This window comes from Lutra lutra, chromosome 5 (assembly GCF_902655055.1).
Source record: "Lutra lutra chromosome 5, mLutLut1.2, whole genome shotgun sequence".
NCBI classification, from domain to species: Eukaryota; Metazoa; Chordata; class Mammalia; order Carnivora; family Mustelidae; genus Lutra; species Lutra lutra.
Window position 1 is genome coordinate 120,664,130 of NC_062282.1, and position 121,869 is coordinate 120,785,998.

At 40.7% G+C, this 121,869-nt stretch overlaps 2 protein-coding genes and 1 non-coding gene across 5 annotated transcripts; 2 read left to right on the forward strand and 1 right to left on the reverse strand.

The window, feature by feature from the left end:
• The first annotated feature begins 22,920 nt into the window (after positions 1-22,920).
• Positions 22,921-79,751, forward strand: RHOBTB3 (Rho related BTB domain containing 3). 2 transcript variants are annotated; one of them, XM_047730395.1, is made up of 12 exons: positions 22,921-23,560; positions 23,738-23,963; positions 28,697-28,883; positions 39,558-39,709; positions 43,458-43,569; positions 46,017-46,382; positions 54,768-54,880; positions 58,009-58,129; positions 62,792-62,965; positions 65,098-65,264; positions 70,900-70,996; positions 76,773-79,751. In XM_047730395.1, coding segments are annotated over exons 1-12 (1,833 nt in total). In that variant the 5' UTR covers positions 22,921-23,558; the 3' UTR covers positions 76,889-79,751. The 2 variants fall into 2 exon arrangements, with proteins under 2 accessions (XP_047586351.1, XP_047586350.1); XM_047730394.1 differs by having other exon boundaries at positions 22,922-23,560; positions 39,555-39,709.
• LOC125101451 (small nucleolar RNA SNORA62/SNORA6 family) lies at positions 66,810-66,962 on the forward strand. The gene has a single exon (XR_007127851.1). It is a non-coding gene; the product is annotated as a small nucleolar RNA SNORA62/SNORA6 family (small nucleolar RNA).
• A 20,874-nt stretch (positions 79,752-100,625) lies between the features above and the next one.
• GLRX (glutaredoxin) lies at positions 100,626-109,914 on the reverse strand. Of its 2 annotated transcripts, none has more exons than XM_047730723.1 (3): positions 109,468-109,914; positions 103,606-103,725; positions 100,626-102,026 (listed from the first exon to the last, which is right to left on the reverse strand). In XM_047730723.1, the coding sequence occupies exons 1-2, from the start codon at positions 109,672-109,674 to the stop codon at positions 103,612-103,614; spliced, it is 321 nt and encodes a 106-aa protein (XP_047586679.1). In that variant the 5' UTR covers positions 109,675-109,914; the 3' UTR covers positions 100,626-102,026; positions 103,606-103,611. The 2 variants fall into 2 exon arrangements, with proteins under 2 accessions (XP_047586679.1, XP_047586678.1); XM_047730722.1 differs by having other exon boundaries at positions 100,626-102,031; positions 109,468-109,902.
• Positions 109,915-121,869: the final 11,955 nt, after the last annotated feature.

Below are 121,869 nucleotides of genomic sequence, written 5' to 3' on the forward strand. Positions count from 1 at the left end.
AAATCATTCCCGTAACTTTATTTAAATGGAGGGGAACCTCTAGTGAGGAGCAGTTAGCACTTTGCTCCTCTATATTGCATTTACTTCATTTATTTCTTTAAAAGTTGCAATAAAGTACCATTTGTATTAAACCAGGTACCTTTTTTATTCAATGAAATTAAGCTATATGTTGAAATATTATTTTCTATTCTTTTGGAAAAGGAAAATTAAATTAAGTGTAAGTAGGGGAAAACAGCATTTGTAACATATATAACAAAGAGCTAAAATTCTCACTTCATATGGGACTCATAAATATATAAGCATGCCAAAGGGAAAAATATTACTAAAGACAGTCATAAAGGATTCCTCCATTTATTTAAAAAATATTTTCTTTTGCTTTCAATATACCCTGTACTCTGCTATGTATTAGGAATAGAACGAACAAGTATTTATTGACTTCATGACATATTGCTTTAAAAAAAAAGATATATTTAGAATAATCCCATTTTGCAAAAAAATGTATGTAAACATTCATAAAGATATCTGAGGATATAAAGTGTTTATCAGTGGGTGGCCAGATTTGTTTATTTGAAACTTATACAATAATAAGCATGTATTTCTTTTATAATGAATTTTATTAAAATGTTTAAAACTTAAAGACATAAAATTATTCAATTATTTCACCTATTGTCAAGAATTTTTTGGCAATAAGAATACATATTTTTTTGGTTATCTAGTGGAAGATGGGTTCCAGCAGAAATTGATTCCTTCCTTTCCTTTTTAATTTTTTAATTTTTAAAAAAATTTTTAGGGGGCGCCTGGATGGCTCAGTGGGTTAAACCCTCTGCCTTCGGTACAGGTCATGATCCCAGGGTCCTGGGATCGAGCCCCACATCGGGCTCTCTGCTCAGCAGGGAGCCTGCTTCCTCCTCTCTCTCTGCCTGCCTCTCTGCCTACTTGTGATCTCTGTCAAATAAATAAAATCTTAAAAAAATTTTTTTTAAAGATTTTATTTGAGACAGAGACAGATAATGATAAAAGATAGTGAGAGAGAGCACAAGCAGGAAGGAGGGGGAGGAGCAGGCTCCTGTTAAGCAGGGAGCCCAACGTGGGGCTTGATCCCAGAACTCTGGGATCATGACCCGAGCCAAAGGCAGACACTTAACCACCTGAGTACCCAGCCAGGCGCCCCTCCCTTTTTAAAAAAAGATTTTATTTATTTATTTATTTGAGAGAGAGACAGTGACAAGAGATAGTCCTTCCTTTTATACCACTATAACATAATAATAATTTTATAAATAATGATTTTATTCCTTTTTCCCATTTTTAACATTTCTGTGTTATTTTTTGTTTCTATTTGTTTTCAGCAAGTTAAGTTTTATGGAGGCTGAGTTTGCATAAATTTATTATTTTTAGTTAAGGTTATCAGACTTTTATGAATATGTTTCCTGAGGCATGAACCAAATGAAGATGCCTAGGAAATTGGATACTCAGACCATATGCTCAGGAGAGAAATATGGAATCTAAGTGTTTGAAATGTGAGAACCGTCAGTATATATATAATTGTAGAAGCCGTGAGAATACCTTAGCCCTTTTAATTTTTTAATTTAAATTGAATTATTTAACATATAATGTATTATTGGTTTCAGAGATACAGGCCTGTGATTTATCAGTCTTATATAATACCCAGCGCTCTTTACATCACAGGCCCTCCTTAATGTCTATCACCCAGTTATCCCATCCCTCTGCCCCTCTCCCCTCCACCAACCCTCAGTTTGTTTCCTGTGATTAAGAATCTCTTATGGGGAACCCTCCTACACTGTTGGTGGGAATACAAGCTGGTGCAATCACTCTGGAAAACAGCATGGAGGTTCCTCAAAAAGTTGAAAATAGAGTTACCCTATGACCTAGCAATTGCACCACTGGGTATTTACCCTAAAGGTACAGATGTAGTGATCCGAAGGGGCACATGCACCCAAATGTTTATAGCAGCAATGTCCCAATAGCCAAACTATGTAAAGAACCTAGATGTCCATCAACAGATGAATGGATAAAGAAGATGTGGTATATATACACAATGGAATACTATGCAGCCATCAAAAGAAATGAAATCTTTCCATTTGCGAAAACGTGGATGGAACTAGAGGGTATTGTGCTTAGTGGAATAAGTCAATCAGAGAAAGACAATTATCATATGATCTCCCTGATATGAGGAAGTTGAGAGGCAACATGGGGGGGTTTGGGGGGTAGGAAAAGAATAAATGAAACAAGATGGGATTGGGAGGGAGACATATCATAAGAGACTCTTAATCTCACAAAACAAGCTTAGTGTTGCCGGGGGTAGGGGGGTAGGGAGAGGGTGGTGGGGTTATGGACATTGGGGAAGGTATGTGCTATGGTGAGTGCTGTGAAGTGTGTAAACCTGGCGATTCACAGACCTGTACCCCTGGGGCTAATAATACATTATATATTAATTTAAAAAATAAGAAATTATTAAATAATGAAAATAAAACACACACACACAAAGAGTCTCCTATGGTTTGTCTCCCTTTCTGGTTTCATCTTGTTTTATTTTTTCCTCTCTTCCCCTATGATCTTCTGTTTTGTTTTGTATGTTCCAGTATCAGTGAGATCATAAATAATTATCTTTCTCTGACTGACTTTGCTTAACATAGTACCTTCTAGTTCCATCCACATCATCGCAAATGGAAGGATTTCTCTTTTTTTTTTTGATGGCTGAGCAATATTGCATTGTATATGTATACCACATCTTCTTTATCCATCTGTCGATGGAATCTTTCCATAGTTTGGCTATTGTGGACATTGGTGCTATAAACATTGGGGTGCAGGTGCCCTTGTGGATGACTACATTTGTCTTTGAGGTAAATACCCAGTAGTGCAATTGCTGGGTCATAGGGTAGCTCTTTTCAAATTTTGAGGAACTTCCCTACTGTTTTCCAGAGTGGCTACACCAGCTTGCATTCCCACCAACAGTGTAAGAGGGTTCCCCTTCTTCTGAATTTTTGCCAACATCCATCATTTCCAAACCTGTTAATTTTAGCCATTCTGACTGGTGTGAAGTGATATCTCATTGTGGTTTTGATTTGTATTTCCCTGATGCTGGGTGTTGTGGAGCATTTTTTCATGTGTCTTTGGCCATCTGGATGTCTTCTTTGGAAAAATGTCTGTTCATGTCCTCTGCCCATTTTTTGATTGGATTATTTGTTCTTTGGGTGTTGAGTTTGAGAAGTTCTTTATACATTTTGGATGCTAGCCCTTTATCTGATATGTCATTTGCAAATATCTTCTCCCATTCTATCTGTTGTCTTTTGGGTTTTTGTTTTTTTTTTTTTTTTTTTTTTTTTACTGTTTCCTTTTCTGTGCAAAAGTTTTTATTTTGATGAAGACCCCATAGTACATTTTTCCTTTGTTTCCCTTGCCTTTGGAGACATGTCTAGCAAGAAGGTCCTGCAGCTGAGGACACAGAGGTTGCTGTCTGTGCAGGCTTCTAGGATTTGGATGGATCCCTGTCTCACACTTAGATCTTTCATCCATTTTGAGTCTATTTTTGTGTATTGTGTAAGAAAATTGTCCAGTTTCATTCTTCTGCATGTAGCTATCCAATTTTCCCAACAACATTTGTTGAAGAGACTGTCTTTTTTCCATTGGATATTCATTCCTGATTTATCAAAGATTAGTTGACCATAAAGTTGAAGGTCCATCTCTGGGTTCTGTATCTGTTATGTTGATCTATGTGTCTGTTTTTGTGCTACTACCATACTGTCTTGATTACAGCTTTGTAATAGAGTTTGAAGTCTGGAATTGTGATGCTGCCAGTTTTGGTTTTCCTTTTTAACATTCCTTTGGCTATTTGGGGTCTTTTCTGTTTCCATACTAATTTTAGGATTATTTGTTCCAGCTCTCTGGAGAAAATATTTTGATAGGGATTGCATTGAATTTGTGGATTGCTCTCAATAGTGTAGAGATTTTAACAATATTTGTTCTTCCAATCCATGAGCATGGAACATTTTCCTATTTTTTTGTACCTTCCTCAATTTTTTTCATGAGTGTTCTAGAGTTTTCTGAGTAAGTATCTTTGCCTCCTTGGTTAGGTTTATTCCTAAATATTTAATGGTTTTGAGTGCAATTATAAATGGGATAAACTCCTTAATTTCTTTCTTCTGTCTCACTGTTGGTGTATAGAAATGCAGTTGATTTTTGTTCATTGATTTTATATCCTGACACTTTGCTGAATTCCTTTATGGGTTCTAGCAATTTTGTGATGGAGTCTTTTGGGTTTTCCACATGGAGTATGATGTCATCTGCAAAGAGTGAGAGTTTGACTTCTTTGCTGATTTGGATGTCTTTTATTTCTTTTTGTTTTCTGGATTGCTGAGACTAAGACTTCTAGTATTATGTTGAACAGCAGTGGTGATAGTGGACAATCCTGCTGTGTTCCTGACCTTAGGGGAAAACTGTCAGTTTTTGCCCATTGAGAATGATATTCGCTATGGGCTTTTCATATACAGCTTTTATAATATTGAGATATGTTCCCTCTATCTCTACACTATGAAGGTTTTTTAAAAAATTTTATTTTTTTAAAATTTCTTTTCAGCGTTCCAGAATTCATTGTTTAAGCACCACACCCAGTGCTCCATGCAATATGTGCCCTCCATAATACCTACCACTAAGAGTTTTAATCAAGAAAGACTGCTGTACTTTGTCAAATGCTTTTTTGTCATCTATTGAGAGGATCATATGGTTCTTGTCCTTTTTTTTGTATTTCTGTAGTGTATCACATTAATTGATTTGTAGATGTTGAACCACCCTTGCAGCCCAGGAATAAATCCCACTTGGTCGTGGTGAATAGCCTTTCTAATACACTACTGGATCCTACTGACTAGTATTTTGGTGAGAATTTTTCTATCATATTCATCAGGGATATTGGTCTATAATTCTTCTTTTTGGTGGGCAATTTTCTGGTTTTGGGATCAATGTAATGCTGGCCTCATAGAAATAATTTGAAAGTTTTCTTTCCATTTCTAGTTTTTAGCTTCAGAAGAATAAGTGTTATTTCTTCTTTAAATGTTTGGTAGGGGGCGTCTGGGTGGCTCAGATGGTTGGGCTTCTGCCTTTAGCTCAGGTCATGATCCCAGGGTCCTGGGATTGAGCCCCACTTCAGACTCCCTGCTTAGCAGGGGGCTTGCTTCTCCCTCTCCTTCTACTGCTGCCCCTGCCTGCTTTTGCTCTCTCACTCTGTCAAATAAATAAACAAGATCTTTCAAAAAATAAAAAAAAAAAATTTAAATGTTTGGTAGAATTCCCCTGGGAAGCCATCTTGCCCTGGGCTCTTGTTTATTGGGAAATTTTTGATTACTGTTTCAATTTCCTTGCTGGTTATGGCTTTGTTCAGGTTTCCTACTGCTTTCTCTTTCAGTTAGGTAGTTTATAAGTCTCTAGGAATGCATCCATTTCTTCCAGACTGACTAATTTGTTGGCATATAATTGCTCATAATATATTCTTAAAATTGTTTCTATTTCTTCAATGTTGATTATGATCTCTCCTCTTTCACTCATTATTTTATTTATTTTTGTCCTTTCTCTTTTCTTTTTGATAAGTCTGGCCAGGGGTTTGTCAACTTTATTAATTCTTTTAAAGAACCAGCTCCTGGATTTGTTGATCTGTTCTACTATTCTTTTGGTTTCTATTTCATTGATTTCTGCTCTAATCTTTATTATTTCTCTTCTCCTGCTGGGTTTATGCTTTATCTGCTGTTCTTTCCCCAGCTCCTTTAGGTGTAAGGTTAGGTTGTGTATTTGAGACCCTTCTTGTTTCTTGAGAAAGACTTATATTTCTATATACTTCCCTCTTAGGACAGCCTTCCCTGCATCCTGAAGATTTTGAACTGCTGTGTTTTCATTTTTGTTTCCATGAAATTTTAAATTCTTCTTTAATTTCCTGGTTGACCCATTCATTCTTCAGTAGGTTGTGCTTTAGCCTCCACATATTTGAGTTCTTTCCAAATTTCCTTTTGTGATTGAATTCCAATTTCAAAGCATTGTGGTCTAAAAATATGCAGGGAATGATCCGAGCCTTTTGGTACTGGTGGAGACCTGACTTGTGACCCAGTATGTCATCTATTCTGGAGAATGTTCCAAGTTCCAGAGAAGAATGTGTATTCTTTTCCTTAGTATGGAATGTTCAGAATATATCTGTGAAGTACATCTGGTCCAGTATTTCATTCAAAGCCCTTATTTCCTTTTTGATCTTCTGCTGAAATGATCTGTCCATTGCAGTGAAGGAGGTGTTAAAATCCCCTACTATTATTATATTATTATCAATGGGGTTTTTTTGATTTTGTTATTAATTGGCATATATATTTGGCTGCTCCCATGTTAGGGGCATAAATATTTTCAATTATTAGATCCTGTTGGATGACCCTTTAATTATGATGTAGTGTCCTTACTCATCTCTTATTACAGTCTTTGCTTTAAAATCAAATTTGTCTTTGGGACGCCTGAGTGGCTCAGTTGGTTAAGCAGCTGCCTTCGGCTCAGGTCATGATCCCAGCGTCCTGGGATCGAGTCCCGCATCGGGCTCCTTGCTCGGCGGGGAGCCTGCTTCTCCCTCTGCCTCTGCCTGCCATTCTGTCTGCCTGGGCTTGCTCTCTCTCCCTCTCTCTCTCTGACAAATAAATCAATAAAATCTTTAAAAAAAAATAAAATAAAATAAAATTTGTCTGATACAAGGATTGCCACCCAAGCTTTCTTTTGGTGTCCATTAGCATGATAAATGGTTTTCCACTCCCTCACTTGAAATTTGGAGGTGTCTTTGGGTCTAAAGTGAGTTTCTTGCAGACAGCGTATTAATGGGTCTTGCTTTTTTATCCAGTCTGATACCCTGTGTCTTTTGATTGGGGCATTTAGCCCATTTACATTCAGAGTAACTATTGAAAGATATTAATTTAGTGCCATTGTATTACCTGTAAATTCACTGTTTCTGTATATTGTCTCTGTTCCTTTTTGGTCTATGTTACTTTTGGGGTCTCTCTTTGCTTAGAGGATCATTTTTAATATTTCTTGTAGGGCTGGTTTGGTGATCCCAAATTATTTAAGTTTCTGTTTGTCCTAGAAGCTTTTTATCTCTCCTTCTATTTTGAATGACATCCTAGCTGGATAAAGTATTCTTGGCTGCATATTTTTCTCATTTAGCACCCTGTGACAGTGTGTTTCTAAAATTTACATAAGATTGTAAAGAGCCAAGGACAGGCATGAGACTTTTGAAGAAGCAGACTTGAGTAGAAGTAGTTATTCTAACATTATAATAATTTCTTTTCCTAATACCATAATATTTAAGACAGCATGATATTGATAGGACAAGCCAAATACACTAGTGGAAAAGCATAGATCCATGCATTTATTGATACTTACTATGTGAAATAGGTAGCACCACAGAGCAGTGGGAAAAGAACAGTCTTTTAAATAAATGATGTTTGAACAGTTGGATATCCATATGGAGAAAAGTAAAATTGCATCATATACAAGTCATTTCCAGATATATTAAAGACCTACATGTGAAAGGCAAAATATAAAACTTACAAAAATAATATAGAAAAAATTCTGATTTTAGTCTAGAGAGGAATTTTTTTTTAAATTTTATTTATTTATTTGATAGAGATCACAAGTAGGCAGGGAGGCAGGCAGAGAGAGAGAAGGAAGCAGACTCCCCGTGGAGCAGAGAGCCTGATGCAGGGCTCGATTCCAGGACCCTGGGATCACGACCTGAGCTGAAGGCAGAGGCTTTAACCCACTGAGCCACCCAGGCACCCCTAGAGAGGAATTTCTTAAACAAGACAGAAAAAGTTCTAACTATAAAGGAAATTTGACATCCTGAAATTGAAGGACTTCATAAAAACAAAGAAAAAGATAAGCCACAGGATGTAAAGACATATTTCTCGCAGAGATAGCTAACCAACGGCTATAGGATAAAGAAATAATTCATTCAGATCAAGGGGAAAAGACTACTCAATGTAAAAGTGGACAAAAAACTTCAACAGATACCTATGAAAGAAAAAATACAAATGTACAATAAAATCAATCATCATATTTGTTAGAGAAACATAAATTAAAACCACAATGACTTACTTCCCACCAGAAGTGACAAAAATTCAAAGGTATGAAAATAACAAGATGGTTACTTTACTGACAATATAGAGTAACAGAATCACTCATATACTCTGTGTGTATATAAGTTGGAGTTAGCACTTTAGAAAATTGGCATTATCTCATCAAATTAAATATGTGCATATTTTATTATGTGTAATCCCAATCCCATGTATATACTGTAGAGAAGATTGCATACATAGATACATGTAAAGAATATCCATAATAGTATTATTTATGATAGCCCCAAGCTGGAAACAACACCTATATTCATCAACCCTAGAATGGATGTATAAATAATGGTACTTTCATGTATTCAAATTCTATACAGCACTGAAAGTGAACAAACTGTTGCTACATGAGTGAAACTTCTGTAAATGCCACTAAACAAAGGAAGCATGACACAATGGAACACACACACCATGGCTTTACTTACATCAAGTTCTAAAACAGGCAACTCTGTTTTCTAAGATTACACACATGGGTAGTTGTATTGATATTCTCAAAATAAATAATTGAATATTGTTTAATAAAAGGTATGGGCAAGGTTTGGGAAAAGCTATGAGGAATGTAAGGAATGGTACAGTGTCTAGTGCCGATAACAGCAGGAACCATAACTATTCTTGAGTCAGAAGGGTAACCAGAAGGAACCCAGAGGGCAAGAGTTGCACAAAGAGTTAAGAGTTAATGGCCTTTGGTTGTTGTGATGGTTAATTTTGTGTATCAACTTGACTAGCCATGGTGCTCATGTGTTTTTCAAACTTATTCTGGATTTCTTTGACGGTATATTCAAATATGAAATTAACATTTATTTAAATTTTTTTATTTGAGTAGAATTGGCACACAATGTTAAGTTAGTTTCAGGTGTACAACATAGTGATTCGGTTTCTTTATATTTTATGCTGTGCTCATCACAAGTGTAGTTACCATCTGTCACCATACAACTCTATTACAATATTACTATATTCCCTATGTTGTGTCTTTTATTCCTCTGACTTTTTCATTCTAGAGGAACATTTAAATCAGTGAATTTTGAGTAAAGCAGATTACCTTCCATAATGTGGGTGGGCCTCACCCAATCATTTGAAGGCCTTAATAGAACAGATTGCCCCCAAGCAAAAGGAATTCTGCCAGCAGACAGTCTTTGGACTTGAACTACAACTCTTCCCCACATCTCCAGCCTGCTGGCTTACCATTCAGGTTTTGGATTCACCAAACCTCTATAATCGCATGAGCCAATTCTTTAAAATAAATCTCTCTCTCTCCTCTCTCATATATATGTATGTCATATATATACAACATATATATCAGGGCAGTATCTATAACAATATTACATATATAAACACATGTGCATGCTCTCTCTGTCTCTGTCTCTCTGTCTCTCTCTCTCTCTCACACACACACACACACCCTGTTGATTATGTTTCTCTGCCTACACTTATGAATACAGCTGGTAATAAAACCAACCTGGCTAGCCCTTAGGGAGACCTCTAGGGGAGGAGGCAAGGGGGGAAAATATCCTGTTTCATTCCACTCCCTCTGATCTCTCTGTCGATAAATGCAAGTGGAAGCCAGAGGCCAAAGGAACCTGTTGATACAGTTCATACAAGCTAGCTTCCCAGTATATTGAGCAGGGTGGAGAAGAGAGGAGAGTGGGCCTAGATAGGCAGAGAAAGAGTTAAACTTTACAAAGAAAAGCTGGGAAATTATTACCATAAAAATCAGAATAGTGGTTCCCTAAGAGGGTGAGAAAGTAACTATCCAGAAGGGACCCAGTGTTGGGGTATTTCCTTATCTGAATGATGGTTAAATGGGTGTTTGTTTTATAATTATTCATTAAACCGTGCATTTATATTTTATGCTTTTTGTATATTTCATAATTTAAATGTTTAAAGAAGAAAACAATACTGAACAGTAGGAAATTGTATAATACTTGAGTTTTAAAAGTCATAACAATTTTTCAGGTGAGCAAATTTGTGGCACTTAAAATAGTCTGTTTAAAACACTAGAAATTTGTGGGGTGCCTGGGTGGCCCAGTTGGTTAAGTGTCTGTCTTGGGCTCAGGTAATGATCCTGAGGTCCTGAATTTGAGCCCCATGTCAGGCTCTCTGCTCATTGGGGAGCCTGCTTCTCCCTCTCCCTCTACTGCTCTCCCTGCTTGTGCCCTCTCTCTTTCTGTCAGGTAAATAAATAAAATCTTTAAAAAAGAAAACACTAGAAATTTGTTATAAACAAGCATACAAGTCTGGACAAGTGAAATGATTAAATAACTCAGGACTAAAAGATATTTTCTTCTTAAAAAAAAAAAAGTTGCTTTGAGCCAAATGGGGAAGAAAAAATATTGGCTAGAGACTTGGACATGTGTAAAAACTGACAGTAATGAATAGTATAGAGGTAAATGTTGAAGACACGAGAGAAGAAATGGGAAACAGATGGAGTGCGGTTCCTCAAATGACAAAAGGGGAAGCACACACAGCACTACCAGAGGAATTAGCCTTAAATAATATGAGGGATATTTATTGCACTGTGACTGAGGGAAAATGAGAAAGATGTATGTGGCTGCATATAAATTTGTTGGCTTAGTAGAGGGAAGCTGAGGGGAGTTCCCCATCTGATGTTTCCTTCTTCTCTGTGACAAAAAGCATGAAGGAAGAGAAGGAGGGGAAGAGATGTCAAATCTGAGACAGAAGACAGAGAGAAGGTTTGAACTAATTTGGAGAACAAGAACAATAACCAGGAGGTGCCTGGGTGGCTCAGTGGGTTAAGCCTCTGCCTTTTGCTCAGGTCATGATCTCAGGGTCCTGGGATCAAGCCCTGCATCAGGCTCTCTGCTCAGTAGGGAACCTGCTCCCCCTCCCTCCTCCTCCCTGTCTACTTGTGATCTCTCTCTCTCTGTGTCAAATAAATAAATAAAATCTTAAAAAAAAAGAATAATAACCAGGTTTTTCCAAGAAGTACCAAATACCCAATTGAAGCTGGAGACCATGAATTTGTAGCACCATCAATCTAATGGTGACTTACATAGCATTACTTAGCAACTCACATACGGTTATAGAAAAATCAGACACCTGGATTGATCCCTGCAGGGTTGGAATTTTGGACTGAAGGACAATAGAACAAGGAATATGAGTCTAAGGACAAAGAGAAACACTGTGGGATCTCAAATGTATAGGACAAGAAATGAAGGCAGAAGAGGGCTAGCAGAGAAGGAGAACATGGAAGGGTCAAGGACTTGGATGTTATATAAGAGCATGGTAGGGAGCAAATGAATGATGGAAATGGAAGGATGGAAGGTTGTATGTCCAGGTTGTAGAATATCTGAATAGGAAATAGTTGCAGGTATTGATAATACCTAAAGACTGGCCATGGGAAGGGAGGGATGAAGTGGAATGGAGGTGAAGGTCATCAAAGATGAAGAGGCTGAGAAGTTGAAAGAGTAGTTAATGTGGACACTGACATCACAGAGGATCATAGATGTGTTTGAAATAGAAAAAGAGTGGACTTTGTATGAACCAAAGGTTGGGTTGACTGAGATGTTGCTAAAAGATAGCACTAGGTCCGGTAGAAGGAAGTGGAGTAAATGGCTCTTTGGGTCAGATGAATGGCTCTTCAGGAGAATAGAGCAATAATGGTCTGGTTTTCCCCTCTACCCCATTTGGAATTCCAGAAGGTAAACTAGAAAAGTTTTGCAGGAAAAAAAAATGCATAGGCAAACCTAGATGACCGGGATAAGTTATAGTTGGGCCTAGTGATAAGAATATCAGGGAATGGGTGCCTGGGTGGCTCAGTGGGTTAAGCCTCTGCCTTCGGCTCAGGTCGTGATCTTGGGGTCCTGGGATCCAGCCCCACATCAAGCTCTCTGCACGGCAGGGAGCCTGCTTCCCCCTCTTTCTCTGCCTGCTTCTCTGCCTACTTGTGATCTCTCTCTCTCTCTCTCTCTGTTGAATAAATAAATAAAATCTTACTTAAAAAAAAAAAAGAATATCAGGGAATAGGGTATATTAGGTTAAATTGGCTATAAAGCTTTCAAGAATTCACTCTAGATGCCCTGATTTTGAATAATGAGTCGTATTGGTATCCCAGGTTGCCCAGGCTGGCTCTGGAAGAGTCCAAGTTTTTAGGTCACTCCCTGATATGAGAATCTAGTAGTAAAGAACACATGTGCATTAAACACAAATGTTTGCATACTCGTTCAGTGGGTTATGAGATTTCTTCGAAGCTCTAGGTTAAGAACCATAGTTAGAAGGTAGTTTTGTAAATATGGCTATTGGATAATTCCATTATGTAGACAGATACTAGTTTTTCCTAAGGCTGAACTTGCCAATCAGAAGAGAAAACTTTAGAAAATTGAGCAAGTTATAAATCAGTACAAATTTCCAGTTTTTTTTCTGGAAAATAATGTCTCCTTAACAATTCATTGCTAGTGTAACTCCAATTAAAATGTTTGTTTAAATATACAAAACATCCTTGGGATCAAAATGACCTGTACCTTAGGTGCTTAATAAATGTTTGCTGAACTGAAAGGATAAGAGCAGACTTTCCATGTAGACTTTCCTGCAAGGAAAAGAAGGTGTTGGCTACATATCAGGTTTCTAGACCCTTCATTATAAATGAGCAAACTGGTGTTCTAGTTTATACACTGTCCTCTTGTGCATTGAGTTAGCACAAACCTCATCCCTTGAGTATGATGAACTCTGGGCACCCTGACAAATTTGAGCTTCTGGACTTGCAAAACTGAGAAATGAGCCCAGGAAAATGTGACTTAACTGAGGCAGTATTATCCTGAACCCAGCCTGTGCGGCCCAGCTGGCCTCTCCTTATGACACTTCTAACTTGGTTGTAGAACAGCAACCCTGTTGAAATCATTTTTTAACCTCCTGCAATAAAAATCTTTGAGACCATGATGGAGTTGTTAGGAAAACACTGTGGTAATCTCAGTTAATGCAAGAGGACTAAGTAATGTATTAGAAATCATAGTGAGTTAATAAAATACAGTGGCTGAAAATGTCTCCTAATTCTAGAGTCTAGCACAGGGAGTTATTAACAGTGTATATAATTTGTGACTGTTCATGGGTAGTGACCTAGTAACAGACTGTTCCATTTTTTTAAGGCTACAGTCTGTGAGTACTAAAATGCTTGTAACAAAACAAAGCAGACTCTGCTCTTTTGACTGGTTTGTTTTGTTTGTATTATACTTCACTGCTTCTTGTGTTATGCCAGAGTAGCATATTTCTGAGTGTCTCATTCTTCTTGTTCTTAGACTCATAAACTTTTCCCATTACTCTGAAGAGTGGGACATAATGACTGGTAAAAACAGGGTTTTTTTCCAACATGGCAACCATTCCAATAACAATTACTGATTATTCTTTTGTTTCTGTTCACCTATAAAAAGATAACTAACCTAAGTTCAACAAAATGTCATTTCTTGCTAGATTTCACTAGAAGAAAAGAGTTTTCTTGTCCCTCAGAATTTCATAAGTTCTCCTAATGATTTGTCAATTTGGTATATGAAAAAAAAAGTCACAGTATAAACATGCACATACTTTAATTTTACCTGCGGGTAAGTAATTTAATCCTTGTTTTTATATTAAATCAGCAAGGATATACTATGGCCCAAGGCAAAACTTGAGAATTTAAACAAAGCCCTGGGTTGCAGTGGGGAGGGATGGGAGTTTAAGGATGGTATGTTGGGGATGGTTGTTTAGGTTCCTTTCTTTTGGGGGACATTTCAGTGGAAACTTTGAGAAGCTCTGCTTCTCAATAACTGGGATTAGTCCAGAATCATCTTTGCTTTGTTTCTCCTACTTAGTACTTTCCTGAGAAAGGTCTAGATACTTTTGAATGAAAATACTGAATATTATAAGTAGATTTAATTGCCCTTGTTCCACTCTGGTCCTAAAACTGGAAGGAGCTTGTAACACTAGAACATCTTGAGGAAGAACACTGGACATGCCCCCTTATTAGCAGAAATAGTATTGGCCCGGTAGGAGTGGGGGCAGTTACTGGCTGGGAAAGGGGTTTGGATCTGGCTTCAGTGGGGGAAAAAAACTGGTAGTATAACTGGAAAGATTATAAAAACTATACAAGTCTAGATATTTTAATTTGAAGATGAGAAGAGAGAGTATCAATCAAAAATAATACTGAAGTTTCATACTAAGATTTAAAACGTTGAATGGGCTCTAAATTATGGAGATGACTGTCAGTAAAAATATACCCAGGGAATCTGGTGAGAGTCAAGGTGAGAGTCAAAAGAGAGAGAGAAAAAAATGTCCCTAAGTTAAGATGAAAATTTTAAAACCCCCATTAGGTGATGTTAGGATGCCAAAAGGACTATTCACCAAGGATACAAGCCGTTTACTTAATATTTAATGGTATAAGCTGGGCTTTTCTTAGAAAAAAAAAAGCCTCTAAGAAAATTTCAAATGTTCACTGTAAAATAGAGTTTTTAACTGGAGATAGGATTATAGACTTGGGAGTAGAAAATAAAATCAAGGTGAGAAAAATAAGGATCAGAAGTATTATATGAGAGCAGAAGTCAGGTGAATTGGTTTGTCCAAGCTATTGAATGAAAAAGGAGAACATTTCAAAGCACGCTTGTGAAAGGCCCAGTTGGGATAATGCCCAGCGGATGGTCATAGCAGGGATGCATAGCAGAGAAGGAGTAAGAAATGAGGAAGACTTAAGAACAATTTACTGTTGTAAATAGCATAAATTTTAGTACAGTTAACCCTAGAGCCAGATTACAGTAATATTGAAAAAAATCTATTTTCTAATGTATTAGAGATCTTCAAAAAGGTCTATCAGCAAAGTGTTAAACTGTTCAAATCTAATGTTCCATATTTCTGTATGGCTACAAATGGAAATATTCACAAATATTATGCATAAATAAATTATATCATCAATAATGTTTTATAACAATAGTTGTATAGATATTTTTCAATGACTAAATGACAAAGCAGGAATATTAAAGGATGAACAACCAGATTCCTTTGAAGTTCAATCCTTTGAAAAATGCTGGTAGAAACAAGCAGTCCTGGTTCAAAGGAACATATATGCTCTGTTATTTTTAAGTAACATTTTAACTGGAAAACAGAAAGGTTGTTTGAAAAACACAATTGGGCACAATGATAGAGGTGGGTGGATAGTATCTATTCAAACAAACATTTGAACATTTTAGACCGTGGTTAGATTTGACAAATAAGTATCACTCTGATTTTCACCTTGGTTTCTCCAAACAGAATTGACAATATAGCAACCTTGCTGTTTAGAAGAAATCCTCTAGAAGAAATCTGTCAGCTACTTCTCTAGGAAGAATTATACAAGTAACAAAAGGAATAAAGTCAACTTTTCTTATTATTGACTGTGTCATTACTGACCCTGGTAAGTAACATTGCTTATCTGTGTGAAGTATATGCCAGCTCTTGTTTTTAAAAAATGCTAATCTTGAATTTTATGATTTTGTGTAAATTTCCAAGCTTTATCTCTTCCTAGATAAGTTAATACAATACAAATACATTTTTTACCAGGCTGATTTCTAGGCCCGTAGGTCCACAGTTTATCAGTGTTGCCTTCTCCTATCTCCTTTTTGCTTCCTCTCTCCCAGCCTCCCTCACCACAGCAGCCAGCCCTGATGCCCTGTTCTGCATCCTGGCAGCTCAGGACTCCGCTACCATATCTCTCTGAGCTTGTTCTCTAGAGCACAGCCCAAGCCACCAGATCCATAGTCTCCAAACTGTTTTTGACAGAGTAACCTAAAAGAAAGAATTTTGAGCACACCCTTAGTATTGTCATAAATTACATGCATGTATTTCTGTTAATACATTAAGAATACAATATAACATACTGAAACAGAAAAATTTCAGTAGATGAGATTAAGATGAAGTAAATCATACTTTAAATAAATGTAAACTGTATTAATAATAATATAAAATACATTTTCTCCAAAATGTTACTGTTAATAAAGCTTTTTAGAGAGAGCAATAATTAAATGTGCCTCAGTACTTTTTAATGATTTAACATTTTTGTGATACAGCAACACAGATGTCTACTTTTTTTTTTTTTAAGATTTATTTATTTATTTGAGAGAGAGAGAGAGAGAGAACAAAAACAAGCTAGAGGAGGGGCAGAGGGAGCGGGAGAGAGAGAAACCTGAAGCAGACTTCGTGCTAAGCAGAGAACTCATCGTAGGGCTGATCCCAAGACCTCGAGATGATGACCTGAGCCAAAACCAAGAGTTGGATGCTTAACTGACTGAGCCACCCAACCACCCCCAGATGTTTACTTTTACATTCAGCTTATTTAAAGGTTCTCTGAAAAGAGCTTACAAAGATATATGGATTTAAATGGAAGACCTGTTTCCTTAAATGGGTTACTAAATCACAATACTTATTTTTCAGTACCACTTGCTGTGTAAAGGTTTTGGTTAATATCTAATGAAGACATTTCCAGTTTGCCTGTTACTCATTTGTTTCTACACTCTAATGAGAGTGTTGTAAATGTTTATATTTTTAACAAATGGCTTCAAACTGCATGGAAAATTTATTTAGAAAATGTTTGACTGGGTTTAAAAAATCTTATGAGATATGAGTTTTTATAGGTTATGATTTTTTATAGGTTGTGTTTTTCATCACAAAATTACATAATGAAGGAAATATTTTCAAACATCAATATAGCATAGTGGGTAAAGGCATAGACTTGAGCCAGTTTACTAAGATGGAATCCCAACTCCTCCACTCATTGCTTATGTAGTCGTGGACGTTACTTAGGTCTCTTTGTGCCTCAATTTTCTCTCCAGGGAATTAGAATGGCAATAGAACCTACTCGACAAGGCCATTACGAAAACTGAATAACAATTTTAGTCAAGTGCTGAATATAATATCTGACATAGAGTAAATATACTTAAATATATAAAGGATTAGGGGGAGAATTCTCATGCCCTGCTGTTAGAAGAATGTAATAATTAAAATTACTTTTAAAGTCAGTTGGGTATTACCTACTAAAGTTGGACATACATATACCCTGTGCCCTAGCATACCCACAAATATATTTAATGAAAGTGGTCCTCAAGGCATTGTTTGTCATCGGCAAAAACTACAAATAACTCACATGCACATCTACAATGGGATGGATAAGTAAATGGCTTTGTATATATCCACTGGATGCTATTCAGCAATAAAAATGAATGGGAGGAACAAACCACAGCTACATTCACATGAATGAACCTGGCAAATGGTGATGATTATAAGAACCTAGGCACGAAACTGTATATATACTGTGGTGCCACTTACAAAAAGTTCAAAAAGAAGCAAAACAAAAATGTTTGCTTAGGAATGCACAGATAGTAAAATTATATAGAAAAATTAATAAATAATCATCACAAAAGTCAGGCTCATGATTATCTCTTAAAAAAAAGAAGAGGACTGTAACTGAGGAGGGGCACCTGAGGTGGACGCGTGAACATGTATGCCTGTACCGTTGCTTGAATGCTGATAGTTCCCTATTTTCTGATTTGGGAGCTGTTCAGGAATGTTTACTTTATAATTATTAACTTATGGTAAGTTTTATGCACTTTTCTGTGTATGTGTGTTATATTTCAGGATGAAATTTTTTTTTTAAAACTCACACAAGTCTTGTTTGCACAAAATTAACTGCTTTAACATCTTATAGTACTATGTATTCTGGCCCCAATTTCTTTGCTGGAATAACTGCCTGTAAGATGTGCCATGAATGAATTTCACATGGTTGTGCTCACTGTAACCTTAGCTTGGAATCCTCCCTTTATTTTTTTTAATAAAAAGTTTTTGTCAAAACAACTAATCAATCAGTGTTTACATTTCCACAGGGTTTGCATAAAATATAGTTTTTGCTTTTAAAAATTCAATTATTACTTAAAATACCATTTAAAGAAGTAGCAGAGAAAGATTATCTTCTCTATTGTAGCTTTCCTTTAATGGCTCATAAAAAAATGTCATTTTAAGTTGTATTTCATTATTGAAACACAGCCTAGTAAATAACCACACTGAAACAGAATCTAGCTATCATAATAGAATCTATCTACCATAATGTGAGACATATTAAAAACATCTGTGCCTTCAGTTTAACTTTATAGTAAACTTCCCACATTGTGCAACTTGTTCCAATACTTGTGTCTTGGGGTCTTTAGCAGTGTTTTAGATGCATTTTCTCAAGGTATTCACTGTCAAAGGAATGCAGTTGTTTTTTTTTCCATTTGTGTTCCATGTATAATTTCAGATATTTTCATCTTGGCAAGAAGAAAATTGTTTTCCCAAACGTATGTTGCTTTTTGACTTTCATTGTTAAGAAAGCTCAGAAGAGGCTTTTTAGCATTTATAATATATGAATTTTCTTTAAAATATTGGCTTAAATAGTACATTACTAAGTATGCTGGAGATATTGTGGAGTTTTGCCTTCATGTTTGGATACCTAGTTTTTAAATGGCTAGCTAATTGTAATCAATTCAGAATATCATCATTGATTACCCTGATTACCCTGATATGCACTTAGGGTAAAATCAGTAAAACTAGGTGTAAATTCATATTTAAAACAATGTTCTTTCTAATTTCAGTGATTATGGCCACCTTGTCATTTCTGATTAGTCATTTTTTTTTAAAGATTTTATTTATTTGTTAGAGAGGGAGAGAGAGCGAGCACAGGCAGACAGAATGGCAGGCAGAGGCAGAGGGAGAAGCAGGCTCCCCGCCAAGCAAGGAGCCCGATGTGGGACTCGATCCCAGGTCACTGGGATCATGACCTGAGTCGAAGGCAGCCGCTTAACCAACTGAGCCACCCAGGCATCCCAGATCTGATTAGTCATTAGTTTTTACTTTGCAATGCAGCTTCCGAAGGGCTTCAGGAATGTCAGCTCAGTCAATTGTGTTTGCCTGTTCTTGCACTATGAACACTATCTCCATTGGTCCATGCAATAACAAATAGTTTACTTAAATACCATAAATAGGGCGCCTGAGTGGCTCAGTCTTTAAGCATCTGCCTTCAGCTCAGTTCATGATCCCAGAGTCCTGGGATCAAGCCCTGCATCAGGCTCCCTGCTCAGCAGGAAGCCTGCTTCTCCCTCTCGCATTCCCCCTGCTCGTATTCCCTCTCTCACTGTCTCTGTTAAATAAATAAAATCTTTGAAAATAAATAAATATCATAAATAAATTCACTTAGATACAGAAATTGCACCATGTGGCAATATGTTGAAAACAAACAAAGGAGACAGCCCTCCCCTCCCCTGTTATGTGCTGCTGTGCTTTCCCCCTCTTCCCAGAGAACCCCCTCTCCCCAGAGCACCCCTCTCCCCAGAGCAGCGGATGCTGGTGTTAGTCCTCACATTCAATATGAGTAAAGCTTAATTTCTTCCCCTCTTTTTTGGTAAAAAAATACATGTGTTTATACATAGACGTTCAAATACTTACTCTAAAATGTCAGTGGTCATCTTCTGAACCCCGCTTTGGAGACCCTTGCTCTAGATAAGTGTTTTAGAATTTTGGGTATTTCAAATGTTAGAAATACCCTCTTTTTACTGAAAATGAAACTAACGTATTTTTAAAAATTAGGTAACAATAACAATGGTCTGATTGACTTTGAGATGGGAGAAGGTGGTGCTCAGCCCTCTCTAGATATCCATCTTTCTCCCCAACCTCCTCAGGTGGAAAACTAGTTTCCATGAAACAAGTTGGGAAAATCTTATGCTTCCTCTCTAGTCATTAAGGAATCAAGATATTTTTCAAAGGCTGGTATATTAATATTCATGATCTGGAGATCAGTAATAACTTATTGAGTTACCTCATACATACCTGACACACATATGTGGCTACATTTTATCTGGGGATGAGAACATCTATTAGAATGAATATAAAATAGTGGCATTTCAGCTGTGAAAATAGGAAAACATATTGTTTGGGCTAGAGGTGCTTGCTTTTGTGTTCCCCAGTGACCTTGAGATTGGAGAACATAATGATAATTGAATTTGTTACACCCTGGTAGAAGTAAATATTTTATTAAATGCTACTGAGGGAAACTACAAATATATAAACCAAATAAACATTGTAAATAAAAGGAAAATAAATATTAAAAAGTAGTATTAAGATAATTTTGAAAAGAATCTTTAAGGTATCAGGAAATGGACCATCTGTGATCTTGTATTAGCCAAGATAAGTAACACTAGCTACCGTAATAATTGACCACAAAATGTCCTGCTTAACTCAATAAGATTCCATCTTCTCACTCATGTCTCAAGTCAGTGTATGCTGTGAGGCAGCTCTGCTATAACCAGTCGTTCAGGAATCCAACCTTCCTCCATGCTGCAGACCAACAATTTCAAAAACATGGCTTCCACATCAACCTGGCTTCATCCAGTTAGCAGAAAGAGGGATAAAAGAGAGTGGAGCAGGCATACTTTTCTTAACTGTTCAACGGGGATTATACTCTACTGGCAAAAATGAATTATCTGGCCCTATTTACATGTAAAAACTATGGAAATGTAGTTTAGCTATGTAGTTTAGTTTACCTGGAAGAGAAGATGGGTTTGGTGAGCATCTAGCTGAGCTCTATTGTATATACAGATGAATTTCTAATCTATAATTATCATCAGGTCTGACTTTGGAAATCTCTCGGGAAATCAGTCTCTTTTTTTGCTTGTTGTAATAAAGGCATCTGCACCCCAGCATGAATTTCAACTCTTGATGTTTTCTGAACAAGACATGATCTTCCATGTCTCTACACCTTTACATGTGATTTGCTTATGATGTCTGTCCATTCTTTCTAAAACTCTTTCCCTGTGCTCCTCCCTCCTCTTCTTCCACATCTAGCAATTCCTCCTCATCCTTTAAGACGCAAGACAATGTTTACTTCCTCTATGAACCTCTCTCTGATGACACACAGGCACAGATCTCTTCCTAATGTTCACTGAACTTTATCCTTGTACTTTGTACCTACCTCTATTACTGCATGTGTGAGCCTGTATTATAATTATTTAAAGGAACCTGTATGTTTTCAAAGAATTGGGTGATTAATATTTATAATATAGTGACCTTTAATTATAGACTTAGTTTCTCAAGGTTAACACTTGTGTCTTATGTATCTTAGTATCTCCCATGCCTGCCTAGCACAGGCCTGGCTCACATACTCAGTAACAGAGGAGAAAAATGAATGCTCTCTTCCTGCCAGTTTCCAATCCCCCCCTTTTCATATTGTGGCAAAAACATATAAAATGTATCATCTTCACCATATTTAAGTGTGCATTACAGTAGCGTTAACTATATGCGTCTTGTTTGCAATAGATCTCTAGAACTTCTTCATCTTGCAAAACTGAAACTCTGCTCGTTGAACAACTCTCCATTTCCTCCTACCCCCAGTCCCTGGTAAACACAATTCTTTCTGTTTCTAAGAATTTGACTAGCTTAGATACCTGATGTAAGTGGAATAATGCAGTATTTGTCTTTTTGTGACTGACATTTCACTTAGCATAATACCCTCAAGATTCATTCATGTTGTAACAGATGACAGGATTTCCTTCTTTTTCAAGTCCAAATGTTTCATTGTAGGTACATACCACATTTTCTTTATCCATTCATTGTTAGTGTCTGTCTTTTTGACCTGTGCTTGATTACTAGGGGCGGGGGGGAATATATTTTCTATTGACCAAGAGAAAAGGTGATCCTAAACTCTTAAATATTTCAGGATGGTTTATGTTCTAGAGACTAAAGGAGAAATTATACTTAGTGCAAGGGAAACTAGATTTAAAAAAAAAAATCGGTGACTACAGAATGAATGCCTCTTGTCATAACCTATGAGCATGAGAAACTATATTATACTGCTTCCAACTGAGCAGCAGGGGCCCATAATAAAAAGCTGTTCACATTCCAAAGGCCTCTTACCCTAGTCTTGTCACTGCCCTACTCAGCACCTCAGTACCTCTTCAGTACCTCATGCCCTCAAAATAGCTCTTTTGAGAAAAGAAATTTTAAAGTAGGGCAAAATAAATAAGGGAAAGGATAAATAAGGACTCTTAAAACACAGAGCACTTGTGAGGATTTTTATGTTTATGGAGAAGCTGACTCCTACAGTAACCTCTGGCCCTTCTTCTTGGTGTTAGTGGATTCCAGTGTTCATTTGCATTAAGGTAGTTCGAGGCCATTTAGAGACCTTCATAACCTTTGCATTAGTGCATTATCATGAAAGAATCTGAAGTATCCTTGCATTAGCATGATCGTTATTATTTCAGTTGGTCTAAGAAGCTATTATTAAATGTGTAGCCATTATGTGTACTGAAAGATCTCCAAGTAAACGAGCATTTAGCTTGTAAACACCTCACACGTAACTTCTTTTTAAAATTATCACAAAAAGAACCCCAGCACTTAAAACAAAACAAAAAAACCTTGCAGTTTTTGGTAAAATATGCCAAATATAGCTTGAAATAGTAAATAATCCCTCAAAAGCGATATTAGCAAATTAATTGGTGTGTGAACAAAGATCCCTTTCTGCACCAGCATGAATGTTGCCTTTATTTTTTCCTCACAAGTATGATTTTAGAAAACAGCTGTAGTGCATGTTGACAAATGACAAAGCGGCAGACATGGTAAAACACTTTCCGTCAAAGCCAAGAGGGGAAAAAAAAAATTGGGCTGCCGGAGCGGCCAACGGGCTTGAATGCCTAGCCTCCCTAACCTCTTTTTTCCCCAGTCTTTAGGGAGCGGGGGCCTCACCGCCCCACCCCCCTTTCCCTGGCTCTGGTTACAGCCTTTCGAGTTGAACAAACTTGCTGCAGGCGGATTGGCGATCAGGAGCTCTCGGGCTTGGACGTTGTATTTATTAATTTATACTCCACGGGGCCCTGTGCGGGCTGGCCCTTTGTATCCGGCCTCGGCTGCCTGGGCTTGGGGGCCCCGGCGGGAGCGTGCCCCCGCGTCCGCCCGACCCTCAAGGCCAGCACGTGCTACGCCCGCCCGCCAGGCCGGCCGAGGGGGCGGAGGCCCCGGCTTTTTTCCTAAGCCACTGTCCGCCAGAAGGAGGAGCAGTAGCAGCAGGAGGCGACAGCTGCCCGGCCCAGAGAGCGCGGCGGAGAGGGGGCTGCAGCGCCGGGGCTCCTGGCCACTCTTAGCAGCGGCGGCGGCGGCGGCCGGGAGGCGGGGAGCGGTGGGCCGCTCGGGATGTTCCCGGGCACTTCCTGACTGGTTGGCAGCGCGCACACGGCCCGACTCGCACGTCCCCTGCCCCCTAGTAGCTCGCTCGCTCGCGCGGGCCCTCTCTGCGTCGGCCGAGTCGCGGTGGAGGCGCGCGAGGGGGACGCGGCCGGGGATGAGCTGATTGCGGGTAAATACGCCGCCGCCTGGCCCCGAGAGGCCGCGAGGAGCAGCTTTTCTCCGAGTCGCCGCCCTGCCCTTGGATTTGAGATCATGTACGTACGCGTCGCGGTCCTGCCATTGTCTCTACCACAACGCGTGTCGTGCGCCCCAGTGCGAGGGGCTCTTGCTCATCCTCGCCGCGCGCTGCCCCCCGCCCTTCCTGTTCGGATTAAAGTGATCCTCGCGCTGACCACGCGCCTCTCTCCCCCTCGCCCCTCTCTGTCGTGTAGGTCCATTCATATCGTGGCGCTGGGGAACGAGGGGGACGCGTTTCACCAGGACAATCGGCCGTCGGGGCTCATCCGCACTTACCTGGGGAGAAGCCCGCTGGTCTCGGGGGACGAAAGCAGCTTGTTGCTGAACGCGACCAGTACGGTCGCACGTCCGGTGTTCACCGAGTATCAGGCCAGCGCTTTTGGCAATGTCAAGCTGGTGGTCCACGACTGTCCCGTCTGGGTAAGGGGTGGCAGCTGCTCGGTGTTGATGCCGACGGAGATTTTCTTTCATTTTTTACCCCCCCTTCCTCTCCCTTTCCCCCCTTTCATGCTGTGGACCGTCTGGGTCACCTGCGTAGAGTTTTTAAACATTTGGGGGGAAATCTTTATTATCCTTTGTTTCATTAGGCAGGGGGCAGCCCGGTCAGAGAACACTCTTAGAAGGCAAAAAGTCCCAGTGGCAACATGGAGCACTTACTCATAGGCTTCAGGACTGTAGGTTGTCCCTTGGTAGCTGGCAGTTGAATGTGACAACCCCAAGGGACGGGGTCACTAAGTTTCACCAGCAGAGAGCAATGTTTTTTCATGCCTATCCTGTGGGTGAGAGTGTAATATTAGTGTTCTAAAAATAAAGTCCTCTGAAAGCTCAACACAAGCCAAAATACATTTCACTGGGACAGTTCAGGAATAGGACCCCTGGAAAGGAGAGAAAGAGGGACTGAGAATTAATTTTAAACCACTCATTTATAATACTATCCACTTTTGAAATTTTTAATTCTTGTTTTTAATTTTAATAATGCAGATGCTCTTAATATAGTAGCCATTTGTTTTCAGTGACTCATAAATCAGAAATAATGATACTGCTTGGAATTTTTAAAAAGCTTTAAAATTTGTAATAATTAAAAAAATTGTAATGAAGTCGATAAAATTCTAGTCTGATTCTTGAGTGCTTGATAAAAGGAGAAAGAAATCTACTCTCTGACACATACATATTTTCAGTACATTATAATATAATAATTATAATGTAATACACAAGAACAGTAGTTATTTTAATGTTTTCATTTAATTTTATTTGAAAATTTCTGATTCTATACTGGTATTGGAGTTAAAATAGTATAACTAAAGCTGAAGATTATATTTTATAAAAGATGAAAGCTTTAGTGTCTGAAAAATAATACAAATTATCATGTGAGATTTTATGTTTAAACATCAATTGTAAAAACCTGAATTGTGTGCTATAGGGAACTAATACACCTTTCTAAAGGAATGTATGGAATGTGCCTAGAAAAATTACTTATGCAAATTACAGGATGAAAAGATCACTAGCTCAAGGAAATTTTCAGTTAAAGGATATTTATGTTAATGGGCTAATATAAATAAAACAGGTTTTTTTTCAATAACCAGGTTTAAACTCCCATTTATCACAGTGACGATGCCAATCACAAGAAGCATCGGTAAGGAACTTACTGGCTGGAGTCCATACAAACAAGTGAAATACTTCTTTTACTTTGGTCATTTCATTGTGAAAGATGGTACAATTTAAAAACTTACCGGTTTTACACACAGTTGAACAAACGTGGAGTGAATAGAGTAAATAAATTTAAGGAAAATAAAATAAGCTGAATTAGGATGTTAGGATTACTTTTCCTGTTTTTTCTTCAAGCTGTTAACTCTTTACTGTTCATGTTGTTAATTTAGCAAAAAACAATACTTACGATGCCAGGTACTGTAGTAAATGAAAATTTCCAAAGGATTAAAATAAGCCCCTGTAGTCTAGATTTTTGCCATATACTGATTATTGTGCTTTATTGTACTAACCACATTTTGTTTGTTTAGACTCTGGTCCTGTTTAAAGCATTGAGTTTTGGTACACTTTTTTGGGTTATAATGATCTTCAAATGTAAGGGAATACATTTGTAAACCTTCTCTTTATAAGGTGCTTTTCTTTTCTTGGTGGTAAGTAAAAGTCCTTCAGAGATACTCAGGTTGATTGTGTTTATCAGCTAATACTTGACGTGTACCAGAACAGAATATTCAGTATAGCAAAGCAGATAGAGCACAGGTTTTGATAGCAAAAGGACCTGATTTCAGATCCCCACATTGCTGCTTAGTGGTTTTTTCTGGTGAGTCACTATCTTCTCTTAGCCTTATTTTCCCCTATGTATAAAATAAGACTCCCTGCCACCTAAAGACTCCCTGGCTCCTAGAGCTGTGCTGAAGAGTAGATGAGATGATACATGTAAAGTTCTTAAGATAGAAACTGACATGCTCTAGTAGGTAGTCCAGGTGGTAGCTACTCTAGAATACAATGTTTATTACAACATCAGTCTAACCATGTATCCCTTATACTAAGCAAAGTAAAGTGTTCCTACACATCATTCAAGATTTACACAAATACAATACATTGAGGTAGCAGTGCTGGTACTTAGGTGCTGTATTTGCAGTGCCAGCAAGTGGAATAAAATTGTTGTTTTGCTCTAAAATTTTAGATTATTTTTAAAAAGATGAGTTCCCTTCTCCCAATGTGGCTCCAGTGTTGCATTGCATAACCTCCCAGAGGAAATCCTGGAACTGATTTACAAGGGGTGGGAGAATTTGATTTCCTTCGTATTTCTAGAAACCAGGAGAGCATTTTCTCTTTGACATAGCTTGATTAGAAATGTGGTGTTCGCTCCTCCTTGGAATCAGAATGAGATAGTTTTGCTTCTCTTTTCTAGTTTCTTCTGTAGATCTGTAGCCTCACTCTGGATCCTTGCCGTGTATACTTGACACTTTTAACATAAATGTGTCTCAAATTCATTTTATGTAGTTCATTATTATTATGTCTCTCTCAAGCCCACCCTCCCTTTTTTTGTGCAGTTACATTATTTTATTTCTAGATCTTTTCCTATTTACCAAAAATATTCCGCAAAAAGCAGTGAGGTAATGTGTGCACAGTTTTCTTGTGCAGGATTTGAAACTCTGATTTGTGTTAAAAACAAAATTATTTTTAGTTTTAATATCTTCAGTACAACAGTGATAATGTTGCCAACACCCATTTTCTCATGATATTTTCCTCTAAATGTCTCCTTTCCTCCCAGTACACCTCTCTAGTTACTCTGGAATTTTAAACTGTTTGGAATGCAAAGAGTAGTTACTTTTGATTTGTTCTCTCAGAGTTAAATGGCTGTTTAATGTTGGTCCCACCTCTGTTTAGTTTTTGTTTTTTATTCCATTCATCTGACTTTGTTCTTTTTCTTTGTTGTACTTGTGTACCCTTGTTATGCATGTATACTTTGAGCTTGGATATTACAACAGATACAATTGGAACCAAATGGATTTGTGGTTTGGGATTTGGAAATTAGGGTAGAGCTTTGCTGGGAAGCTTTCACATTTTCTTGATATGTGTCCCACTTCACTTCTCCCCTGGCTGAGTTCAAGTTCAAGACTGCCTTTGGCGTTTATATTCCTGTAGTTTGCCTATTTTTCTTTTTTGGTCCTTTTATTTTTCCTTTTTAAATGCTCCTGTTTTCAGTAGGGTAGTTATATCTAAAAATCTTGCTGTTCTTGTTACTCTGAGTGTACTTCTAGGAAGTGGGTGGATTGGGGTGGATGTAGGGAATTGGGAGACACTTTGCTGGACACTGTGGTAGTACTGGTGAGAAGCAGCTCTCTTTGCAAAAGGGGATTGCTGTGTAACACTCCTCTAGAACTTTCCATCATACAGTAGAAGCTCTGTCACATGGCTCTTGATTGACTCATTCCAGCATTATTATCCTGTTTTGGACTCATATTTCAAAGTGTGAACTTTCATAGCCCAGCAGTTTTTAGACCTTTTAGCCACATCTAACTGTTTTCTTAATCTAGCTTTAATATATCCTGGAAATACATACCAAAGGCTGCATGAAATGACAAATAATGATTAGTAATTAACTAGAATATGAGAAGAAACCTACTAATGCATACTTAGCAATGATATTAAGATACATATTTTTCTTATGCTACTATTCACATAGAAACTTTGAAAAAATACTTTTAAAATACCAAAGCTTTTAAAGATTAGGCTTCATAATAAGTTACTTTTGGCCCTGATTCTAAATATAAATGTTATTAATTGTAGTCCAGAAGTAAAAATTTTAAAATTGACTTATCCTGAACTCTTAATTTATATAAGCTAAATACACAAATTGAAAAATTGGTTCATTACAATGTTCACACTTTATAATATACAGTGTCTTTTTATGAAACATACATCCCTTCACATACATATACACTATATGTATACACTATTGTCCAAAGGGTGGATAAAGTTGAAAGGTATACATACATTTTGAAAATATGTATATAATATGTGCAACTCCACAGAATTCAGTGTATTGCAGTTTAAAACACTGAACAATCCTGCAGTTTCTAATTGGGTCACAGAAAATCCTTTGAAGCTTCCTTACTCATACTGATACTCTGGCATCTAAGGCTGTGGTGTTAACATTTTCAAAATTAGGAGTGCCTGGGTGGCTCAGTTGGTTAAGTCTCTGCCTTCAGCTCAGGTCATGATCTCAGGGTCCTGGTATCAAGCCCCACATTGGGATTCCTGCTCAGGGGAGAGCCTGCTTATCCCTCTCCTTCTGCCTGTCCTCCTTGCTCTTGCTCTATCTCAAAGAAATAAATAAAAATGTTAAAAAAATTTTTCAAAATTATTAGGTGATAAAAGTATGACATAATTTGAAAACAAAGTGTTTGTACTCTCAGTAATTCTCTAGATTTCCTTTATAGTACAACAACTACACTGTGGTCTAGGCTAAATGAATACACAAAAATAGAAGAGTTGGTAGGCTTCAGACATTTTTATTTTAGGTAATTACTTATTTAAAAATCAATTCTTCTTATGAATTCCAAAAATTAAACTACAGCAAAAAAATGGTGTGTGTCCCATTTTATTTCATGACTGATTTGAAGACAAGTAGACTAACGAGTGCTCTTTGCATTTTGGTTTAGGACATTTTTGACAGTGATTGGTATACCTCTAGAAACCTAATTGGGAGTGCCGACATCATTGTGATCAAATACAACGTAAATGACAAGTTCTCATTCCACGAAGTAAAGGATAATTATATCCCAGTGATAAAAAGGGCATTAAATTCAGTTCCAGTCATCATTGCCGCTGTTGGTACCAGACAAAATGGTAAGTATCTAATTTTTTTTTCTTATGATAAGAGTGTAGGTACCACACTAATTTTAAATAGTGTTAAGTTTATTAATGATTGATATGGGGTTTTTTTTTTTGGAAAAAGATGACTGTGTTCAAATGCCAGCTGTTATCTCTTCATCACTGGGTATGATAGTGAGACATCAAAGGAAAGTGTCACAGACAACTGCTGGGATTCTGATGGGTACAAATTTGTCTTCTAAATTGCTCTTTTACAGAAGTGAAGGAAGTCAGTGATTGTGTTCTTTTGATCTAAGAGAGGTATTAGGCTGGTGCTGAGCTCTGGAAGACTCTTTTCGACATTCTAAAGGCCTGTCCAGTGGGAAGGATAGATGGTCTGCAAAAGGATTGGGCTTGGGAGCAGGATTTTTACATAGCTAGGAACGAGTGAGGTGGAGACACTGACACTCCTGCCTGAGAAAGGGGCTCATTTCCTCCATGGCCGATGGATTCAGTTGGTTCAGTCCGTTCCTGCCGTTGCTGCTATGCATATCGTTGTCAGATATCCTCGGGCCGACACAGAAGTCACTTTGATTTGGTGGTATTTTGATAGTTCTCTTTAGTGGTGTTTCCTCAGTGAAGCTGGCTTGGAAATTTTATTCTTTTTTTTTTTCCCCCTTTTCATTAAGGTACAGCAAAGGAAAGGACATAGAGTTCACGAGGTACCATGAGTGCAGCTTAATGCATTTTTAAATATATATACCTCCCTGCAGCCATCTTACAGGTCAGGATAGAGAACATTTGCCTCACTTTGGAAGGCTCTCTCATGCCTCTTCCCAGTCACTAGCCCCCCTTCCCTGGAGATGACCACTGTTCTGACTTCTCACCATATAAATTAGTTCTATCTATTCTAGAAATTTACATACTTGGAATTATACTGTATGTAGTATCTTGTGTCTAATTTCAATTAGCATAATACTGACATTCATCTCTGTTGTGCTTGTCTACAGTTTGTTATTTTGCTGTGTATTTTTCATTTGTGTCAATGTGCTGTACTACATTTATTCATTCTCCTTTTCATGATTGTTTCATAGGAATAGGATTTTGGGTCATAGTCATAGGGTAGGTATATTAGAAGACACAAATAAAGTGGGCTTGACCCTTCTTTGACCCCACATCCCCTCTACTCCCCTGTGTTTCTTTTTATTACTGGCCTGGATTCTTGAAAGAGTCATCCACACTTCCTGAGTCCACTTCCTGACTTCCCATTTATTCTTCAGTCTACTCTAGTCTGACTTTGACTTTCACAATTACATTGTATTTGTTCTCACTTAAGGTTACCAGTTAAATGCTTCTTGCCAAATTTGATTTCCCTTTCCATTTAATTTACATTTTAACTTATATTTTAATAACAATTCGCCCTTTGAGGTTATTTGAACACATCTCTTCCTCCATTTAAAAAAGCTACTCTTTCTTTCATGGTTGTTCCCCATTCTCTGTCTTGTTACTGGTCAACACCCCCTCCCCCATACACATATCGAAGCACTGCATCCTTAGTTGTTGCCAGGGTTCCATCCTTTGGCTTCACCAACTTCTTGCTATTTTGAATCTGTTAATCTCCTGTTCTCCCTTTCCCTGTGTAGTCACTGATGAATACCCAGTCTCTTTCTCCAGCTTTAGTTTCTCTTCCAACCTGTGTTACCCCAAAATCTTCCCTTTTCTGCTGAATTCCATGTCTTGGTGAATGATGTCAAACCTATCCATTCACCCCTACTAGAATCATCTAACCCAACTTTCCTCCCATTCCCCATATCTAGTGCACTAGAAGCTCTTTTGGTCTCACATTTCAAATAAACCTCAAATTCATTGCTTTCCCTTTATCTTCATTGGATTTTAGATCCTAGTCACTCAATTATCTGTCATAGTAACCTTCCTTTTGGCTTAAAGGGGCAGTTCCTGATCTTGTAGGATCTGAAACTTACAGAGTTCTAGAGGTCCTTTGTAAGGGAAAAAAAACCAACATTACAGATACACACACACACACACACACACAAATAAGCATGACAATTTGCAAATCTAAAAAGCTATCAAATAAAACCACAATGAAATGCTATGTTACACCAGTCAGAATGGCTAAAATTAGCAAGACAGGAAACAACAAATGTTGGTAAGGATGCAGAGAAGGGGAAACCTTCTTACAGTGTTGGTGGGAATGCAAGCTGGTGCAGCTACTCTGGAAAAGGGTATGGAGGTTCCTCAAGAAGTTAAAAATAGAGCTACCCTGTGACTCAGCAATTGCACTACGAGGTATTTACCCTAAAGATATAAATGTAGTGATTCAGGGGAGCACCTGCACCCTGGTGTTCATAGCAGCAATGTCCATAATAGCCAAACTGTGGAAAGAGCCAAGAAGTCCATCAACAGATGGATGGATAAAGAAGATGTGGTATGTATATACAATGGAATATTACTCAGCCATCAGAAAGGATGAATACTTACCATTTACATTGACTATAGGTGGAACTGGAGGCTGTTATGCTGAGCGAAATAAGTCAATCAGAGAAAGACAATTATATGATTTCATTCATATGTAGAATATAAGAAACAGCACAGAGGATTGTAGGGGAAGGGAGGGAAAACTAAATGGGAAATCATCAGAGAGGGAGAAAAACCATGAGAGACTTAACCATAGGAAACAAAAAGGGTTGCTGGAGGGGAGGAGGGTAAGGGGATGGGGTAATTGGGTGATGGGCATTAAGGAGGGCATGTGTTGTGATGAGCACTGGGTGTTATACACAACTGATGAATTATTGAATACTGTATCTGAAACTACTGATGTACTATGTGTTGGCTACTTGAATTTAAATAGAAAAAGAAAATAAATAAAAAGCTGTGAAATACCAGGCGCCTGGGTGGCTCAGTGGGTTATAGCCTCTGCCTTTGGCTCAGGTCATGATCCCAGAGTCCTGGGATCGAGCCCCACATCAGGCTCTCTGCTCAGCAGGGAGCCTGCTTCCTCCTCTCTCCCTGCCTGTCTCTCTGCCTACTTGTGATCTCTGTCAAATAAATAAATAGAATCTTTTTTTAAAAAGCTGTCAAATACCATAAACATTTAAAAATATTTCTATTATTTAATAGCTTGACATTTCTTTAATTTTTCTTATATTTGTTGGCTGCATAGTCTTTGATTACTTCTTCATATGATAACCACTTTTGCTATTTTCTATATAGAGAAGAAAATTATAGTGTTTCTTCCAGTGTATTTCTTCACACTTCATATGTTTCTGGTGACAGGCACTGTCGTTTGTGTTGTGTTCCTCTTTCAGCCTGGCATCTTTGTTTCACAACACCAAACAAGTCTACAATGTAGGTGGCAGAAGCATTCCTCAAGGCTATCGTATACCAGGACAGTTCTCAAACATTTAACTGTACAAGGAAGTGACTGAAAACCACAAATAATATCTCACTAAACCTAAACTTAAATTCACATTAGCAGGATCCCAAAAATGCCTGTCATTACTCCCAGACTGCCTGACATAAAAGTGAGTTGGAGTGGAAAGAGGCAGTGGTCTTAACCAAGTATAGTTAGAGGATCGTATTTTGCAAATCTTACAAAAGCATATGACTGTGTTTCTCCCAAGGCTTTGGAAAAGACTCATACACAAGGGCCCTGACACTTAGGCTTCATCAGCTTTGTGGTGAATTGACCTATGGTCTCCTGTTCCATCTTTGCTTCTTTCTGAAATAAATCCACTCAGAATAATCATCCTAGAATATAGATCAGATCATGATAGTCAATGTTTTCAATTCTTTAGAAACTTACTTCTTTTTCCCTTCTATTTGCAAAATTTCAAACCCAAGAAAATTGACCAGAACAGTGAACCCCCAGAGATTACACACACACACACACACACACACACACACACACACACACACACAAAGAGAGACTCTCTCTTTTTTCATTTGGGAGTGAATTATAAAATTATGGTATTTCTTCAGTGCTAATTACTTAAACATGTATTGTCTAAGACAGAACCATTTTCCTATCAACCATAATCCAACCATCATTCAAGATATGTGACATACTATTATCTATGATCCTATTATTTTAAACATAACCCACATTCACATTTTCCCAATCGTTCCAAAGCTATTTTTTTTTAAAAATCCAGGATGAAATTAAGGACTACACATTGCATTTAAATGTAATGTGTCTCAGAGCGCCTGGGTGGCTCAGTGGGTTAAAGCCTCTGCCTTCGGCTCAGGTCATGATCTCAGGGTCCTGGGATCGAGCCCCGCATCGGGCTCTCTGCTCTGCAGGGAGCCTGCTTCCCTCTCTCTCTGCCTGCCTGTCTGCCTACATGTGATCTCTTTCTGTCAAATAAATAAATAAAATCTTTAAAAATAAATAAATAAATAAATAAATAAATAAATAAATAAATGTAATATGTCTCTAATATCTCTCCGGTCTCTCTCTCTCTCTTTTTTTTTTTTAAGATTTTATTTATTTATTTGACAGAGAGAGACCACAAGTAGACAGAGAGGCAGGCAGAGAGAGAGAGAGAGAGAGGGAAGCAGGCTCCCTGCTGAGCAGAGAGCCCGATGCGGGACTCGATCCCAGGACCCCGAGACCATGACCTGAGCCGAAGGCAGCGGCTTAACCCACTGAGCCACCCAGGTGCCCTCTCCAGTCTCTTTTAATCTAGAACAGTTCCCCAGCCTTCCCCCCACCCCTGGTCTTTCATGACACTGACATTTTTAAAGAATCTAAGCCCATTATTCTGCATAATTCCTTTAGTTGTAGTGGTTGCAAAATAGTGATTTTCCATCATTCCACCTACACTTATAGTTGGTATTCTTCTGTAAATAGAGCTTATCCTTCTCTCTGCTCCCACGTTTCTTTTAGAATCATTATAATTCATGGATTTGTTTTTTAAATTCAATATTTTATGATCTGTTCTTATCCTTATCCTTTCTGTTGCTCATATTACTCCAAATTTGCATGGAGGGAGTCTTTTCAATCTAGTTCCAATTAGTTTTTGAGTGTTTCCTTATTTTATGGCATAAGATGTCCCAGGCTCACCTGGAATCAATCAGTCATTTCTTCAGGGAGCCCTGGTTCCATTTAGTGAGCAATGACATTAAGAAACTAAGATCGGGGGGCGCCTGGGTGGCTCAGAGGGTTAAAGCCTCTGCCTTCAGCCCAGGTCATGATCCCAGGGTTCTGGGATCGAGCCCCGCATCAGGCTCTCTGCTCAGAAGGGAGCCTGCTTCCTCCTCTCTCTCTGCCTGCTTCTCTGCCTACTTGTGATCTCTGTCTGTCCAATAAATAAATAAAATCTTTAAAAAAAATTATAAAAAAAAATAAAAAAAATAAAGAAACTAAGATCGGGGCTTTAGGGGTGCTCATAACTTTGTCATTGCTTCAAGGCCCATTCATTGGAGATAGATACATAGATATATAGATATGTTAAATATATGTCTTTTAATCATGAGTTCCCATTGATACTTTTTCCAATCCAGTATTGTATCTCCCTTCAGTAATTTTCTCTTGTAATGCTTTACCTAAAAGTCATGATCATTCATGATCTATCTCCTGACTACTTTTGCAACCTTGTAGGCACAGTCTTTTGTATCTCATGTACCCGACACACTGAACTCCTTTAACTTAATGTCTGTCTTTAGATCTGGGGACGTCTCAACTTAATGATTTCTTCAGATATCACCTTCCCTCCATTTTTTCTATTCTGTCCTTTTTGGACTCTTATTAGACTGATGTTGAAACTTCTGGATCTCTCCTCTGTTTCTTCTATCTTTCTTTTATATTTCCTGAGCTTTCTTTCTCTGTGTTGTGTTAGAGGAGAATTCTGTGGTCTTCTTTTCCCAACTCACAAATCACTTCCACAGGGTCTGTCCTACTCTTTTGCTTTATTATGCTTTAAAAAATTCCCACAGCTTTTCATATCCGAGATCTCTAGCTGGTTGTTTTTCATAATTTCTTCTACCTGTTTTAAACATGTATACTTTAAGAAGAAAACCTCTCTCAACTAATTATATTTATTTTAAGATTCTATTTTGGTAGGTCTATTAAATCTTGCCTTAAGGAGGACAATCTAAGTTTTGTCATTTAATGACATTTTATTTCATAGTATGGAGGCTTCTTAAATGTTAGGTAATTTTTAAATTGCCTAGTTTGCAGTTTAGATTCTCTGTTGGATTAACGCCTTTCTCCTCCTCTGCCCAGCTGCTCTCTGAGGTTGGGGTGGGAGTGAGAGCTCATATGAGATCTGTAAGCCTTGCTGCTTCCACAGGGGTCTGCAACTGATCTCCACTCAGTTGTCCATGGGCCTCCTTATTGCTCCCCCATGATTGAGCAGTGAGTATTCTTGATGTTGCCCAGTGTGTGACTTCCCACCTGTCCTCTGAGCTTCAGCTTCCCTCGTTGGTCCTGTGCTATCTGCCTTCAGCCTTTAGGCACTCCTCCTTTCTGGGTGATGAGTTTCTCTCCTCTTAATTTTTGAGCCTTGCTGTATATGCATATCTCCCTTCCTCCTTCCCCGTCCCCTCCCTTTCTTCCTTCCTTTCATTTCTCTCTCCTCCCTTCTCCCTCCCCTCTCCTTCCCCTCTTTGTTCAATCATTTCTTTGATTTGACAGGGAGAAGAGTTGCAATGTGGGCTTAGCTTGCCATTTCGAAACTGGAAGCTAATGTGTTGTTGTTTTTTCTTACATCCAGACCTCTTCATGTGCTATGCCCTCTGATGGGAGTGCCCAGCCCTGCACAACTCCTGTCATATCAGCATGGCAAATTCATACCTATCCAGTAAATCACTACCTTTTCTGTGAAGTCTTCCATAATCCCCAGGCAGAGTTAATTTCTTCCCTTCTGTTCTAAAATAAATGGGAACATTTTGCATACCTTATTTTAGTATTTATTATATTAATTATATTATAATTTTCAGTCATGTCTATGTTGGCTTAGTTGACTATGAGCTTTTATCTATGTATATTTCTTGTTTGGTACGTGGTAGGTCTCAAGAAACATTTGTTCAGTTAGTGGATGAATGGTTTTAAACAAGATGAAATTCATTTCACATATAGATGTGATTGCAAAGTAATTACCAAGCTAAATCTGTTATTCAACCCGAGGATTTTTATTGCTTCCCTTCCCCAGTCCCTTGTAATACATGAAGCTGTGCTGTGTGTTCTCCTGATAATTCCTCTCTTGAGCTCTTTTTAGAATTAGTTCAGCAAACACAATCAGTCTCATCATTTTCCTTTGTTACATATGTTTTGACAAGCTTGACTTGTATGTCTTCTTCATCACATTCGGCTTTGAACAAATTTTTGGCTTTTACTAAATATTGAACCCGTCTTTAAAAGAGAATTTTTTTCTCTGAACACACCTAGGGGTATTCATAGCCTTAAGCTCCCCCAAATGGGCATCCTTTCTTCTTTTCTTTTTGACGTTCTGATAGGGTTGAGTACATCACTAGGCTAGAATTCTTTTTTTTTTTTTTTTTTTTTTTTGACAGAGAGATCACAAGCAGGCAGAGAGGCAGGCAGGCAGGCAGAGAGAGAGGAGGAACTAGGCTAGAATTCTTAAAAGGATTTCTAAAACTTTCAAGCACTTTGCAACATTGTAAGAATCACTCTACAGATTCTGAAAACCACTGCTTTGAAAGAGATACCATTCATTTGAATTCCAGAGTTACAACATGCTTGCTTTAGAAAAAAAAAAATAGACATTTGTGATAACACCTTAAAAGGTATCGCATAAGAGAAAGAAAAAAGACTACAGTGTTAACTCGAAGTGTAACACTGATGTCCAGAGTCGCTGTGACCCTGAGGTGGGCTCACAGAAGTGATATCCTGAAGAAGGCACCGCAATTTAAAATATTTTGAGTCATTTTATGGTTGCTGGTGAAATGCATAATACAGGTTTATTTTTTTCTAAAAGTGTTTTGTTGCTTTTCCTGCTATATCCACCACATAATGATGAGACATTTTTTTTTCCCTCTTGGGTACATGTGAATAAAAAGCAATGTCTTCTGTGTCACAGAGATGTGAAGACTAGATGTGAAGAGGGATTTTCTAGGCGTGTATGTCCGTCCGTAAAGGGCCATGGTTACACATAGTGGAAAACCATGCTTAGCAGGGTTGAACCTGAAATTAGTTGGATTTTCGTTCAAATCAAGATTATTTCTTAAAAATTGTTTTACATTATGTTCATTTAATTTTTCACTTGAAACACTTTGCTTTATTTTTGTTTAGAAATACAGTTTAATAAGATGGACTGCCTTCTCACCCCATCCCATCAACATAAGGAGAGCTTTGTAGGCATAAGAAGGCCTCTGTCTTCAGAAAATCAAAGGCACTGTTTATGAATTTTTGTAAAGAATGCGAAATACCAATGTGTTATTTTTCAAGATAGGCTAAATTCTGTACAAAAACTTTATGTGCTCCAAACCAAGATGATCTTGGAAAAAGTAAAAGCAAAAACTCAAAATTCATGGCTTAATTTTGAGAACCTGAGCTTAACTTTTAAATCACTGTGTCTTTACTTAAACTGAATTGTTATCTTATCTTTTGATATCACTTTACTTATCAAATAGAGCAAGTAACAGTTTTATCATTGTTTTTCCATCTCTGACACACAAAGAGACTTGGACAAGTCACTTATCTTCCCTGAGCCCCAGTTTCCTCTTCTGCAGAAGGAGGTTGTAAATTCCTGGTTTCTGAGCTCTAAAATGCTTTCAATGAGGCTAAAATTATCTACATAGTTACATACGTAGCACATGCATGCACTGAATATCCTATGTGTACATATATATGGCCCACCTATATGCAGTTCATTGGTAAGGAATTTGTTGTGTAGGCTGTGGAAGTTGCCCAAATGTCTTTAAAAAAAATTTTTTTTTTTTTTTAGATTTTATTTGTTTATTTTAGAGAGAGGAGAGGGAAAAGCAGAGGGCAAGGGAAGGGGGAAGAATCTTAAACAGAACACACTCTGAGTGCAGAGCCCCCCATAGGGCTTGATCTCACGACCTTGAGATCATTACTTGAGCCGAAATCAAGTCAGCTGCTTAACTGACAGAGCCATGAAGGTGCCCCACAAATGCCCTTTGAGGGCCACTGTACTTACTCTCTCAGTTACCAGACTGTTGGGTGCTCATGGTGCACGGCGGAGTCCCTTGCCGGGTATTACCTTTAGCTCATAGAAGCTGCTTGCTCAAGGTTCTGCCCCCTCCCCAGCAGCCCTCATCTAACCACTGATTATCTTGATTGATGAAGGGGCACAAAGACACAGCTGCCTTTCCCCAAATGGGGAACCATTCTAAAAGGCCATCAAAGCTCCAGACCCCCCAATAAGATCTGCTAAGATCTTTGTTATAGCTATATTGTAGTTTGAATTTTTCCTCTGCGCAGTCCCACTTCCCTCACCCCTGAAAACATTTGTTCCCATGATCACTCCCTCAGTAAACCTCCTGCACTCCAGTCTCCACTTCAGCGTTTGCTTCCCAGGGAAACTATAACAACATGCATTTCTAAAAATGGATTTATCCCTGTTTAATTTGGCTGCCATTTAAACAATGATATATCTGATGTGTCATGAAACAAAACAAAGCTTTCTGCTGAATCTAGAGTTGAACATAAATTTTTAACTTTATTGAGGAGTGTCCTAATAGGTATGTTGGTCTCTCACCTGTCCAGCCATGCATCTGTACACAGTACAACTATGATGTTTAGGACAGTTCACATTTTTTTATCACATACTTTTTATTCCTTTGGTTTATGATTTTTTAGTCTTGAAGAGAAAGATAAGTGATTCAGTTTGGTTTCTGCAGTTGAATACTTTAGAGTCTAATAAATGAAATGTCTGGATTAATAAGAATGTACTTCATATGAAATCTACAAAATTTTGCAGCCTTGAGGATTCAGATCTAGTCAACTTGGTGAATGTATTTCAAGTTTATAAAAAAAAAAAAGGAAGGAAGAAAGGGTAGAAGGAAGGAAGGAAAAGAAAAAAGAAAAGAATAAAAAGCTAACCCACTGTTTTCCATGGTTTCTATGGGCAATTATGTTGTTAATTTGTATTGATACTCAGTATGTCAGGGGTGTATAAAGGGAAACATGTCCTCCATTACTAGCTGGTTGGTTTAATTACTATAAAAACCTTGGTAATATATATTAACTTATTTTTAAGTTCTTATGTTTTCTAAAATACTCTTTATTCTTCTTGCACTCAAAGTTTGTTTACTTGAATGAAACAAGATGGAATTGGGAGGGAGACAAACCATAAGTGACTCTTAATCTCACAAAACAAACTGAGGGTTGATGGGGGGAGGGGGCTTGGGAGGGGGGTGGGATTATGGACACTGGGGAGGGTATGTGCTATGGTGAGTGCTGTGAAGTGTGTAAACCTGGTGATTCACAGACCTGTACCCCTGGGGATAAAAATATATTATATGTTTATAAAAAATAAAATTAATAAAAATTAAAAAAAAAAGTTTGTTTACTTGAAAGACCTTTCTATTAACACTGATGCTTTTTATTCAGAGTCTGGTGGATAGTGGACGTACTACATGCCCCTGAACTATGGTTCTTGTATGAATTGTTAATTTGTTGTTGAATGTTCAGGTTGTCTGTGTATATTTCTTTTCCTGTTAAATTTCAAAGCTCTTTGTTACTCCTATTTCTCTCCTCAGAAGAATTACCTTGTACATGCCCGCTATGTACCTCAGACAGAGGGAGCTGTGTCAGTACCACTGAAGGAATCCAACTTGCTAAAGAACTGGGAGCTACCTATCTTGAACTACACAGCCTTGATGACTTCTATATAGGAAAATATTTTGGAGGAGTGGTGAGTGGTAATCCCTGTTACATAAATTAAAGTCATTTGCCAGGCTGGCTGTGGTAGCTATTTTCTAGACCCTCAATTAGAACTTTAGTTTTAAAAGCATGATTGGTCTTAACTTTGAGAAACAAACTGAGAGTAGAAGTAAGACTTTGTCAGAATAAAATTATAATTTTATTTTTCTCTCCAAATGAAGCATTTTCTATTGTTTAACAGGATAGTTTAGAATTTTCCATTTGGTGATACTGTTGTTTTTTGTTGAACATATCAAAACTATACTTACTTACACAAATCTGTGATGCCAGTTTTATTCCTAATCTTTGTATAGTTCAATGAGCCTTGCAACCTGAACCATTGGGCCATGCAAGTTCGCCTTCATTTCTATCTATTATTTGAAAAGAATGATTTTTCTTCCTCGATGTGTGTTTTGGCAAGATTTTGTATACTCCTAAATGATTCCACTCAGAAGTGTCCATAGCAACTACTCCTACAAATAGCTTGTTGGGCCGTCTAGGTGGCCTAGTTGATTAAGTGTTGGACTCTTGATTTCTGCTCAGGTTGTGATCTCAGGGTCATGAGATCGAGCCCTCAGCCTCCACTCACCAGGGAGACTGCTTCTCTCCTCTCCCTCTCCTTGTGCCTCTTTCCCTGCTTGCGTTCATATGCTCTCTGTCTCTCAAGTAAATAAATAAATCTTAAAAAAATACATTTGGAATTTGCTTGGTCTGTAGCTATGGCATTTATTGGGTCCTATAGGCATTTGAGGCCTGTCTTAGCACACAGCCCCTACCCTACACTATTAGGACTGCATGGTCCTTGGGAAATACTGTGGAGTTTTATCATGTAAGTATTAACTCACTTTGGAGCTATCTTTTCAACGCTGTAAGAAGTGACTCCACTCAAGGACAAATTTGGTAAACATGGATAAGAGGTTTACACCAAAGTAAACTCTGCATTAAGCAGGAGCACTTTGAACTTCTCCATTAGTTCCCTGGCTCTTTGTCAAGTACACTTTCCATTATACTAGAATATTCATTATGTAGATTCATGTCAAAATGTTGAGGTCTCCACAGACGACTGTAGAAATTTCATTTGTTCTGGACAGTTACCAAACTCCAAATAAGAACCAAAGATAAAATAAAACCCAAATATAAATGGTTCTGATTTCTGTCATGTATATCATGGCTATTATATAGCCCAATAATGAAAAGAAACATTAATAATATAGCATTAAGGAAGATATACTCACAATATTGGTATCATAATAACTGTGAGAAACTTTTGTCTTTTTTTAATAGTGATAAATAAAAAAGTAGAAAGGGTAGAAAGTTAGAGAGGACTGAAATGTAATTTTCCAGTCAAAGACATTATATTTTTAAATATAATTTTTTTTAAAAAAATTATATAATTTTTAAAAAAATCTTAATTTAGTCTAAGAATCTTGCATTTCCCTGAAGTATTTAGGAAACTGAGGAAAAATGATAGTTTGGCTTCATTTGTTGGAGAGGAGGGGGCTGGTTCTCTTGGGGTGAGGTGGTCTTATTCCCTGCTCCACTTCCTGAGCCTGAAATCTCAGGGTCACTCTTCCCACCTGCCAACTCCCACTTTTCTCTGCTTGCTTCTGCTTCCTCCCCCTTGTTTCTCTTTGTTCCTAACACTTGGTGTTGCAGTTAGAGTTGGACACTTGATAAGGATTGAAGATGTGGTCAAGGATTGGAAGAAAGACACGGCAGTTTCTTTTTTCCCTAAGACTTGGTGAGAAGATGGAAATGAGATCAGAATGATCCCTTATGGGATTGTTGAATAGTTAAGTATAGCTTTGATCTTGAGTGTAAGAAATAGTGGCATTTGCAGGAATATAGATGGAGATGATAATGTCAGAGTGAAAGGAGCATTTAAAGTCTTGTGTTTAAGGGTCAGAGATGAAGACCTGGACAAGAGGGGTGTGGGCCCTTTAGCTCAAGAGAGCCCCATCTGGTCCTCCTCCAGTTGCACCCCCATTATACAAGTTGATGGAGCCAAGAGTGTACGCCCCCCTGGAGCTAGTAGCCCTTCTAGACCTGTGCCATCCATGATGGCGGTCACTAGCCACAGGCCGCTATTTGTGTTTAAATTAACTGAAGAAAGTTCAATTCCTCACATGTACTACCCACATCTCAGGTATTTAATAGCCACACGTGGCTTGTGCCTACTCTCTTCAATAGCACGGATATACAGAGCATTTTCATCAACACAGAACAGAAGGTTCCATTGTACAGTGCTACAACTGTATTCCAAAACCCAGGACCCCAGAAGTCTCTCACTGGCGACACTCAGGCTGTTTCTCAGGCCTGTGCAGGCCTTTTTCCTGGGTCAGTCCTCCTGAAGGTGAATTGCATTAGTAGTGTGTGTGTCCCTAGGTCTGAAGAGTGGCCAAAGGATGACTGCATATGAGGACTGGGGAAGGGGAGAGTAGAGTCTTCTTGTACACATAAAGCTCCTCAAGGCATGGGCTGGAGCAGGGAATGAGAAGAGAAGGGGCAGTCTTGGGGCCCAGGAGTCAGGCGCCAGTTCTCCCTGTGCTACATGAAGCTCTGAGAAGGCTGAGAATTTAAAGCTGAGCCTGGCTTCTACATAATAGTTTGTTTTCTTGATTTACAAAGTTTGAATATTTGTGTATGTGATACATAGACCTATATCTATTCTTTTGCCCCAAGCCTTACAGCATAAGGCATAGGCCTGGTACTGTGTAAGTGCGTGTGGTTAGGATTTTTTAAAGATTTTATTTATTTTTATTTTTATTTTTAAAAAGATTTTATTTATTTACTTGAGAGAGGAATAACAAAAGAAAGCATGGCGGGGGGCGGTGAGCAGGGAGAAAGAGAACCAGGCTCCCTGCTGAGCAGGGAGCCTGATGTGGGGCTGGATCCCAGAACCTGAGATCATGACCTGAGCCTAAGGTAGATGCTTAACCCACTGAGCCACACAGGCACCCCTGAGGTTTTATTTTTAAGTAATCTTCACACCTAATGTGGGGCTCGAACTTACAACCCCAAGATCAAGAGTTGTATGCTCTACTGACTGAGCCAGCCAGGTGCCCCAAGATTTTTAATTTATTACATAAAGGATGTATTTCAATGAAATTTATTCAAGAAAAAAATAGAGCATGTGCAAACACTCCTAGTTGATATGAGCATCTGTGACATACAGCCAGATCTGTCCTGCCCTGAGTTTCTCTAGTATTAACTGCTATGGTTGCCCACAAGATAGTTATTGATAGTCACATAGTTGCACTGCTGGGCTTTCTTGATTATTCAAGAGAATAAACAGTTCCTTTTTGAATGAATAGTTTATTTATGCTTAGACAAGGCACAGTCTGTTCTACTTAATACATTTTTTTTATTTTTTTAAAAGATTTTATTTATTTATTTGACAGAGAGAGATCACAAGTAGACAGAGAGGCAGGCAGAGAGAGAGAGAGAGAGAGAGAGGGAAGCAGGCTCCCTGCTGAGCAAAAAGCTCGATGCAGGACTCGATCCCAGGACCCTGAGATCATGACCTGAGCCGAAGGCAGCGGCTTAACCCACTGAGCCACCCAGGCGCCCCAACTTAATACATTTTTTAAATAAAAAATTATTTAGAAGTGTTTGCTAAAGCTTACATGTAGATGGTACTGGCATTAAAAACATTTGGCAAATGTGATTTGGGGTACCAATAATCTTGTCAGGGACATAATTTTGTTGAAGCTTTAATTAAAATTCAATTCATGTTTTAGTTGGAGTATTTTATGATTCAAGCCTTAAATCAGAAGACAAGTGAAAAAATGAAGAAAAGGAAAATGAGCAACTCATTTCATGGAATTAGACCACCTCAGCTTGAACAACCAGGTGCATTTATTAACCAATGTCTAGACATTTAACTGATATTTGTTATAGATCACTTCACAAGTCTTAGAGCAGTTGTTCCCAAATTTGAGTATGTTGAGGACTCACCTGACATTCTCATTCAGTAAATCTGGGGTGGGGTGTAGAATCTGATTTTAAAATAAGTCTCCAGGTGATTCTGAAGCAGGTGGTACTTAGACCCATTTGAGGAATACCATCTTAAACTTGAGTCTATAGCTTCTTTAAAAAATAATTTCTATGGTGAAGGGCTATCCTATATAAAAGTCTAAGAGAAATAACAACCAAATGCAATGCATGAACCTTACCTGGTTCAATAAAAACATCTCAAAGACCTTCTTAAGTCAACTGGGTAAAATTTTAATATGGACTGGAAATTAGATGATATGAGGGAATTGTTAATTTTTTGTGTATATGGTAATGGTTCTGTGATTAATGGGAGAATGTCCTTATTCCTTGGAAATGAACACGACATTATTTAGAGCTGAAATATCTTGATGATTACAACCTACTTTTAAGTGGTTCAGCATGATAAGTGTGTGCCTGTGTATCTAGCTAGAGATAAGGCAAACATAAAATGTTAATTGTAGAATCCAGGTGAAGGATATGTGTGTGCTTATTGTATTATTCTTTCAACTTTTTGAGTGTTTGAAAATGTTCACAACCCAAGGTTAGTGGAAAATAAAGTTAAAAAACATAAATACCATTCTATCAAAATTAACTTTTATCAAAATTTTTGAATAATTATGTCATAGAAATATAGTAGTACTGTATACAGACCAATTTATTATGGAAATGGTTTTAAAATGTAGGTACTTTTTAAGTACTTGTTAAATAAATCAATATAAATTTAAAAGAGGAAAACATAAGTTAGTATGGGAAGTCAATTCCAGGTTGTTGTTTTTTTAAATGCAGATAGATCCTAAGTGATGATACACAATTTGGCTTTGAACTTCCTGGTGTGCAAAGGAAGAGGGGAGACTTGGTCTGTTATATAGCAAACCTGCTGCTTTCAGTACTTTCTAGATGAGAAGATGTGTGAGGAATAGCCAAATAAACAACGAAGATAGATAATTTCTTGGTTCTTACTATTCAAGAAGAGAAAACACAATAGTACCTCTGAGAAAACAAAGCTGTTCATGCCATTTAGCAGTAGGAAAAGTTTCTCATGTGGGTTCCACTTGGGGCACTAGGTGACCTAATGGACAGGCCTTTCCAAAGTGTCTGGTCAGCAAATGCAGTTTTCATTCTCACAGGTGGTACCCTGTGCCCTTCTGTTAGGTATCACTCTGAACATTTGTTCTGGTGCTCATTTGTTCTAAGGATACATGCTGGTCTCTGGGGCATGTGGCTTCCAGATTGTTCTTAAGCCATTAAGGGTCTGTGAGATGCCTTTGGCATTGGAGGGAAGGGTGAGTGGGGGTATAGTTCAGGAAAAGCCTAGCCACCAGAGCACCTTGTTATTATCAGTTCTAGAGACCAGAGTTTTGCTTTAGAGTAAAGAGTTTTCATTCCTAAAGCAATTTGACTTCTACTGAATTCAAGGTTGAATTCTACTTTCCTCAGCTCAGTTTGGGATAAAGCTAGCCAGCAGATATTTTACAGTTAGGGTCTATGATGAGGGCCTAGGGTATGATCCTCTGTGGAGATATCCTGACTTAACTGAGGGCTAATTTATCTTTGTTAGTGATCAAACTAGGAAATGGAAGGTTGCATCCTTTTTTGAAAATTAGGGAGTCTAACCAACACTCTACCTAAGGTGTGCTGAGGGGAAAGACTGGTATTTGTTTTACTAAGAGGAAAAAAACAAAAGAGAAAAGAGAAAAAAAAAAAACAAAAAAAATTTTAGGATCAAAATAAAATGGTCAAGATGGTTTCCAACAATGGAGTCCCAAGACTCAGAGCCCTGGCTTTGAGGGATTACAGTTTTAACAATTTAATTCTAACAATTTCTTCCCCCCTCCATTTCCAAACTGAGGAGGAAAGTGACTTCAAATGTGAGGTTAGGTTCTTCAGAACTTGTTCAGTAATTTATTTGAATTTTTATCAGGTGAAAGTAAGGAACTATAACTACCAACATACTAAAATGTAATATTTGGAGAGAGATTTTATTTGGGGACAACAAAAAGTGAGCAGTAGTATCATATTGCTGTTAATGGCATTAGTACAATTTTCATTTTTGCTAAAAAAAATACTGTGTAATTCTGTGACTGTTATCTCAGGATAATTAATTTATATGTGTTTATAATTAGATTAGGTTATACAAAATTGCTGTTTTCATAGGGTCACAAATGGTCAAGTATTGGCAATTTTATATGGTTCAACTTAATAACATTAAGAAAATACTCTCTTGTGTTTAAAAGAAACCTGAAATATCCAGGTCTATAGACCTAAAGAAGAATTTATCACTTTTATTTTCTTTTTTGAAACAGAAAAAATGCCTGTCTTAAAGGCTGAAGCATCACATTATAACTCTGATTTAAATAATTTGCTGTTCTGCTGCCAGTGTGTGGATGTAGTGTTTTACAACCCAGATTTAAAGGAAGTTGCCGAGGCCCACAAGATTGTTCTGTGTGCCGTAAGCCATGTTTTCATGCTCCTTTTCAATGTGAAGAGTCCCGCTGACATTCAGGATTCCAGTATCATCCGAACTACCCAGGACCTCTTTGCTATCAACAGAGACCCTGCATTTCCAGGTGCTAGCCAGGACTCTCCAGGCAACCCGCCATTACGTGTCGTTGTCAAAGACGCCCTCTTCTGTTCTTGTTTGTCGGACATTCTGCGCTTCATTTATTCAGGTATCTTGTTAAATGGTTCTGGTAGGTTCTCTTAAGCTTTTGAAAGGAACTGTGCCTGTGGGCCTCAGGTGTATTGATTAGTTTCACATTTATCTTCTTTCTACCATCTGAGGTAAGGATTATACATGAAATAATCTTTATATACAGGAATTGGTCTAAGCTTTCCATATTCCTTATTAAGTTTACTTGCCTTGGTTTTAAGTCTACTTGTGAAAATAATTTCTTTTCCTACTGAGCAGATGTATTTTATTATGTATGTATTATGTATTTTATTTAAACAAAAATATCCAAAATGTGAAAATTTGAGAATTTATTGTCTAGTCAAACTCTAAAGAAACAAAATTTTCAAAGTGTGAATGAAAATAAGTATCTGCATCTTTTTTGGAAAGATTTATTTACTTGAGAGAGAGATTGAGATAGCAAGAGAGAGCAGGAGCCCACGCTAGAGAGAGCACGAGCAGAGGCAGGGGCAGAGGGAGAGAGGAAGCAGACTGCCTGCTGAGTGGGGAGCCCAAAATGGGGGCTCTCGGTCTCAGAACCCTGAGATCATGACCCTGAGATCATGACCTGAGCTGAAACTAAGAGTGATATGCTTAACAGACTGAACCACCCAGGTACCCCAATGTCTGCATTTTAAAAGCTGACCATTTATTCACTTTTCTGTCTTACTCTTGGGTTTTGGAGGGAATCGAGAGAAATTAGCAGGGTCCTTACATTCAATTTAGTAACTGGAAACAGTCTCCAAAGCTAGTTTAGTCTGAGATCTAATTTAATTATTTTGGTGTTTTTTTTTTTTTTAAAGATTTTACTTATTTATTTGACAGACAGAGATCACAAGTAGGCAGGCAGAGAGAGAGGGGGAAGCAGGCTCCCCAATGAGCAGAGAGCCCGATGCGGGCTCAATCCCAGGACCCTGGAATCATGATCTGAGCTGAAGGCAGAGGCTTTAACCCACTGAGCCACCCAGGTGCCCCTATTTTGTTTTTAAGATTTTATTTTTAAGTAATCTCTACACTCAGTGTGGGGCTTGAACCCACAACCCCAAGATCAAGAGTCACACGCTCCACCAACTGAGTCAGCCAGGCACCCTGACTTTGACTATTTTAGATTTTACTATTTTTTCTTACCGTGCACTTATCTTTTTAACATAGAGCTTCCCAATTATTTTTCTTGTTACCCTTTTAAATACTTATAGCTACTACATTTTAAAAAATAGAGATTTTATCTGAGTCATTTAGCCAGTGAATTGAGGGTGTCACATATAAGTGTCCCATATAAGAATGGAAAAGAATTAATGTAAGTGACTTTTAAAGTAAGCATCTAAGTAAAAATTTTCCGAGAACATCTCTCTTCTTTAATTTTGCACTTGGAATCATGTTCTGATGAAATATTAAGTTAAAGTAACTCCTCTGGAGTGTGGCTCTGGAGAAACATTATAATCTGCTTTTAGACTTCAGAATGGGGGACAGACAAGTTTACAAAGGTTTGCAGATAAAGCACTGTTTCATATTTATAAGAAACTTTTGGATAGTTGAAATAATTGAAATTAAGATTTTACTTTTTCTCATTTGGGCTGTGGTTATATAATTTTACTATAAGTTAAAGTAAAATTTAAAGTTTTTGAAAAGTACAGTTGCAATATGAAGATTTAAGTGGATTGAAATGTATGTGTGTGTGTGTATATATAGATATATATGTATCTATATATACACACACACACACATATATATATGGGTGCCTGGCTGCCTCAGTCAGTAGAGCATGTGCCTCCTGATCTCGGGGTCATGAGTTCAAGCCCCAGGTTGGGTGTAGAGATTACTTTTAAAAAGTTTTAAAAACATCTCTCTATAAAAATACACATACAGAAGTAGAATGGTAGTGGTAGGCCTTAAACCCATTATTCAGTGAATATTGGCTTGGGGAAGGCATAAATAACCACTCCCACAGAGCACTCCAACACAGTGCATTCAGCATGACAGGTTTTGTGTTGGTTGAATTAGTGAGTAGACTCGAGTAGCTGTGAATCATCATATGAATAAAGTAGACTAAACACTTCATTTACTACTACAGATTTTTATGTTTAAACTTTGAACCTCACAGTTTACAATTTAAGGCTAGATCTGAAAAACAAAAATATTTACATGTTAAAAAAATGTCTTTAATGATGTTTAGAAAACTATACAGGAAGTGTTAGACTTTTCTTTTTAGTGATGTTACTGTTGAAATTATGAGTTATTCAGTAAGTTTATGATAATATCTATTGGATACTTTCAAAGACACATGAACAATTTGAGGTCAGTTATATCCTCTTTAATAAGGTAGCAGTAATAGCTAGCTGTATCTCCAGTGACAGAACCTACTTGTCTTTCTCATAGGGAGTGATCTTTTAAATTGCAAAATTAATATATGCAGATGGAAGAAAAGGGCAAAGAAAAATAAAGTTCCTTCCTCAGCCCCTTTATGTGTTGGCCCTAATGCTATTTGAAAGAAATAAATTTATTGGGAAATATACATTAAGGAAAATGTAATCTTTAGTAAGTGTTGTTTTCTGGGAACTGGCTGGAGCATAGAGTGGGAGGTGAAGGCTTGCAGGAGATGAGGCTGGCAAGCCATATGGAAGCTGCTCATAAAAGCTGTTCCAGAATGTTGAGCATGATCAGACTGGGCTTTGGCATGCTCATCTTTGGTGATAGAGAGGGACGGAATAGAGGAGGCAAGACAGAGTTTAATAAGGAAGCTGCATTACTCTGGAGATCAGCCAAAGGCCATTATGCTGACAACAGGTGGCTGGTGCTACAGCTTGTCCATCATTTGGACCAGTGTTTCTCAAACTCAATGTGCATGCAAGTCAGCTGGGCATCTTGTTCATGTGCAGATTTTTTTTTTTTTTAAAGATTTGATTTATTTATCTGAGAGTGAGAGGGAGGGAGGAGGAGCACAAGCAGGGGGAGGGGCACAGGGAGAAACAGATGCCCCGTTGAGCAGGGAGCCCAATGCCAGGCTCCTGGGATCATGACTTGAACTGAAGGCAGACACTTAACTAACTGAGGCACCCAGGTGCCTCTCAAGTGCAGATTCTGATTCAGTAGGCCCAGGGGTGAGGCCTGAGAGTCTGCATTTCCCGCAGTCTCCCAGGTCAGGCTGCTGCTTAGGACTACACGCAGCTGCACCACCTGCTCTCCGAAGAACCACACGCCAGCCATGGCCAGGGGGATAAGAGCCTGGCATTCAGTCCAGAGGCCCAGGGAAGAACCCAGTCTACCAGTCCTAGGGCACAAAGTCAAAATGGGGTCAGCTGCAAGACTGACTGATGTGAGCTCTTCGGACCTGGAGTAGTCGGTGGTGCTCCGGGGTAGCCTCTACCTGAGGGTGGAGCGGGAGATGCTCTGTGGCTGGGTGAAACGAAGTGAGCCTGGGAAGAGCAGTGGGAGGCAGAGGTACATCATGGCATGCAGAGCTTGCTCCAAGCCCTTGACCAGCTCAGAGCACAGGCTTCCTAACCTGACACTGAGCTGCTGCATTTCTGCTCTGTTCTTTCTCTCCTTGTATGTCAAGACCCAGAGAAGAGGTGGTGTCAGGTAAGGGCTGGGCCACAGGCCATTGACCTGGGGCTGCAGGGAGACCCTGATGCTTTGAAGAGAAGGGAAATGAAATGCTTCAGCAAGTACCTGTTACTCTGCATTTATAGAGTATAACCTCGGGCTCAAACAAAAGTTATATTGCATTTAAATAATGTTTATGGGGCACCTGGGTGGCTCTGGCTCAGTGGGTTAAGCCTCTGCCTTCAGCTCAGGTCAAGATCTCAGGGTCCTGAGATCGAGCCCCGCATTGGGCTCTCTGCTTCATGGGGGGCCTGCTTCACCCTCCCCCTCTGCCTGCCTCTCTGTCTACTTGAGATTTCTCTGTCAAATAAATAAATAAATAAAATATTTTTTAAAATAATGTTTAAAAAGATACTAAAGCTGTATTTGTACAGTAAAGACAATTTTGAAAAAATTGAGAAAATTTGTTAAGAGAAAAAAAATCAACCCAATTCCTACTCTCAAATGTTGAAACACTTACTGATGTTTTGTTTTATCCTCTAGTCTTTTTTTTTTTTTAAGATTTTATTTATTTATTTGACAGAGAGAGATCACAAGTAGGTAGATAGGCAGGCAGAGAGAGAGAGAGGAGAAAGCAGGCTCCCTGCCAAGCAGAGAGCCCAATGCGGGACTCGATCCCAGGACCCTGAGATCATGACCTGAGCTGAAGTCAGAGGCTCAACCCACTTAGCCATCCAGGTGCCCCATGTTTTATCCTCTAGTCTTTGTGCTTAGGGTTACCATTTATTTAGAAAATACTTTTTTATCGGGGGCACCTGGGTAGCTCAGTCTGTTTCACATCTGCCTTTGGCTCAGGTAATAGTCTGGGGTCCTGGGATGGAGCCCCATGTTGGGCTCCCTCCTCAGCAGGGAGTCTGCTTCTCCCTCTCTCTCTCTACCTCTCACCGCTGCTCATGCTCTCTTTCTCAATAAATAAAAAAAGAAAATGTTTTTTTTATCAAATTAAAGAAAGGTTTTAAACATATATATGTAAATACAGATTTACAGATATATATTAAACAATTATTACATATATGCTTATATAATTGTGTGTGTGTATATGTATACACACACACACACACACACACAGAGACTTCAGTGAAGAGGACAGGCTTATGGAATTTTTTGTTTTGCTTTGTTTTTTGCTGTTGTTGAGCACTTTAAAACTTTTGAACCAAGCACAAGTTTTAAGACCCAATTATGCAGAGCTTTCCCCACAGAAGCCCTGGCTTACCCACAGATTATGTTAGGGAGCAATGAAGACAGGAGCTGTTTGTACTGGCATCTTTTGGGTCTATGCAGAGGTAGAAGTCCACAACACAGCATGCTCAGGAATATTTGCCCTGAGCAAACGTAGACTGAAAAACCATTTTCAGTCTATCTCCTGCTTTTTTATTTAAAACCAAATTACAAAGAATGTCTTAATTTCCTCTAAATAGCATACTTCTTTTTAATTTTTAGGAATTTCAAATTTTGGATATATTGTGTCACCATGGACATTTGGGTCTGTATTTAGGAAGGGTCTGGATAATGGTATAGTTAACATAAAGCTTCGATATATTCTCCAATGCAAATTCCTAAATAAATAGACACAGTAAAAGTATGTGTTTTGTGTATGTTACTTTTCTCATGGGTAACAGCTAACACTGTAGACTGTGTAAGTACTGAAAGTCTGTTACTCAGAGAGAAGGAGTGAGGCCAGCAGGTTCTGGGTCTCCATCGAGTCATCCTTTATTGGCATACAGTTGTGACATTCTTACAATACTCGATAGTCCTTATGCTTGCAAATTCCTGACACACACAGTTTCAGATGGTTAGGAATTGAAATGTATGTCAGAGCCTCAAGAATTTTGCTTTGAGCTCTTCATACCACAGATGGCCCTTAGAGTTTCACATCACTTATTGAAATGCCGCCAGAGTAAACGAACATGTGGAAAGGAGCTTTCCTCTTCAGCTTGCCTCGTATCTTCCGGCTCTTGGAATTATTCTGTAGTATGCTCTTTTCCACTCTGCCTAAAAGCACAGCTTGTGTGCATGAGTACACCATGCTCCCTAAGAACCTCAGTCAACTCCGTCAGTGCTCTGAGACGTTAACTGAAGAGAAAATCCCAGTCAGTTATGCAAGAGAAGTTCTAGAGATCTGTATGGTATCATGGCTATTGTTAACAGTACTGTAATATACACCTAAAATTCTGCCAAAAAGATAGATCACATGTTACATGTTCTTTTTTTTTTAAGGATTTATTTATTTATTTTAGAAGGAGGGAGAAAGAGAGAGAGAGCAAATGAGAGGAGGAGTGGAGGGAGAGAGAGAAAGAATCCACAAGCAGACACCACACTGAGCACAGAACCTGAGGGGGGCTCAATCCCAGGTCCCTGAGATCATGACCTGAGCTAAAATCAAAAGTTGGACACGGGGCACCTGGGTGGCTCAGTGGGGGGGGGTTAAAAGTTGGACACTTAGCCAACTGAGCCATGCAGGTGCCCCACATGTTAAATGTTTTCACAACTTGGTTAGCATTTCTAATTCTATGAACAGCCCAATCCTTAGAGCACTCTATGAACTATTCTTACTTTCATCTTTAGTTATTGGATCCTTCTGTGTCTGTTCTCAGTCAATGAATGGCCTGTAAGGATTTACCTGCTGCTCATCCCATGTACTTCGACTTAATTCTTGCTTTCTCTCAAATAATATTCTGAATGGAGATATTGTGTAGGTATTCATTAGTTAATACAGTTTATTTTTAATAGCTAGTATCTGTTCTCCTTTAGCCTGTGTAAGTGTAGATGATCAAAATATACCTACTGTTTGCTGCATACCACTGATCCTGGGTTTCGATCAGGGGTGAAATGTCTGGAAGAAGAGCAGTGATGATCAACACTCAGTGCTGATCAACACTTAAAATCACTTGGGAGGCTTTTACTCCAGCCCCAGAAATTCTAATTTAATTGGCCTGGGACTGATACTTCCTTGATGGTGTTTTATGAAAGATGTCCAGGTAAATGTAATGAAATGCATGGCTATAGTTGAGAACCACTGGCATAAATTCTTTTGGTCTGGGTTCTGTTGGCTTCTTAGGGGTTCCTTCACTTCTGACATTTTAATGTAGACTGTAATGTTTGTGTGTGTATGGGAAATTTCCTGGAGAGATGATGCAAAGAATTTATCAGATTGTACAAAGAGTGTGGGACCTTAAAGTTAAAAATCTTTAGTGGTAAAAAAAGGAAAAAAAAAATCTGGACATTTCTAGACTGCAAACCTTTGGGAATTTGAGGAGGAAGAGGAGTTAACAGTGAAGTCAGAAAAAGAGCATCAAAGGTAGGAAGAAACAGTGGGGTTGCTGAAGCTGGAGGCACCACCTTGTGAGAGCCGATTGTGTTTAATCTCTTCCCAGCTCCATGCTCTGTGATGTCCCTTTAGAGGCCTGAATGTGGCCATGGTGTGAGTATGTGCACCACCGAGGTAGCAAATGGCCCAGATCAGGGCTCTCCTTCCCCTTCCCCCACTCCTCAACATACAGTGTACTAATCATGAAGGTTAGGTAAGGAGAAGTTCAAAGATACTCTAGAGTGCCCAGTACTACAGGGCTTGACTATCACGTGACTCTTCAGAGTGGCTTTGGATCCGGTTGGCTCAGGCTGGCTGCAATTGCCTGATATCATTGGTTCAGTAAATGTTTATTATGAGCTCTCCCCATCCCTGATGTCCATGAAGGCATCTGGCAAAGCTCTGGATACAGAAAGTGGGACATCAGAAGAAACAGATTGAGAGATTAAAAAGGATCTTGAGTGACATAGAGGTGAGATGATTTGTTCAAGTCACATTAGCAATTAATGGAAGAGGTAGAACTACAGCTTAGGTCTCTCAATTATGCCTGCCCACATTACACCTTGGTTAATTTTATTTTTAGGAGTTAGGACTTTGTGTAAGCCATGGGCTAGATAGGGATCGTCTCTTCAAATATCATCATCAGAATCGTACTTTTGGAAACTTATTGGCATTAAGTTTTGGGATTGATTCAGTGAGGAGAGGGCTGCTGAGCAGCAGGTAGGCTGTATACGAGACTGCTGTAAACCAAGTGAGAGAAGTGCCTGGAGAAAGGAGAACTTCTGCTGACCTTCAAACAGTTTTGTAAGACACAGAGGACTGGGGCTGACAGTGTAGACAGACGTAAAATGAGCCTAAGAAGAGATAGCTTGGAAGGAAGTGGGTTGGGTGAGGACAAAGGAAGAAAGGGACCAGGTGCTATGATTTCCCTCCAGTGCTGTGGTCACATAGTTCATCAGGACAATATACCTCCCTTCTTCAGGTTGGGTCTGTAGAGCTGTTGAACATCCTTATCCGACCCTGGCAATGCATGAGATCTTCTGAATGCATTCTGTTCCTGCTGCTCATTCTTCTACCTGATGTTTGTTGCTGCCTTCCTTGATTAGTATGATTTAATTTAATTTGGAAAAGCCACATCTGCCTTCTTACCCAGGGCAAATAAATACTTTGAGTGTGGGAAGGACTGCTAGTGATGGCAACTTATATTCTGGCTTTTGCTGTCATTTTTAGATGACCATCTATTATAAAGAGGTGGCAGCTGTCCAGGGAGGCAGACTTCAGGTTTCAAGAAGTGCATTAGGGGAAGGCAAACTGATTTTTTTTAAATGTGAGAACTGTTTAAATGTTTTAGTGTAGTTACAAGGATATGTGTTTGGTAAGGAAAAAAGAAAATAATAGAATGAACAGTAATAAGATATTTATTTTAGTACTTCCTGTTTTAACATAAAAATCCAACATATATTCATTTGTTTACAGGTGCTTTTCAGTGGGAAGAATTGGAAGACGACATCAGAAAGAAAGTGAAAGATTCTGGAGATGTTTCAAGTGTAATTGAGAAAGTTAAATGCATTTTAAAAACACCAGGAAAGGTAAATTCCTTTATTGAAAATCAGTTTACCTTGATGTTCTCTGAATTTTAACAAATATACAATAGTAAAATGATAATACTGAGTCACGAGAAGAGTCAACAGTATAGAAATGTGTTTTTCTTGAGTCTGTTTCTGCCATTTGAATATTTTAAACACAAACATGTATTTCTCACTACCTCAGATTTTAATTCATGTAAGAATTGAAATATGTGTGAGTCATGTCTTTAAAGTTGGTTTGTGAATTCCATCCTCCGAAACATTCCCGTAGAGCTCCAGGAATATGCAATCTATGTGAGGAATGAAGGGCTGTTGAATCTGTCCATTTCCAGTTAAGCTTGTTAAAGGGGACGCTTTCTCACTTCTCCAAATTTAAGTCCAAGTAGTTTTTAGAAGCAAGGCAGTTTCTCTGCATACCTTTTTCAAGATTCCTGAAAAGTCCGTTTGATCAGGTGGACAGTTAAGGATTTCTCATCTTTTGTAGGTTTAAAATTATAAACAAGGTCAAAGGTTATAAAATACAGACTTTGTATACAGTCCAAAATGTGTGCATATTAAAACTCTAGTCCCTTAGACTGTCCAGTCTGTAAGGGCTTTAAAAATACATTTGTTAGTTTTAGAGACGAGTACATTACACAGTTGAGCCAGTGTATTCTTATTTCAGATTCTGTGCTAAACAGATTGGCTATAGTAGACAAAAAGGTAAGCTATGTACAGTGCCTAGCAGAAAATAGACTTATGTTAAATGTAAGAGAAATTATTATTCCTTTAGTTATTTTATATGGGTGACTTTGTCAATTCTACAACCTAAGACTTTTTAAGTTAATATTTTAAGTTAATATTTTAAAACTGTACTAGCTTTTAATGAAGATTTCTGACTTATTTGAGAAAAAAAATGTAAACAGAGTAATATGGAATTAAGGGGCAAGCCTTTTCTCATCTCCATCACACACAGAAGCAGCCACACAGAACTGTCCAGTTTTCCAGGGGATGGCAGAGTAGTAGCTCTCTCTTAGCAGTCTAATTCAACTAAATAATGCTTTCATAGAATTGTGAACATAAACCTGCATTCTATTTGCCAAAAGTTCTCTAGATTACTTGTGTATAGACCAGTGAAAATGTATACCACGTATATCAGTGTTGTGTCCAAACTACTATCTTCCTATCTTTTTTGCATTCAAATTCAAGGCATAGGTGACAAAGGATTCATGGTCGATCGATCGTCTATTCATGAATAATATACATCTACATAGTATTCATGATATACAAATTTATAACCTTTATATGAATGGTGAGGACCGAAGTGTTGCTTTTTGTTCTAAATCTGCGCCTTTCCTTGAGTGTGATTTTAAATGGTCATTCCTTTGAGTACTGAGAAAAAAATGAATCCTTGGGAAAGAGGCTGGAGGTTCTATGATTCTGTGATACTGAACTAAATTACCTCCTTTGTACAGGAGGAGAGATGAATTCTGCACGTTCTTCCTTTGCTTTCCTGGGGTAAAGTCTCTCTCATTCACGGAGTACAGCATCGAGCTGTAGCCCCGAGTTAGGAATGAGGAAATGTGCATTTGAATTGTGAGTTGTCCATGAATTATTCTTGGCTCTGAGCAAGTCTCCTCAGGACTTTCTGTAAAATGAGGCAGAGATGATGATTTCTAAAGCCCATGCTGGTTCTCAGATTATGTGCTGCCTTTTTTTTTTTTTTTTTAGATTTTATTTGTTTATTTGACAGACAGAGATCACAAGTAGGCAGAGAGGCAGGTAGAGAGAGAGGAGGAAGCAGGCTCCCTGCTGAGCAGAGAGCCCGATGCGGGGCTCGATCCCAGGACCCTGGGATCATGACCTGAGCCGAAGGCAGAGGCTTTAACCCACTGAGCCACCCAGGCGCCCCTATGTGCTGCTTTTTTACTTGCTCTGCTTTGCATGTGGCATTCACCTGAATCCTCTCCACCAGTTCCTCTAACGTGTGTTAAGGGAGGTTGTGTACAGGATCTGAGAACGTGCTTTATAGGAGCAGGATTTGTGTGACCCTGTTTTGCTTCTCTGCCTTGCTCATGAAAATCATTCTGGAGTGTGTTTTCTTCTTCCTCGTGAGGAAGGATCGTATTTTGTTTCCCTCTTACCAAAGATTCTAATTTCCCACCAGAGTGCGTTAATTCCGAGTGGAGAGTAGGTGCCGTTTATTCTTACTGGTGCAGTTGTATGCTTGATTATTTGGGGGGGGGGGGGGGGGGGATGAAGCTTTCCATATTCCCTGGATAGCCAAGTAGAGGTTAGAGTGCGATGCAGGCAGAAGTCCTGAGATTCATCTAAGGAAACCGGAGGGTGAGGGAAGAGGGGCTGGCTCTTGAATTCTGGGGCTGGAACAAAGGAATGTCTGAAAGATCACAGGAAGGATAAACAAAGCCCCAAAGCTGAAGTGGGATGTAGTAGGGGCTGGAGACCGCTGAGTCGGACAGAGGCACTATTAGGCACTATTACAGGAGGCCACCCCCTAGAGTGAGCAGATGTGCGAGCGCAGATAGGTGTGGTCTGGAATGCTGGAGTGGAGATCCAGGCAACCATTGATTGATTCCAGGAATCCCAGCTGTGGGTAGGATTGTAAGACTGTACATTAAGATGGAGATGAATCAATTCATCACTCTCCAGTATTTTAATGTTCATCTAGTAAGTAGTAGGACATGATGTGCTGGACGGAAATGCATGTTTTTTTTTAAATGACAGATTCAATTTGCGTGTGTGTACCTTTCTAGTTAGTGAACACACTAACAGGTTGTATATGTGAACATATGTTACCAGGCATTCCTTTGAGGTTGACCGTTGTCTGCTTCCCAGCTAACGGGCACGTGTGTGGATTCAGAACCCTGTGTTTCTCAGCCAGAGAGCTGAGTTTGCCCTTAGTTCGCTCACTGCTGAGAATGTGACAGAGAGCCGTGCTGCTGCCTCTCGCGTAGCACGTGTCATTCTTGAGAACAAGTTCCCACGGCAGCTATGAGCACAGGTGCTATGGAGGAGGGACTCATTATTTCTTTAGACGTTTAGTGCCATTTTCCAAATTCTCTAACCAACCTATATATTTATTACCAGAGCGTATTGTACATTTCCTCTTGTATTTTTGTTTTCCGTTATAGATTAATTGTCTAAGGAATTGCAAAACTTACCAAGCCAGAAAACCTCTGTGGTTTTATAACACTTCCCTCAAGTTTTTCCTTAATAAACCAATGCTTGCTGATGTTGTCTTCGAAATACAAGGTATGGTGCAATTTTTACGAAGTTCAATACTCATTTTTCTTTCTTATTTTCTTACCTAACTTTCTATTTCAGCTTTGAATATTTTGGGTGAAGAAAATACTATTCTCTAATGCAGGATATAGATGACTGGCTGACCCTCAGCAAAATCTAGGGAAATGAAGTATTTTTTTAAGACTAGGAAAGCAGTTTATATTTTCCTAGTTTGTTCCCCCCTAACCATATGCTTCATTAGTTCTTAGGGACCAGTGTGGAATGGAATGATATATAATATCACCTCATTGTGTACTTTTGTCTGTGTATTTCCTTAAGATACTAGTTGTTGAATCATCTGAAACCAGCCCCCTTCACATTTTATTACCTGTAACTCATTCAGTTCTCTTCTTTCTGTTTGAGCAAAAGGAATTAAGCATGCATTGAGGGTCATGCCTGGCTCACTTTAGGCCTGGGTAGGTATTGTTACAGTTATTCCTCACGGCACTTTGAGAATTATCACCAGAGCAACTGAGAGCCACTTTTTATCTCTGTAGGAAAGTAATGCTACCTAATTTTAATAATGATAAGCTGTTTTAATGCCCATTATTGATTATTCACTTGGGTAATTTTGCCACTTCAGTAGATTGAAAGCATAATCTTACAAGTGACTTGTCAGGTACCTTGCAACTATGCAAGAAGGCTAGGAGTTGTTTCCACATGTATTAAGTAGAATTTCAAGTAGGCTATTACTAGAAGCAAGATAAAATTATAGTTTTATGATAGAAATATATGGCAGCTAACAGTCGTTTGCTTTTTAAAATTTTCCTCAGAAAGGTTCATTTTAACTTTGGCCACTTGCCAAAATAAGCAGTGAATTGGAAACTTCCCAGGTGCCCTCTGATAAGCTCCAGTCAGCACTGTTTGAAATGTAGCATGAGACACTGAGAATGGGACAATAAGAGTGACCTTGAAACACATAAAAAGTGATGGGAGGGGGGAAGAGAAAGCTACAAGAGCCTATATTTGGTTATAATTTGCATAGGAGGCCTTCACACCAAACATCAAGCTAGTGTAACCTACTGAAAAGCTTTTCATAAGGAATATGCCACATACGAAAATATATGTTGAGAGCCAAGAAATAACCAGTGATGTGGAGAGTTATTTCTCCTTATAATCTCGTGCTTTCCTCTCACAATCTCACCTACCAGCTCTTCTGTGGACACCTGCCCGTGTTCCCGAGCTATACGGAGGCTGGGCATGCGCGGGCTGTTTGGGGGATGTGCGGACGTTCAGCTGCTATGCTGCTCTTTGTAGCCCCCTCAGCTCAGAAACCAAGGCCTTCCAACATCCGAGCTGATACGAGCCGGCAGGGGTGGAAGCTGGGTCTAGCAGCAGCTTCTCTGCCAAGTGTGGGCAGAGAGGCGAGCCCAGCTTCTGGAGTTTGGGGAGGGAGCGCTAGTGTGCAGAAGGGAGCACTGTTGTCTCCTCCGGAGGCTCGCTGTGGAGGCTTGCTAATGCAACCTGGCATTAGCCTTGGCTTTGCCTTCCAACCACATGTGTCATTAGACCTGTCACTTAATGCGACTCCCTTGATGAAGTCTTCTCATTTCCGGAGTGAAGAAGGTGAACCTGATAGCTTCTAAAAGGTCATTTTTTTTTTTTTAAAGATTTTATTTATTTATTTGACAGACAGAGATCACAAGTAGGCAGAGAGGAAGGCAGAGAGAGAGGAGGAAGCAGGCTCCCTGCTGAGCAGAGGGCCCGATTCGGGACTCGATCCCAGGACCCTGGGATCATGACCTGAGCCGAAGGCAGAGGCTTTAACCCGCTGAGCCACCCAGGCGCCCCTAAAAGGTCATTTTTAGTGTTAAGTTTGCTGAGGTGGTAGTGACCAGGACTAGAAAGACCCAGTTGGGCTCTTGTGTGAGTACAGATATACTGTACTGGTGTGGCTGTGCTACTTGACCTTCCCGATCCTTGGTCTTTTTGCCTGTAACACGGGGATGCTGATTTCTACCTGGTAGACTGGTCATGAGGATAGGGACGGTGCATGTAAGAGTATATATAAAGACTTGATGGTACAGATTCTAAATCTCTCTTGAACTAGGCAACTTTCCTGTTATATAAGAATAAAACAAAACAAAAATGCTAAAAATTCCATCTTTGAAACCTGGAATATTAATTAAAGAAGGTAGGACAAATACAGGATTTTATTAGGAAACTTGGGCTTTCAAGTTCTATTTCATTCTTAAGCATTTTCCTTTTAAAAAAAAAGTTTCTAAAACTGTAACAGCAGTTGAATTTTACAAAGTAAAGATACTTTAGGCCTTGACATTTTCAAAGAACATGTTTATCTTTAAAGTAGATAATTGATGCCCCCCCTTTCATTCTTCAGCTTTATCTATTGGTGGTTGGTATAAGAACACTGGATTGTGTTCATTTGGCATATTTGAATCAGAGTTTATGTATATATACAGTATGTATACTATGTTGAAAATGTGACTGTACTGAGATATTGCATTATGGTTTCATAATGGAACAGTTTATGATACCAAACAGTAGTTGGCGAAGGTGAGAAACAGAAGCAATGATTTTCTGAACTGGAGGTATAATGGTTTTCCAAACAAATGCAAAGCTTGATCAAGTTTGACAGTGCTTTCGGGTACTGGTGTTTTCTTTGCTGGTCTTGTAACTCCATTGTAATGCAGTTATCAATGGAAAATTTCTGTTAAAATTCCAAGGTTACTTATCACATTCCTTCCCCATCTACTGTCCATTTCGTATTTTGGGTCAATCCAAAATTCCTCTGCTTAACCCAAACAAGAGGCTGTCTAGTTTGTTTAAGCCATGCTTCTGCTTTTCCTTTTCATTTTTTTCAGTAGTCCTACTTCAGGTGTTAAAACCTTAGAATTACAAGCCCAGTTGCATTATCTGTTTGAATTCTTGGTGAACTGATGCGTACAAAAATAACCAGCATATTTAATCATGGAAACTGGTCATGCCCCTCAGTGGACTCTGCTCCACTGAGAGCAGGTGGCCCAACGGCAGAAGCGTAGAGAGGGGAAAGAGCCCAGAGCGGGGAGGATGATGCCTGCTAGCAGGTGTGTGATGACTCAGCTTTGTTCACTGTAGGTAGTCTGTTCTTCCTGCTCCTCTGGAAGGTGCATTTGTACAAATCATAGTTCTAAGCATTGAGCTCAGAGCTGGCAATGCTGGGCCTTGTTAGTGAATCCTAAGGGATTACTGGCTTTGGAGGAAGTCACCAGGCTTAGGTGGAACTCTTCTTTTCTTTTTTGAATCAGAAGATATTTTGCTTGGATTTAAAGAAGCTGAAGAATCCAATCATTGTGAATATTTATTTAAACCTTTTTAAAAGATTTATTGATTTATTGGAGAGAGAGGGAGAGGGGGAGAGAGGGGGAGAAAATCCTTGAAGCAGACTCCATGCTGAGTGCAGAGACCGGTGGAGGGCTCGATTTCATGACACTGAGATCACGACCTGAGCACGAAACCAAGACTCAGACACTTAACTGATTCTGCCACCCAGGTGCCTCTCATTGTAAAATATTTTAGAATACTTCATGTAGCATAGAATGTATGCTTCTGAGAGGTCTGAGATTGTAGGAATGTATATGAGGACTCTTGAGCGGAGCAGAGTGATTTGACTCACAGAGTTACTCTTTGGAAGGTTTTGTCATTCACATTGGCTGTGGTCTCTTCCACCAGACTAAAAGCTTGACTGCTCCCAAGCAGTGGAGTTTATCTTTTTCATCTTTGTATCTTTAATGCATAACATAGTGATTAGCACATGGTGGGTGCTCAGTAACAATGTGTCAAACTGATGTAGCCTGAACTGAAGGCTCCCTGGGGATTTGTGGTTTCCTAGGTGCTGGCAATGGTGAGAACTGCTTCCTCACACATGTGCCATCTGGTGCTGCTTTGGTGGGACGGCCCAGGAGCTGGAGAGTTCAGCAGACTTGTGCTAGAGAGTCAGATTAGTTTGGTGAGCTTCAGAGAAGGGTATGGGCTGAGGGGCCTTTAAAATTTAAAGTAGCTCTGGGTTTCCCAGAAGCAGCCCTGTTCCCTGAGGAGGTGATACCCTGGAGAGACATCTGGGGACTAGGTCATCCCCTCCCAAATTTTCCATCATATCTGAAACCCCCTCCTGGCTCCGCAAAAGAGTCCCTTGCCATGCTTGCTGTAACATATGGATTGCTTAGGCCAAGGGGTAGTTTACATTCTACAGTTTCCTCTTTCTCACAAGGGGAAGTGGGCCCAGGACCTCTTCTTTAAGTGTGTCCAAGAAGGATAGTGACACTGTTTTCTTGGGAGGTACATGCGTAAGAATGGGTGATGGTATTTCAAGCCAATTGCAAAGGATACATGTTTCATTATAAAAACAGGAAGCAAAATATTTCATTTCAGTGTTTTTATCTTCAGAAAATATAAACTGAGTAACAAATAATTGCCTGTCTTATAAATTGTTGGTTTCCAAATCAACTTTTGAACTCTCTGTTTTTCCAATTAAAAACTAAAAAGTTTCTGGTTAATGCTGGTTATCTCCCCAGACTTTGCTTTCTGACATAGGCTTAGCTGTGCCTAATACAATACCCCACTAACTGACAGGGAGATTGTTAGAATAACAGCTCTGCAAGTTTATGTAGCTTATGTAACTTTTGAACCTTGCAGGTACAACGGTGCCAGCCCACAGGGCTATCCTGGTGGCCCGCTGTGAAGTGATGGCAGCCATGTTTAATGGGAACTACATGGAAGCAAAGAGTGTTCTGATTCCAGTTTACGGTGTTTCCAAAGAAACTTTCTTGTCATTCTTAGAATACCTATACACAGACTCCTGTTGCCCAGGTGAGCAGTCTGAATATCTCACAACTTCTTTTCCTTGTTAGTCATTTTGATGCATTGCTTTCTATGAAATTTGTTTTCGCTTAAGATTGATCGAAGTTGACATCATGGAATGTGCTGGTCAGGTGAGGTAGTATTGGGATGACAATTAATTTTCAGTCAGTTTTCACATCCCAGCTAGCCCCCAAAGTGTGGTGATTATGTGGACACCCTGGAAATGGAGGTGTTTTGTGGTACCCAGTGACTAATTTGACAGACTGGGACATCCCTTCCATAAAGAGAAGAGGTTTGAGCAGCTGCTTTTATGGCTCTAACTTGTGATTGAGGCTCTTTTAAGGACTTTGAATATTCTGAGACCCCTTGGTCATCTCTGTAGCTCAGAGAATGTGGGGTTTTTTAAAGTCTTCTTCTGACTACTCCTAAAGTTATACTATCCTTAAACTAACTTCTCCAAAAACTTCCTGAGATGTTTAGGATGCCCAGCGGACTGTAGGATTTATTTCCCTATTCACTGACTTAGGGCTATCTTTGACTAAAAACTAATCATCTTTGGTAGCTGTAAGTTGGAACAGATCTTGCAGGGGGTTTTTTGTTGTTGTTTTGTTTTTGTTTTTGTTTTTGTTTTTTCTAGCTGGGGGTCTCCTTGGAGAAATTGCGAAATCCTTTCTACATCCTAGAGCCTTGGGCACCCGCACAGAAGCCCCTTGAATTCATCTTCATCTTCTGGCCACTAGATGGCTCCCACCGCAAACACAACGACCACATACACCCCTAGAATAAGTTTACTCAGTCAGGGAGCCCAAGACCTTGATTAGAGAACCTGGCAATGTGTTCTAGCAACTGCAAAAAGAAAACACACATTTTAGACCATCCCTCTCTTCAGATTTATTACTTTCACTTTTAGATTAGGAAGATTTCCAATCTTTGTCATTAAAACCTCTTAAATTTTAAACAAGTCAGGAGCCCTCTAGTGAAAGGTTTTAGAAGTTCAAAAAGAAAATTCTTTTTTTAACGGAGCTAGTTCTGGTCTTGCAGCCAGTTAGAGTTGTTATGGTCAGTGTTAAAGACTGGCTTATTATATGTGCTTAATAAAAATGAAAGTATCAATTCTCATCAAAATGTGTGTTACTGTTTATTTTATATTTAATACTGGTGAATCTGTATGGTATGTTAAATAAAAATTTTGAGCCAGACATAAAATAATAAAGTTTAGTTGCTCAGTTGTCCTCCCACTAGTGTAACTGAAGCTTCAAATTTTAGGTTTTCTCTTGCTAATTAGAAAAAAAAATGCTCAGAGAAGCACTAATAGCTAGGACAGAGCCCTTTAAAATTTGGTAAAAGGTGTGGGGAGAAAATGAGTCAAAGGGAATAATCAGAAAGAAGATCAGTATTAGAATGTTTGCACTGAGAAATCGCAGAAAGGTGATCTATTCATTGTGTTAAGGATTGATCATACACAGTGTTCATGGTTCCTGGCTACAAAAAAACAATGCAAGGAATTTAAGGAGGGCTTAGAAAAAGAATTACCTTAGAAAAAGATTACAAATCACTTCTAGGCATGTTTACACACACACACACACACACACACACACACATACACACAACCTGAGCGATTACCAGGGGTTAAGAGAAGGTGGAAATGGGGAGTTATTGCTTAACAGATATAGAGTTTCAGTTTGGGAAGAAGAAAAAAGTTCTGGAGATGGAAGATGGCGATGGTTGCACCACAATGTGAGTGTGCCTTAATGTCACCGAACCGTACACTTGAAAGTGGTTAGTGATAAATTTTATGTCATGTTTGTTTTACCACAACAAAAACAACAAACAAACCTGGGGACTAAAGAGAAGGAAGATTTGCAGGGATTTGGTTTAGCTGGCACAGAGTTATGTAACAGCCTCAGGACTGATTATTTAAGAGCAATCATAGAATTGCCTTCTCTGAAGACTTAAAAGCAACAACAACAAAAAGAATCACTTTAGAGTGTGAAGGCCTGAATTAATTCTTTCTAAAATGGCACGACAGGGGCACTACTGATAGGGGCTCCCATGGCAAAGCGCGCCACTCTGGATTTCAGGGTTGTGAGTTCGTGGCCTGGCTTCACTGTCCACCTTCTTTTCTTTCCCTTCCTCGTCAGCCGGCATTTTCCAGGCTATGTGTCTTCTGATCTGTGCTGAGATGTACCAGGTGTCCAGGCTGCAGCACATCTGTGAGCTCTTCATCATCACGCAGCTGCAGAGTATGCCTAGCAGGGAGCTGGCGTCTATGAACCTGGATATCGTCGACCTGCTCAAAAAAGCCAAGGTACTCACCCCTTTGTATCTGCTTGCTGGATTAAAAAAAAAAAAAAAAAAAGATTATGTTTCTTGAGAGAGACATCCATGTTTGTCTCAGTTTAGAAGTTTGGCCAAATGAGGTTAAAAGGCCCTCACAGTAGTTTCTGGGATTGGATCATTTTGAAGCATCGGATGTTTGAGCACTGTTTTCCAGGGTGGTAGAATTTGCTGATGGGAAATTTTTCACCTGCATGGCAGCCCGTTTTAGTCTCATCTGAGTGTGGTGCTTTATTGTGCCATATCGGCATTGTAGGAAATAGAACTTAGGTTGAATTTCCCCAGAGCTTTCCCATCTTAGGGTTCATGAAAGAAAAATGACAGAACTGGTCCATGCATATTGACAGAGATAGTTAGGCTAAACTCATTTATGTGTTCATTCATTCATCTTTCACTTCATGGACGTGTTTTAGAGTTCCCTGTTGTTTGTAGGATGTATCAGTGTACTTCATTTATCCTTTCAAAATGCCTTTTTTTTTTTTAAAGATTTTATTTATTTGACAGACAGAGATCACAAGGAGGCAGAGAGGCAGGGAGAGAGAGAGAGAGGAAGGGAAGCAGGCTCCCTGCTGAGCAGAGAGCCCAATGCGGGGCTCAATCCCAGGACCCGGAGACCATGACCTGAGCCGAAGGCAGAGGCTTGACCCACTGAGCCACCCAGGTGCCCCTCAAAATGCCTTTTGTTGATGGGTCTCATGTACCCTCAGTAAAAGCAGAGTTGAGAATCACTACAGTACACCACACTTTCTGCCTTATTTTAAGCTTAGGGCATTTATATTTTTAAGAATTGGATTTCTCCACATTCTAGGGAATAGAGTTTGCACAGTTAAGCAAATTGTGAGGAACTGCAGTCACAAAGAGCCTAGAATCTGAATCTGACAAAGGACTGGGCTGATCTATAAGTAAAGTAGGTTTGCAGTCTTGAAGTCTTCTGGAGCCTGCAGATGTTGTGCCCGTCAAAAATCGGTCATTTCCTCATTCCCACTAAAGGAGGGCAGGAAGTTTATTCAAACGTGTCATCCTACCCCTGGTTATTCTACTGTTCCATCCTCTTCCCTGTGACGGTTTTAGGGCTTCCGGGTGTCATGGAATATAATGGTCTATATTGAACTTGCCGTAAGCTGAAACTTCTAGGTCTTTTTTACAGGAATATATTTGATCCATCATTGGTTACTATCAGGACTTCATAAAATGTTATCTGTCATACAGCATTTGGTGATCCCTATCAACTTGGAGAGAAATTAGAAAAATAGGACAACTCTGTCTTCAAGTTGCTGAAATGGAACCACATAAAGTGTCAAAGGACAGACCGCTCAAAGCTTACCTCCACGTTGAGATGAATTCATAAATCAATAATGTGTATTTCTGGGCAAAGAAGGGAATTCATTTAAAGCCTCTAGGTCTTCTCTTACTGTCTTCTTAACTATTTTGGAGTTTGTTTCTTTCATAATCAAGTCTTAAAACCTTATATATTTAATTTTAAGGATAAAAACAAATTAAAAGAATTGAGTAACCTTCTGCACAGTGTTGGAGCTTGGAGCTGGGGCCACTGGCTGGCCATTGAGCTCACAAGTGTAGGCAGTGTGCACACGAGGGCTAAGCCCTTTGCCAACACCACAAGGGCCTCTGGCCCAGCGAGTGCAGTGTGATAGTAATTCTTGCTACAAGAACAAAACAAAACCAGAAAAACAAAAAACAAAAAACAAAACTGAGTAACTTTGATCTCTCTTTGTAATTTATTTACAGTGAGCCTGGGATAAATAGCTAACTTCTAGATTTAGTTTAAAATTTCTTTTTCATTCTCTCTGGTATTTTTTACAGCCTCTGTTCATTTTGTTGTATCATTTCCATACTATTCTACCAAGTCTGTCATACTTTACAAGAATGATCAGAAGCTTCTCTTTCCTTATCTCATCGTGTCCTTTTAGTAGCTGTACCCAAGAACTTCCTGTCCGGTTGCATTGATGTTTCAGGTCGCACGCGTGCACATGCGTACAGGTCTCCTCACTGGTGTCATTTATGATTGCGTTGTCAGTGGTTCTTCCTGACCTGTTTTCCCTGACTCTGTGCTTTCTGATTGTGTAATTATCCTTATTTATTTCTCTTTAATTTTAAAATTTTAAGATACCAGACCTTTTTGAATTTTACTTTTTGTTTCTGAAGCTTTTTTAATTTATAGGATTAAGCCTCCAATTACCAGTTTTTCTTTATTCTCTTCCTGGTGGTCCCCAATTTGACAATTACAAATCCAAGATAACAGGATCATTTTCGTTGCCAGTTCTCTTGGAAGTTCCTAGTTTGAGGCTTTAGTTCACCAGCCAGTTCATACTGTTGGTCAGAATTTAGGTAATTTTTCCTTCATTGTTTCTCTGACTTCTGGGAGGTGAAACTGTCTTTTAGCAGAATTAGACTTGGAGTAGTTTTTTTTGAATAATCAAAATCTCCAGGGGCTCTACTGTCATCTCTGCTAGTTTTTCATTGTTTATCAGGAAAGCATCCTTCATACTTCTGATACAGTAGAGCGCTTTGGTATTCTCTCACTTGTGCTTCCTCCTTTCCCTTCCCCTAATGTTTCTCAATTCCTTATCATGATTCTACCTTCAAGTTCATCTATTTCCATCAAGTTGGACTTTTATTTGGCAGAGAAAGACACAGTGAGAGAGGGAACACAAATAGGGGGAGTGGGAGAGGGAGAAGCAGGCTTCCCGCTGAGCAGGAGGCGGATAAGGGGCTGGATCCCAGGATGCGGGGATCCTGTTCTGAGCTAATCCCAGACACTTAACTACTGAGCCACCCAGCCCCAAGTTGGACTTTGAACATGCAAGAGAAGCTTCTTTCACTTAATCAGATTCAGTCCTTTGAACTCAGGTAGACATCTCCTTATCTCTCCTCCCTTTTCTGTCCTACCTAGCCAAACTTTGGTGATTCCTCTGAAGTCCTGCTAACCATATTAAAGTTTCAAACTCAATATCTTATTTATAAAAACTCAATGTTTTATAATCTGTACGTTAATACTTGGCTGCTACAGCCTACCAGTTTTCTGATCTTTTCCTTGTGAGTTTCTGGGTATTTTTTCCACCACTATTATTCTTTATAGAACTGTTAAATGCATTGTATTTATAGTTTGTTTGTTTGTTTTTTTTAAAGATTTTATTTATTTATTTGACAGAGATCACAAGTAGGCAGAGAGGCAGGCAGAGAGAGAGGAGGAAGCAGGCTTCCCGCTGAGCAGAGAGCCCGATGTGGGACTCGATCCCAAGACCCTGGGATCACGACCTGAGCCCAAGGCAGAGGCTTTAACCCACTGAGCCACCCAGGCGCCCCGTGTTTATGGTATTTTTAAAGCCTTTCTTTTTTGTTTTGTTGTTTATTTCATTTTTTGTTTCTTTTTTTTGTATTTCATACAAAATACATTTTGTATTACATTTTTGTATTTCATATTTTTGTTGTTTAAACCTGCTTTGTCAGGGGTGCCTGGGTGCCGCAGTCAGATAAGCATCCAATTCTTGGTTTCTGCTGAGGTTGTGATCTTGGAGTTGTGAGATTGAGCCCCCAAGTAGCTTCAGACTCATGCTCAGTGGGGAGTCTGCTTAAGATTCTCTCTAGCTCTTCCTCTGCTCCCCCACTCGTGCTTGTGTGTGATAGTTATGATACCTTGAATCTTGGTCAAAACTAAAATTCTGCATTTTAACCATGTTTCTGTAGCTAGCTATTCATTTCTGTGATCGACCTTTTCCTTAAAGTCACAGCCCTTAGGTGATGTCCTGAACTTTTCTTTGTAGGTTATCTGCTTTGGGTTAATCATCTGATCGTGCTGGTGGCTTCTGTTAAAATAGCTACACATTCTTGTTCTATCTCTTTGAGATCACTCACATTTATCCGCTTAAAGTTAAGGCAAATAAAAATTGATAAAATGTGATGTGGGATCCAATGAACCATAAAGTATCTTACAATTCAAAAATTTTGATTTTGTATAATGAAAAGTAGAGGAACCTGTGGATTTAACATGTGAAAATATTCCCACATTATAACTTTTTAAAAGAGCAATACGTGAGTTTCTTCTTTAAGATTTGAGATATAAATCTTTCTTCAATTTAGCATTATTTCTTATATAATACTTTAGAGTTTCCTTAAAAGAGGTATATTTAGCTTAAAGGTGCAGACAACCTAAATGTCCATCAACAGGTGAATGGATAAATAAAATGTCGTATATACATACAGTGGAATATTACTCAGTCTTAAAAAGGAATGATGTGGGGTGCCTGGGTGGTTCAGTGGGTTAAAGCCTCTGCCTTCAGCTCGGGTCATGATCCCGGGGTCGTGGGATCAAGCCCCATATCTGGCTCTCTGCTCAGCGGGGAGCTTGCTTCCCCCTCTCTCTCTGCCTGCCTCTCTGCCTACTTGTGAACTCTGTCAAATAAATAAATAAAATCTTTAAAAAAAAAAAAAGGAATGATGTAATATGTGCTGCAACATGGATGGTACTTGAGGACATTATTCTAAGTACGATAAACCAGGCAGAATAAGCATACCTATTGTATAAGTCAGGGTCTGTGAGGTATCTAGAATAGTCAAATTCAGAGAGAGAAAACTAGAATAGTGGCTATCAGGGACTAGGGGAAGGGATAGAAGGGGAGTTATTATTTAGTGAGTGTAGAGTTTCAGTTTGGGATGATAAACACATTCTGGAAATAGATAGTGGTGGTGGTTGCATGATAATGTGAATGTACTTAATGCCACTGGTACCCTTAAAGAAGGTTAAAATGGTAAATTTTATATTTTGTGCATTTTAACCACAATAATTAAAAAAAGAACTGTACTCATGTATCAAAGTGGCCTGCCAGCACGTTATGTAGTCTGAGTTGAGTGGTTAGATGGATCGGTGAGCATCACTGGACAACTGGCACCAAGGTGAGGATGTCATGGCCACAGTGCTTTCAATTTCCCTTCCATTAGCTATTGAAATTCAGAATGAGAAATGTGCTGGAAATCCGGCTCACCATAAGAGCATATAACTACATCCTAGTTAAAAGCATCCCCTTAATTATATCCTAGATAAAACCAACTGCTCAGACATAACCTTCTCATAGAGGTATGTTTACATTGAAACCCATGCCCTTAGGTTGATGACATTTCCTTCACAAAATATATTTCAGTTTGCCCCTTGGGTGAACTTGTTTAGATATGGCCAAGGATGTACCTTCACTAACCATAATCATATCTCTGTTACACAGCCATAAGTGCAATTAGTGACAGCCATGACCTTAGATTAAAAGCTTAAAGGAAATCCTTAAGAACCTCAAGGAGTCTCTTAACCACTGATGCGGTGTGCCTCTGTTGAAGACATTGAGATGCTCTAGCACCAGTGGCTTGTTATTCATTTGATCCTGTCTCTTCCCTGATGTAATTTTATTATTACATGCAAATAATCTCCCTTTTCCTTTCTGCTCTCAGAGTAGGCAGAAGGCTGCGTCACATGTGGACACAGTCAGTATGGAGTCCCGCTCTACACAAATCCTTCCAGACCGTTCTCTCCACCTATTCATCGTCTGGATGTCTGCATGGTTATTAATACAATATTGTTTCACTTTCCATTTTTCTTGCAGTTTCACCACTCGGATTGCCTTTCAACCTGGCTGCTTCATTTCATTGCTACTAACTACCTCATCTTCAGCCAAAAGCCTGAATTTCAGGATCTTTCAGGTAGGTTCCCAATTACTGTTTTGAAAAGAAAACTTCGTTCTTTGCTCTTAGGTTTAAAAAGTAGTTTGTAGGAATAGTAGTTGTTAAAAAACAAAAAGTAAAAAAAAAAAAAAGTCAGTGTAATACCTTCCTCTTAACTACACAGTGAGGTAATTGAGGACACTTTAACTTACAGTCACCTGGTTATAAAAATAGCTTGACCTGTGTTACACAAGAAGCTTTCTAATGATTGTTTTATAGCTCCCATCCATTTTTAAGGGTACCTTGTTTTCTGAAGTAAAGTGATAAGGTAGCCTCAGGTGGAATTTGATTGTGACAAACAATATTTTGGTTTTCACTACCTAAATCAGAAGCAAAATTTTAACAGTACAGATTTAAAATTTTTTCTTGTGAAGGAAATTGTAACTGCCATTTATTATTTATAATATGTAGTTCAATTGTTCTGATATGTACATTTATTTAAGCGTATCTGTATAGGAATCCATTATATTCCTCGGGAATAACAGTTTAATTGGTCAGAAAATGTTGCAAAACTTACTGAACAGAGAGTGTACATAATGTGATCTTTAAGGCGAATTGTGAAGATTAAAACCAATCATAAAGTGTGAGCTCCTGAATGCTGCATAAGAAGAAAGAAAATGAGAACCGAATAGTCATCAGAGTAGATGGTCAGTTTAGATACGATGGTTTGCTCATGTTACTTAGAATAGGCTCAGGAAATAATTTTTTAAAAAATCCCCTAGTTAAGTAGTTTTAAACTCTAAGCAGGGATGTCCATAGAGACACCTGAAGGTTTTCTGAGGTGGGGGGCTGAGAGCAGAGAAAGGCTGAGGGAAGAGGAGGGAAGGAAGAAGAGAAGGCTGAAGTCTGTAGTTCTTAGACCCCCTGGCCCTTTAGCCTGTAGTTTTTATCTTCTGTTTTATCTGCTGTTCTCCATAAAATTTTACTTGTAAAAGATAATCTGCTGCTAAAATATTTGAAAGTCTCTGGTTTCTTTCATCTTCTTAGACAGATAAGAAAACCAGGAAACAGTCTATTTTGCGCAGATATATTCAGTTGGTTGACAAAGATCGTATGCCTATTGAGCATAAGTTCTTAAATAGAACTTATTTATTAGTGCAGTAGAGAAACATAGTAAAGCAGAATAAAGATATTTACTAAACCATCTGCTCTGTGCAAGAAAGAAAGAAACTAATTCCGTTCATAAAGAGAAGGCATGCTTCTTGCCATTAGTAGGGACATTCTAATACAGTCATTTTTTAAGAAATCAATTCATAATGAAATAAGTGGACATTGTGATTTTAGAACCACCTTTGTTATGCTGCCTTAGGTTCCCTTCATTTGTAAAAGAAAAATAAGATTATTTTCCATTTACTGTCTTGTATAGATGAATGCTACACATGGAGTACTAGTACAAGCTTAGAAGAATGTACTCTGTAAATCCTTTGTGTTATAAATTTTTATTTTATTTTATTTTATTACTTACACAATTGACTATAAAGTGTGTTATGACCACCTGGCATAGTGAGAGGCCGGACTCCAGGGTGTAATTTGAGAAGGCAGGGTAAGAAGATGAGACTGTGTTCTTGATTGTCATCTGTTCCTTTGATGAGAACTAGAAGCGTCTTCTGAATGTTGCAGTTTAATTGGTACCTGTTTATGTTCAGGACTGCTGTGATATGTCCTTGGGGGCAGAGAATAAAAGCCCCTGGTGGATAGGGAAGAGTTAGATAGTCTAACTGAGTGGTCACAAACTAGGAATCTGGGGTTTGAAAGGAACTGAATACAGTCTGCCAACGGGTTTTATTTGGGCTACACAGTATTACCTATTTTTAGTGTCACCATTTAAAAATTGTAACATGGCACATCTTTAAAATCAAATTTCTGGCTTCTTTGGAAAAGTTGGAAGATCTGGCTGCCCTGGGCCCATCTTCCCACGTGGAAGCAACCTGGACCTAAGCAGTAACTCAGCCCATTTACGGGAGCACGTGTCCTGCCGAAGGTTCTAGTCAGCTCTCCTCCCTGTTGTTTCACACTTGAACTGCCTCACATGGTTGCTTGAAGTTGGAAGGGTTCTTGTCACTGTTTATAGCTCCCTTCAATGATTTTCCACCTTTGGTTTCAAAAATTACCAAGTTATCGTTGGAATTCTATGAACCGTTTTCTCTTGCCTGAGAATTCTTCTTCTTTAAAGGTGTTTGGGAATTGAAAAGTGAGACTAGACAAGATGTTGTGTTAATGCTGGCATTGATAGAGCAGAACTCTGTTGAAGAGCTCATTCAGTGTTAGGTATGTTTTATATGTTGGACTCTTTGAACACAAACAGCAATGCATAGGAATATAAGTCACTCTTGGCATTTGTGGATTCAATATTCTCACAGTTTAATTTAGCTTGGTATTATGTTACATATTATATATGTGGAGTTTTTTTGTCTTGTTTTGGTTTTTGCTGGCCACCAGAGCTCATCTGGATAACTTTTCTCTCTCTTTTTTTTTTTTTTTAAAGATTTTTATTTATTTATTTGACAGAGAGAGATCACAAGCAGGCAGAGAGGCAGGTAGAGAGAGAGGAGGAAGCAGGCTCCCTGCTGAGCAGAGAGCCCGATGCGGGGCTCGATCCCAGGACCCTGAGATCATGACCTGAGCCGAAGGCAGCGGCTTAACCCGCTGAGCCACCCAGGCGCCCCTCTCTCTCTTTTTTTAAATCTTAACCAAGAGAGTAGTCTTATGTCACGTTTGCTTACTAATGAATCCTACAGCTAACTTCCCTGAGCTGGTAGGTCATTTCTTTTTGTCCAAGTCCTGCAGCCTGGATCATGACCTCATTAGTCCAAATTATCATATATGTGGTCACACAATAGATGGGGAAGTGGGAACTGACTTAGCAGAAGGAAAGCTAAGTACCCACAGAAGGGAATGCTGATGAGAAGCAAGCTGACTCACTCAGCAGAGTACCAAGACGTCTTAGAAATGTGAGGGACCAGGTATTTCAGAAAGCAGAATAAAGCTTGGGGCTGAAAGCAGTAGAACTGGTTGAAAGATGTGAAGAAGGGAGTGCCTGGGTGGCTTAGTCAGTTGAGCATCAGACTCTGGGGCTTGGCCTAGGTCTTGGTCTTTTTTTTTTTTTTAAAGATTCTATTTGCTTATTTGACAGACAGAGATCACAAGCAGGCAGAGAGGCAGTCAGAGAGAGAGAGGAAGGGAAGCAGGCTCCCTGTGGGGCAGAGAGCCCAATGTGGGGCTCGATCCCAGGACTCCGGGATCACGACCTGAGCCGAAGGCAGAGGCTTTAACCTGATGAGCCACCCAGGCGCCCCTAGGTCTTGGTCTTGGTGTTGAACCCCGCGTCGGGCTCTGCGCTCAGCATGGGGTCTGCTTGAGATTCTCTCCCTCTCCCCTGGCTCATGTGTGCTCTTTCTTTACAATAAATAAATAAAAACTTTAAAGATTATTAAAATATTTTTTAAAAAGAAGAAGAAAGTTATGAACTATGAACTTGCTGCACTCCATCCCACTCAGGCAGGCAACTCCTTCTCTTTCATCGTTGTTGGAGATGGGAGATTTATTCCTGGAGAAATTAAACCAAAAGAATTCTAGAATCACAAACTCCAGGTATAGCTAAGATTAGGTTAAGGAGCTGAGCTGAAGGAGCACCTGGGGGCCTCAGTCATTATGTGTCCGCCTTCGGCTCAGGTCATGATCCCAGAGTCCTGGGATCAAGTCCCACATCAAGCTCTCTGCTCAGCGGGAAATCTACTGCTCCCTCTCAGCTCCCTGTGCTTGTGTTCCCTCTCTTGCTGTCTCTCTGTCAGACAAATAAATAAAGTCTTAAAAAAAAAAAAAAGCTGAACTGAAAACATGGGGATCATGCAAAAGTGTACACATTGTATAGTAAGCCGCCAACCTCCTTCCTGTGTCCAGGTTCTAGAATTCCGGCACCAGGTATTGCTGCCTTGACTCCCACACTCTGAGCATGAGATTGAAGCATCTTTCTCTGGCCCTGGAGAAAAAATATGTAGGTGCAGTCATTTGGAAATTCTGTCTGTGAACCCAACAGATATCTTCTCAATTATTCCAACAGTCAGTAAGTCCTACCCATGACCACAAGATACCCAAACAGCCATCTGGTATCTCACTCTCAAACGTAAGGATATAACTGAGGATCTTCAGATATTTTAGGCAATACCTAACATGAAAGATAGATACCAAAACCAAAATAAAATTGATAAAACAGAAGAGAAAGAATTTAGAGGAACAAAGAATAGAAAAAAAATCCTTTAAAAATCTTGAAGTTAATATCGTCAGTGAATAAGAGATATAATTCATAAAGCAGGAGAGAATGTTATTTAAAAAAAAAAACAATATTCACAAAGACAGTAGAATGATGGTTGCCAGGGATGGGGGGATGGGGAAATGGGGAGTTGTTAATGGGTATAGAGTTTTAGTTTTGCAAGATGAAAAGAGTTCTGGAAATTGGTTGTACCATAATGTGAATGTACATGACAATACTGAACTATATACCTAAAAATTGTTAAGATAGTAAATTTTATGTTATTTATGCTTTATCATAGTGTAGAAAACAGGAAAAAAAAAAGTTGTTCTTGGAAATTACAAACATGGTAGCAAAAAAACAACAACAACAAAACAACAAAATAACAACAACAAAAAAACCCTAAATAAATAGAAGAGTTTAAACAAATACATAAAAGTTGAAAGATAAGGATGAGGACATCTTCCAAAAAGTGAGACAAAAAGATTAAGAGGAGAGAAAGTTTTTAAAATAAATTTGGGGCTCAATCCAGGAGATGAAGTATCTGAGTTAAAGAAGTTAATGCAGAATAAAACAGTGAAGAGGAAAATATCAAGGAAGTAATACAAGAAATTATCCTAGTCCTAAAGGACCCGAGTCTTAAGACTGAAAGGACCTGCTAGGCACTCAGCGGTGTGAGTGAACAAAGTCCATCCCTGGGACGTGCAAGAACACTAACTATAAATAGAAAAATATGAAAGTTTTAAAAGAACAGAGATGACTTGCCAAGAGCTATAAATCTGAATGGTAGAGGAGTGTTTAATAACCTTGAAAACTAGAATGCAGAGGAATTCTGTCTTCAACATTCTGAGGCAAGTTTTCCACCTAGAATTCTGTACCAAACCAAATTATCAATCGTGTGTGAGGAGGACAAAGATGTTTCATCACACGCAGGGTCTCAAAAATACTTCAGACCTACCCTCCTTTTTTCAGGGAGCTAATAAAGGTAGTGCTTCACCAGAAGGGAAAAACAAACTGAGTGAAGGGCTGGAGTCAGAGAGCAGAGCGATCCAACACGGAGGCAGGAAGCAGGCCTTGAAAGCCGGAGAGTGCGGGGCTGTGAGGAGAAGGGGCCAGCAGCTGCCTCAGGAGTGGTTAGCTTGCCCGGTGACTGTGGCTGGGTGGAAGATAGACTTGAGAGGGCCTTAGAGTTTGGGAGGGCAAGGTGGCTACAAAGAAAACTAAATGAAAAACAAGTCTGTTATCATCTCCAAGACAAATGAGTCGCATTTGGAAAAAGCAAAAGAATATGCATAGTACTTGATGAAGCAGTGTATTGTTGCAAATCACGTAATAATTTAAATCCTGATGACTGATTTAACCAAAAGCATTGAGGGAAAGAAAGGTAAGGGATATATAGGCGAGCACAGATCTCCTCTATCAAATAGGAAATCAGTAATAGTTAATATCTAAACTTGATCCAAAATAAAATATATGCAATTAACATTCTTTTTCTAAAAATTTTAGTGGAAGAACGCAGTTTTGTTGAAAAGCACAGATGGCCTTCGAATATGTACTTGAAGCAGCTTGCGGAATACAGGAAGTATATTCACTCCCGGAAATGTCGTTGCTTAGTAATGTAACCCGGAGCTTTTATATGCATACGCTTTTTATTATTATTATTATTACTATCATTATGAAGCAGAAGAATGGGATACCTCTGTGTTCCAGTAAAATTCTGTGACTGAAACCAATACGGGCGTTAAAAAAAATTACCATACAGCTTAATGTGTTTGTTAGTTCTCTGAAAAAAACTACTACTGTGATCTTAAAAGGGAACAAAATAGACCATAGGCTAAAACCAAGGCTTCACTATCCTAGTATGTAAAGCTGTCCTACAGCTTCTTTTTCCCTTTAAGATGCCCTGTTGCTTTAGTGATATTAATACCCCTCCCAGTTAAGTAATGTTTAAACTTAAAAACAAAATCATGTAGTATTAATTAAAAATGTTCACTATGTCTGATAAATTGCTCTATTAAAATAAGGGGCATTTTAAAAACCGAGTATGACTATTTCAATAACAAAAAATCTAGGGTAAAGCTGATCAATCTGAAATCTTAGGAATAGAAATTTGCATGGGATTTTGAAAGTGAAACGCCACATGGTTTCAAATCAGTGACAGTGTTCGAACCATCATGAAAAAAACATTTTTTTTTTTTAATGTGGACTACCGAACTGAGCCACCTTGTCTCTTCTGTGGGATTCTGATTGGGCAGGAAACCTAAACAGGGCTGGCTTTAAGGCTGTGTAACTTGTGTCGTCACACAGGGCCCCATGCTTGGTTCGAGGCTCTGCTCTTGCCATTTTGAAATTCTTAATAATGTTTAAAGAAAGGCCCTGCATTTTCACTTTATACTGGGCTCCCCAAATTATGTGTGTCTCCTAGCAGGATATGTACTATATTTTCTTGCTAACCACCATTCTCACTGAAAGCAAAAAAGAGGCACTGACATGGAGGGAACAGAAGGAGGCTTGCTGGAAGGAAGAGATCACGAGGGGTTTCCCAACCTTGAGGACCTCTTGCGGGAGTGGAGGGTTACAAGGGGGGGTTCTCTGCTGCCACCTCAGCGGGCAAGGGAGATATGCCTTGTGTTTACTCAGCTTTAAAACACAGTTCTGGCTCTATCACAGTGGAAGAAATGCTTTCTTGCTCATTCTAAAACCTGGATGTTGGTAAAAGCGACTGACCAGTGTGAATTTAAAACGCATTTATAAAGATGCTCCTAGGAAGAGTTGCCTTCTAGAGAAATTGTAATCAGTGGCTTAAGAGTTTTTTGTTTCGTGTACTTACTAAGCTTAGGAGACCAGCGGCTTGAATTGTTTGAATTCTTTCTGAGGACCGCAAAGTTATTTAATGAGGAGTAGCAGGAATCTTGTCGTTCAAGATAACCCAGTAAGTTAAGAGAAAGGTTATAAATCAAAGACTCAGTACATAGAGAGAAAATGGTACTAGGGTAGAATTATAGTTTCTCTTGTATCACATGTCAACAGAAATAATTACATCAGAAGCTTGTAAGCTGAGAGATGGAAAACCAGATTACTGTTTATTGTTAACATCATTTTCATCTGTAATTCAGTACTGGGATATATTTTTCTTCTAATTTCTAATGACTTTCAAGAACACCGAATTTTTCCAGCTATTCAAAGGTTTGATTAGTTTTATATCACAGTATTAAACATACTGCTATACAGTTAGTCCTTGAATGTATGTCAACACTGTTAGAGTACAACAGTAAAAACACCCTATATATATCTTCCAAGAACCCTGACTTTAATTAGATTGTATTGCTGCAGGTTACCGGAATGCATTTTATGTTTTTTGTATTTTAACCACTTGAGTTAATCAACTCTTGGCAATTCCCATTTGATAAGGATAAACATTGTAAAGAATAAATACTGTAGTAGATTTCTAGAAATTCATCACATTTGAGATCTTTTAAAACACAGTGATAGCCTTATGTTCTTCTTAAGGTAGTCTTTCCCCTATGTGAATTACAGCACTTAAAATTCTAAATCAGTAACTTTTGATCTAGGAAATTGAAAAACATTAAGTTCTAAGGCAAAATAAAGTATTTGCTTGAAAATACTATTTCACATTTATGTAGACCATAGATACTTTTGAGGTTGTTTGATCGGAGTGGAAGTTGAATTTGAAAGCTGGGGCTCCATGGAGGTTGAGCATGTAGATTTTATTATGAAAAGTCCTTTACAACCTGTGTGAGTGACTCCACCACCCTGATGTCATGGCTTTTCAGAGCTAGTCAGAAAGTAATCAAATTAGTTTTTAAACCTAGACTCTTCAGTACCTTTGAATTAACTCAATTTAAAATAACAAGAAATTTAGAAATACTTACAAACTCTCTCGGAGAAATGAGTGCTCTTTTTGAGGCTTTTTTTTTAATTGAAAGATTATTTCTAGATGAATGTATGCTTTGTGTTCATCTCTGCTTCAATATATTTACCAAACATTTTAATTAGAGAAGATACTATGTGATAGAATTAAGGCCTCTTCTTTCTGGGCCAGGTTTTCACCTTATATAACCCTTTGTATACTTCTGACTGCTCTCTGTTCCTATTATAAGAGAGTAGGCCTATAAAATAGAAGTTTCAGTAATGTAAGTGAAATTCACTCTGTCCAGAAAGCCTGGCAGCTTCACACTGGGCAGTGGCAGAAAACCGAACAGTTGGATAAATGGAACTTCCAAGACAGCTAAACTTTTCAATTCCAATTTTAAAAACTACACTACATTGACATACTTAATTAGAAAAGCAAAATTTCCTCAAGAGTACTTTATTTTATTTAAAGCATCTGTTTAATTCAATCTTTAATAATTTTGCTAAGAAGGGTATGTGTGTATTTTAATATAGCCTGACCTGAATTTATATGTTTTTAGTTTTAGTATTTAACATTTTGTAACAAATAAACCTTTTTTAAAACAAGCTTAACACAGTGTCCTGCAATTATTTTACCTCGGATGTTGAAATGTTGGAATAAATTTGGGAATATTGCCTGTGTTTCTCAAGCATAATTATGTTTCACAGATAATTTCCATTACACGTAAGGTATGTAGAGTATTGCTGATGTTGTAGATGCCTGAGATCAGATAAAGACATTTATATTACTTTTACCAGCTGGTACCAGAATTTCTCTTCACAAAATAACTGTCTTTATTTAGAAAAATACTTGGATAATTGTTTAGCATAGAAGTGAGCCCTGTGGGCTCGAATGTTGCCGGAGCCAAGACTTCTGAGAAGTAGAGAAGCTGTTCTGCATAATAAAGGGTTAAGAAGCTGGAAGTTTCCAACAAAATGAAAAGGCAAGCTACTGAAGGGGAGAAAATAAAAGTCATTTAACTTATAATGAGTTAATACCAAAATTTGTAAAGAACTGATACATCTCAGCAGCAACAAAAGAAAATAAAACATGGACAGAGAATCTGAACAGAGATTTTTTTTTTTCCAAAGAAGACATGGACATGGTCAACAGACCCATGGAAAGATGCTCAGCCAAGAAACGCAGGTCAGAACCTCGATGAAGTATCACCTCGTACCTGTTAGAATGGCTGTTATCAAAAAGATGAGATAACAGATGTTGGCAAGGGTGTGGAAAAAAGGGAACCCTCATGCAGTGCTGGTAGAAATGTAGATTGGTGCAGCCACTATGGAAAACAGTGGAGATGTTCCTCAAAAAATTAAAAATGAGACTACCATATGATCTAGCAATTCCACATTTGGGTATATTTATCTGAAAGAAAAAGAAAAAACTAACTTGAAAAGCTATCCGCACCTCCATGTTTATTGCAGCAGTATTTACAATAGCCAAGACATGGAAACAACCTAAGTCTCAGTTAATGGGTGAAGGGATAAGGCAAATGTGGTGTATATATACAATGAAATATTATTCGGGTATAAAAAAGTATGAAATCTGGCCTTTTGTGACATGAATGGATCTTGAGAGCATTACATTAAGTGAAATAAGTCAGACTGAGGAGGACAAATACCATGGGATCTCACTTATATATGGAATCTTAAAACAACAGCAGCAACAAGAACCACCAAGCTCATAGATAGAGAGGACAGATCAGTGTTTTGCCAGAGGCAGAGTTTGGGGGTTGGGGATGGGTGAAATGGGTAAAGGGAGGTCAAAAGGTATAAACTTCTAGTTATAAGATGTCATCATTGGGTGTAATATACAGTATGGTGACTAGTTAATCCTGTATTGTCTCTTTGAAAGTTGCTAAGAGAATAGATCTCAAAATACTCCACAAGAAAAAAATCCATGACTGTGTAATTATGGATGGTAACTAGAATGTGGTGAACATTTTGCAGTATCTACAGATATTGAATCATTATCTATACACCTGAACTTTCCAGGGCAGAAGAGGCCAGATAGAAGAGAGAGAGAGAGACAAGGCAAGCATAATATGAAAATGGGGTATGCACTATGTAACACAGTCCCTCCCCCAGGTTACCCAGTTGCTAGTAAATTCTACTAAATTCATAAAGGCCTCCACAGTTCCCCTGGAAATTATGTTGCAGACACATATCTGACACACTCTTGTAGAGGACCCCGATTACCTGTAGAAGAACCTCCACAGTCCTCCCTGCCATCACAGCCTTTCCTAAGTAGCCCTGTCTGTTCTGCCTTGACATGCGGGGCATTGACGGTGTACTTGCACACTTCACACTCTTCCCGTGCCTTGGGTTGGCTTGTCATTCCTTGTCTACTTTGCAGACTCCTGCACGTCCTGTAAAAACCCCACTTCAAATGTCTCTTTTGCTCTCTAGGACTGAAGAATTGCTTCTGCATGTGAATAAGAATTAATTGCTTCCGCACGTGTCTTTCCTTAGCTCTTTATTCACACCTTTCTTACGGCACTAGAGCATTTTAGGTATTTCTGTATCAGTGGTTTCTACTTAGCTGTAACTTGAGGGCAGGGACCATGTCTTGGTTTATCTTCATGGTCCCTCCATAACCCTTCAACAAGCACGGGACTGACATAGACTGTGTATCATAAATGGCACTAAAAAGGCTAGATGGCTTCTGTTAGAGCGGTAATCTAAAACTTGTAAATGCAAGTGAGTAGTATGCTCACACTTGAGGCTTTGTTTACCCTGTGTCAGGAGTCACCACAGCCAGCTGGCAGGTGGGACCTGGAGTGATCATGGTGGTTGGCTCTCTGGGGAACTGGTGAACAGAATGGAAGAGTGAGAATTCTGGACTGTTGAGGTGGGTGCAGAGCATGTACCAATTGATCCCTGGAGACACCTGCCTGGGAGTTGCCAAAGAAAGTCAGCAGAAAGTTGAGCTGGGGGAAACAGAAGAATTTCAGTGGTGAACAAAGAAGGGGGAGCAGCTCCCAGTGTTACACTCTTGGAAGAGTTTAAACAGGAAATGTGAGTCCTTCAGATTTCGCTACTGTCTCACGGTATACATTTTTTCCTGAAAATTGTCTACATCTTTGTCGTCTTCTCTGATTTTTTAAAAGAATGTTCAGCTGCTGTAAGAATTGGAAGCAATTTTGGAGCATAATCATATATGATCTTTTTTAAACGGAAAGTCCTAGAAGGTCAAAGTTTGGTTAAACCGGTTTTGTGGGTCCCAGGAATTCTTCCCATAGGTGGCAGGGAGTTACTGAGTAACAACTGTCCCCCTCACACAAGCTTGCTTCAAAGTTCTGAGTGCTTTTCCCTTCCTCCTCCTGAATGGAAGTCTTGCTTTTTCCTTTACTTTAATAAGTTTAAAGCCGAAGAAAAATAACTACAGTTTCATGTTTCAGTTTTCATAAAATTTATGTAGGCCATTTTTAATTTCCTAGAAATCTCTTGTCTAATAGTCTCCCCATGTGTCACCATGGTAACTGGACACATCATTGTTCTTGGGTCTTATGTCTTCTTGGTTGAAAGAAGAGTAGGGTTGGTTTTCTAAATTCCTCTGAGGAATGAATTGCCTCAGAGTAAATAAGGACATTTTGGTGTAGAGTTAACTACAGACCAAACTGCCTGAGAGGCCACAGATAAAACCCCTGGTAATGGGTAGGAAGGCAGATTAGAATAACAGTGCCCAGGTGAGGTTCGAATGCTTTCCTTGAATAGATGGAAAACAAAAGTTAAGATATTTCCTGGGCAAGGATCCAAATGTAAAGCAGATCATTTAGATGAAGTAAATTGGAATTTATAGTAAAGAATTGCCTGGATAGTTTCCTAAGCTGCACACAACTACCAGTAAGAAAACTTTGCCTTTTATGGGGCGCCTGGGTGGCTCAGTGGGTTGAGCCGCTGCCTTCGGCTCAGGTCATGATCTCAGGGTCCTGGGATCGAGTCCCACATCGGGCTCTCTGCTCAGCAAGAAGCCTGCTTCCCTCTCTCTCTCTCTGCCTGCCTCTCCGTCTACTTGTGATCTCTCTCTGTCAAATAAATAAATAAAATCTTTAAAAAAAAAAAAAAAAAGAAAACTTTGCCTTTTATAACACTTACTCCTTTTAATGACTATGTTAAGAAAGGCTGGTCTTGTATGAGATCTTAGTATTAGTAAGGACCAGGGGTTCCAGAACTGCTATAAGGTACCATAATGGACATAACTGATTGCCTGAGGGTTTTATGTCTTTTAGCACCATTCCATAGGCATTAACAGTTGCTTAAGAAACATGTGTTGAGTATAAGAGGACACAGTTGATGGAGAGCCCAGCAGACATACTGGGTGCAAGTCAACTGTGTTGACTCTTATGGCCCAGGTGTCGCCTTTCTGCTTAGGGACCAAAGGTCTTGTCCCTGGGGAAGGGCACAAGAGACACCCACAACAGAATCTGGGTAAGACCTCAGTTTAAGGGCAGGGCCTTCAGTGAGGGGCCAGTGTGGAAGGCCAGGAGACACCCAGGAATAACTTGGGGGAGACTCTGGGGCCCATGTCCTATAGGCAAGCATGTAACAGTGAAATTTCTGTGACTACAGTTTATGTGAATTGTGTAGGCTGATGAGGCCTGGGCAGATTGACGGGTCTTTCGTTATACCCCATTACCACTTACTGAATTTTTACTAAGTTCTGCATACGTTCCTCCCTTTCGAAGAGGCACTGGCACAGAGGAGGGTGGTCTGGTGGGCTGATTGTCAGTGTGGGTGACGAAGCTCACTGCCTGGGTGGATTCAGATCCCAGCTCTGCCTCTTACCATGCGACTTCGGACGTGAGAAACGGCTTCTCTCTGGATGTTGTTCATCTATAAAATGGAGCTAATGGATGCAGCAACTTCATAGATTCATGGGAGAGTCAGTAAGGTCATACACATAAAATGCTGACTTGCACAGAGCTAGCACTCTTAAGTTTTACCTGTTATTATCTTATCATCCCAGCAATTCTATGGGCCACGAGCTGTCAGTGTGTCCATCCTAAAATGAGCACAAGGAGTAATAACCTAAGGTGGGTCACATCGTTAATAAGTGGCAGAGTGGGAAGAACAGAGACCTTACCCCAAAGCCCAAATGCTCTACCAAATAGCAAACAGCATCCCCACCCTTGTCCCAGGAAACTAGTCCAAGGTCTAATCTGATCGTGATTCTTCAAATGCTATGACTGGTTAACATAGCACCCTTGCAGTTAATATTTGAAGTAAATAATCCAAGGCTGAAGACTGGAAAACAATCTGCATGTGCTGGTAGGAAGTGATCAGAGCGAAAGGCAGCTGGTTGCAGAGCACATTCAATCCCAGCAGCCAGACTATGAGGTTTCTGGTAATCCTCTTGCATTTTAATTAATTTTGATTAGTTCATTTTAATTCTCATAGCACCCAAGCTGAAGAGATTTGCTTAGTCATAGGCATACAGCTAGGAAATAGCCTAACCAGAATTTGAATCCGTCCATGTTTCTCCTAAACCATTAAAAAAAAAAAGAAAGAAAGAAAAGAAATCTGTCCTTGGAGTAGCAATCTCAGGTCTTGGGCCAGTTCCTACAGGAAATTTGTAGTTTTGAGCAACATTGTTTCATTGAACTGTATGAACAAAGTGGGTGAATTACATAGGCTATAAAACATGCCTAAATAAAGTTATTTTTAAAAAAGAAAGGAAATAAGAAAGGAAAATTAAAAAAAGAAATAATTAGAGAGCTAGAGAGGGGAGGAGGAAGGAAGGAAACAAGAAGGAAAATAAAACATGAGTAGTTAGAAAAAATGTTTTCTAACTGATCCAGTAACCACTGTATGCCATGAGTTAAGTGAAGACCAGAAAAACTGGATAAAAATTTTGTTTCTGGTTAAATGGGTTTAGAGCATGGTTGAACCCACCTAGTTGTGACCCTAAGTGACCTCCCCCAGTATCTCAGCAAAGGGAAAGAGGTTGTAAGTTTGTATATATGTGGGCTCTGGTGAGGCTAAGAGCGCGCGCGTGCGTGTGTATGTGTGTGTTTTATAAACTTTGTTTTTTAGAGTAGTTATAGGTTCACAGTAAAATTAAGCAGAGGTACAGAGATTTCCCATATACCCCTTCTTCCATATACTTATAGCTTCCCCCATTATCAACATCCCCTCTCAGAGTGGTGCATTTGTTACAATTGATGGACACACTGATACATCGTTATCACTCAAAATCCGTAGTTTATGTTAGACTTCAAGACTCTTGGTATTGTACTTGCTGTGGATTTGTGCAAATATATAACAATATGTATCCATTATTATAGTATCATACAGAATCATCTTACTGCTCTAAATATCTTCTGTGCTTTGCCTGTTCGTCCCTCTTCTGCTATCCCTGGTGACTACTGACATTCTTATTGTCCCCATAGTTTTGTCTTTTCCAGAATGTCATATAATTGGAATCCTATAGTATGCAACCTTTTCATATTTGTTTCTTTCACTTAGTAATATAATTCTAAAATGCCTCCACATCTTTTCATGGCTTGGATAGCTCATTTCTTTTTAGTTCTATCCTGTGTCTAGATGTACCCAGTTTATTTTCAGTACCACCACTGAAGGACATCTTGATTACTTCCCAACTGGGCAGTTATGAAGAAAGCTGCCATAAACGTCCATGTGCAGGTTTTGTGTGGACATCAGTTTTCATCTCCTTTGGGTAAATACCAAGGAGTGCCATTACTGGATTATATGTTATGAGTATGTTTAGTTTTGTCAGACTCCACCAAACTTTCTTCCAGAGTGGCTGGGCCATTTTGCATTCCCACCAGCAATGAATGAGAGTTCTTGTTCTACATCCTTACCATTTGGTGGTGTCAGTGTTTTGGATTTTGGCCATTCTAATGGTTGTGTAGTTGTACCTGATTTTAATTTGCATAACATATGATGCAAAGCATTTTTTATATGCATATTTACCATTTGTGCATTTTCTTTGGTGAGGTATTTGTTAAATTCTTTGGCACATTTTAAAATCAGATTGTTTTCTCAATATTGAATTTTAAGAGTTCTTTGCATATTTGGGGTGACAATCTTATATCAGATATATCTCTTGCTAATATTTTGTCCCAGTCTGTGGCTTGCTTTTGCATTCTTTTGACAGTGTCTTTCACAGAGCATTTAATTTTAATTAAGCCCAGCTTATCAGTTTTTTCCCTGTGGGTTGTGCCTTTGGTGTTGTATCTAAGAAGTCATCCCCGAACGCAGGATCACCCAGTTTTCTACCATGGTACCTTCTAGGAGTTTTATAATTTTGCATTTTACGTCTAGGCCTGTGCTTCATTTTGAATCATGTTTTGTGATGTTTGTAAGGTTTGTATCTAGATTCTTGGTTTTGCATGTGCAGAACAATGCCCAGTTGTTCCATCACCATTTGCTGAAGATTGTTTTGCTCCATTGCATCGCCTTTGCTCCTTCATCAAAGATCAGTTGACTGTATTTATGTGGCTTTATTTCTGGGCTCTCTGTTGTGTGCCATTTTTCTATTTGTCTATTCTTATAGACACTTAATACCACAACATCTTGATTACTATAGTTTTATAATTAACTCTTGAAGTCAAGTGGTGTCAGTCCTCCAGCTTTGTTCAATATTATATTCATTCTTCAATATTATATTCATTTTTCTGAATCTTTTGCCTCTCTATATAAATTTTAGAATGAATTTGTCAATACCTAAGAATAAAAATCTCTGGGATTTTGACTGGAATTGTATTAAAGCTATATATCAAGTTGGAAAGAACTGACATCTTGACCGTATTGACTCTATCTATCCATGAACATAGAATATCCCTCCATTTATTTAGTTCTTCTTGGATTTTGTTTAATCCGACTTTTGTAGTTTTCCTCATACAGATTTTTACATGTTTTGTTAGACTTATACATAAGTATTTCTTTTGGGGGGTGCTAATAGAAATAGTATTGTGTTTTTAATTTCAAATTCCTTTTGTTCATTGCTGGTATATAGTAAAGTGATTGGCTTTTATATATTACTCTTGTGTCTTGCAACTTTGTTTTAATTGCTTATCAGGTTCAGGAGTTTTTTGGTATGTTTTTTAGATTTTCGGCATAGATGAACATGTCATCTGTAAACAAAGACAGTTGTATTTCTTTCTTCCCAATCTATATACCTTCTATTCCTTTTTTTGTCTCATTGAATTAGCTAGAATTTCCAGGAAGATGTTGAAAAGTAATAGTGAGAGGGGGACGTTCCTGCCTTGTACTCGATCTTACTGGGGAAGTTTCAAGTTTGTCACCATTAAGTATGATGTTAGCTGTGGGCTTTTTGTGGATATTCTTAATCAAGTTGAGGAAGTTCCCCTCTATTCTTAGTTTACTGAGAGTTTTTATCATGAATTGGCGCTAGATTATGTCAAATGCTTTTTCTGAATTTATTCATAGGATCATGTGCTTTCTCTTGTGTTAGCCTGTAAATGTGATTGATTACGTTAATTGATTTTTCAAATGTTGAATCAGCTGTGCATACCTGAGGCAGATAAATCCACTTGGTCAAAGTGTGTAATTCATTTTGTACATTGTTGGATTTGATTTGCTAATAATTTGTTGAGCACTTTTACATTTGTGTTCATGAATGATACTGATCTGTAGTTTTCTTATGATGTATTTGCTGTTATTGGGTAATGCTGGCCTCATGGAATGAATTAGGAAGTATAATCCCTCTGTTTCAATGCTCTAAAAGAGATTGTGAAGACTTGTTTGGTAGAATTCACCAGTGAACCCATCTGGACCTGATGCATTCTGTTTTGAAGGTTATTAATTATTGATTCAATTTCTGTAACAGATATAGGCCTATTCATTTTGTCTATTTCTTCTTGTGTGAATTTTGGCAGATTGTATCTTTTAAGGAATTGGCCTATATCATCTACATTATCAAAGATACAGTCATAGAGCTGTTCATAGTATTCCTTTATTATCCTTGAAATGCCCATGAGTTCTTTAATAATGTGCCCTCTTTCATTTCCAATATTAGTAGTTTGTGTCCTCTCTCTTTTTTTCTTAGGTAGGTTAGTTAGAGGCTCATTGATTTTACTGATCTTTACAAAGAACAAGCTTTTGGTTTTGTTGATTTTCTGTATTGATTTTCTGTTTTCAATTACATTGGTTTCTGCTCTTGTTTATTTCTTATCTTCTGCACAAGTTGGCTTTAATTTGCTTTTTTCCTAGTTTCCTAAGGTAGCTTAGATGACTGATTTTAGATTTTTTTCCTTTTTTAATATATACATTCAATGCTATAAATTTCCCTCTAAACACTGTTTTTGCTGCATCCCGCAAATTTTGATTATCATTTTTTCTTTTCATTTTTATGTCAGAAATATTTTAGGGGCACCTGGGTGGCTCAGTGGATTATACCTCTGCCTTCGGCTCAGGTCGTGGTCTCAGGATCCTGGGATCAAGCCCCAAATCAGGTTCTCTGCTCAGCAGGGAGCCTGCTTCTCCCTCTCTCTCTGCCTGCCTTTCTGTCTACTTGTGATCTCTCTCTCTCTGTCAAATAAACAAATAAAATCTTTAAAAAAAAATTTAAACTACTCTTGAGATTTCTTCTTTGAACCATGTGTTATTTAGAAGTGTGTTGTTTAATCCCTGTTAGTTTGGGATTTTTTAAGTTATCTTTCTGTTATTGATTTCTAGTTTAATTACATTTGATCTGAGAGCAGTTATTGTATGATTTCTATTCTTTTAAATTTGTTACAGTGTGTTTTATGATCTCTCTTGGTTAATATTTCACATAACATTGAGAAGAATATTTTTGAATGTAGTCTACACATGTTGATGATATCCATCTACTTGAAGGTGTTGTTGAGATCACCTTTGTCCTTACTGACATTTTGCCAGCTGGAGCTGTCCATGTCTGATGGAGGGGTATTGAGTTCTCCAATTATAATAGATTTATCTATTCTTTGTTGTACTATCAGTTTGTACCTCATATATTTTGACAGATGATTGTTGGGCACATACACATTAAAGACTGTTGTGTCCTCATGGAGAATTGACCCCTTTATATTTAGGAAATGCCCCCCTCCCTTTTTTAAAGATTTTATTTATTTATTTATTTGACAGAGATCAAAAGTAGGCAGAGAGGCAGAGAGAGAGAGAGGAGGAGGAAGCAGGCTCCCCGCTGAGCAGAGAGCCGGATGTGGGGCTCGATCCCAGGACTCTGGGATCATGACCTGAGCCGAAGGCAGAGGCTTTAATCCACTGAGCCACCCAGGTGCCCCGGTAATGCCCTTTTTTATCCCTGGTAACTTTTGTGTCTTTGAAGTCTGCTCTGCCTAAAATTAATATAGCTTTTATTTGTTTTCTTTTGATTAATGTTAACATGATATAGCTTTCTCCATCCACTTACTTTTAATTCATGTGTTTTATATTTAAAGTACATGCCTTGTTTTTTGATCCACTCTGACAATCTCTGTTTAAATTGGTGCACTTTGACCACTGACATTCAGTGATTACTGATACACTTAGATTAATATCTACCATATTTGTTAACTACTTTTTAGTTTTTGCCCTTTGTTCCTATTTTTGTCTTCCATTCTTCTGCCTTTTGTAGCTTTAATTGAGCATTTTATAAGATTCAGTTTTTTCTCCTTTCATAACATATCAGTTCTTTTTTTCTTACTCTTTTCAGTGGTCACCTTAGAGTTTGCAATATGCATTTGCAACTAATCCAGGTCCACTTTCAAATAACACAGTACTCCTTCACAGGTAACTAACAAACGCATCTTAATTTCTCCCTCCCGTCCCTTATATCATTGCTATTATTCATTTCACTTATATATAAGCTTACATATGTCCATATATATACTTAAGCATATGTAATAAATACATTGTTGCTATTATTATTTTGAATAAACTGCTATCTCTTAGCTCAATTATGAATACTGGCAACAAATTCCTTCAATTTTTCTGAGTCTAGGGAAATCTTTATTTCTCCTTCACTTTTGCAGGGTAGAGAATTCTAGTTTGGTGGGCTTTTTCCTCTCAACATTTTAAATATTTTAGTCTACTCTCTTCTTGCTTGCATGGTTTATGAAGAGAAGTCAGATACAATTTTTATGTTTTTTCCTCTATAGGTAAGATGGGTTTTCCTCTGTTTTCTTTCAGGATTTACTCTTTCTCTTATATTTTAAAATATAGTTCAAATATAGTTATATTTGAAATCTAGTTTGAAAACGATATACCTAGATATAGTTGTTGGGTTTTTTTGGTTTTTTTTTTTTTTTTTTTGGCATTTTTCCTGCTTGATGTTCGCTGAGCTCCCTGGATCTATGGTTTGGTAGCTGATATTAATTTGGGGGAAATTCTTAGTCATTAATGTCTCAAACTTCTTTTGTTCCTTTCCTTTTTCTTCTCTTTCTGGTATTCCCATTGGGCATATGTACTATCCTTTGTAGTTGTTCCATAGTTTTTGGATATCCCGCTCTGTATTTTTTTTTCCCCATCTTTTTTTCTTTGCTTTTCAGTTTTGGAAGTTTCTGTTGAGATACCCTGAGGCTCAAAGATTCTTTCCTCAGTCTTAATCCATTTGGGCTTCTTCACAAATTACTGTAGACTGGTTTTTTTTTTTTTTTTTATAAACAACAGAAATTTATATCTCACAGTTCAGGAATCTAGAAAGTCTGAGATCAAGATGCTAGCATGGTCAGATGAGGACTTTCCTCCTGGTATCTGGTGGCTTCTCACTGTATCCTTATAAGATGGAAGGGTTTAGTGAGCTCTGGGGGGTCTTTTATAAGAGCACTAATCCCATTCAGGAGGACTCTATTCTAATGACCTAATCACTTCTGAAAAGACCAACTTTCTCACACCTTCACATTGGGCATAAGAACAACAAATAGCATGGAGGACAAGGGGAGATGGAGAGGAGAAGGGAGTTGAGGGAAATTGGAAGGGGAGGTGAACCATGAGAGACTATGGACTCTGAAAAACAATCTGAGGGTTTTGAAGGGGAGGTTGGAGGTGGGAGGTTGGGGGAACCAGGTGGTGGGTATTGGAGAGGGCACGGATTGCATGGAGCACTGGGTGTGGTGCAAAAACAATGAATACTGTTACTCTGAAAAGAAATTAAAAAAAAAAAAAAACCTGAAAAAAAACAACAACAACAAAAAGAATTCCTACCCGTGAGGGGCACCTGGGTGGCTTAGTGGGTTAAAGCCTCTGCCTTAATCTCAGGTTCCTGGGATCGAGCCCCGCATCAGGCTCTCTGCTCAGCAGGGAGCCTGCTTCCTCCTCTCTCTCTGCCTGCCTCTCTGCCTACTCGTGATCTCTGTCAAATAAATAAATAAAATATTTAAAAAGAAATAAAAATAAAAATAGTATATTAAAAAAAAAAAAGAATTCCTACCTGTGAATCTGGAAGGGGGTGCATTTTAGACCATAGCACATGTCAGTCTACTAGTGAACCCATCAAAATGATTCTTTATTTTTGTTATGGTATTTTTGATCTCTGGTATTTCTTTTTAGTTCCTTCTTGGAATTTCCAACCCTCGGCATACATTACCCCTTTGTTCATGCATGCGTCTACTCTGTCCACAAAAACCCTTGGCATATGAATCATAGTTGTTTTAAATTTCCAGTCTGATAATCCCAACATCCCTGCCCTATCTGTATCTGGTTTTGATGCTTTCTCTCTCTCTCCCTCTCTTCCATTTTTTTTTTTTTATGCCTTTTTTCACGATGTCCTGGGTATCTGTGATAAACGGGACTTTAGTAATGTGGTGGTGTGGCAGGAGGGAAGCCTTCCGTAGTCCCTTGAGTAGGTATCAGGTTTTAGTGAGTCTGTGTTTCTGGACTATAAGCTTCACATGTCTCTCTCTCTCTCTCTCTCTCTCTCTCTCTCTCACACACACACACACACACACACACACACACACAGACATGCCAAGTAGGATAGGATGGCTTAAATATAATTGGGTATTTCCATTTTCCCTCCTGGAAGACTACATGGGTCAAAAGTGGACTTTCCCCTCCCCCAGGTCAGTTCATTTCTGATAAAAGCCCAGCAGTTTAGGCCCCAGTTAGAGTTCACTCCTGAGAATAGACCTTGTTAAGAAAAACAGAGTGTTCTGATATATTTCAAAGTTATTTTTCCCTCCTTCCCCTGCTGGAAGCAAGAGGGGACTTTTCTCCAATATTCACTGTAAGACCTTTGTTTGAACTCCAGGAAGTAAACCTTGCCCAAGTATGGGGGCCCCTTGATGACGGGGCCCCATGTAGTCCACACTGAGCCTCCCGTGATTCAGTAGCTACGGTCCAGGTGTCCCTCCCCGGCTCTAATTCTCACAGAGCTCTCAGCTCTGGTTACTTGAGACACACTGTGTCAGCCTCAGTCTTTCCAATTTGGGGGGCAGTGGTTTACCCTGTGACTTCGTTCCTCTTCGGGATGTAAGGAACACTGTTAATGTCTCAGTTGATTCAGCATTTTATGGGCTGTTGAGATGGAATGTCAACCTCCAAGCTTCTTACATATTGAATTGGACACTGGAGGTCCTCAAGTGCATCAGTTTTTAAAGTCTTTCAGATAAAACAGACTCTCAAAAAGAGTACAAGGCCCACAGCCAGCATGTTGTGTAGCCCAGCCTCTCCCAAACTCATTTGACCATCAAACCGCTTTTGTCATGTAACATTTAGTAATGAGGCATGGAGGCAGTGTTCTTAGAACCCACCCTGGGAATCTCTGAGCTAAGAGACAGTCCATGCTGGAGAAGAGTCAGATTGTATCTTATGGCTGTGGCTCGGTGCCCAGAGGCCTGCGAAGGCACTTGAATGCTTCCTTTTGGACCAGGAAACACAGGTAGGTCTTCTTTACAATGAAAGGCTAGTGAAGGGCAGCATGGTATCATGATGTGCTCCTGGAAGCCTGCTGGTCCAAATCCTGGCTCTGCTGAGAGACTCTGGGCAACTTACTTAGCCTCTCTGTGTTTTGTTTTTTTCTGTCTTTAGAATGGAAAATGGCAGTGACAGTATTTGGCTCACAGGACTGCTATAAGGATCCCATGGGGGAAAACATGCAAAACTTAGAATGAGTGTGGCACCTGGTGGGAGCAGCTGGGTCTCTCTAAGCTTCTTTTGTCAAAACACGCAGACTTTGGGGGCACCTGGGTGGCTCAGTGGGTTAAGCCTCTGCCTTTAGCTCAGGTCATGATCTCAGGGTCCTGGGATCGAGCCCTGAATCAGGTTCTCTGCTCAGCAGGGAGCCTGCTTCCCCTTTTCTCTCTGCCTGCCTCTCTGTCTACTTGTGATCTCTCTCTCTAGCAAATAAATAAAATCTTTAGGGAAAAAAAAAACACGCAGACTTTTATATTGTATTTCAGCTGAAGGGGAGATTCTGCAGCCCTTCAAAAATGCCTGGGAAACATGGGAGAGAATTCATTATACACTTGCTTTGGGATGAGTTAACCATTATCCGATACTACCTGTACATAGCAGCTGTTTTCTAGATTCTGATCTATCTAAGCAGAAAGACCAAGGACCAGTGGCGTTAGCCATTTCTTTGTTACAGGGCAACAGTTTCTAATATTTCCAAACTTGTGGACCACCTCCCTCCCATGTTTTGATATTAAAAGATGGGGCGGACCACAGCCTCTTCACATATAGTGATTGTGCTTTAACCACTGACCAAGAAAACAGTAATGATCAAAAGCCACTGTATATGCTGAGATGCTCTTTTTGTAGGAGTAAATTAAGTATCGGGTGCCTGGGTGGCTCAGCCTATCGAGGTCCAACTCTTGATCTCAGCTCAGATCTCGAGCTCAGGGTTGTGAGTTCAAGCCCCGTGGAAAAAAAATATATAAGTTAATTAAGTAAGTAAACTAAGTATTTTGAATAATTATATGTACGTGTAATGGTTCTTTAGATGAATTATATTTTATTCCCTACTCCTGCTGCCATACAAGAAAATGAACCAAGAAAAACTTCTTCCTGAGTAAACCAATTGTTCACTTTTATTGAAATATTAGAAAAAAACAGATGCAGTAAAAGATACATGCAAAGGCACTTCATAAAGATGAGACGATCTGTGTATGTTCTCTGACCCTCTTGATAGCCCTGAGACCAGGCCAGGTTCTGAAGCTCACAGGGCCCACTCTCCCGAAGTCAAAGAATAACCAGTGGAAGGAAGATGCTGAAGATGATCTCGTTAGTGGGGAACACATATCCTTCACCCCTTAAATTCCTATAAAGGGGGATTTCTCTTCTCTTTCCAGCTCAGGGTGTGTTTGAGGGGGCACTTTGAATTCGTGGCTCCATCCCTCATTTGGACAAAGGGAATTTTTCTGGTTATACTACGGACAGTCTGTCAGCCATTGGGCCATACCTGGGTGCCCGGGGTGGGGTAAGTTTTCCTCAAAAGTGGCCCAGAGCCACGTTTTTCCTGTCTGTGGTGCTGCCTGCCTCGGGTTTCCCGGATTGGGAAAGGAAGCACAGCTCCTTTCCGGTCGGTGTGCATTTTGTCTGTCTCAGGCTGTCCCCACATTCTGCCCTTTTGGGAGACGGCTCGTAAACCATCCTTTTCTTCCCTTGCACTCTGTGGCCCTCTGCAGTTACCCAATGACTGGGTTTGTGAGTGACATCTTCCAAGCAAGTGGCTAGCTCAAGGCAGTCGGAGTGAGCTCTTGCTGCACATGGGGTTTGCATCGTAGATGCGAGGGGACAGCCCTCCCGCTCTCCTCGTGGCCACAGCTTCTGGCTCAATTCTCTGATTTCCCAGGAGCTGTCGGTTCTTCTTTCCCAGAGCGGATCCTCTGGTCTCTGTTTGACACCTCTGGGTAGCAGTCAGGGAAGACTGTATTAAAAAACATTCATACCTGATCCTCAGGATGACTTGGAAGAATAATGAGAGGCAGTAAAAAAAACCTTAAAAACAGAGAGGCACCTTAAAAACAACTTGGAATGTTATGTATAAAGTATGCCAAGTTTCATAAGGCACTCAGAAAATCAAGAAGGCCGTGGGTTTGCTCTCTCCTGAGAAAGCTCGGCTGTGGGCTCCCAGGGGCTCCAGCCCTGCTGGCAGTGGGGGGAGAACCTTGACTGAGCAGGAGGATCCAGAAAAAACCAAACCCCAGCTGTGGTGGGTACAACCCCAGGAAGGTGACACAGAGTTCTGCACTTTCATTGCCTCTGCTAATACCCCATCCTCTCTCCTCCCCCTCCTCCCTTCAGCTTTTCACAGCTCACCAGAAAAGTCACCTGGGGACAGCAAATACAAACCTGTGTGTAAATACAGACCTGTGTCTAAATATCACCTGTGTTTAAATAGACCAGGCTAGAATTCTCTTCCATTCATTATTAAGAGCAAATATTACCCATCGAAATGTTGAATGTATTTAATAAGAAAAGATTGCTATTAATATAAGAAAGAAATTTGACTCAACATATTCAGGAGGCCGGTTCTTTTAACGAATTTCCCAGAACCTACTAACACCAGGTATGGTACAGTGAATTAGGGAGTGTGGCTTTCCCTTACAACCAAATGTTAAGATAATGGCCTAATAATGTTCACTGGGGATATAAATAGCGTGATCTGGGCCACACAGACCCATTTATCATCCTAGGTGTTATTTCCCCTTACGGGCTGTCTTTGGACAGCCTTGAACTTGGAAGGACAGCTGTTTGTTGTCCCATTCGAGGAGCCAGGCTGGAAGCAGCAGATCTAAGGCCGTTATTAAAATGGGACACGTGGAGGAGATTGAATCTTTACTTTCTTTTTAATGTAAACAGAAGGAGGAGAGCTTTGGCTCTGAACTGTTTGCCTGTTATTCCTGTTGCTTTCTCTGCCAGCGCCTTGTGCCAACCTCTCGGTGCCCTTTGGATGATATTCCTTTCTATCCCTGCTTATCATACAGAATTACTCAGCAAGGAGCTGACGGGGAACAAGAGATTAATCACAGGAGAGACTGCACACTGGCTCAGGGGGGCTGCCAAATCCCTTTCCCCTGCTTGGCAGCCAGAACCTGGAGACAAGACCCAACCCCTCAGCTGTGAAACTGGGGAAACCCAATGGCTTAAAAGGAAAACATCCAGAACTAACTGTTGGGTGAGCCTCGCCTGATCATTTCATCATTCATCCATCCAAACACCTAACAGATATTTATCAAATGCCTATTATGTGCAACTAGTCTTCTTGATGCTGCAGACATAGCAGTAAATAAACAGACACAAATTCCTGGCCTTGAGGAGCTTACATTTTAGGGAAGACAGTGAACAAAATAAACTGCACACTGTATTAGGTGAGTAATGCTATAAAGCAACATAAAACAAGGAAGAGGGATAGGGAATGTCAGGTGATATTTTAAACAGGGTACTACCAGAGGCCTTGTTGAGAAGGTGACATTTGCCCAAGGACTGTGGGGAAGGTCACCAGTGGATGAGCCCAATCCAGGGACACAGATCTTCTAACCAATTTTTGGTACCTCATTCTTTTTTTTTTTTTTAAGATTTTATTTATTTATTTGACAGAGAGAGATCACAAGTAGACGGAGAGGCAGGCAGAGAGAGAGAGAGGGAAGCAGGCACCCTGCTGAGCAGAGAGCCCAATGCGGGACTCGATCCCAGGACCCTGAGATCATGACCTGAGCTGAAGTCAGAGGCTCAACCCACTTAGCCACCCAGGTGCCCCGGTACCTCATTCTTAAATAGGTGCAGACAGCCAGATCTCAAATGTTCAGGGCAGGAATAAAGCAGAAATAGAAAATAGAAAATAGGGACTCAGTGGGAAAAGAGATGAGGCAGGAATCAGAAGACAGCTTTTAGAAAAGCCCCAAGTATAGCTAGTATCTTTGAGAGATTAAGGGGGGAAAAAAGTGTTTGCATTTATAATACAAGAACAAGGAGAAAAAAAACAACAACTAAGAACAAAAAAGAACTCTGGGAAATAAATCACAGTTGGATACAAGCTGGTGTAGTCACTCTGGAAAACAGCATGGAGGTTCCTCAAAAAGTTGAAAATAGAGCTACCCTATGACCCAGCAATTGCACTACTGGTTATTTACCCTAAAGATACAAACGTAGTGATCCGAAGGGGCACGTGCACCCGAATGTTTATAGCAGCAATGTGCACAATAGCCAAACTATGGAAAGAACCTAGATGTCCATCAACAGATGAATGGATAAAGAAGAGGTGGTATATATATACAATGGAATACTATGCAGCTATCAAAAGAAATGAAATCTTGCCATTTGTGATGACGTGGATGGAACTAGAGGGTATTATGCTCAGCGAAATAAGTCAATCAGAGAAAGACAATTATCATATGATCTCCGTGATATGTGGAAGTGGAGATGCAACGTGGGGGGTTTGGGGGGTACAAGGTGGGATCGGAAGGGAGACAAACCATAAGAGACTCTTAATCTCACAAAACAAACAGGGTTGCCAGGGGTAGAGGGGTAGGGAGAGGGTGGTGGAGTTATGGACATTGGGGAGGGTATGTGCTATGGTGAGTGCTGTGAAGTGTGTAAACCTGGCGATTCACAGACCTGTACCCCTGGGGCTAATAATACATTATATGTTTATAAAAATAAAACTTTTTAATTATAAAAATAAATAAATAAATCACAGTTGGAAAAAAATTCAGTAAAAAAAGTTTAAAAAAATCACAATAACTTCAGAGAGATAAGATATTGCATTCATGAAACAAAAAGAATCCCATTAAAAAAAAGGTACAAATAATACTGGAGAGCTGTTGGCAATTAAGAACCTGATATCAGAAATTAAAAACTCACTAGAAAAATAAGAAGATAAAGATGAGTAAACCCCTCAGGAAAAAAAAAAAATAAGAGAAAATCGAACAAGAATTAAAGGACAATTCCAGAAAAGCCAATATTTGACTACTAGGAGTTGGAGAAAGAGAACACAGAGAAAATGGAGGGGAGGAAATTATCAAATAATCCAATAAAACTAGACATGGACACTCTAAACCTCCACATAGTCCTCAAAATGTATGAAAATAAATAGACCCTCACCCAGGCATGGCACCGTGATATTTCAGAACTTGGGGCTTAAAGAGAAGATTTTTATAGACTTCCGGAGTATAAAGCAAATACGAAAACCAAACAGGTCACCTACAAAAGACCAAGAATGAGAATGGCTTCTGACTTAGTAGCAGCACTGGTAACCATGAGCTGTGTCTCCAAACTTCTGGAGGAAAATGATTTCCAACTAGAAGCTATATTAGATGAACTATCAGTCAAATAGGAGGGTAAGATAAAAACATTTTTAGACAAGCCAGGTTTCAAAAAATTTACCTTCTACGCTTTCTTAAAAACCTTGGAGGATATAGGGTCTTCCAGAATAAAAAAGAAGACTAAAAAAGAGAAAGACACAATCTGCCAACTTTCCTTCTTTCTTTTGGTATAGGCCTCTCGGAGTTTTCGCTGGGCAAGGGGTTTCCCAGTGGGCACACCATGACCCAGGCTCCACTGCGGCCGACTGGGGCCATAGACTGAGTTCTGGCCAATGAGATGTGAGCGGCAGTGGTGCACACAACCTTCGGATTGGCTCTGACCTTGTGGGACAAAGCCTCCCGCCTGCCTCTTGGCTGTCAGGATAGAGAGTATATGTCTTTGTTAAAGCAGTTTAGCTGTAACAAATATATATGGAGAGAGGGAAACAGGAGATCCAGCCCAGGAGAGAAACAAAGTACGCAGAATGGCAGTGAAGAGAGATCCCAGTTAGAGAGCCGTGGCCAGACCTAGAGGGCAGCCAGCCCAGACTGGAGCCATTGATGGCTCTCAAGTTTGTATCTTTTTTTTTTTTTTTCCCCCTAACTTGAACAGAGAGTGCCCAAATGAACCCAAAGCAGATCCTTATCTGTACTTGGCTCGCTGTGTGCTGGTGACGTTTTCATTCTTCACAGCACACATTTCGCTAGCTGAGAGGGTACAGGCATGCCACATTCCCACACATGTGGCGTGCTTTGACCTGCTGATGGCTGGAGGGGCGCCGTGGAAGGAGAAAATGCAGAGCAGCCCATGTCCATGGACTCTGTTTCAGGGGGATGCCCTGTACTTGTTCCTGCACTAGCTTTCTCAACCAGGGTGTACCTGGGATTCCCAAGGACTCATGGGGCCACCCCTCTAGTAAACTCGGAGGGAAACAGAAGCCAGTTGAAGACTCTGAGCCTCTGTTCAGCTTATCTTCTCCTGGGGCCATTGACCTGATTGTCATACCATTGCCCTTGCCTTACACAGCTGGGTTGGTGTTTGTTATTGCTTTTCAAAACTAAAATGTGTTGCTTGGGGATATTTAGGGCATAAAACTCTAGAGACGCATAAGAATGATTATTCCAAAAATGAGCTCATGGTTACCTCTGTGGAGGGAAGGAGGGGGCATGTTGGGAAGGGGCACATGGGCCTCTCTGGTCCTTTATCAGGACCTTAGAATGACTCTATTAGAGAGGGGTTTCATTTCTTAACCTAGGAGGCAGAGATATATGGCTGGTCATTTACAGAACTATGCATTCTACACTCTCTTATATAGGTCAAATATATCTTACACTTTTTTTTAAGATTATTTATTCATTTGAGAGAAAGAGAGTATGGAGCAAGTGAGAACAGGGGGAAAAGGGGAAAAGGGAGAGAGAGAAGCAGGCTTCTTGCTGAGCAGGGAGCCGGATGTAGAACTCTATCCCAGGACCCTGAGATCATGACCTGAGTGGAAGGCAGAGGCTTAACCCACTGAGCCATCCACGTGCCTTATCTTACATTTCTTAAGAGGCTTAGATGAAACTGATAAATATGTGGTCAAAACAGAGTTTGTAGATGGGTGGAAAAGGAAGAACTTGCAGTATTGTTTGGCATTTTAAATCTCATGCATGTGTTGCTTTGATAAGAAAAAGATCTGTGTTTGAAACTGGGCTTACTATGACCTTTAAGTCGAGACTTGCCTTTGAGTATTTCTGAATCTGGCAAGAGACCAGTACAGAGGATTAACTGCAGTTCAACCTTATGAGAGTTTTGAAGTCCCTGTATGCAGATACTTTTGGATACAGCAGAGAGAGCAGTGGCGTTTTTTTCGTACAAAGGCAGTGAGGGGAGAGGGTAGATACAGGGAGATAGATAATCTATAAATCAGGCCTCAAATGAGAAGTTTGAAAGTAAAGGCGAAGAAAGGGTGTCTGAGGATGAAGTATGAAAGCAAGCATGGGCAAATGGTCTGGAGGGGATTAGAGACTATGCAGGTTGCACACTGCACAACCCCCAAGGGGACATTCACAGTGTTGTGCAGTACGTAACCTGCCCGATCATCCACAGCCATCTGGTTGAAGGGTATTAGGTAAGAAATGGAAAAATAGAATGTGAAATGAAACTACTACAGGATTCTAAATATTATTCAGTGCTGTGTTGACACATCCCAATTATTTGTCATTTCAGTATGAAATTTAAAATCACACCAACCATTTGTACTCTGTAAAAGACAATAGTATGTACCTTTATTTATAATGGTAAGGAACAAAGACGAATAAAGTTTTAATATGGTGTAGTTCAAATTAATACCATTCCTCAAGATACTGAGAACATAGAAAAGAATTAGACAAAAATCTCTGTCAATTAACCATTCACACTAGAGACTGCAGAAGAAAGTTAACTTAAAATTGCAATTCTAGAACAAACTTCACAATAAAGGACTCAAGTTTTCATAGAGTGGAGGTAAAAAGGAGAGAGAGAAAATCATTTAGGACCTTGTTTCTCAAATATGGCCACTTTCACAGAACTATTCTTGGGGGAGGGGTTTGTAAGTTTTCTGTGGTAACATTTTCTTTTTCTTTTTTTTTTTTAAAGATTTTATTTATTTATTTGACAGAGATCACAAGTAGGCAGAGAGTCAGGCAGAGAGAGAGGAGGAAGCGGGCTTCCCGCTGAGCAGACAGCCTGATGCGGGGCTTGATCCCAGGACCCTGAGATCATGACCTGAGCCGAAGGCAGGGGCTTAACCCCCTGAGCCACCCAGGTGCCCCTGTGGTAGCATTTTCAAAGTTGTATTTTACTTCTGTTAATAATCTAAACAAGTTAATAAACAGTTATTCTGGATTACCTGGATGCCATCTTACATAACAGAGGTGCCCATGATTGCAGCAGCTGTGATCTCTCTGGCACCTGTTTTCATGTGGTGTTTCTCAAATTAGGTTCTCAAGACCCTTAGAGGCATTGTTGAACATTCCCTAGGAGAATCTGTGACTTGCCAAGGTTAAAAACATTGATTCAGAGCAGTGATTCTCAAGATAGGATGGGTGGGATGGGGCTCATGACTGGGGAGACCCCCGTATCTTGAAAAAGTACATTCAAAAGACATACTGTTTTTGTAATGCAAATTCTAAAAGTCAGTCTCAATGAAGTACCTTTCAGGCAGTAGCCAAAAATCAATTACAGAGTCATCCTAGGCGGCCTGGGATAAACTTGGTCGAGAAACACTGGCTTAGAGGTAGAGGTGTCCTAGCATATGCAGAGCAGTTAGGAAGAGACATGTGCCAGAGAGAAAGAAGACCTTTTGGGTCACTGAGTGAATCCTAATCCACTTAGCAGTCAGGGTCTTTTGGAACCCAAAGGGCCAATTAAGAAGAAACCCAAGATATCCACCAACCTTCTCAGACCTGTGGGTTGGGGCAAGTTGGTCTACTTTTAATACTGAGTCAAAAGAAGAAGAAGCTCTTTTTTGCCAACCCCCCCCCCTTTTTTTTGTTAACATATTTCAGAGTTTTAAATAAAGAGTTGCTGTGGCTTTTAGCCCTGGCTGCATCCACCACATGATCCACTACACCAGGAAGTGTGCTTATCAACTGATGTGTCATCCAGCTCTCGGGGATAGCATCCTGGGATCTGCTCTGCCAGAAAAAAAAAAAAAAAAAATACAAAGAAGTAGATTTTTGTGAAAAGGTAAATCCCCTTATTTTTCCCATTACCAGAACACGGACTCATTCAGAAACAGTTGGCAGCAAAATGCTGAGATCGTAGAATGTTAAAAGTGCAAATGGGGGGCTGCTAACGCCTACCACGACACAGGGGTAGCTGGGGAAATGGTCTTTCCTGACTTCCCAGCAAGGTCATTTGTTTTCTTCCATTTTTAATCTAAGCCTAAATTGCTCAAAAGTGTTCTGGAATAGAAAACATCTGGCATCACAGTTAAGTGGGGTTTGAGTGCTTTGATAGGCTGCGTGAGGCCACAAACAGACATAGTGTTCACTTGCTGCGAGGGTGCCGTGGAATTGTGATTAGGTGTTTTATGGTATTGACTACTTCATTTCAAGGTATTCAATTATACTTTTTCAGAAATTCTTTTTTAACTTCTACTACTATTTTGAGTAACCGCCACAAATTATATACAGACATTACTCAAGGGTAAGTTATTAATTAGTGGGCAATAAATATCCTTCAGGGAATATTTTGGTCTAAGAACCATGTATTAGTCAATTAGTCTCCTTTAACTAAAAAAAAAAAAAAAAAAAAAAAAAACCACTGAGTCTCTCTGCTTATGAGTCAGGGAAACCGGCCTACTTAGCAACTAACTAGCAATAGCGAGATCTGGGAGAAAGAAGAGCTCGTCAGACCCCAAAATTGCCCTGGTTCATTTTTGAAGAATTCATCACCCTATGGCTTTCCATTCAGCCAAGGATCTCTTCTGGGTGACAACTGCAGAAAACTTTGTTTTGACATTTGGGAACCCAATGAGATTGAATTGATTTGCAATGTGAACACAGGTAATGCAAAAATTATTTCGATTTCAAAATTACACGGAGAATAATCCAAATGGTTTACCACGGCCTCTGTGCCTGGGCCCCCACCCACATTTCTTGCTACTTTCCTTTCACACTGCACACTTCACTCAATCTCTTCTTGCTCACTTTCCTTTCCTCGAATGTTCCAGACTTGTCAGCTCCGGGCCTTTGCACTTGCTATTTCTTCTGCCCAAAAAGCTCTTTGGCTTTATCTTTACATGGCTCTCCTTCTTGTCAACCAGGTCTCTGCTCCACCAGCTGAGAAAGGCTTTCCTTCACCATATTAGCTCTAAATTGGCTCCCCACCCCTGCCTCGTCCTATCACGTTATTCTATTAATTTGTTCCAGAAATTATTTCCTTACTTGTTTTTGGTCAGGTTCCCTCTCTGGGATGGTGGTTCCACACCATCTTTTTGTTCCTCTCCCTATTCCCGGTGCCTCGTACACTGTCTGCACATAGTAAGTGCTCAATAAAGATGTGCTAAATGAAGGTCAAGTGAAAGGATTTCCTCCTATCCACACAACCTCTTTGTAAAACAGGAAACTCCTCAGTGACCTCACAGTTCTTTAAATCACCCTGCAACACTCTTTCTCTAGCTGAACTGCCTCTCTGGAGTAGAATAAAATCCAGTAGAATGCCACCATCTCCCAGTGTCCTGGCCGGCATCCCACCCTTCACTCACCTAGAATTACTGCAGAGCTCCAATCTGATTAAGCCGCTTCAAAAGTTCCCCGCTCTGATGCATTTCTGTCAGATCACTGCATCCGCCTATACAATCTTTACCGATAAAGACTCGAGGTACCTAGAAAAGCAAACAAGCTAAGATAGGTGAGGACCTTCATTACTGGGTCGGGAAGAATGACATTTTTTCCTTCCTTTAAAAGTTTCCCATGATCCAGGGGCGCCTGGGTGGCTCAGTGGGTTAAGCCGCTGCCTTCGGCTCAGGTCATGATCTCAGAGTCCTGGGATCGAGCCCCGCATCGGGCTCTCTGCTCAGCAGGGAGCCTGCTTCCTCCTCTCTCTCTGCCTGCCTCTCTGCCTGCTTGTGATCTCTCTGTCAAATAAATAAATAAAATCTTAAAAAAAAAAAAAAGTTTCCCATGATCCAGAGCTTTTACCGTCACTTTCTTTTTTTTTTATTTAAAGATTTTATTTATTTATTTGACAGAGATCACAGAGAAGCAGGCAGAGAGAGAGAGGAGGAAGCAGGCTCCCTGCTGAGCAGAGGGCCTGATGTGGGGCTCGATCCCAGGACCCTGGGACCATGACCTGAGCCGAAGGCAGAGGCTTTAACCCACTGAGCCACCCAGGCGCCCCTTACCGTCACTTTCCAACGTCCTCACGTATGTTCTTTCAGGTCAGAACTTAGTTACAAGCATAAAATTATTCCTTAAAGAAGGTTGGTAAGCCAAGATGTATTTCCTATGGAGAATGTGGTGCGTGCGATTGTCTGACTTGTCAAAATAACTTAAAAATTTCATCCTCGAGATACACATTTCAGGGAAAGAATTTTGGTTGGCCCCGGCTAGACCACCCTGGTTGAATTCTGGTTTCTCTGCAGCTGGGACCACACCTGAGCCCTGAGGCTGAGCCAGGACAACCAGAGGTCAGTTGGTTTCTAAACACAGCTGGAAAAGGATTTGCGTCCTGTGTTGGTCCCCTATTGTTGATTGACAGTAGATTCATCTCTCTCTGCTGTGAGCTCTGTCCTCTGCTGGGGAAGCGGTGGTGGCATGTGACTCTCCTTTTTTCCGTCCCTCCCGCATCATCGTTTGTCCAAGGGCTATCGCTCACGGGAGTAAGGGTTTGGTTTGGTCCCCCAAGGCAAGCCAGGCTGACGGAGTCATTACCCTGCTGACTGAGATCTTCTCTAGTCACACTCGGGCTCCCTCCCTGCTACTAGCTTCCCAAGTGTTTTTAGAGTCCTGGGGGGAGGAGGAAGTCTTCTCCCTGTGGCCCAGACAACTTCCAGGCCAACTTGTAAGGAAAGGCTGATTGGCCCTGAAGAAACAAACAGTACGGGTCACCTGACTGTGAGAAGCTAGGAGGGCCTCTTCCTGAACCCTAATAACCACCTACCACAAGGGGCAGGAGACATGAAAGATAGGAGGCGGTAAAAATATTTTCAAAGCATTGGATTTTCCTCAGAAGGCATCACAATTCAAGTGAATCTTTTCAAGCATAAGAGAGATGAGAAAGAGGGCTGAATTACTTCAGGAAGTTCTTACAGTGTTTTTATTAAGAAGGTGTTTTGGTGGGAGTGAGCTTTAAAAATGAAGGCCAGATAGTAAGTGAATCTGCACCACATTTCCATGGCTATCTCCTGTGTCTGGAGACTGGGAAAGAGCACGGAAAACTGCACGTCAGAGAGAAAGGGCACACGTGTCCTCTTCAGTCACACACAGTGCTGCCTGCCCTACTTGCCCCATGGCTGCGTGGGGACCCCGTACATGGGGATTGCCATCAAGGAAACATCATTTGTATCAGCTGCCAGGATAGCTGTGGAAAGAGGAGGTCAGGCATCTAAGTTTTCCCTTGGGTCCTTCCATTATTTTGGAAACAAAGCTCCCACTCCTCCAAATTACTGGGGGGTCTTTCGGCTTTTATCACCCCAGGAACACCTGGCTGTGGTCAGGGTATCTGTAACCAGAACAGAATCCCAGTGTAATTTCAATATAATTATGCTGCAAGGCTCCTTCTGTTAAAGGCATTGCCTAGTGAAGTAGAAAACATCTGAGCTTTATTTGTGTATTTATTTGACAGAGAGCGAACACGCGTCGGGGGAGGGGCGGGCGGGTAGAGAAAGGGGGAAAGAATCTTGAACAGGCCCCTGCCGAGCACGGAGCCTGAGCAGGGCTGGATCCCATGACCCTGAGATCTTGACCTGAGCTGAAACCAAGAACCCAGGTGCCCCGAAATCTTCTGAGCTTTAAACAAGGAGGAGATGTATGCACTCTTGAACGTCTGTATTTTCTAAAAGAACTGAGCAATGGTCACCTTCGGCTGGGCTGTGGGCTGAGAGGGTTTGAATTAGTTGGAGAGGGTGCCCTGAAGAGCAAGGAGTCCTCTTCTTAGACCCCACCTGGCAAAGAGGCTGGTTTGCCTGAGAGCTGAGAGGTCCCCTGCCCTCCCGCCCACCCTCTAGACTAGGCAACAGCAAAACCGCTTCCAGCAGGGCAGTTCCTGGAACCTCTGAAAGGAGGTGGACCACAGGCTGCACAGGGCCGGTTGGGGAACTGTGGGGACCCAACGGCTACCTCTTGATCCTGGCTGAGGAAGGATGAAGGAGCATGTGCCCTGTGTCCTCCCTGCCTGGCCCCAGCACCCCTTCCAGGAACCTGAGAGTCTCTTATGGTCAAGGAGCAGGAAGACACTTGCCATCATAAAAATAAGCTTTCTGATCCTGGGGCCTGGACGGGCCTGGCATACCTTTCTCCGGCCCTGGCCCCAGCTAGGTAGCTTCTCCTATACTCCAGGGTGCTCACTCGGAGCCAAGGACTCAGCTATTTCCCAAACTCTTCACCCCATCCCTGGCTATGCCCCTGGTACAGGCCACCATCAATTTTAATCCGAGTCACTGCTGTAGCCTCCAGGTGTCTCCCAGCTTCAGACCTCAGGCTGGCCTTCCCGCACTCACTTTTCCCCACAGCCACGGCCCTTTTCAAAGTCAGTTTGGGTTACGCCTCTGCTCCAGACTCTTCAGTGGAATCCTACTACACTTCACAAGCCACTTCACACGTCCTTGTAACAGCTTGAGAAGGCTTCCCAGCCCTCACCATTACCTCTTCAACCTCATCTCCTCCTACTTTCCTACTGATTTAGGATGCTCCAGCTGGCGCAAGCCTCCCTGCCAGGCACACTTCTACCACAGGACCTCTGCACTCACTCCTTCCACTGCCTGGAACACTGTACCGCTAAATTTCTGCCTTCATTTCTCTCTCACCATCATTAGAGATCTAAAATCAGTGAGGCACCGATGGCTTCGTTTGAAACTGGCCCTTGCTGCCAAGTATCCACCTCCCTTTCCTACCTAGTTTTTTCTCTTTAGCACTTATCACCTTCCAACAAAGTGTTTTACTTTTTGTGTTTACTAGAATGTAAATTCCTCAAAGGCAAGAGTTTTTGTTTGGTTCCTGGCGATTTTCCAATGTCCGGGAAAGTGCTCTGATAGGTCATAGGTGCTTAAAAAAATTGCTGCACCCAACAAAATTATTCTTCCCAGGTGAAGGAGAAATTACTTTCACACACAAGCAAAATTTGAGGAAATTTGTTGCCAACAGAGCTGCCTCACAGGAAATGTTCAAAGAAGTTCTTTAGAGAGAAGGAATATGATATGGGTCAGAAACTCAGAACTACATAAAGGAAGAGCAGGAGAGAGAGAGAATAAATGAAGGTACTGATCTGCGAGATTTGGCCATGGCAAAACCCAAACAATTTCTTCAAGTACATGGCCTGACTGAAGACATGAGTTTCTGGAATCAGTCAGATCCCGCTGGGCTCCTACTATGTGTGCATCACCATAGGTCATTACAGGGAAGTAAGAGCAACGACTTCCAAGTCTCTTGTTTCTTCAGATGTAAACCCTTCCTTGGGAGGGAACCTGAAGTTGACCCCATAAAAGGATCTGTTCTTCCCCTTGAAGGAATGCATTCAGGCTCAAGAACCTGTGAAAGGTCTTTTTAAGAATTCAGAAACAAACTTAAAAGACTAGAAGACAAATTTTTGCTTTGTGGAGAGACAGGAGAAAAAGTGTGCCAAAAGAATGCATGAAGAGGTTTCCCCGTCTAAAGAAGAGATATTACCAGGCTGACAAGGAATTCTCAAAATTTATTCCGTGTTGGAATTACTTGGGGATCTTTTTTTTTTCTTTTGGTAGGAAAGGAACTATTTTTTTTCCAGCCTCGTTAGGGTATAATTGACAAATTTGTATATATGTAAGATCTACAATACTATGATTTGATATACGTACACATTTTTAAATGATCACCACAATCAAGTTAATTAACAAGCCCATCACCTTACATAGTTAACTTTTGTCTCTGTGTGGCAAGGACACGTAAGATCTCCTCCAGAGCCAACTTCAAGCATACAGTGCAGTATTATTAACTAGTCATCTTGCTGTCCACTAGATCCTTAGAATTTCCCTGTCTTATGACTCAGAGATTGTACCCTTTGATCTGGGGATCTTTAAAACTATTGATGCCTGGCTCCCAACTCTGATTTAACTGATACGGAGAATGACTTGAGCATCCAGATTTCTTAAAAAGCTCCTCATGGTGCCAATGTGCAGCAAGCTTTAGGAGCCGCTGAGAGGGGTCCACCCGTCCCAGCGGGGTCCTTGGCAGCGTCTGCCCTGCCCTTTGGCTCTCAGGACGCGGACAGCAGGAGTCTCTGACCACTGTGTTCTCTGCTGCAGGACCCCTCAGACACTGGAGTCCTCAGCTTACAGCTGGGACCCTGGAAGCAATAGGGTAACAGGTTTAGCCTCCATCTGTGCCAAAATATACTGGTCTGTGACTGGAGAGGCAAGGAGAAACAGCCTCCGGTGCTTTATGCTCGGAACCCAGACAGAAGCCTTCAGTCTAACTCAGACCGAAGCAGGAGATGTGCTTCTGCAAACTCTGTGTCCAAGAACGTGCATCCTGAGGCAGGCTGGGGTGAGCTGGGGGGCCGGCCCCTAGCCCACCCAGCGCCAGAGGACTCAGGCAAGCTGGCTGGCCGTCGCTCCAGAAGCCAGGTGTGCTGAGGCAGAGGAAGCCTTTTTAGGTAGAGAAAAGCAGTTCTTAGAGGGGCTCGTCGTCTCTTGAGAGTGAAGGGGACTTGGTGGTCCCTTGCTCTCTTGCTCTCGTCTGGTCTTGCATAGGGGGAGGTCCTTGAGGATCACCCAGGTGGTGTCTTACAGGATCACACTGCAAAAGCCCTTGTGAGAGCCATGCTGGAACTCTGGCCCCTGGACTCCCTACTAGCACAGGCCTGGATGCATCTCAGAGAAGGGACAAATCAGGAGCCTTTAGATTGTTCCAGTGGGTGGAGTTAGATAAGATAGGGAAGAATGAGCTAATTGGGTTATATGGTTAAAGCAAGCTTAGAGAAAAGATTGAAGGACAGCAAATCCTGCTTGGCCAGGTGAACCCAGAAGAAAGAGTGCATAGGATTCCTGCGTTCAGTAGCAGAAACGCCCAGGTCACCCGGGGCCCCTGTAGCCCACCTTCCAACCCCAGCCCTGTAAGCTGCAAACTGTCATTTCCCGGCAGTGCTTGAAACAAAGACTCCAGCTCACCCACTCCGGGACAGCTGCTGGGCCCGCGGACCCGACGCACGGCACAGGGTCTGCAAGGACCTCTGGCTGCAGCCCAGCTGCCCGGTCCCCTGAGCGGCAGTGTCTTCTCTTCGTCACCCTCCCCCACCCTGCAGAGCCCTCCGATGGCGCCTTGAGTGAGGGAGCCCTAGCGGTGTCCTAGAGAAAGGCACAGGCGGATCCCCTGCACAGCCCCCACAAGAAAAGGGAATCTGAGAACCCTTGGCCCAGCCTTTGAGAACTCACCGTTCTGGCTCCTGTGAGCGTTTCCAAATAGTCTTGAATCTTGCTTGTGTCACTGGTGGCCGTGATATCGACAAATTCCAAAAGCCCTTGTTTGAAGGGCAGCTCGCTGAGGAGCTCCTGGGTCCTTCTGCAGTAGGGGCAGGTGGGCTTGATGAACACGACCACCTTCCCGGGCTGGATTTTGCTGTTCACGAACTCTTGAGCCATACTGACAGGCGGCTGCCTCCTGGGGAGGAGTCCTCAATGCCGGTACCGCCGGGGTGTAAAGCGGTGGCCGGGCCAGCTGGCTCGCATTTAAAGGAACCTCCCCAGAGGAGGAGTTTGCCCCGGCGCGTGCTGGGGTTTTAAAGAGACAGCTCCAATGTCATTTCAGCCTGGTGTGATTCATCAGCTGGAGATGCCAAGGTCGGCATCCTTGTTGTTCATCAATAGCTATGTCCAGGATGTCGGCGTTGTCCTCAGCTTTTCCAGGAGCACCTGCCCTTTGGCAGAGAGTGTAGTCAAAGCACTCTTCGGGGAAGCATCCAGGGCGCAGACCAGCCCCCCAGGGAGAGGGCTGAGCCAGCAGTGACTTCTTAGGAGTCCAGTCTTTGGTTTCCCTCTCAGACCCACCGATGCTCACGTGGAAACAGAATCACTCATGAAACATGGAAATCCCCTCAGAGGAAGTGAAACTGAAATTGGGACTTTGCCTCCATCTTGACGTGGCTCCCAGGGCATTTGGCTTGGCCCGGTGGATGGGTGGTTTGTGGTTGTGATTGCTTTAATGGAATTAGTTCCCAACCCTTAAAAATCTGGAGATTTCACAGAAGGATCTGGTCTTGCAACCTCTCTCTGAAAAGCCGGGTCACACTGACTTGTGGCAGCACCCTCTCCTAGGGGTGGATGGGAGTGGCTCCCATTTGCTATAGGCCACCGGCTAGCTCCAGTCTTCCCGGACACCTGCTGCTTTAGGGCCATAAGCATTTTGAATTTGGGACCTCTGAACATCAGTTTACCATGAAAGCAGATTGCAACACACACCCTGATTTCAAACTGCAGGTTCAAGGAGGGTCTTTTTCTCTGTTTAACCCTCCATTTGTGCCCCTTTGTTTTCTGTGTTTGGGAATGAAGTGGAATAATAACTTGGCTACTGCATTTACCTCAAGCAGGGTCTGTGGCACCGGAAACTGTGATGTTCTCCCCTGCATGGCCCACAGTCCCTGGTGGGGGGAGCAGTCTTCTGTTCTAGGTTCAGTTCTGACCCCCCCGTATGCAGTCAGTTAAATCAAACAATCCAAGAAACACCACCTTTAAAAGTGAGTCCTTCTTTTCTGCAAGAAGTTTTACACTGAAACTCTTTCAGGAGGGGTAGGGCTAGGGCCAGCGAGGGACCCTTCCTTGGATTGTCATGTCAGCAGAATCCCCAGCAACGTATGATCCACAGAGGGAAGAAGATGGACTCCCAGAAGCAGCTCTAACTATTACTAAAATTAAATGGCAAAATGAGAAACCCAGATTTTGAGTCACAGAAAGGGAGCTACTGAAATCTCTGTCAGCAAAAAGAATGTGTTTAGGGGCTAGGGTCCTGAGGCACCTTGTCCCACTCAGGGCTGGGAACTGCCCAGCCCATGGCTTCACGTCCCTCCTGCCCAAGCACAGAGCAGATTCTCTCACCATTTCCACCCACTTCCTTCCTTTAGCTGCTGCTCCTGTGGTCAGGCTCCTCCCCGGGGCCCCGAGTCTCTTCAGGGACCTGGGGGAGTGGGGTGCCGCCTTCTGTTCCCTGGGCCTGAGGTTCATTGGCAGGCCTTGTACTTGGCTATTTCCTCAGAGCCTTTGTCTTCCCACTGTCTGGGGTTTGCCTGCCCCTCTCTGGGGATCTTTTCTGCCAGTTGCAACTCTGTTCAAGTCCCTCATGGTTGAAAACCACCACCTTTCATCTCCTTCGAACCTGCTCTCCTGCCCACGCCCTTTCCCCACAACCAAGTGTCTGTCAAGTGTCAAGCTGTTCCGATTGCTGTCTGTAGTTTCTCCACCTCCCACTCTTTCCTCACCTCATTGCAATCTGACCTCCTTATCAGCTCTTCTGCCCAAACTCTTTTGCTAAGTCATTGTGTGGCCAGGTGTCCTGAGAGACTAATGCACAAGTGTGGGTGTGGAGTTATTGGTAAACTGGTGGAGTGAACTTCCCAAAAGATCTCGGCACGCAGGGTCCCCTGGGAGTCTGGGTACCTAGGGCAGAGCCTGGGGTAGGGGGGAGACTCTGTGGTCTGCTCTATAGCTCAGCCCCACGGACTGGTGTCTGAGGGCTTAGGACGGATGGGCACACACCTGGAGAAGGCATTTTCCTGAGGGACTTTGTGAGGCATGGAGCACAAACAGATGACAAATAGGGGGGTGTCCTTTTCATTTCTCAGAAAATGCTGTGGCTTCAGCTCAGGGAATAGGTCAGAGCTTAGAATACTCTGCTGCCTCAGAATCATGAAGGTGCGTTGCTTTGGCAGTTCAAGAGATGGAACCCGTTAATCTCGGGGGCATCTCAGGGGGGCTGTGGGGAGGCCCGGTCCCCAAGTGTGGTGGATATCAGATGCTGGTGTGTGTGGAGAAGCACACGGGCCCTCTTCTTGGGCCTGGACACTGCTCTTCCAGGCACTCAGAGAAATACTGGGAAGCAAGGACTTCTCTTCAGGGAGTGGAGGTCCTGCTCTGCAGATGGTTGGCAATGGCACCGAGCCAGTGATGTGTGTGAAATGGTGGCTGGTACTATTCGTGTGACCCTGAGTGGACCCACAGGATGATGAGGGCTGGGGAAATTTGGCCACACATGAACATGTTTCAGGCTTTTTCCTGACTTCCCCTTTTGTAGGACTTGACCACATAGGTCACCATCCCCTCTTGAAGCTTTCTTCTTCAAAAGGTCATTTGCAACTTGCTTTTTTAAAATTCTTCCTGTATCTCTGGATATTCTGTCTCAGATTTCTCAGATTTCTCACTCAAGAATTTTGCCCACACATGTGGTATATCCTTTTGTCATTGTGCACACACCCTCCTTGAAAGAGTTCATCTGCCCACGTAGCTCCAGTTAGCACCTGTTTGCTGAGGAGTATCACGTTTATTTTTCTTATCTAGACTTCTATCCTAAGCCTCAGGAATGGACAGCTTTTCCCTACTGAGAAGATCCTCCCGGGGGGTCCTAAGAAGTGTTAGCCTCAGTGTGACCGAAACTGAAGCCAATCTTCTCTCTTCATGTATGCATGGCTGAAACGGCCAGGCCTGGGCTCCAGGAGAAGATCACGAAAGAGCAGAATGGGAGGAATTGATGGCCAAATGAAGATGAAAAATTGGTTCAGCAGCAGGGATTAAAAAATCATATTAAAAAAACAAAAACAGGGGCGCCTGGGTGGTTCAGTGGGTTAAAGTAAAGCCTCTGCCTTCGGCTCAGGTCATGATCCCAGGGTCCAGGGATCGAGCCCCACATCGGGCTCTCTGCTCAGCGGGGAGCTTGCTTCCTCCTCTCTCTGCCCACCTCGCTGCCTACTTGTGATCTCTGTCTGTCAAATAAATAAACAAAATCTTTAAAAAAACAAAAACAAAGAAGTTATGCTCCATGACAAGAAATTCAGGCTCCTAGGCAAGCACTTGGTGGATGATTGACTGTGTGGCCAAATAAGAGCGTGGAAACAAAATAAAGTTTAAAAAAAAAATGGTTTCAAATCTTTCTTGGGAAATGCAATTGTACTTTGGCTACAGTGACCCTATAACTAATAGAGGTCCAAAGTCTGCTTCTCCAGGCAGGCAGCACTGGAGGAACACTAACCACCAAGGTCAAGCCGTTCCAACGCATCCAAATCTCAAATTCGTGTTTTCAGATTACCAGTTGCACAGCAACTGCCTTCTGCAAAAGTACCACCTACCTCCAGGTATTGCCGCTTGTGAAAAACAGTCCTTAGCCCTGAGTGGAGAAGCTCAAAAGCCGTGAATCACAGGGACAGAGTGTCTGTGATGGAAAGGACCGCTGGTCTCAGCTGGAGACAGTCACTGGGCACAAGTGTGCGGAGCTGCCATTGGGAGTGACCGGTCCCGAGCGCCTGAGGTAAAGCGGAAAGAAGCTGAAACTGGAAAAAAAAGATCCGAGCAGATGGTAACGATAGAACAAAATCTCCAGGAGTGTTAGGAGGTGGACCAAGAGGAAACAGCTGCCCCAGGGACCCTCCCCCCACCCATTTAGCCCTGCTTCTGTCCCCACACAGCAACCCGCTGGTTCTGGGATTCCTCCACAGACCGTGAGGCTTGGCTGAAGACAGGGGACAAGTATATTTGCAGTAAGAATGTTCTTCAGTGGGCTTCCCGTTAGTACATTTTGGCACATCCAAATGATGGAACAGGATGCAGCTGTTAATACGAAGAGTGCCTGAGACCCCTCAAGCACATGACCTGAGTTCTCTAGGGTCTGAAAATCCAACTGCAAAATCATGTATACTGACAGTGTCTTTTGTATGAAGATAAAAATGTAGGCTATGAGAATATTTTATGTGTGCGTGTGATATATATACGTACATGTGAATGAGCTGTATCTGCGTATCCTAACACGAAAGATTTCCTAGGGAAAAGCTTACCCAGTTTTAAAAGTTGCAAAATAATATTTGCATATTAAATGAGAAGTAAAAAATGATACAGATGCATAGATCCATGTACTACATATGATGTCAGTGCCTAGACAGAGGGCTAGAAGCGTGCATTGCAAATGGTGGGCAGTGCGGTCTCTAAGGGGGAAAGTGGCCATGGGAGGGATGGAGCAGGTTTTCAGCATTGTTCCATAGACTTATATATTATTTGAAACTTGTACAGTAAGGATGTCTTCATATCTTATTTATGTAAGGAAAAAAAAATAAGAGAGACAATAAGGGCCAAAAATGAAAGCGGCGTGATCACTCTTGGTACCCTCCTGGGAATGTAGAGGACCAGAAGGTACAGACAAGAGGGGACACATCCCCCATTTAGTAAATCACACGTATGCTGGGAGGGACCAACAGAGGGGTCATAAAAGAGAGAGGGAATGTCCCAGGCCCAAGTCCCTCACTTCCATAGCCATGGGGCTACCAGGGAACTCCTGGGCAGCTGGCAGGCAATGCGGAGTGGGGAGAAACCAACTGCAGCCTTCTCAGGGCCGTGGAAGAGTCATTTCTCTACAATTTTCAGGATGCGGAATTTTAAGGATTTGCTTTTGAACTCTGAATTACTAAAAACTCGAACTATTTCTGGAGCTGGCAGATGGTCACCCCAATGGCTGGTGATGCTTGAGCTGGCCCATGAGGCTGCCTCGTGGCCCAGCGAGGTGGGCCAGCGTGTCGGGACGTGTGGCGGCAAAGGCCAGTCTGCGTGTAAGAGCAACGGAGGGTGCTCAGAAATGCCGGGTGTTCTCTGAGCATGAGTATCTCATACCGGAGGAGGGAACATCTGAACCTTGGCCCAAACAGAGATGCTGTGCTAGTGGCTGGTGGCCGGGGTCCGGGATGCTGAAATGTCTTACAGACCCGACCTTCGAGGCCTTTCTTGACCCTGAGTGAACATCACCTGACTTCAACTGCATCCTGAGGCTCCTCAGACCCACGGCAAGCTGAGAACACAGGCCCAGGGATGCTGCATGTTAGTCTTCTGAGTCCCCTCCGCAAACCTGGCCAGATGTGCTTTTTACGGCCCGTATGTTAGAAATATTGGTGCAGAGCATTCTCATTAGGGGAGGTGAAGGGCCAGCTGTGGGACCGGGCCCATCCATTTGCAGGAGGACCCAGAGGGACACCTTGAGGGACGCTGCCATTCTCTGCCAGCCTGATTGGCTTCAGGCCCTTCTTAGGTCTTCACTGTTTCAAGAGTAAGAGGTCGCCTTGTATCAACAGCAGGAAAGCGGTGGTGGAACTCACAGCTAGCGGGAATGGGCGAAAGAAGGGGAGGGAGATGGAGTTCTGGCCTGTCTCCACGGTCACGGGCAGTGCAGCACAGAAGTGGGCATCCGGGCCTTGCCTGCTAGGGAGAGCCAAGACTGTGTTACTCAGCTGTCCAAACCTCGGATCGCTCAAGTGCAGCAATCTCAAAGCCTGCTGTGGCATGTTCTCTCTGCCCTGCCACACTCTCTCTGGCTTCCGAAGCCAGAAGGGTCTCCACTTTCCTCTCTCTTCAACCCTAATGAGGGTGCCTGGGGGCTCCACTTCTAGCACCTGCTACTGCAAGGGAAACCCAGGAGGAGGAAGGAGACATTGACATCTACACATGTTGGTCTGGGGACTGTGCGGAGCTCGAATACTTGCAGAACACACACAGAATGATTATTTGAGGACGCGCCACAGTGATACAGAGATTGGGGTTAGGGAACCAATTTCATAGCTTGGAGGACATTTACAGCCACAGGCCCGTGTGTGATCAGCTTTCAGTCCTGTCTGCATGTAAGATGCACCTGGGAGCTTTAAAAAATACCTGCCTGGGGGCACCTGGGTGGCTCAGTGGGTTAAGCCTCTGCCTTTGGCTCAGGTCATGATCTCAGGGTTCTAGGATCGAGCCTCACATCGGGCTCTTTGCTCAGCGAGGAGCCTGCTTCCCCCCCTCTCTCTGCCTACTTGTGATCTCTCTCTCTCTCTGTAAAATAAATAAATAAAATCTAAAAAAAAAAAAAATACCTGCCTGGTCTGGGTTGAGTCAGAACCCCGTGGGGTTATGCTTCCACCAAAGACCTTCCTTCCACAGAGGAAGACCCACTCACACATATGTCCTGGTCAGGAGGTGGGAAAGTCCTTTTTGTGCCCAGGTTCATCTGCCAAAGCTTGGGAAGCTTGTTTGCATTGTGAGGTCCTGTTTTCTTATGAAAACTACTCTCCCTAAATCAATAGTAAATTAAGTGTAAGAAAAAGTGTTTCAGCTACCCTGGCTAAGAAGTGCCCTTACCTCCCTTTGAAAGCATCCCTATTTATTTATGGAAAGTATTTCCCCTTTATAAAGCACAAAGATTTATTGAGCAGAAGGTATGAGAGAGTAGTGGGTTGATAATTACCATGGGGAGGATTCTGTGGTGTGGGTAAATTCTCTTTCCCCTTTGCAGACGGGACAAACAGGCCTTGGTGTTCTGAGCTCTGCGTTGTCTTGTTCTGGGTAGGGAAGGCATCTGTGTTAAGCCCTACCATGTTTTTTGATGGAAGTATTGGTTTTGCAGCGTAAGGAAGAGCTGGAAAAGGAAGGGATGGGGGTTGGGATTTAAAGGGAAGGGAGTGGCCTGGCGTTGAGAACAGAGAGAGGGTAGCCAGTCTTGAGTATCAGGGGTCTGTGTGCCTCTCACGTCCAGCATCCTGAGCTGCGATACACCCAGAGGGAATCAAGCACAGAGATTGGTGGAGACCTGGGGGTGAGCAATGGGTCTCACGTGGCCTGGAGGAGGAAGGGCCTACAGAGGAGCTGGGGAGCTGGACCATGGGCCAGGAGATGGGGATGGCGATCACGACGCATCCAGGGCCCCTGCATCATATTCCTGGATCCTAGAAACTTTAGAACTCTAGAGTTCTTTGATGATGCCAAAGGAGGGACGGGAGCAGGGTGGCTGGGGACAGCTGGATTTCATTTTCTTTGGAGAAACTAAGCAATGGTGGGAACTCTTGGGCTCTAGAGTAGTGGAATGATTTCACCACACACAGAGATTTACTGGTTTACCGGTAGGTCATTGAAGAAGAAAGTTTCCTCTAGTGGCTTTAAAGGAGGGGGAAGAATTGAAGTTTGGTGTGTGGAGAAACGAGAGCGCATGAATAGGGTCTGCAGAACTGACTGTGTGATTGGGAGAAACCAGCAGCAGAGCTCCTGGGAGCACGTGTTCCAAGAGGGACTATGGGACCAGAAATCTCTGCAGTTTTCCGTGGAGTGTGGATCTAAAGGTCCCCTGTGCCTTCTCCAGGACATCTTCAGGGAAGTTGAAACTTGTGTCCTAATGCTGTTGTGTGGGCAGCTTCTCCTCTCCCTTCTTCCTTATTGGAAATGTTTTAAAGTAACTCTGGGTCATTGCTACCCAAAATCACCTTGGAAGACATGCTGCTCCCTCTTCTTGATCTCTAGCCTCATGTTCCTCTCTCAAATGCAACCACGTTTCTGGAGATAGTCATTTATGTGTTTTTTTCTGAAATGATCCGGTGGATTTACCTCTGCCCCTCCCACTCATCTTTGTAAATGCTATTTAGTATTCCATTTCATGAATGTGCCACCACACACATAACCAACATCCTACAGCTGGAGTTGTGGGCTGTTTTAGTCTGCACATACTGTTACAGTGTATTTCTTTGTGTTGTGAGTGTGTTCTCTCCCGGAACTGAGAGGGAGGCTGTATGTTGCACGCATGGCTGGAGGGCACTCCGTAGTCAGAGGACCAAGAGAGATTAATTCCAGAAATTGTTCATACTGGGGAATTTGGGAGCTTTTTCAGCTCAGGTATTGAGATTTGAGGTGATCCTCAAGAGATCTCAAGAGCTGCTCATTCAGGTTTCTGCTTCCCCAGAATCCAGAAATATCTTAACTTACTTCTAATGGGCTTGCAGTAGGACCTTGCGGATGGAAACCTGCCTTTACATTCCTGGCAGTGCTTACTCACTCACAGGCTCCCCAAACGATTTTATTGAATTAAATAGCAAATTAAATATGCCGTATTTTTTGTGAACAAAAATATAACATCTGTTTCACTGTATTTTTTTTAATTTTTAAAAAGATTTTATTTATTTATTTGACAGAGAGAGATCCCAAGTAGGCAGAAAGGCAGGCAGGTCGGGGTGGGGGAGCAGGCTCCCTGCTGAGCAGAGAGCCCTATGCGGGGCTCCATCCCAGGACCCCCGGATCATGACCTGAGCCGAAGGCAGAGACTTAACCCACTGAGCCACCCAGGCACCCCACTGTTTCACTGTTTTTATTCGTGTGTGTTTTTTTTCCCCCTTTCTGAATCTTCCAGTGGAGAAATGGTCCTTGTGAAGACCTTCCAGTTATTTCTGGGAATCAACAGAGGGTTCTTCACATGCACTTAATAATAAATCCCTTCAGTGACTGCAGTATATCCGTGAAACTTTTTACCTTCCTTCTGACTCTGGTCCTATCTTTTTGGGGCCCTCCTGCTGTGTTGCTGGGCCAAGCAGCACTCTGCACTTCTGACGTGACCCAGAGGTTCTATGCTGGGAGCTGTGTTCACAGGATGGGCATGGGTCCTCCAAGTTCCCTGCTGTGTCACCACAGTCCCTCCCTACTAAAAGAAAGAGCAGAAGTATTCAGGCTTGGGTGTTGGCTTGTTCTTCCAGGACTGGGTCAATGTTCATGGATTACAAAACCACGTACCTCACGCCCTCATAAGTTCACGAGCTTCCTTTGGGAGGACTAAGTGGGTGGCTGCTGGATAGGAGCCTGGTGTTTCCTAAGAGTTGCATTTTGAGATGAGTCGTGGGGTGACGCCACCTGATCGACTCTAGGTCCTCATTCTGACACTCAGTAGCCCACTGGGCTGTTGTTAATCATGGTTGAAAATCCTCTGCTCTTGTACAAGAAGAAATTGGTTAGGAAGGAAGTTGTATGTAAAAGAAAGGAGAAAGAGAATTACACAATTTCCATTTTTGTTTCTTCCTCACCTGGTGGAGTTTGGTGGCAACATTCGCAGAAACAGTGGGACCTACTTCAGTTTTTCTCATTTGTGATGGTGGGAGACGTGCCCTTGGGAAGTGTAGCAGGGACTCCTGGCTGGGTGGGCTGATGTTCTGATGGTGATCCCTGGGGGGCTGGAAGGGCCAGCAGCAGCTCTGATAGGCTGGGGCTCATGCCATCTGGGTTGTTAACTATTTTAGGTATGGCTGGGCATATTCTGAAAATCATATTCACTATCACAAAATAGTTTTATACATGGAGACTATAAAAGGCGATTCATCTTGTAATTCAAACTACAGGGAGTGAGGGATCAGGGAAATGGTTTGGCTGGTGAGATGGAGGAATGCAAAGGACAGAATGGAAGGGAAGAAACCACCGTGGACCATCCCAGATGTTGAGACAGTGGTAGTAAGAAGTTTGCACTTATCAGAAGGGCACATGGATGACATAAGGTTGAGAAACACTCAACTACATAAGACAGAGGTGATTCTGGTTAGGCACCAGCTGGGGTAATGCATGGAGAAAACCCCTGTAAGGATAACGTCTTCTGTGTATGTTGGCTGTGGGGAAAGGGTGCTTCGTCAGACATGGAGACTGAAATCCCCGAGACCCCTGGAGATGCAAATGGCGCTCTTGAGTCTGGGGGCTCCTGAGTGGTCTTCCAGAACACCCTTGTTTGGTTTTATCGTTCTGTGCCTTCAGGCTTCCAGGCTGTGAGAGGGCTTTCCGAAGCAGAAGGCCATGGAGGACAGTGTGTAATGGTCAAGGGCAGGGCTTCAGTGTCAGGCAGACCTAGGTTCGGTCCCATGCTGTCACTGACCGGTCATGTGAATTCAGGCAAATGACTTCATCTCTTCAGCCCTCAGTGTCCTCCTTGATGGGCAATATTAGATTGAGCAAGATGGCCACCTCCCTCAGAGGAGGGGTGAGAATTACATGACAGGAAGTGGTAGCCGGGACTGGTCATCCATGGGGGCAGGAGAGAGATTCTGGGGGTGGGTTCCACTTCATGAGTGTAAGAGGAGACAGAGATGTCATGAAGGTTTAGGAGCTCCTTAAGGTTAGGAACCTGAAAAGGATGATGATCAGGAATAAGCGTGAGGAAACTGAAAGGCTTCTGAATCTTTGAACTGCTCCCAGTCTTCTGTGCGCCTCTAGGTCTAATGAGGAAGAAAATCTCGCTCCTCATTTTCAGGAGTATCAGAGGTAGCTGGAAGGATGTGTCCTAGTCCTCTTTAAACTTAGGAGAAGAAAAAACTCCCAGGAAACAGAGTAGACAGAAAAACAAAATGGCTGGTAACCCGGGGTCTGCAGAAAGGAAGAAAGGTAGCTGATGTCAGCTGAGGCTCCAAATGTAGCCCTAGGGACCTGATCAGCCTGCAGTACTTCCTGACACAGTGGCTTCTGGAAGCCAGTTTACCCAATGACACTCCCTGCATGAGCTCAGTCCAAGTTCAAAACCTATTACAAATAAACATTTGTTGAACGAGCACATCCTTGAATGGGTGGGGTAGCTTAGCTAACCGTTGCTGTTAGTTAACTGATCTGTAGAAGACCACGGGTACCAGATGTGCCTTCTCCCATTCGCACGGAGAGCAGCGGAGCTGGGCAGATGAAGGGTTTCTGCCTGCTTTACATCCCTTCTTCCAGTGCCAGAACCTCTCTTTCCCCTTTGGAGAACTACCCCACTCCTATGCTTGGCCCTTGGTTTGGGTTCTATCCTTTAGGACTCCGTTCTCGTGGGACATGACCTCTGGTTAGTTCTCAAATTCCAGTGCCAGGAACAGGCATGTGAGACAGGCTGGCCCATCAGAACCAAACCAGTATGGTTCAAAGTGAGGCATGTGGTACCATCCAAGTCGGTGAGATGCAATTCCCAACACCTAGAGCCATTGGGACATGGGTGTTCCCTCCTTGGGAGGCTTTATGCCTGCAACTGCTGAAATTTTGCCTTCCCTTTAGGAAAGTCTGAGTAAGGATGAGACAAGAATAAAGTGGAGACAAGGGAGGGAGAAATAGATGCCTGAAGACACTATTTGTATACCTGCGTCTGGATAAGCATAACCTGCCCCTGGACTTTTCCATCGCTTAGCCTAACCGATTCCCTTTTTTGCTTAAGTTGGTTTGAGGTGGGCTTTCTTCACCTAAATACAGCAGGAAACTGAGGGGCCACCTTCTGTTTTCTCTTCATCAGGGGAGTAGAAAAGCAAAAGGGTCCTTTTCCTCGTGACACAGATCATAGATTTCCCACCACTTTTTAAGAGTTGATCTTTCCGTGCTCACTTTTGGTTTTCCCAACCCACCTCTTGACTTAAGTTCTTGAAGCTAGTCTGAAATGAATTTCACATTTGTGAAATAAGGGGAAACAGAAGTTGGTGAGAAAGAGAAAACATTTTACAATGAGACAGGATTTGTTGCCAACATCAACTAGTGTAGAGTCACTGCCAAGTCTGGATCCGGGGCTTGAGCGGGCTTGGCTCAGCCTCCCAGGAGGGAGGGTTGCCTTTTTCTTAACTGTATTTTGACAAAGAGTAGGAAATGGCTTTAAGAGAGCAAGTGAAAAGATGGGAAAAAAGTGTGTCTGGACAATGGGTCTGAGTATTCTGTTACTTTTCAAGTTCTGTGGGTGTGGGCTTGGGTTTAGCAACTTTGAAATATGTCTTGCTCCATGTCTTTGTCTCTGGTAAGAGGAAATGTATCTCTTAATTGAACCTGAGAGGCAGGTAAGTATAAACTGCCTTTAGGTTCACATGGCTTGACACATATTCCCTTCGA

What these genes read in the sequence shown, in the direction of transcription:
- RHOBTB3 (XM_047730394.1), top strand. An exon ending in GAAAATATTTTGGAGGAGTG is followed by an intron (nt 39,710 to 43,457) that starts GTGAGTGGTAAT and finishes TTCATGTTTTAG; the next exon opens with TTGGAGTATTTTATGATTCA. An exon ending in CACAGACTCCTGTTGCCCAG is followed by an intron (nt 62,966 to 65,097) that starts GTGAGCAGTCTG and finishes CTTCCTCGTCAG; the next exon opens with CCGGCATTTTCCAGGCTATG.
- GLRX (XM_047730723.1), bottom strand. Translation starts at nt 109,674, where the DNA reads ATGGCTCAAGAGTTCGTGAACAGCAAAATCCAGCCCGGGAAGGTGGTC. An exon ending in CGCTCACAGGAGCCAGAACG is followed by an intron (nt 103,726 to 109,467) that starts GTGAGTTCTCAA and finishes TTGCTTTTCTAG; the next exon opens with GTACCTCGAGTCTTTATCGG.